Raw genomic sequence first — 142,182 nt, 5'->3', positions numbered from 1 at the left:
AACCCTCCCAGCTCAGAACAGCAGCATCTGTCTACCTTCTGCCATCCACCTGACCCTCTCCAGCCCAGCCTCCCCTGTGACTCAGGGCAATGGCTGCTGCTCCTCGCCAGGCCTCAGTTTCCCTTCAGGAGGCATGTTCCAGATCTGGCACTCAGGGTCGTCCGGGCAATCTAGGGCAGCAGGCAGAGAGAAGCTCCTGAGAGGAGAGTGTTTACTCTGGAACTAATCTGTCTGCTGAAGTTCCAGAACTAGGCAGAATGATTCAGCAAGCTGAAGATGTTCAGATCTGAATTCCCTGAGATTTCGGGGAACCTTGAGCCAAGGGGCTCGTTTGCTCAGATCCTCCTGGTGTGAACATGTCACCTGTGTTAAGGTTGGAAGCATGCAATGCCAGGAGCACTTACTCACTGCATGGAGTAGCTGCGTAGCAGTTTTGGGGATCACGAGGAATCAGAAAACTTGCTCTCTGTAGAATGACACAATGCTATGGGGTGGGGGTGGGGTAGAACAGGGCTGTCGTAGGCCCCAAGAAGCCTGAACTCAAGGAACCTGAACTAGGGAGATGGCTGTGGGGTGGGAAGGCAGGGCACATTCAACAGCTCTGGAGACTATGGACTAGGTGGTTGGTGGTTTAAGGGAGAAATTGGCATCCGGCCAAAAAACCTCCCCAAACAAAAACACCCCACATATGTATATCTAAGTGGTCCAGAAAAACACTGAATATATAGGGAGGGAGCAGGATTATTTGTGATTCCAAGAGCTATTACGCAACTCCAAACTCCATGGAAATTACTCCTAAGGTTGACAACAAATGCCCATTTGCTCTGATCGGAAAATTTAAGAAATTAAAGGGAACACATGCAGAACATCTGAGTTCCTGAAATGTAATCATCAAATGCTGAGCAGGTACCTGAGAACCCTGACGGGCTCAGAGCTGGACTTGGGGGTCAGAAAAGTTCCCCACTCTGAGTGACTGGGGAGAGGCTGACGAGGCCATTTACAATCCGTGGGCAGAGTTACAGAAAACTGTATGGACAGTGAGGCCCACGGGTATAGCCATGTGGGGCCAGAGAAGGGAGAGGTTGCTGCAGACTTAGAGACCGCGGCTGTGGGTGAGGGTTCAGGAGAGGGCTGCCCCACAGAAGCTGTGGCACTGCCAACCTCTGGCCAATAGGAGGAACCAAGGGGATAAACATGCTGCTATCTCCTCTTCCTGCCATGCCACCCATGGGCCACACCTAGCCCAAAGCCAGAAGACAAGAGAGCCTGGCTTGTGCAGTCCCCAAAGGTAACCTCCTGGGGCCTGGAGCACGTTGGAGAAGGGTGAGAGTGGGTCCACAGTGGCAGAGTCTGGACAGTACAGTCTCTGAGATCCTAAGCAGGCAATGTTATCAGCATCAATACACTTTTTTTTTTTGAGCACAAGACACCCACCAGCATTGTATTGTCCACCAAGGATAAAACTTCCAGAATCTGGCATTCTAGCCGGGGAGACAAGAGCAGGAGTGTTCAGGGAAGCCTTCTTGGAGGAAGTGGAAATGTGAGATGGGGCTGGGAGGACAGGTGAGAAAAGGGCTGGGCGTGCTTCCCTTCACTGGAGCAGAATGCCACTTAGCAACTGGATCGACCACAAGGTCATGTTTCAGATCTATCCCTGAGATTTTACGTAATAGCCGGTGCCAGAAATACCCATCTGACTGGAGCTGCCTGACTCCACACATCACTTCTCGCCTCACCTGGGAGGGTCAACTTGCCAAACTGCCTGTGTCCTCTCCGAAGGCCTGGCTTCTTCAAGCAATTCATCAGTAAAAATTCACCGGACCGCACACTGGGAATGTGGGTGATTAAACACACCCCTTGCTCTCTGGGAGCCCATATTCTACATAGGACAGGCATGTAAAAATTAGGAAAATGTGCTTGGTAGGAGGTGTGCTGGAGGTAGGATGGAAGTTCTAGGGGAGCAGAGCGGAGGATGGCTGACGTCTAGGGGTGTCGAAGAAGGCTGCAGAGGGGTAATGTTTGCAGTGCAAGCCCACGAATGGGTAGAGCTTGCGGGGCAGAGAAGGAAATTCCTGGAGAAGGACTTGAAATGCGTGCAAACGGCAAGAGGTAGAGGGGTGGTGAGCTAGAACACAAGTGGAAGGGACTGGACCTGGTGAGAATTGCTTGGGCCGTTTTAAAGGGACACTATCGGTCCATTTAAGGAGTTTGTCAGTTGAGCACAGAAATAAGGAACCAAAGATGTTTTAATGCAGGGCAGTAACATGAGTTTTCTTATTGAAAAGAAAGTAATTTTCTGGGAGGAAACTATTTCTTCAAATGTGGGTAATGGAATCTGAGATTGGGATCTGCCCTCTGCTCCCATCCCTGCCCCCCCCCCCCACTCCTGCCATCTTTCTCCAGAAAACAATTCTTGCTTCCAAACTGTGGCTGCTCTGACTTTGCCCCAAGCAAGGAGGCAAAATAAATGAGTTTGCTCCTTCTAGAAGAGTGTGGATTGAGACCACCCAGGAGGATATTTCCCTTTCAGGTTTTAGCCCATCCTCAAATCTGACAACCAGAGAATGGAATGGAACCTTAAGTGGACCAGCCGGCTTATGGGACTCAGGGCCTGCCAATCCTAGAACAACCAACCAACCAGAGCTTTTCAGCCTCCCTGGGGTTCTTTCCAAACTTTATGGCTATTCCTCCAGGTCTTCACTGAAAAATACCAAAAATAGGCCAGCTCGTTTTAATTTAATTAGCCATTTCTCTGAGGACACCAGATGGAATGAAGCAAAGACAGATGCATTGGGGGCAAGAAGGGGTGGGAGTAGATTCTAAATGGGGTTGTCTCATGAGCCCGAACTCATCCCCACAAGGGGTGCCTCTTACAGCAAGGACTCAAGAGGCAGACAGAGGGGCCGCAGCCCTTGGACTCCCACGCCAAGGTTCTAACTGTTGCTCTCAGGCATGGGCTGGGAGGTGGCCAGAAGGATGGAAGCAGGTGCCTGGGGCTTCTGGGCAGGAGATAAAACCCTTGCTCCCTCCGCAGGGGCTAAAGTACAGTCACCAGGGTAGGGTGGGGGTGGGGTATCTGCCCTCACCTGGCTCCTGTCTCTGGGGCTGTGGGCAGCCAGCAGCACACACTGACAGCCTGGGGACAGCAGCCAAGCGGGGTGCTAGAATCTATTTCTGGAGCTCTTTAAGAGTGGGGAAAGCAGCCAGCTGCCTGGGACCAGACGATCCCTGCAGTGCCTTCCTTATCTACAATAGAGTGACATTTGCTAAGTAAATGTAGGCAACACTTGGGCAGGGGAGAGCTAAAATGACCCTTACGGCCTTAGGGGTCTCTCACCTTTGGTAAGTACCTGCTCAGCTCTGCGGAAGGACCACCCATGTGGAGCAACTGCCCCCTCTGGTGGTGGATATGGGGATAAAGTTACACGAGGGCCCCTTCTTCACCCTCTTTCCTTGCTCAGTTCATGGCAGTTTTTTCCCCAAGGCCCCCAAAAAAGAGGTGACTGTGAGTCCAGGCTTCTAGCTCCTTTTTCCCCCGCTGATTGCAGCTATGGTCCTTAGCCAGGAGCTCCTTTCAATTTTATGGATTGACACATTACAATGGAAAAGGCGCTGGAGCTCTGCTCTGAATAGGAGCCTGGTTCCAACGAGAACATCGAGTGAGTCACTTCTTTTTGCTCCACGGAAGAAAAGAAACTACCTGTTCGAATATCTTTATTCAAGTTTGGCTGCTTCCATATATGGAACCTGGAGATGACAGAGGCTCTGCCTGCCTCCCAGCGAGTCCACTGCCTGCCCCAGTGTCCTGGGTGGGCACTCCCGGACTTGGAATGGGGAGCGTCTGTATGTATGGGGAAGTGGGGTGCTTCCTGGTCCTGGGACCCAGTTAGTCTCATTGCTGGGGCTGTCTTCCCTGTTGAACGCTGGCATCACGGTCACTCATGCCTGGACATGAGAAACCTCACATGGCTCAGCCCCTCGTGGCTGCCAGGCTCTTTCCATCTCAGTCAGGAAGGGAAGTCACCTTTTCCAGCTGCCAGGGGAGATCAGAGTGACCTGGTGACCCTGGTGCTCAGGCTGGGAAGACATAGTCCTGGGCCTATTTTCTTGGTGGTGTTGTCAGTTAACAGCCTTATTTATTGATTGATTTTTATTTATTGATTTGAGAGAGAGAGAGAGAGAAATCTGTGGTTTCACTTATTTGTGCATTCATTGGCTGCTTCTTATATGTGCCCTGAGATCAGACCCGCAACCTTGGTGTATCAGGACGATGCTCTAACCAATTGAGCTACCCAGCCAGGGCCTCTTTTTGATTTTCATTTATTTTTAGACAACTTACTGGAAATTCCTTGTATGTGCACTGTGACTATCCGACACTGGATGCTACTGGTGGGAAACAAATCACAAGAAGAAATTTCTGTTCTTCTTTAAGGAAACAGTTCAAATATGGTTGTGCCTCTTTCCACACATAAATTAATGGAGCTTTTCCTTCCTTCCTTCCTTCCTTCCTTCCTTCCTTCCTTCCTTCCTTCCTTCCTTCCTTCCTTCCTTCCTTCCTCCCTCCCTCCCTCCCTCCCTCCCTCCCTCTCCTCCCTCCCTCCCTCCCTTCCTTCCTTCCTCTCCTCCCTTCCTTTCTTTCTTATACTGAATTGTATAGATGGTCTGAATGGTTAGTTCTTTGGATAGGTGTACATTGGGGAGCAATGTTGTACAGTGTGTTGCAAAATTGTTTTCAAGAGTTTATTCTGCTAAGTGTACCTTATTTTTTTATTGTGGTAGGATGTTCATAATATGATATTTACCACGTTCATCATTTGTAAGTGTCTAATTCCATGGCACTGATGTACACTCATGTTGTTATGCAACCATCACCACCATCCGTCACCAGAACGTTTTCATCGCCCCACAGGAGCCCTGGATTGGGCCTGTCTTTAACACAGGACCCTGAGAGAGACTGCTGGAGCCCACTTGGGCCCTCAGGCTCCCTGCTGGCTTTCCCTTCCGCTCTCCCCAGCCTGGGCAGAGGGAGCTCTGGCTGCCTTCGTTTCTTACAGTTGCTAAATCCTATAGCCTGAGGGGACCTCTAGAGATCCTTTGAATGCACCTCTACAAAGCAGAATCACAGCTAATCCAGAGCCTAATTCTGTGCCTGGCATGTAATAAGCATTCAATTAAGACTTGTTGCCTGGCCGGGCGTGGCTCAGCGGTTGAGTGTCGACCTAGGATCCAGGCGATCGGGGTTCGGTTCCTGGTCAGGACACATGCCCGGGTTGCGGGCTCGATCCCCAGTCAGGGGCATGCAGGAGGCAGCCGATCAACGACTCTCTCATCATTGATGTTTCTCCCTCTCTTTTCCTCTCTCTGAAATCAATAAAGATATATTTTTTTAAAAAAGCTGGAGGATATTATATATATTTGTTTAATGAGCCCTGGCTGGGATAGTTCAGTTGGTTACAGGGTCATCCCAATATGCCAAGGTTTCCAGGTTCTATCTCCAGTCAGGGCACATACGAGAAGCAACTCATGAATGCACAAATAAGTGAAACAACAGATCTCTCTCTCTCTCTCTCTTCCTTCCTCTCTCTCTCTAAAATCAATCAATAAAAAATTGTTCAGTGAATGAATGAATCTGGACAGATAGATCACTATTCCTGGGAAAGGAGGCTTTCTGGCTGGCTGCTCACGGTCATAGGGAGGTGACAAGCTGTGTGCTTTGCGGTCAGAAAGATCTGGGTTCAAGTTCTGGCTCTGTAGCTTACTATACATGTGGCAGGTTTTTCTTCGTTAAGCCACAGAATGGGAACAATAATCCTTTCCTTATGGTGTGAGGCCTTGAGTGAGGCAATGGATACGAGGCACTTTACCTTAGAGGGGCAGAGGTTTAAAATGCTAGTTCTCACTCCCTCCACCTACCAGAGAATCTCACAGATACATCCATAGAAATTTCTCCTCTTTTTGACTCCAATTCTCTTTCCTATTGACTTTTTTGGGGGAGAGAGGTCCAATCCTAAGAAAGAGAATCTTTCCCATCATCTGAGCCCTGACCTTGGCCTTTTAAGTTGGGATTCTAATACAGAGAAATGTGAAAGGGGAATGTTACTTTGCCTTTATCTGAACTGAGCCTTCCTATTTCTGTTTATTGAACATGGTTGTAGTTTGTTTATTAATGTTATATGTCCTCTCTCACCTTTTCTTCCCCACCCAATACACAATCACCTACATGAGCCACTTCTCTCATTTTCTGAACTAGTTTACATGTCTCTTACTGTTTCTAACTCCAAGAACTTGGCTACATTCCCCTGGGCCAGAGGACATAGGACTTACTGTGGGCATCCAGGTTTTAATAGTAACTAGGTCCAGTCAATCATTCCCCACAAATGCCTCTTTCATTCACCCCTTCATTCCAATTACTTGGTACATTTATTCTCAACTCCAGATTTTAAGATAAGGCCACTGAGTAAGTAATTTGTGGAAATCTATGGGCTGAGATCTATGGGCTGTATGACTCTAGCATGTGAAGTAGTTGGGAAAGTTAAAACCCAAAGAAAAGTAATGTATTTCAATTTCAAATCAAAACATATCCATTGGGCATGTGTATATCCAAGGAGTCTGGGGCAAGATGAGCTTGCCAAACCTACAAGCCTGATGGCAGAGATTTAGAAGTCTCTTCACTAATTTCTCTGTCCCCATCGATCCCCTCTTCTATGTAACCTACACAACACTTATAGATTAAACTTCTAAAAATAGTGCTCATGACTTTGGGGCCAAGACTGTAAAGATCCCATGTGCTGTATTAAGGAGTTTGGCCCATTTCTCTAGGCTCTGGGGAGCCATTAAAAGCTTTTAAAGGTCTGGAGTAATGTGATCAGATTTGCATTTAAAAAAATTATTGGAAGGAAGGTGGGGATGGGGGGGGATGGGGGGAGTGGGGGTGGGAAGAGATTAACCAAAGAATTTATATGCATAAATGCATAACCCATGCACACAGACAATAGTCTGGTGAAGGCCTGGGGCAGGGGCTGGGGATGGGGTAGAAGGGGTCAGTGGGGAAACAAAGGGGGCATCTGTGATTTTTTCAATAATAAAGATAAATTTAAAAACAATTATTGCGGCCCTGGCTGCTGTGGCTCGGTTGATCGAGCATCATCCCACGCCCCAGAAGGTTGCTGGTTCAATTCCAGGCCCGGGCACATTCCCGGGGTTGCAGGCTCGATCCCCAGGAGGTGGCGTAGAGAAGGCAACTTATAAATGTCTCTTAGCGATGTTTCTGTGCCTCTATCCCTCTCCCTTCCGCTCTCTAAAATCAATAAAAGCATATTAAAAAAAGAAAAAATTATTGGGGCAATATTGGGAGAATGGATTGGGAAAAGGAACACCAGAAACCCGTTAAGAGCCTGTCCCGTAATTCATATGAAAGATGATGGTGCCTAAAGCAGGGAAGTGGCCTGAGAATGGAGAGGAAGGAAACTGAGAGTGGGGAGGTGGGATTAGCAGGAACTGGTCACTGATGGAGTGTTGGGGATTAGAGATAGTGAGGAGTCGAGGGTCACTACCAGCATCAGTCTTTAGCAGCCAGACAGAATGGTATCTTCTCTGAGCAGCAGAATGAAAGTGTGTGTGTGTGTGTGCGGGGGGTAATGAAATGAGTTTTGTAGATGATGAATTTAAGATGCCTAGGAATACCTAGTTATGGAAACCTACTATGGGTATGGATTTAAGAGAAATATTTGGGCTGGATTTGTAGATTTGGGGTCATTAAGTACAGAGTTAGCTGGCAGTTGAAACCTGGGAAGTAGCAGAGAAGACAACTGAAAGACAGTCAAAGAAGGGGCCTTAGAATGCCCTAACATTTTAGAGACAGGCCAAGGAGAAGAGCCATCGAAGGAAACTGAGAAGTGGGCATTCTCAGTAGAAGTAGAATCTGGGGTGTGATGTCCTGAGAACGAGGTGAGAAGGAGTTTGGGGGAAAAGGGGATGGTGCAAAATGTCAAACCCAGCAGAGAGATCTAGCTGAGGGTGTGAGCTGAGACCAGAAGGAGGTGGAAGGGTGGCGGAGAGAAGAGCCTGACTTCAGCAGAGTTTAGGGGTGACGCAGAGGTGACGGACGCCTGGAGGCAGACAACGCAGGCATAGGGCTCCTGCAGCGAGTTTGCTAGGGAAGGGAAGAGCAGAAACAGGCAAGTGTGGGGAGCGGCAAGACCGAGTGCCAGGGATACTGAAACATGTTACAGGGGCAGGGGAAGAGTCAGTTGAGTGGGAGTGGGACATGCTGTCATTTACCTACTTAAAAACCATCAGCCTCTTTTTTCCTGTGGGTTAAGTTCCTCCACACCTTAGGGAACAAGTCCTGGGAATTCCACTTCCTTTGTCCCATGATTAGTTTGAGATGTGCCTATGACCCACTTATGGCCAATAAGACGTGAGGGGAAATCTGCAGAGGTTCTCTGGGCAATATGTTTTCTCTTGATAAATAAGATAGTCACAGGGGAAAATAAACCCTTAGGACTTCAATTTTTGTTTGTATTTTTCATTTTACTCTTGCCTTTTTCTTTGCTCTGTTGAACCATGTTGTCTGGGGATAGCATCTGGAGTAATGTGATCAGATTTGCATTTACAAAAATTATTGGGGGGATGGTGGGGGTAGGTGGGTGGGTGGGGGAAAGATCAGAAGCTTAGAGCTGCTACAGTCGCCTTGCAATGGTGAAGGGATGAGCGGAGTTGGAGGGTGAGGTCCAGCCCACTAAGGAGGCAAAGCACAAGGATGGCAAGACCTGGATCCCTGATGGTGCCTGATGACTTCATTGAGCTGCCAGACAACCTGAGATCACCTTCTTCAGTCTTACTATGAAACTATTAGCTTCTTTTTTTTTTTTTTAAATATGTCTTTGTTCATTTCAGAGAGAGGAAGGGAGAGGGAAAGAGAGCTATAGAAACATCAATGATGAGAGAGGGTCATTGATCGGCTGCTTCCTCCGCAACCCCCACCGGAGATGGAGCCCGCAACCCGGCCGTGTGCCCTGACCGGGAATCAAACCTCAATCTCCTGGACCATAGGTCGATGCTCAGCTGCTGAGTCACACGCCAGCCAGGCTTCTTTATGGTTTAAGTCATGCTGGTTCCCAGCTGAATGCACCCTCACTGGTATGGGTGGTTGTCATACTCTGGACTTAAGGTAATTGAGGTTGATCTTTAAATGAGATCAGAGAACCACAAAGACTTTAAAAACTGTCAAGGTCAAGCATCTTTGATTGGGACTTCTTTCCTAAAGTAGCAGCCAAGGCCATCACTCTTTAAAACAATCCTGAGCTTCCGCTTACTTTGTGATGGGCACTGAAAATTGTGGGAGTCAGGCCTCTCTGCCTTTCTGGAGTGAGGCTACATAAGCCCACACCCGTGGTTCCAGGCGAGAAACATCAACCAGCCCTCTCCAACAGCCTCTCAGCGCCACCTCTCCCACTGGTCCACTGGCAGACGGATCTTCCTGTCTTTCCAATGGGCCATATTTTGATTGTAATAGGAGATAGGACTTTGGATGTCATACTTTCCTCTGGAATTTCGACAGAAGAGCAGCTGCTCTCTGGATTGAGACTCCCAGAGGCTGGGCCTGAAGGAAACAGAGAGATGTGCGAAGGGGGCATTACAGAAGTGCCCAGAAAGGCCCAAACTGCTCTTCCCAGGGCTACTGAGGAATGCACAGGAGACCAGAGATAGAGAAACCACCTGGAGAAATTTACAACCAAGGGAGAGAAAGTCCGAAAATGAACCAGTAAAAGCCTAAGTGTAGCAAGCAAAGTGAAGGATGGATTGGAAACTCTGGGGGTTGAAAGCAAAGAATCTAGTTAGCCGGCTACTGGAATATTCTAGGTGAGAGAAAACTAGGGCAGTGGCAGGGGAGATGATGGAAAAGAGGGCAGGATACAGGAGGCCTTGCTGAGACAGAATCGGCACGACTGCCAGCCAGCCAGAAGTGGGATGCGAAGAGGGAGGTGAATGAAAGCACAGGTCTCCTCTGAACAAGGAGCCCTGCATTGTCATTTTGCACCAGGTCCTGTAAACTATGTAGCCGGTCCTGGGAGCAGCTGCTGCTGAGAAGAGAGGCCAAGGTGCGTGGCTGAAAACCCAGTCCTTCGGTGGGCCCCGAAATGCCAAGACAGGGTTGCAATGGACAGGAATGTGATGTCACAGTGGCAACCTATTTCACAAGGTTGCTGTGGGCATTAAATGAGCAGGTACATGCAAGGTGCTTAGAACAGTGTCTGGCACACAGTGACTGCTATGTAAGCGTCTGATATTACTGTTATTTCCTCCCTGCACTGATTCAACACCCAACAGCCCCAGGTTGATTACTCACAGGGTCACAGTCAACTTTTCATTTTCTCATTTTTAACCATCCAGCCCCAGGCTTATGATTGTACTTTAGGGGAAACAAAATCCTACACCAATAAATATTACAATAAATAAATGTGTGAGATCACATCCTCTCATCTTCTATGTAGCAAGATAGTGCTTCAGGGCCCATCTGTGGGGTGTGTGTGTGTGTGTGTGTGTGTGTCTTGTTTGTGTCTGAGAGGAAGGTTTTCTTTTAAAAAAAAAAAAAAAATTAGCTCAATTATTAGAGTCTCTCTCTGGTGGTTTTATTATTTTCTTTACCTACCTTTTTTGTTCGTATAGACCTCCCTCTCTCCCTTCCCTCCTCCTCAGATCCCCAAGGGAAGGGCAGGATCTAGATCCTAGAGGAAGCCTGTTGCTGTTGTCATCAGGATCATGGCTCCCTCCCCCACTTCCCTCCACTCCCATCTGAGTCCCCAGAGCCCAAGAAGGGCTCACCTTTGTCCTTAGAGTCCAGCTTGTCACTGGCTGTTAAAGGAATGAAAACACTGGCTTGCCACCTCCATTCCGTGAACCCTTGTTCCTGACCAAAGTCCGGAGGCTGCTCCTCCTACCCCCTCCTAATCTTAGATGCTCCCAAAGCGTTCTCAGTAAGAGCGAACTCTCTCTTACTGTCCTAGGGTTTAGAGTCTGCAGGGACTGCATATTTTTTTCCTTAGCAGAAACAGTTGTGGTTTTCCTAACAACTTTGCAAGTTCCCCGTACAGTTGGAAATTCCCTTCTTGGTTACAACTCTTAGAAGTTGCAAAAGAATCCTGGCCCGGTCCTATCTTCCCTGCTGACCTGCTGTGTGATTCTAGGAAATTACCTTAAGCTCTCTGGGCCTCCAATCACAAGGCCTTCCTTGATTGGGGCAGGTAGGAAGATGGAAAGGTCTTGGGGAAGATTTATTTTTGGAGGACCTTGGGGGGAAGAGATACGCAAGCATCCCTATGGTAAGAGCAGCCATTTGGGGGAAACTACCAACCCATTTAGATTCCTCCCCTTGGGAAAAAAACATGAGGCAGTAATTTCCATTGTTGATTCCTATCCCCCACCGTCACCTCCGCCTGTCTCCACCCCGGCTGTTGACTGATAGAATAGATAAACTGTGCTGTCCCCCTCCCACTTGCTCGCTTTACACACACTCCTGGGAGGCCCTAGATAATTGAAGGCAAAGGCAAGGCTGTGGAATTATTATCATCATGACGATGATTACTGTGCTTTTAGCATGAGAAACAGGAAGTGAAACCGACTGAAATGCCCAGTGATAATGCCTGGGCCCATCGCAGCCAGCCCTGAAGGCCAGGGAGCCAAGGAAAACTGTGCGTGTGTGTGTCTTACAAGGAGTGTCTTTAAATAACTAGTTTCCAGGACTCGATCTTTCAGCTTTATTCTGATGCCACGCTTCCTCCTCCGTGCGATATCCTCAGGGTCCTTCCTTACTACTTCCTTCCCCATTTCCTAGAGAGAGCTTCCCACGGCTGTCAGGAGATGTTAAAGGACTAGTTCAGTGATTAATTGGTTCCTCGACATGCACCTTATCTGCTGAGGCCGGGTCTCTGAGCCCCACGCCTTTCTATGCAGCACTTTCTGTCCGCACAGGGGAGCTGTTCCGTGGGCCGGAGGCCTTTCTTCCGTCTCCCTTCAGGGGAGCGTGTTTTCTCTTCTGGCCCGGCCGCCTGACGCTCCATCTGCTGGGCAGATTGTTCAAACCCTTTGTCTTTTTCAGGAGTCGATTATGGGTAAGTGGTAGTCAGAAAACAGGGCGTCAGGGCCAATGTAATTGTCCCACGGTGACACTTCCATCTGCAGCACCGCGGCCGCTGGAAACTCTGAAAGGCAGCGAAACGGCCTGATTTTTCAGGCTACCTTGTCAGCTCCACTTCCCAGGGAAGAAAGGAGCAGACAGCTGGGTGGGGAATCGACGAACCAAGCTGGTGTTTCAGAAATACCTCCTCGTTTGGACAATGTTCTAAAAAAACACACAGAGAGCAGGAGGAAAAAAGGCATCCAGGAGAGAGAGCAAAGGGAGATAGCCTGGGAGGTCGGGCGGGCTCTCGGCCTAGTCCCTGGGCCCACGGCTTCTTATGGCTTTCACACCAAGATTTCGAGCCAAATTAATAGATTATTGGAATTTTGGTTTGGGAAAAGCATAGCCATCTTAGTCTCACGATTTTTTCTGAGCCTAGAATCGGGGTCCAGTGGAGCCCACCCAGGGGCCGGATGGAGATGAGGTCACAGCAGGGTAACTGATGGAAGAAGAAAGACTCTGAGATAGAGCTTTATTCCAGGCTGCAGCAGCTGCCTGTCTTTGGGTGGTCCCTTTCCAGCTGGCCCTGCTCCCTGCGCAGGAGAGCGTGGTGTCTGCGAAGACAGTGTTGGGTCTTAGCTTCCTGCATTCAAATCCCCACTCCAGGCCTTACTTCAAGCGACTTAAATTCACACGGTGCCTCAGTTTCCTTGTCTGGGCTCCCGGAAAGATGTTAGTAACACCTACCTTGTAGGGTCGTTATGGGGATGGACTGTGTTAACACATGGAAGGCACTTAGAACCATGTCAGGAACTTAATAGGCACTCAGTTAATGGGAGCTATTATCATGACTTTTATTTGTCTTTCTCTGGGTGCAATCTGCTATCCTCCATCCCATCTATTCAGCAAAACTATGTCAGAACTATGTGTCATATGCTATGACAGACATTGGGCAAGTCACTTGGGCTAGACACAAAGTTTGCAAAACATAAATCTCCCCAGAGGATTCGCTCCCTGCCCAGGTTTCTCTGATTCCTCGGCACCGTGTAGAGCACACAAGAGTCCAGTGCATCCTGGTCCTTGAGCTGCTCCTGGCCGGTTCTCCTTCATTTGCTTTCCTGCTCCTTTGTTCTTTCTTTTCCCAACTTTCTAGGAAGGTAGGGCCCAGGTGCGACAGGAGTCCCATGGGGTCCTTCTCCAATTTGTCCTGGCGAGGGAGCCTGGGAGGGGCTGGGTCCCAGGAGCCTGCTGGTCTTCCCACTGAGCAGCTCTCCCTTCCCAAGCCCTGGACTCCTCCACATGCTCTCTCGGGAAGCTGGAGGAGGGCCACTGGGCTCTGTAATAACCACACTTCGTAGTAAACAAGAACCAGATTCCTGGGGAGTGACGTGGGTGAGAGCTCTGTGGCCAAGGCAGCTGTGATTACACCAATACTGGAAGAAACAGTTTTGCTCAGCCTGACCTGTCTCCTGTCTCCGGGAGGCCGGGGGAGGTGGCCCGTGCGCCCCTCTGTGCCACCCTTCCCATATTCTCTGCCCCAGTTATGGGGGCCTTTGCGCCAAATGGCTCTGCAGACACATGTGAACAGCCAGCCAGCCCCAGATTCCACCTCCTGGTTCACACAACCACGGAGCATCTGCCCCCTCTCTCCTTTTCTAGGATTTGTCCCACTGTCTCCCCTACTCATGGATCCAGCTCCCACGCTTGGCTGTCATCCCCCACTTTCCATCGCTCTGTGAGGACTTGTACACTTCCGTTGTCACTGGTGCTAGGGGAAGCGTCACACTCCTGGGAGGACACCTGGATCCCAGGCGCTCAAGAGCAAAGGCTGAACTGGAGGTTGGCGCTGGCCAACCAGTCCAAGCTCTGATTTCATGGGGCATGGCTGGTCCAGGGATTCCCTTTTAACCGCATGACTCCTGAGTTTAGCATCTGATATCCTGAGATTTAGGTCAAGCCCAGTCCCTGCTAGTTCCTAAGCGAAAGGTTGGATTGGCTGGGAAACCTTTAGCAGGATACATGAGAAACTGGGTGGAGAACTGGTTGGGAGGGGTTAGGGTGGGAGGGAGCAGTTTACTGTATCTCTTTTGGGCTATTGCATTTTATATCATCTAAATGTATTAAAGGTTACAAAAAAGAATTTTGTGACTTTGTAAATCTAAAAAGAATTTTGTGACCTTGTAAATCTCCTATATGTTAAACATAGAGCAGAGTCCTTTGCCCCTCTCTTTATGGCAGAGGGGGAGTGCGACATCTGCAGCAGGGAGGCCTCATTTGGGCCCAACTTCAGGCTTAGAAGAGGCTGTCGGAGGCAGGTGGCTTCTTGGGGCTGAGATTTTCCCAGTGTCTGAAAGACTCAGAATCTTGCACTAGAAGGGGACACATTGGTGACTGTAATGGTCTGGGAGGGAGTAGGATGGACCTGCTGCCCTGCTGGGGTCCCTCTGGCCTGGAGACCAGGACTCTCCCATCTAATGGACAGCAGGTGCCCCGCCCCAAACACACACACACACACACACACACACACACACACACACACACTGAAGAGGTCAACAGGGGCAGGCCACTTGTGCTGCTTGGTTACCTGTGTACTTGGGGAGATAATAGGAAGGAAATGAGACAGGGTCAGCACCCTGGGGACCCAGTGTCCTCCCTGGAAGCTGCCAGAAGCTGCCTCCATTTTCCAGGCACTGTATATTAGTCTTTAGTACCTATGTTTCTTTAAAAACATTTCTCTCTTTTTTTATTCTAAATTCTTACACTTACAGACTATATTGAAGTTTGCCAGGCACTTTTACATACATTACCAATGGCTCCCTATTGCCCAAAGTCGAAAGCCTTAGTGGAATTTCTAGTCCTAAGTCGGCCTCTTGCCTCACATCTCGACACTTTCCCCTACACGCCCTACATTCCTGCCAGTGCTGACTACCTGCGGCTTCTAAACAGGCCACGCAATGTCTCCTCTCTCTCCTTCCCTTGTTCAGTGTTACCTCTGTCTCCTGTGTGGTTTTCTCCCTCTTCCTGGAGAGTCCTGCTCATCTTTAGATGCCTAGGTCAATGTCACCTCTTTAGTGACGTTTCTGGACTTTCTGGATGAATCTTCTCTGTTTATGAGCCCTGGAACATCGTGCTTCAACCCTCTCAAGGCTACACCCATTAGGATGGCTATTACCAAAACCAACAAACCAAAAACCTGGAAATAACAAGTGTTAGCTAAAATGTGGAGAAATTGGAAACCTTGTGCGTTGCTGGTGGGAATGTAGAATGATGCAGCTGCTATGGAAACAGCGTGGCAGTTCTTAAAAAGTATTAAACGTAGAATTACCATATGACCCAGCAACCTCCCTGGTGGGTATATGCCCAAAAGAATTGAAAGCAGGGGCTTCACAGAAGTCTGTGCAGCCATGCTCACAGTCGCGTTATGCACAGTTGCCAAAGGATGGAAGCAAACTAGGTATCTATCAAGGGTTGATGGGTAAACAAAAGGTGGTGTCCATACACAGTGGCTTATCCACAACACGGCCTTCAACAAAGAAGGGAATTCTGACACATGCTACAACGTGGCTGAGCCTTGAGGACATTGTGCTAAGTGAAATCAGCTGGTCACAAAAGGACAAATACTGTACGATTCCACTTAGGTGGGTTTCCTAGAGGAGTCAAATTTATAAAGACAGAAAGTAGAATAGCGGGTGCCAGGGGCTGGGGGCAGTGTGAAGGGTGGGAGTGGGGAGTTATTGTTTATCAGGGACGGAGTATCAGTTTGGGAAGATGGAAAGTTCTGGAGATGATCATACGACCATGCGAATGTGCTTAATGGTACTGAACTGTACACTTAAAAATGATTAAAAAGACACAATTTATGTTATGGAGACACATAACCGTCACCGTTTGTATATATAGCTTTTTAAGGCACTCAAGCCTGGGGCCTCTGGTATTCCCACGCCCAGCACAATACTTGGTACCAACCGGTGCTCAGTCCACGTTTGTCGCTATGAAAAGGGGCACAAAGTTGACGGTGGGGGCGGGGCACGTGCAGGTCTCAGGCTGGTCTACACGTCAACTTCTCTCTTTCAATTGGTCCAGTTTTCCCCTGTACCTACTGCTCCACTGGAGAGGGCTCTAGACATCTATTCAGCACCGTGGGTTGTCCCCTCCCCAGCATCACTGAGTGAGTTTCCAGAGTGACAGGGACTTACTTGTCTGCAACCTGTGCTATGTGGGTCACACAAAAGGAGGAACTTCCTCCTGTGGTTACAGTGAGGCACTGGAAGTTCTGAGAGCTTAAAGTTTTTAAGGCCACACACCTACCAGTCTATGTGATGATGTAGGTGTGGTCTTTGGAGGAAGGAGAGAGATCGGGTGGTTTGTGTAGGTCCTTTATCTCTCTACAGTGTTATAGAGCTCACAGCTTAGTGAGAAATGCAGGGGGAAACACTGCTCCTACCTCTGTCATGGAATGAGCAAAAGTAAAAAACGTAATAAGCACCACATATACCTTCTATAGGTCCTTTCCTCAAAAGCGTATGTGTCTGGGCAGCCTGGCTCCGTGGTTGAGCGTCGACCCATGAACCAGGAGATCATGGTTCGATTCCCTGTCAGGGCACATGCCCGGGTTGTGGGCCCGATCCCGAACAGGGGGCGTGCAGGAGGCAGCCCATCAATGACTCTCTCTCATTGATGTTTCTGTCTCTCTCCCACTCCCTTCCTCTCTCTGAAATCAATAAAAAATATATATATTTTTTAAAAAGTTTATGCATGGTAGGATCCCAAAGTTATTAATGGTAAAATAATTTCAGTCATTGCCTTTAATTCTCTTAGGATGGAGAATCTTCGGAATCGAGTCAAGTTGCAGGTCACAGACTGTGTTTCCTTCTCCTGAGCCAGGCGCACAGGCCTGCATGGCTTCACACTAGAGCCTTTAGGAACATGGACTCTGACATGCGAGGAAAAAGCCAGAGTCTGAATTCCAGCTCTTCCCACTCTAGTGTGATGACTTCTGCCAGTCATGTAACCTTCTGAGCCAGAATGTTTTCAATGATCAAAATAGCAGAAATAATACTCTTTGGAGCCTTGTTGAGAAGATTGAAGGAGATGATTGGTGTGAAAGTGCCTACTACAGAGTAACAGCTCACATGTATAGAGGCCGGTTCCTATGTATGGTTAACAGGTCAGGCTGTTACATGTGCATTCAATCTAGGGAGTAACATCACCCCTTCACTATAGAAAGAGAGCGTCGAGGTGCAGTTAAGACCGTGGTAAGCGGTGGAGGAGGAATTGGAACTCAGGATTCGATTTCACCATGCTCTGCTCTCAAAATTATATTCTCATACGAAGCTATCTATCATCATGCCCTTAGGGAATCACTACCAGTTCCGCACACACTCTCTACACCTACACCTTTTCTCTATCTTTCCTACCCTCCCACTTCCATTTACTTAAGTGATGGAGGGAAAAAAATCCAGGGGTTACCAGGTCACCAGGCAAAGACAGAATGACCGTTCGTGTTGACGCACCCTGGTTGTGTTCCTGGGGGCAAATCCCCTTTTCCTTTCTCTTTCCCCCCATCCACTCTCCAGGCTGAACACTCGTCCGAGTTGCAGTGGACATGGCAGATATGGGCTAGACTGGAGGGGCAAAGCTTTTACACAGGGGCAGTAACCTTGGGCCAGCTTAAATACGGCAGGATAGGTATTTCTTTTCCCTCTATTTCCCAAATGAAGCCACATAATTTATAATTATGCATGTCATAGTCCTAATTAGTCCCATTTTGTGGTCCCTTGGACCCTGTTCTCTCTGTTGATGTGTGAGGCCGTTTCTGTTCCCCCCGTGGGTGCTTCCTTCTTTCTCTTTCCATTCCCATGCTTCCCCACTGCTCCAGCTGCTCCCTGGTGGTATTAAACTGTCAAAGGATGGGGCACAGAAAGGGCATCGAGGATTGGGAGCAGAGTCCTCTCCCCTGGGTAGTCATTGCTGACAGCACCTGAGTTGGGTAAAATTTCTTCCTATGGATCAGACCTTAGCACTTTCAGAAATCTTATATAGCTGTCATTCTCATTTTGGAGAATTTTTCATTTTATGAAAGAATTACTAGCTAATGACATAAAGGCTGCTTCTCTCTCCTTGGCCTAATGTCACCTTTTCTTCCAAGGGCCAGCTTTCAGTGGACAGAGTTTTCCTGTGACTCACGGTCCCTTCTGCATCATTTTGTTTGCTTTGCTAGCAGTGGCTACAAAGTCCACTCTATCTGTGTGCATTTGCATACCCAGCAGCCTATGGATGACATCATCTCGTCAATGGCACGTCATCTGAGACCTTCCAAGAAGTTCACCTCAGGAGAGTTCTACCCTCTGTCACCCATTCATAATGTCACAGCGTACATAGTAAAATAGAAAATTTTCACTTCTGGATGGTGCCAGGGTAGGGTAGGGACAACTTGGAGAAGAAAGATTGTCATGAGCTCATGATTTATCCTATAATGTAACCCAGACATTGAAATTAATACAGGCTTATATTCAAGGATTAAAGAAAATTGGGATGTGGGAGATTTAAACTTTATCTAAAATGAAAATATAGCCCTGGCTGGTTTGGCTCAGTGGTTAGAGCACTGAAGGGTTGTGGGTTCCATTCCTGGTTGCAGATTTGATCCCCAGCCCTGGTCCAGGTGCATGAAGGAGGAAACCAATTGGTGTGTCTCTCTCACATCAATGTCTGTCTGTCTGTCTCCCCCCCGACCCCAAAAAAAAGTCAATGAAAAAATATAATAATCAATGAGGATTAAAAAAACCAAAACTATAGTTTATAGCTCTTTAGGCCATTTCCTGCCCAGAAATGGTACATACTATATTTCTGATATCAGGAAGGATATGTGGGTATATTTCTGCTCAGGGTTTGGGGAATGGGGAGGGGAGGCATGAACACAGACTTTGGGTCAGAAAGACCTGGGTTCTGTCCTTTGCTAGCTGTGTGACCGTAGTAAAATTACTTAATTTCCCTAGGACTCAGTTTTCTCATTTATAAAATAGATACATGAGGATAACAGTACATATGCCACAAGGTTGTGTCAAGTTAGGCTAAAGTTTGGCTGTGAATCATGAGAAACAGCACATCAATTACTGTAATAAGAAGGACATTTATTTGTCTTTCTTAAAAGTCTGGGTAAGTGGTTTAGGGCTGATAAGATGAATGCATGCTCCCTAGGAATAAGCTCCTTCTATTCTTTTGCTCTGTCACCCTCAATGCGTGGCCTGCACTTCATGAACCAAGATAGCTGCTCAAGCTCCAGCCATTAGATTTTCATCCCAGCCAGCAGGAAAGGGAAGAGAGGAGGTGACGAAGGACTTACCTCTCCCCTTCAACCACGTCCATTTACAAGTCATTAGATTGAACTTAAGCTCATGAACACAGCCAGTTGCAATGGAGGCTGGGAGATGTAATTTTTATGCCAGGTAGTCATGTGTTTAGTTAAATACTGGAGGTTCTTTACTATCAAAGAGGGGGGAAATGGGTGTGGGTGCAAACGGCTAGAAACCTGCCACAGATCTTTTGAGATTTAAGTGAGACAGTGCAGGTGGAGGGCTGCGCTCAGTGTTGGCCACAGAGTAAGCACTCGATGATCATGTCATCATCATCATCATCATCGCCACCATAAGAAGGTGGAGAATACTTTGAAACTATGACAAGATATTTCCTCATTTGATCTTGCTGATAAAGTCACCCTTATCCATCTCCCTTTTAAGACGCTATGAGCTTCATTTCTCATGAAGGTCAGACACCTATGTCTTTAATATGCACTTATGAAATAACACTATATGAAAAGAAAGCAAGGGAATGGTGACCCCTGGATTTAAGATCATTGTTATCTCTGACGGGGGAAACAGTGGGGGTTTGGGAGGGGATGAAGGAACCACCTAGTTAGATGTATGTTATTGTCAAAGTCTAGTTTTAATTTCAGGTAGTGGGTTTGTAGATGCTTATTGCATTATTAAAAATAACCAATAATTAAATTAAAGCAGAGATACATGGGCCAATGGGCCAATGATGAGAGCCTGCCAGGAATCAAGGATTATAATTAATCCAATACTAGGTACTTGAGGTCTTGAAATTGTCTTTGTGTGTACAGCTTTGCATGACATATGCGTTTGCATGTAAATAATAGACAAAAATAGTACTTTCTGTTTTCACAGAGTTTTAGCTCTTAAAGGGCTTCTGCACATCCAGAAAAACTGATGAAGCTCATAGTGTTTAAGCAGTTCATTACAGATGGCTGAGTTTGATGTTATGGACCTTGGACTTCCGTGTCCTATGGGAAAATATTTTATTTCATCCTCACAATAGCTCTACGAGGTAGGCCCAAGAAATGTTATCATCACTGTTTTACAGATGAGAAAGAGGGAACTGAGAGGGCAAGGGACTTTCATGAGGTTACATAGCCAGTTAGTACTGGAATGGAACTTAAGACTCTGCATCTCTTGCCTAGTGCTTCTTTCTTTAGCCCATCTCACTCCCCAGTTATTCATCCATTAGGCATTTATTCCATGTCTGTTACATGTCAGTAACATTGTGTTTATGTGTTTGTGTTTATATGTGTGTGTGTGTTTTGGGTGCTATGTGCAGTTTATGTAATCTCTATGCACTGTGTACAAGCCCTTGGAGTCCTTGTGTGCCCCCAGACCCAGTCAGCCCATGTAACTCCAGGAGAAATCCCCAGCTGGGGTTTCAGCTCTCTTTTTGTTCCTAAGTCACTGGGCCTCAGCACTTTCCCAGGGCCCCAGCAGGGTAGGCAGGCAGCTTTGGTATCAGGGACAGATCCCCAGGCAGTGGGCACAGAGCAGAAAAGCATGCCAGCAATGCCTCAATAATGATAATGACTCTTTCATGATAACTTATGGTTTATGAAGAGGCCATCTCAGCCCTAAAGTTGATTTTGTTATTTTTCTCATTTTTTTTTTTCAGGTGCAAAGGAAGGATAAGTGAGTTGCTCCAGGGTTACTCAAACCTGAGGACAGACTTGAATTCAGGTCATCTGTCTTTAAATTCTGTTCTCTTTCCATGGTGCCTGGCCACCTCTGAAAGAGCAAAAAGAGCTTATTGCCTTTCTAGCCTCCTGGAGAGAAGCAGGTGACAGCTCAGTGCCACGCAGTGGGAAGCCCCCAGTGACCCTCTGCAGAGGAAGAAAGACCAGCTCAGACCCCTGAGCAGCCCCAGATCCTGAACCTCCTATCGGCTGAGAAAGACAGTGAGCAGTTGGAGTTTCCACCCTCCCCCATCCCTGTCCTTATCTCAGTCCTTGGGTATCTCCCATGTGTGCCTGGGGAGGTGAGAGCAGTCCTATAGAACTGGTGAGGTAAAGGTGCCTTCCAATCTCTGCGGCCTCTGGCAGTCTCTGTCTTTGAAGAATCAGGGTTTTGGGGAACTGGTGAACCGCATTTGTCCTCTAGCACAGGAGGAAGCTCTGGTTCCTGCTCCCAGAGGTGAATCCCTCTGCCTCGTCTCCCAGGCCTGTGTCCAGGCCACGCTCCCCATGCTGCCTACTTCTACCTGTCTGTCTTCCTTCCTGACGATTAACGATTAACACCATCCACCGCCACAAGGCTGAGCATGGCCCCTCGAGCTCAGTCAATGCATGCACTAGATTAACCCTGCCTGAAAACAGCCAATGTTGGCGTCAGGGGAACTGTTTCTCTCCTTGGCCCATGGAGTGAGCCCTGCCTGTCCTGGGAAGGGATGTGCTGGGAGGGTAACTTCTGCCTTTCATTCCACCCCCCACTCATCTGCCCTAAAGGGCCCCTAGCCTCTGGATGTTCCCTTCTCTCTTTCTTCCCAAGCTGGGTCTCCCTGGACAAGGGGGCTCTTAGGGTTGGGGGGAAATATTAAGGGCCAAGTGTGGCCATAGGTCAGGCCCCGTTTTCTAATTTGGTCTTATCAGTAACTAAGATGAGGTTTCATCTTCACTCGCCTGGTTCCTTTGTCTTATTTCTCAGCTGTTACTCGGGTCAGAAGAGGCAGTAGGTCAGCAGGGATGTATTTAATGATCATCCGCAAACCCCATCAGAAATGTGAAATAGAGGCCTGCTGGTGGCTTATATTTATGGCCTCCCCGGTCCCTTTCTCTGATGTAAGCTGTGCTACAGGTCCAGCTGGATCCTTAGTACCTTCCTCAGAGACAGGGCTATCCCGGATTGCAAGCCCGCCTTCTCCAGAAATAACCCACTTCTCCTCTTGGCAGCAGGTTCAGGGTCTAACTTTTCCAGCCTGGAAATCAGAACCCGTTCACTAGACCTTCCCGTCTGCTACAATGTCTCGTCTAATTCTCTCCGCAGCCCTGTGAACTGAGAGGGGCAGCGGCTCGCCCGGGGTCACGCAGTCCTGGTTCAGGCGCCCCACTTCAGGCAGTCGGAATGTCAACCCACCCTCTTCCCAGCCGGTGTCCTTTTTTTTTTTAAAAGCGAATTTACGTGGGGGGCGGGGGGAGAAAAAGTGTCCAAAGGTATAATTACTACATTGTTCAAAGTTACGCACGTCTTTACCGGAAAACAATACATTGAAGAGAAAAGAAATGCAAAAATCAGAGGAAAAGGCAAAACAAATGCAAAATTCAGAGTTAGCGTTTGCGTCACACCGGTGCCTGCGATGACCGGCCTCTAGCTCCAGCCCACCCCGAGCTCCCATCCAGCCCGCATTTCCTGGCCACCCTTCTTCGAAATGCACCCCCCCCACCTCCCGATTGGCCGCTGCCGACAGCCAGGCAATTGGAGAAAAGTGGATTTTCTATCTGAACTAAGCAGCTACTTTCATACGCCTGCCCCTTCCCTTCGCCTGGCCCAGATTAATGAAGAACGAGGGTTTCTCGGTCCCCTACACGCAGTCCCCGGGTCCCCCCTCGCGCAGCGCAGCTCCGCCCTCCGCCCTCCCGAGGCCGCGTGTCCTTCCCTTTAAGGCCAGCCCCTCCCCCGCGCCCACGCCTCCCCGGCCCCACCCCTCCCCCCAAGTCCTGCCCCTTTCGACCCTCCCCTTTAAGGACCGGCCCCGGACGCGGACGAGCCTGTGACGCGGCCGCCGGCCCCCGGGCTGGGTAGTTTGTCGCGCAGCCGCTTCCCCCCCGGCGGGGCCCCCACCGTCCCGCGTTCCTCCGAGCGCCAGGGCCCCGGGGGGAGGGTGGGAGGGAGGGAGGGAAGGAGCAGGACCCGCGGCGCCAGCGGAGCACGGCGGGACCCACGGAGCCCCGCGACCCGCCGAGCCTGGAGCCGGGCCCGGCCGGGGAAGCCGGCTCCAGCCCGGAGCAAACTTCGCCGCCGGGCGGGGGGTGGCGGGGGCCCCGTCCGGAGCCGGAGGAGGGGGCGGCCGGGGGCCCTCCCGGCTCTGCTCCCGAGTCTCCCGGCACCATGCTGTCCAACTCCCAGGGCCAGACCCCGCCGGTGCTGTTCCCCAACCCGCCGCCGCCGCCGCCGCCGCAGCAGCCCCCCGCCCCGTCGCAGCCGCCGCCGCTGCCCCCGCAGCAGTTTCCCCAGTTCCACGTCAAGTCGAGCCTGCTGATCAAGAAGAACGCCATCATCGACGACTACAAGGTCACCACCCAGGTCCTGGGGCTGGGCATCAACGGGAAAGTTTTGCAGATCTTCAACAAGAGGACCCAGGAAAAATTCGCCCTGAAAGTAGGTTTGGGGGCCGCGGGAGGGGAGGACGGGCCGAGGGGGGGGCTCCCTGGGACAACCCCCCGCGCCCTGGAGCGGCCGGAGCGCACGACCGCTCGGCGTGACCGCGCCGACCCTCCCCCGGGCCGCGGCGTCGGGGCTGCGGGTGGGGGCGCGGGGGCGCCGAGCGCGCGGCGGGGGCGCGGGAGGCTCGGGTCCGCGCCGACCGCGCCGCCGAGACCGTGTTTCCGGTCACCTCGGGTGTGAGCGGCGGGGACTCGAGAGGACTCGTGAGGACTCTGCCATTTTGGGGTTTGAGCGGGATCCAGCCGAGTCTGAACGGTTGGCTTCGGGACCACTTCTGCTAAATTTCACCGCGTCTCGAGGAAGTGATTTTCCGGCGTTGTGGTTCCCCATCCTCTCCTCCCTCCCTCCCTCCCTCCTTCCTTTTTTTTTTTTTTTCTTTTCTTTCCGCGGGCACAAAAGACCCATTACTCATTGAGCCGGTTGGTCGCTGGGTTTGGAGAAGTCGGATCTCGGAGGTTTATTTAGCCTCGCTCCTTATTTGGGAGCCGGAATGTGTGATTTCACTTCCCCGGGCCTGGCGCGTGCGGCCGGGCGCCTGGGCTCGCGCCGGCCGGGCGGGGAGGTGCGGGGCCGGGGATTCCGCGCGCCCCCGCCGGGGGACAGAGGATTGTTTTGATCCGAGAGTGGGCGCCCTGCGCCCTCCCCCGCCCGTGAGGCTCCAGATGGGAGGCCGTTTCCACAGCGTCACGGATCGTTGTGAACCGGGTCTCGAAACCCGGCGTGAGGTCGGAGGTGGCCAGTTGAGTCCTGGACACCGGCCATTGGTGGACGGTGGGAGGAGCGTTGTCCTCGAATTGGGGAAACCCAGCCTCTTTTTTTTTTTTTTTTTAATGGAGTGTGTTAGGGGGCAGTGGGGATTTCAGCCAGGATACCTGCTGATTCAGAAGTGAAAAAGCACAATGGACTTGGAGGTCTGATGCGATGAAGGAGTCCCTGGTGCAGGGCGACCCAGTGTTCGGAGTCACTAAAAAGGTTTTCCCCGCCGAGGGTTTTCATATCAAAGCGAATCTCTAAAAAGTGTCACATCACCCCTATTTCCCCTGGGGTGTCTTAATGATTGGAGGAGAAGATTACTTCCTGTGTGATATTTCTCCCTTCCTCCGCAGCCCCCACTATTGCTAGCTGCATTTCAGCCATCGATACAAAAACTCAGATAGGTGTTACCGGTGGGACTGTTGGAATATATAATTAGGTGTAGTAAAACCCTGGTATGTGCTTCGGAATTGTAGAGGGCAAGAACGTCCAATTTCCAGGTTTTAGGCCTCTGTAAATTATTTTTTTTCTCTCTCTGTTTACCTTCCCTTGTGGGGGAGAGCTTTCAGCTAGCCCCAACAAGATTTCTTTGGTTTCTACTTTAAGGTCGTGTTGCTGTGGGCTTTTGGTGGCTGTTTAGTGTTGGACTGTTGGAATATATTGGTATCTGGAACACTTTTTAATACTTTTTCTGCCTTGGACCACAACTTTCCATACGCATAACTGGGGGCTGGGAGGGGGAGTGGTTGGTTGACCAGGGCTCTGACCTTGGGGAGTAGAGTTTGACCACTGTTAACCTGTACCATTGAGGAAGTGACAGACGATTCTTTCCAGGAGAGTTTTCTGTCTCCTCTGAGATGCCATCTGCCTTCACCCATCAGCAGTTTGAGGACACTGGCTGCTCATTTTCTTGGGAAGTTGGACTATTGTATGAAGACTTCAGAACCGAAGCTCTCAGTTTCTGCTCCTTTCGCTATTTAATAGGCACACAGAACCACCCTCTGAAATGCTTTTGGGTGGCAACGAAGATTTCATTTAATTCTTTTGTAAATAATAGGAGAGAGATTTTGGATAGTTATCCCCTGTGAATAGCTCTGAAAGGGAAAAGCCCAGCAGTATTTTAAATAACACTCGTGGTTTATCCTTGGGTTAGAAGGGGCTGAAGATTCAAGTCAGAGTCTGTTTTGACAGGCAGTCTGCTCCCAGATCTTCTAAGTGGACTCAACTGTTAAATTGTAGATTTCCCACACGTCTTTGTGTAAAAAACTTAATAATAGAGGGGGAAAGAAGGCATGAGGCCTTCAGAGACTGACAGCAGTGCCAACAGCACTTCCATGTCCAAATACTGGCTAACACATAATTATAGCTGTGGGGGAAGTTGGTTCAAAGAATCCTACTCCAGACACACACCAGAGAGATTTCTAGATCTTGAATCTTGATGAACTTAACCTTGGGTGCTGAGTAGTGAAGTTATTTTCAAAACCAGGAGTGTTTTGATTATAAAGTCAAGGGGATATGGGGCAGGAGGGGTTGCCCCATCAGGAATGTACCTGAAGGAAAAGGGAAAGACCTCCTCCCTATACAACGTGTCACACCATTCCTGGGGACGTGGGGCAGAGAGCAGGGCCCCTGAGAGGTGTTCTGACACCTGCTCTTTCACAGCTCTGAGAATTGAAGGAAGGTGGTGGCTGTGGAGATGCCCTACTCCCTGTCTGTGGTCTGTGACCTCTTAGCCCCATTAAGTGAAATCAGCACTTTAAAAGGTAGTCTCAACTTGCTCGCCCTGCTACTTCTCTACCTCCACCTGAGAGATCTAACGTGCCCATGCTTTTGGTGGGTGCTATGACCTCACCTCACCATCTCTCCTGGCTGCTTCTGCTGAGTTCTGAGTCATCCTCACACTTCAGAGTCAGAGGGACTTCAGAGGTCACCTCATCTAATCCCCTCATTTTGCAGGTGAGAAAAGTAAGGCTCAGAGCAAAGACTCGCTTGAGGCAATATAGCCATGCACTTGGCAGAGTCAGGATTAGAACCCAGGACACCTGGCTCTGGGCCTCAGGCCTCTTTACGCTTTGTAACTGCATTGTCATATCAGGCTGGTACCTGGGACTGGCTGCTGCTCCAGAGCCCCTCAGGCTGCCCCACGAGGAGCTACACTGTCACCGCAGGCCCTCCTGGACTGAGCGAGGGGGTGCTGGGTGGGTATTGCATCCTCAGCAGTGATCCCTGAAGTTGGAGGGGCAGCTTATAAACCAACTCAGCAGCTCCATAAGTTTTGAATCTATGGTAACAAACTTTTTTACCACTCCCTCCCCTTTTTAGAGAGTGTTTGATAGAAATCTTATTTATTACTATTTTTTATACAAGAAGATGGGAACTCTATTAACTATTTCTTTTATAGGGACTCCGAGTCTCAATTCACTTGAGTCGTAATTGGTTGTGTTCCCTGTGCGGCTCCTCAGCTGCTTCACTGTGCCATGGTGACTCTTAGGATATTAGCTGGACAAATTTAATTAAAGCTGGCATCATTGTTCCTCTCTGCTGTGCGACTTTGATTAGGTGAAACATGTTATTGCTTTAAAAAATATAGAATGTTGTCATAACTTATCTCTGTTTATCTTTCCATTGCCCGGACTGGAGAAAGCAAGGTCTTGTGGTTTCTTCTCTCCCTTTCTCCAGGGGTCCTTTCTCCCCAGATCATGTAGTGTCACTGCAGAGTGGCTGCCTTTGGAACTGATTGGAACCCTTCCCGGTTGATCTGGACACTGTCTGGGAACACGGGAGCTCCCACATCCCCACGGTACAGCCAGCATCTTACCCGGCGCACCTCATGCATACCTATTGGGGAGCAAGCTTGGTAGTGTGGGCAGCGGGCAGTGTTCCAAATTGGGGTTTGCTGGAGGATTGAATTACAAGGTGAGGACAGCTTCATTGACCAAACCAGCCTCTTTTATATCCACTATGGTTACAGGTAGTTAATAGTTCACTGAGCACCCTATCATATGTTGTATGGAGGATACAGACATACAAAGTTGCCTTAAAATTTTGAGGGTCAAGAAAACTGATTTGGAGAAGGTGAGATTAACAAATGTAGTCTAGGGCTTCACTGTCCACTGTGGTAACCAGTAGCTATGCATGACTATTTAAATTAAAATTAATTAAAATTAAATTTTAAAGATCAGTTGCTAGCCACATTTCAAGCAGCTCCGTGTGGCTAATGGCTACTGAACTGAACAATGTAGAAGAACGTTTTTTACCCTGTGGAAGGTTTTACTGGGCTTTGCTGGTCTAGGGGTTAAATCATGTCTTTGGGAATAGAGGAGCTTTGAAAAGGGAAATCTGTGAGGATTGAAGGAGCTGAGAACAGCTCACTGCTACCCCCCCCCCCCCCCCCAGGAATGGGTAAGTCTGCAGGAGGTGATGCTGGCCCTGGGTAGTAGCTCAGAATTGAACCTAAGTCATCTTTGTACGTAAAGCAGGTTTTGAAGTGTTTGAGGGTCATGAAGTAAGTAAACAGGATGTTATAAAGAAAGGTTACAAATTGCTGAGGTTGGGGCTTGTGGTTTTTTGAGGGGGCGTTTCAGAGACCTCTTCCCTCTCCTGGGGCTCTGGCCCCTGTATACTGCAGCAGGGCTCTGGGCGTCCACTGAGGCGGGCTCAGAGCCGGGTTGGCTCATGGTCCTTTTTCACTTGTGGATTGTGGGCTTTGATAGAGCTCGAAAATAATCTCCAGCTAAGGTCTGGGATCAGTGGCTTACAGAAGGTAGGGGGTGGAGAAAAGCAGCCCCTGGCCTGGGGGCCAGATATTGATGGGTGTCTGGGAAATGGAGGGGCTCCTCTTCAGGAAGATGAAGGTATTAGTGCCCGTGATTACGATGTTTTGGTTGCTTGGGATCTGAGAAGTTGGGCCATCATCAGTTGATGATTTTACTTAAGAAGCAGATGCAGGGGATTCAGGGTGAGGCCTGGAGGAGCCAAGCTTCAGGGACTGCTGGAGGCAAACTTAATCCCTGGCCCAATCCTGGGGTTGGAGGAGGGGGCCAGAGCTCCTGGCACCCGCCCGCCATGGAATCTGTGCCAGGAGGAATGTCAGCCGCAGTGGGGAAGGGCAGGGCTCTGGCATCTGCTTCTGAGCCCTTTCACAGTTCCCAGGTGGTCCTCCTGTGCTCTGATCCAGGATTCTTCCCCATGGTGTGATGTCTGGCCCAGGATTCGTCCTTTCCTGCTCGCTCTTCTCCACTTCAGGTCCTTCCAAGGGCCCTGTGTGCTTTCTTTCCCCCTCCCCTGTATACTGACTGCATCTTTCCAGGTGTACCAGAGGGGGGTGGGCGGGTAGGGCAGAATTGTTCTTTTTGTTTGAAGAGGCTGCAGCTGCTCTTGGTAATGATTTAAGGCCCAGCGGTACAGGGACCCATACCTTGCAGCACCTTAGAGCTGACCATATTCCCCGTCATCTTTCTTGACTGCTTCCATCTCCCTGAGGAAAAGGCTGGGCCCATCCGGAAGGGTTGAGTGGTATGTCCAAGGTCTTACCTGGTGTCAGCATAAGAGCTATGTCTTGGGACCTGCTTCCCCTGGGACCTCCTCTTGATCTGGGCTCCTTTGGATTTTTGGTTGCTGGAGGTAGTATTACTGGGGTTATAGACCTGACAGTGCGAAACTGAGCTCCACTCACTGGTCACTAGGATCTTTCTACATAGGTCGCCTTATAAATGGGGACACTGGTAAAGAGAAGGGACCACACCACTGTGGCAGCTTGATGCACACCAGGGATGTAATCCAAATCAGATTTCCTGGTCTTTAGGGGAATACTGATATTTTATATGGATGGAAATATCTAGAGATGAGCCCACTGTGATGGGTTATGTGCTCAATTAGAAAGGAAAAATAAAAAAAGAGGCCTAGTCTTTGTGCCCCGCTAGCTAGTGTGTGACCTTGAGCAGGTCAGTTAAACTCTCCAGGCCTCAGTGCACACATCAGAGTGTCAGGTTGTCAGTGGCTCCTTGAGCACTTGGCAGCGTGGGACGGTGGAAGGCTGCCCTGGAGGCAAGAGGCCGAGGGTGGGCAGGAGAGCTTGCTGATTGCTCCGTGCCTGACCGTCGGCATCATCTGGGCAGCATGGATGCCTTTTTGATACAGTGGCCTGTGTCTGTTAATTATTGTCACTGTTGAGCTGGTAAAGGGACCCATACCTCTTAGTCTCAACGCTCAAAAGTGTTTCGGGGAGAGGATGGGCTTTGTAACTCCATGGGGTGGGAATCTACTTTCCTTGAAATCAGAAGAGTTGTAGTGCAGTGGTGGAGACAGGGAATTCTTTTTCTTCCCATCTGAAACTCTTTTTCCCATTTGAAATTGTGGGACCAAATGTGGCCCCTGTGGTTGGTGGTGCAGGCTGTGCCCTGCACAGGGCCTTGGCTAAGTGAGGAGTGAAAGCTACCATCTAGCCCACGGTCATTGTCAGGCTTCGCCTCTGGGTGTGACTGTGCCCATCCAAGTGGGTGTCTTCTTCTATTTCCCTCAAAAATACAGCATAGACTAGGGCATGTTCTGAGGTGAGAGTTGGAGACTGATTCCCAGGGCTGATGAGGAAATTAGGATTTATATTCAGATACCACTTCCTTCCCGTAGGACTGGGTAAGAGTGCTATCAGGAGTCTGAAGAGGCAGGAGGAGAGGGGGCTGCCAGGTGAATTGTATTCTCTTTTCTCTTCCTCCTGCCCACTCAAGGCCCATGCAGCAGTGTCAGCCCTGGAGCTGGACCACCGAGCCCTGTGTGCCAGGCCATCAGATTTAGTGGGAGGAAGGAGAGACAGTGGAAGTGGGGGTAAGATTGTGCTCAGCCTCTGGCAGGGTATGTAGAGTTCTTGGGATCTTGATTCTCTCACCCAGTAAACACCTTAAACACCTTTGTGTGCTGTTGCGCCGGCCCGTAGGTGGTAGAGGCTGGGACAGGGCCTCAGGTCAGTGCTTCTCTGTAACTGAGGTTCCCTCCAAGGCCAGCCAGGCTGTGTGCTTATTCCACTAGGAGCCTGAGCTTCCCAAAGAGCCGGAAGAAAGGGCCTCTTACTTTCAGGGACATTTCTGGGCATCTCTGGTGTCCCCCTAGGACTTGTCTGGGAGGTGAGGGGCGGTGACCAAATGTGTAAGCTCCATGGCCACCATTGGAAGCCTTTTTTGTCTCAGAGAAGATGAAAGGAACAGAGGGAACTGCTCTGTCCAGGCCTTGTATCTGTTTAGCTTTTCTCTGTGAAGACTCTTTTGAACCTGAAGCAAAGGTGAAATCTTTCCAGTCCTGGGGAGGGAAGGGGAAGGGCCTAAGAGGAGACCTGCTGACAGTACACCTGTCAGCTCTTCCACCTCTGTGTTCCTGGGGTTCCTTCTGCACCTCCCCCCAGGTCTCCCCAGCACCTCCCCAGGCAGATGACTGAGTTGGTCACTTTGCTGTCATTTTGATTATCCATATTGCTCCGAGGCTGCCAGCCCACACTGGGCAGTTGCAACCTGGTCCCCTGCCCAGGGTCCAGAACTGTTACTCAGCCCCTCTGTCCCAACAGCTAAAAATAAACCTGCCGCTGCCGCAGCCTCACCTCACCTCACTGCCAGGCCTTGGTATCTGTCCCAGCTCTTCTGCCACACTGCTGAACTTCTCTCTTTCACTCGCACCCTCCCTATTTGCCTCTTAGCCTTCTAGCCTGAGCTCGATAGGTGGTTTGGAACCAGATCGCTTTTCTGAGCGCTGGGAGTAGCTGTGACTGGTGCTGTCCAGGTAGTGAGCTGTGTGTGCACAGAGGCTCTGGGGAGCTGCCCTGTGTATCCCCCACTGGGCGAAGGGTGAGACTGCAAGACAGGTGAACAGTTCATCAGAGTTCATCAGATTTTCGTCTGTGTTTGCCTCTGGCTCCCTCCAGGCTCCACCTGCAAACAGGCTCCCTGCCAGCAGGTGTGCGGGGTTGAGGAGGAGAGCCCTGCCTGCGGCTGTCCCAGGCCCTCACCACTGCCCTGTGACTGAGCATGCTACCTGCCCCAGGACTCCCTGCCGCGTTGCTAAGCAGTGTCTCTACCTCCGCAGCTTGGGGCTTCCAGTTACCACATTCACAAGTGGTGATCTCATCTCGTTAGCTTCCAAGAATAAGGGCCCTGGCTGGGCCTCCTTTCTGAGTCAGGCCATGGCCCCTCTGGCCCTTCTTGCCCAGCCACCTGCAGGGTGTCACAGAGAGCATGGGTCTCATCTACCTCCTGACTGGGGACGGGGATTGGTGATCTGTGTCCATTGAGGTCCATCAAGGTGACTTCTTCCCTTGCCACCCATGGATCCTGGGGGCCTAGAGAAAGGTGAAGAAAGGGGCTCAGGTAGCTGGGACACCTGTTGAACTGGTGGATTCTGGACAGAGTATTTGACTTTGGCATTCTCTCCTTCCTGATTTTTCTAATCCTTGGACAGGTGTTGGAACTAACCATAGCACAGGAGGGGAGGGTTCTGTTCCTGTGTCTGGGATCAGGGTTTATTTGGGAGAAGGGGTGAGTGGGATTGATAGAAGCCAATGTGGGACCGGGGAGGCCCTTCACCTTCAGCTAGAGTGATACTCCCAGGCCGCATCTCCATGCCTGCCTTCTCCTCAATGCCCTCCTCTCCTCTGCAGCGAGAGTTATTTGCCAAGGCCCATTGGCCTCTGGAGAGGAGGAGTTGGGTGTAGATTGCTAAGAGTTTATTTTTAACTCGGACAGAGGAGCCCCTGTCCTTAGGTAGCCACGCTGTTCCTCTTCTCTCCCTACCCTGGGCCTCCTTCCCTGGCGCCTGTAATTCTTAAAGGAAGGCTGGGAGGATCCTGAGGCTGGGCTTCCCAACAGCCTGGAAGGGAAGCCTCGCTCAGTGAAGAATCTGCAGACTGCTTGGCACGCCCGACTTCTGCAGAGCCCCAGGGGCCATGGGGCTGGGGAGCCAGAGGGGTAGCCCTGTGCATTTGAGGCCTTGTGCGGAACTTAGAGCATTCTAGGAATGCAGGTGGACTGGGGAGAGACTGCTTTGCTGTGCCGGTGCGGGCAACAGGGGGTCATCTGGCACATTTCGTCCTCGCTCCTTACAGGTGCCCAGGTCTCCTAAAAGCAGAAGGCCCCAGGGACTAAATGAGCATGTATAGTTACCTGCTTTGTAAATGCTTGTGTTTACAGAAATGCCCAGTTTTATTATTCCCCCTCCGCCAGGCTCACAAGCATTGGATGCTTTTCACAGAGCCTGTGGGACTCTCAGGGACTCATATGCTTCGTGTCCCCCCCCCCCGCTCCCCCCCCACCCCGGCTGTGCTCTTTGGGAGGAGGAATGGAGGCGTGGTGCCCCTTTGCATGTGTCTCCTGAGTTCATGCAGTTGTTTTGGTTACCTTGTCTTAGTTGCTTTAGAAAGAGTATAAACCTGCCCGGCTGGGCGTGGCTCAGCGGTTGAGCGTCGGCCTAGGATCCAGGAGATCGGGGTTCGATTCCTAGTCAGGGCACATGCCTGGGTTGTGGGCTCTATCCCCAGTTGGGGGTGTGCAGGAGGCAGCTGATCAATGATTCTCTCATCATTGATGTTTCTCTCTCTCCCTCTCCCTTCCTCTTTCTGAAATCAATAAAGATATATTAAAAAAAAAAAGAGTATAAACCTGGGTTTGAAATGTAATTAGAGAAAGAAGGACTGGAGAATAGTGTGCGTATGTGGGGGATGGGCAGTAGAAACACGTGACTGACTCCCAGACCCTCAGCCACGGAAGGAAGGTTTTGGCCCTCAATTCCTTGGAGTGCATGGGGGATTAATTTGCCGAAAGCCCAGTTCTGATCATGTAGCTTCCCAGCGGAAACCTTCAGTGGGTTCCCTTTGCCTGCAGAATCCAGGAGATTTCCAAATCCTTCCCTGATCTGATCTCGTTGTTTTTTGTTTTTTTTAATGCATGCAATGTTTCAATTTTAGCAGCTTATCTCTGCTGTTTCCTTAATAGGACTCTGCCCTCCCAGCCCCTCACCCTTGCCATGGTATGTATTCCATCTGCCCATCTGGAGCTTCTTTGTCTTTGCGCCCCACCCTGTTGGTATCTACCTGCCCTACCCTGTGCAAATGCCGCTGCTTTCATGAAGCCTTTCACACCATCCCTGGTCCCCCATCCCTCCCTGTACAAGGTGCTCTTCTAGACATTGGATTCTACATTTCTTGAAGACCGCCGCCTTCATTACTTTCCTACCCTCTTCTTTCCATGTAGTGACTATATGCTGTGATTGAATTCATAGAGTACTTCGGCCTTGTGCGTTATACCTCGCTGCCTGATAAAGGTGTGATAACCGGCTAACAGTGGAGGCTCCCTACAGAAGTATAAGGTACTAGCGCTGATCCTCTGGGAGAAAGAAGGACATACTGGGCTCGACTCTCTGTGACTGACCCAGGTGTCTATTAAGGTCCCCTTAAGTGCCAGTCCCTGTCTGCTAAAAAAGCCACTCTCAGAAGAGCCTTCTGGGCATTTCTTCCCTCCACCCACTCAAATCTGCTGACTCAAGCTGGCACCTTCTGTTTCTGCTAACAGACTTCTCGTTTTTGTAAAGGCCCTGACCACAGTTTCCCACTGATGCCTCTTCTTCTCCTCCTTGCTCCAGAGCCCCTCCCTTTCCTGTTCTGCTGTGGAGATGACCCTTCTGCCTCTCAGAAAACTTTGACCAAGGGAGGGACAGATGTGGAACTTTCCAGCTTTCCTACAGCTTTTGGCATCTTTTAGTTAGCCTCAGACATGGCAGAGATGCATGGATACGGTGCAAGGTGATCTATCCGCTGGCCTTTCTCCCACGTGTTGCAAGAGGACCAGCGTTGCACACCAAGTTACCGGGACTGAGGTCAGAGGTTTGAACCTCATGAGGCCATTTAACTCCATGCCCCAGATTTCCAGGGGAAACAGAACTGAGAGATCTGGCTGTGTGGCCCTCAGCAAGGCCTGGAACCTGTCTGGGCCTCACTCAGTGTCCTCATTTGTAAGTCAAAGGACTGAGACTTGATTTGGAAGGACTCCAAATTGAAGGGCTTTCTTCATTTATTGGTGTTGTAACCCCACTACTGGGAAAACAACCAGATGCTGGGAAAGAACTTGTCAGCCCAGGTTCCAGGGAGTGGGTTCAGGGAGCCTGGGGATGGGAGCCATCCTCTCTGTCCTCACTGTCTGCAGGCCAGTGTTCTTTCACTTTCCTCCTGGCTGTCGTATTTTTTTTCATTCAGCCATTCAACCAGTGTTTACAAACATTTATTCCCCTCCATGCCTGCCTCCTGTCTTCCCTGCTGACTGGCCGGATGCTCACTGCGGAGGCTCAGATGGCAGGATTGGCCTAGAATGGGCAACTAGTCAGGGCCATCTCCTTGGGTTTACGCTCCTTTAATGCCTCTGTTATATGAGATGAGAGGAATTTTGAACAATGAGGGTTGATTTCTAGGGGCTTAGACTAGAACCCTGCCTTTCTAAGCAGGATTTTCCTTAAAGGTGCCTTCTAGCCCTCTCAGATCCAAAGCAACTTCCTACTCAAGAAAATCTATTAGCATGTCCAAGATTGACTTTTACAGCCTCCCTAAGGATAGATTAGAACAGCAGGTTGACTTTGATACATAGAACAGTCTTCTATCTTCTGCCTCATTCAGATCACTGGTGAAAGTTTAGCAACACTGTGAAGGTTTCCCAGAAAAGTAGTAAGTCTTTATAGAGCGGCTACTGTGTGTCAGGCATTGTGTTAGGGGTTTTACTTACACTGTGTTGTTAATCCTTAAAATAACGTAAAAGTCCTTATTTTACAGAAGAGGAAAGAACATGTTCAGAATAATTCACTCCATTAGCAATTATTTATCGAACACCTACTAAGTACTAAGTATTATTTTAGGCTCTGGGGATACATCATTGTACAAAACAGACCAGAAAAACAAAACAAAATAAAAATCCTGCCTGCATAGAGCTTATATTCTAGGACACGGAGACAGGCAAAACATAGTTAATTGATACAGTTTATTGGATGGTGATAGGTATAAAGAAGATAAAGCAGAGAAGGAGGCCCTGGAATGCTGGGGGAGTGTGTGTGTGTGTGTAGTGGTGACATTTTAAATAGGGGCTCAGGCAGGGCTTCACTACAAAAGTGACATTTGAGTGAGCCTTGAAAATATTTGGAGGGGGAGGGGTAGCAGGCAGACACAATAGCAAGTACACAGCCCGGAGGCTATTGCTGATGGGAGAGCCTAACTATGAGGGGGCTCCTTATAGCTTTCAGTCCTGCCTCTCTAATAGTTCTTCCATGACTGCATTATAATTCAGTACTTAGTTGACCTAGCAATTTATGTTTTATCATCAAATATTTATGGAATGCTTATTTTGTGCAAATTGCTACAATGATAAGATGTAGGCCTTTGGGAACTCACAATTTGGAGGAGGCGTGAACACCTATGTGTATAAGGAATGAGAGGAATGGAAAAAGACTCCCTCCCAGCCCTAGCCTGTTTGGCTCAGTGGTTAGAGCATTAGCCTGAAGACTGAAGGGTCCTGGGCTCAATTCCGGACAAGGGCACGTACCTCTGTTGCAGGCTTGATCCCTGTCCCCTGTCGGGTGAGTGCGGGAGGCAACCAATCGACGTGTCTCTTACACATCGATATTTCTCTCTCCCCCCTTCTCCCCCCCACCCCTTTCCCCCTTCTACTCTCTGAAAAGTAATGGAATAAAATATATCCTATCCTCAGGTGAGGATTAAAAGAAAAAGAAAAAGACTGCCTCCTAAATCTGGATTGGGCCTTTTCACACATATTCCCACTTGACACTCTTGACAGGAGGCCAGCAGGTCCTCGAATGATAATGTTTCATTATAACATTGATGAGATGCTGCTGGAGGAACTTAACTCTTGCTTATATCCTAAATGGTTTCATGATGCATTGTTTCACTTAAAGTCGCAGAACTGATCGACAGACGTTAAGTGAGGACTTACTGTACCTCTGACAGGTGGGCCAGGTGGTTTGATTCTAGGTTTTATACACGAAGAAAGGAGTTCATGGGGCTGGTGTTGGGAATTGATGGAGTTAGGCACCACAGTGGCCCCAAAGGACACAGAGGCATGGGAGGGGCTCCCTAAGGCTGAGGGGTTTGGGGGTGGAGGGATCACTTTTGCCTGGCACTGAGAGGGACACTGCATGGACTCACCCCTGGGGCACACTCAGGGGACCGAGCAGGCACAAGTTTGGCCGACAGAGGAGTATCACGGGGCGTTCTCACTCTGTGTGGCCGAGGGGGAAAGAGACAGGTCTCCCCACGGACCTTCGGAAATAGGAAATGCTGGGATAGGGTGCTGCCTGACCGCTGCGCGGAGCCAGGGTGAAGGGGTAATGAAAGGAAGTGGCCAGGCTGGCGCAGCGGCAGGGGTTGCTTTTACCCTCCTGGGGCCCTCACAGGGCTGCTGTCTCACTCTGAAGGATCACATCCTTCATGTGCTCAGCGTCCCAGGTGGAGGAGCGGCCAGTTGCCGGGAAGGCTCCCTGCCCCCAGCTCTTTGCTCGCCTCTCAGGAGCTGGGCGAGCAGTAGTGGGGGCTCAGGATGGAGCCGACTGACCGTTAGCACAGATGGGAAAGTGAAGCAATGGGTCGGGCCTGCTTTTTCCTGAGCATGTGCTGTGACAAAGGAAGTTGCAACATGTTGGTTTTTTCTTCGTCTTTTTATAGAGCAAGAAAGGGGGAAAAACATCTAGTAACTTCAGAAAAAGTATCCAGTCTTTGATGGACGGTTATTGGCGCGCTAGCCCAGGGTGCTTTCTGTCCTAGTCTTTCTTCCCTCCTTCCTCCCCTTTACGTATTTTCCAGTGTCCCTCTCTTCTGAGGGACTGTGTCCCTGCAACAGGCCAGCCACCTCTTCAAAGAGAAAGTGTCCAGAACTTGGACTCAGGGAGCCTTGAGAAAGCATCTTGTCTGTCTTCCGGGCGAGAGACAGGCTGCACCAGCTCTGGCCTGGAAGGTGGCAGTGGCCTCCCCATGACAGTGAAAGCTGCTTAAATAGGACAGGTGGTTCCTGATTCCCGCCTGGCCTCACTGGCCATTTGGTATCGCAGAAGGCTGAGGCAGTGCCTGTTTCTCAGCTCAGATCTCCACACTTGCTGGTAGACACTTCAGAGCAGCATCTTGGCAGATGCTGGGAAAGGGGCCTGCAACGCGGGAGGCAGAAATCCTGCTGGAGGACCACACATGTTCATCTGGAGTCCTCGGTCAGGTTTGAACTTGGTTTTCGTGCTGTTCCTGGGCAGGGATCCAGTTGTGTTTGGAAGTGTTCAGATGATATATTTTCCTGATGAAAACTTTTGAGGTCTGGACAAGTAGTGGGACTTTTTCTCTGGTGAGATTCATTTCCTCTTGGATTTCTATACCCCAGTACAGCCAAAAAGTTCCAGTGCAAACCTGCTTTGAGACCCCAGCTTTAGTCCGCTGTGGGAGGAGACCATCCCTGAGGATGAGCGAGGTCTGCCCGCTCCAAGGAGGCTGCGTGGTGATGGCCGTGGGTGATCCTGGTGTTAACTGCTTCCGTGGGCAGAGCAGGACCGAGCCCGCAGGGCCCAGAGTTTCTGTCCAGGCTCTTTGTCCTCTGTCCCTGTTTTCTCTGGTAGGGCTGACACAGAGCTCCCCGTTTCCTGCTCTTTTCTCTGAGTTTCGTCTCCATGTCATCAGCTAGGTCTCCTCAGGCTGGAGATGAGCTCCGGGTGGTGGTGGTGGAGGGAATGGAGTCAGAGTTGGCTCCTTTGCCAGGATTCCATGGTGCAGATGGAAACGCTTTCGCAGAAGCTGCGCTGGCCAATGTGGTAACTACTAGCCACGTGTGGCTATTCAGATTGGAATAAATAAAATGAAAAATCAGTTCCTCTGTGGCACCAGCCACCTTTCAGATGCTCAGGTAGTCACTGTTTTGGCATTGCAGGTAGAGAATATTCCATCATCGTAGAAGCCTCATTGAGGCAGTGCTGGGCCCTGAAGTGTAGCTCACTCTCCACCTGGGAAAGGTTCATCTGAGCTGGAAGGGGGTTTGTGGAAGAGCCTGAGGGAAGATTTTGAGGTCTAGGCCAGGGGGTAAAGAGAATGGGACCTTAAGTAGTAGTTAGTTTGTCTTGTTTGGGGCTGCATCCAAGCAGATGGTCATCTAGCTCAGTGACTCCCAAACCAAGTCGATTGTCAGAATCACCTTGGATAACATTTGAAAAAACAGATTCCTGGGCTCCACTCTTTGTTACCAAGTTCAAGACTCTACAACAGGGGTGGAGAACCTTTTTTTCTGCCAACGGTCATTTGGATATTTATAACATTGTTAATGGGCCATACAAAATTATCAACTTAAAAATTAGCTATGAAAAAAGCTCTTAGATTTATTGAATTTCAAGTCCTGCCTGTGGTTGCCTTGGCAGGGTCAGACCATATGATTTTGAGGGCTGTACCCCTGTTCTATGGAACCTATGTTTAAATTCCTCCAGTCTTGGGGAGCTTACTCCTTTTCACAAACTTACCATTACAAAAACTCCAATTGTTAACTTCTGTGTTTATTAAGTTCCAGATTTGGTTTCCTGCATTTGCAGTATCGCTTAATGCTCACTGTGTGTTCGGAGCCTCACAGAATGCACCTGTACCATCTTCTGCAGACGCTTGAGTGCAGCCATAGTGTGTTCCCCACCACCCAGGGTCACGACACATTTCAGAGTATACAGCCTGCCAAGGGCTCTCAGGCGATGCAGAGGTGTGACACCATTCCCAGGCTCCTTCCGATGGTCAGGCCTGGACCAGAGATTGAGGAAAGGTGACATCTCGGTGGATCCCGACAGTGGAGTCCCAGGGGTTTTCCATCTGCTGTAGACCACGTGTGCCTTCTACCTGTCTGTGTGCTGCTCCCCAGGAAAGAGTCCCTGATTCTCTCCATGGTAATACATGCTTTTCAAGGCCACTGGTCTGATTTTCTTCAGGTGTATCCAGAGACTTGGATAGGACTCAGATCGTTCCCAGTCAAATAGGACCACAAACAACCACTTCAGTTTAGAGACCCTAGTAGCCTCCCCTCGCCTCCAGTGTAAGGCTCCAACTTCTAGACATGGTACTCAAGTAAGCTGGCTTGGACCTCCCATTCCACCTCTACCCCATCACACGCAAACGCTCGCCCTGCCAGGAGATGCCTCCTTCCCACGCTGCAGTGCGCTCTCGGCTTCCATAGCGTCTCTCGGGCCTTCCATGTGTTCATCCTTCTATAGCCTGTGGAGTTGTACTATCCTTCATGGCTTAGATCTCACCTGCCCCCACCCCCAGTTCTAGGCAGGATAACTGCCTTTCTTATACTAGTGTGGTTGATACCAGCTGTATGACTGCTGTGAGTTTGAACTACAGTCACTCCATGTCCTCCCTGCTAGTCTCTGAGCTCCTTGAGGACGAGGGCTGTGTCTTGTTTGGTGTCTCCCAGTGCAAGCACAGTGCTGGGTGCTCAGCTGATACCCACATACCCACAGGAGCCGATTAGTGTCATGCCTGTTTGCCTTTGGGATTCTGATGAGACCGCCGCAGGGGAATTGGAGCCCCTTTCCCAGCACCAGCTTTATATCCCCAGTGGCCTCAGCCTCGTCAGCTCTGATGAGAAAGTGATGAAAAAAGTGCCGTTTAGCAGCTGATAATTAACAAGCAGGCAGAGGCAAATCAGTATTTAAACAAAAAATTTTTTAAAATCAAGAATTAAAGTGTGAGCTTCAGAAGCAGCTCCATCCAAACACAACCCGCCCTTCCCCAGTTAGAGAAGGTAAGTGGAGTAATGAGTGAAACCGAAGACTTCTCTCTGGCCTCGAGGGAGTCCAGGGGGAAGAGGCCTGGTGGGTGGGAGCGGGCAGGAGCCCTGAAAGGGACCTTTATGTTTCTGCTTCTGGGGTGGGGCCTGGGCTGCTTGGGCAATGGAAAGGGGGCTTCACTAGAAAGTTCCGTCAATGTTCCCTTTCACTCCAGTTTCTATAGTTGACTAATTTTTGCCAGGTGGACAAGAAAAATTTAAAAAACTAGGGTGTAGGGTAAGCTCTGGGCTGTTTCTTGAGGTGGTACAGCACACATTTTTGTGTTCCACGATAAACAGAGATGGCTCAGCACTGCCTGTTGGTGTGTCATCTTGTTTGCTTACGATGCTGCCGGCGGTGGGAGGGGAGAGCTGACATTAGGGCCTCCTCCCTTCCTAGATCAGAACCGGAGTACGAGGAATTCCCCAGCCTCTTGATGGTGCCCAGATACTAACCACAGTCTCCATCTCCGCTGAAGGTGTTCTAAGAAATACACACACATGCCAGGAACAGGCCGCGGCTGCAGAGCAGGGCCAGCTGCTCAGGAGGCAGTGGCTTCCTGTGTGAGGGGTGGGGGGCAGAGAGTACCCTGCAGCCTCTGTGTCCCTGCAGAGGTCAGCGGGAGACACCCTTTCAGAGTCTGCTTCGTCCTGAATGACACAGAAAGCCCACGGTAGGAAAACAGGCTGCTGGAGGGTCTTTCCCCAAGTTCACGCTGGGGTACACAGCCTCTATTTTTCCAACCCAAAGTAAGGGCTCTCTGAGAAACAATTTTTTTTGGAAGTGGGAGACTACTCTCAAGATATGTAGTTTGAATATGAAAATCCTGGTTTCTGGGAGATGCTGACCATTGATGTCACGTCTGAGTATCATTGTCACCTGTCCATGGGTGTCTGGCCCTGATGGGAGGAGGGTTGGGTGAGAGCCCTTGCTGGTCGCATGTGGTGAGCCTGCTGTTCCTTCAGGTTTCTCTGTGGAAATTAGTGGTATTGGTGCCTGAGCTCACCCAATCTTGCATGACACTTATGATGGTGACTCTGCGACCACAGGTGTGTACATCGACTGCGGTCACCCAATCACCCTTATGGCCAAATGCAAAACAGTTGGGGGAGTCTAGGAAGAGACTTGATGAAGGAGTAAAACCAGCTGGGTTCTCTGGGGCTGAACCCTTGTCCTGGTGACATTGCACAGACAGTTCACAGCCATGGCTGGCCTGAGTGTGTGCGGAGGTTTAGTCTCTTTCATGAAGTTCCGATAGTCCTTGCAGAAGCTTCATCACCAGTTGAATTGAATGGTGAAGACACCACAAGTGTGTGTGTGCTCATTAATCTGTTCATCTATTCACTGGAAGCTTATTGAGCGGGGAAAAGTATTTCTCATATGCTCCAAATGGTAGAAGAGTTACGTACTGGGCCTGGTTGGACACAGAGGAAAGAACCACCCATTTCTCCAAACACTGGTATTGGAATGTGTTGGTAGAAAGCCAGCTCTGAGATGCTCTGTGATCAGATAAATCTGGGAAACATTCTGCAGTGCACTTTAACATTTTAAAGGCTCTGAGTAGTAAAAGAGTCTGTTTGATTTTGTATAACTTAGTGCTTGTGGCATATATAGGACCCTGTTTTTACTTACCACTTATTAACATCCTAAGGAATATGGCAGTACAGTCTCCCTGCTCTGGAAGAAGCAGTGATTCAGGTAAGAGTTCACCTGACTCTAGGCCAACACAGATTTGAGAGGCTTAAAAGAGGTGTGTGTGTGTGTGTGTGTGTGTGTGTGAGAGAGAGAGAGAGAGAGAGAGAGAGAGAGAGAGAGAGAGTGTGTGTGTGTGTGTGTGTGAATGTGAATGCTGGGGGTGTGGCAGAGAAGGGCTTCTGGCAGGTGGCTTCTATTGAAGTTGGCCCTGTCTGCATCCCTGCTGGCTTTGTGTTCCTGCAGAAGGCTTTTGTCCTGGCCTGAACACATTGAATAGCAGCTACATCTGTCATGCCTGGGAAGCGGCAGTTTGCAACATGGGGGGTGAGCAAGCAGTGAGCAGGCACCCCTGCTTGAGGCCCCAGCTACTGAGAGCTCCCCAGTGTCAGAGAAGGGAGGGGCCGGTGATCCCAGGGCAGCTGCTTGCTAATCCTGGAAGTGGAGGGGAGCAAGATTTAGCTCCCTTATCTCTCTGCATTCTCCTGTCCAGTGGGGGAGATTGTGTTGAACCTGGAGGTGGCAGCCAGGAAGAAACGGGGGGAGGGAGTGTTTTCTTCCCCCTTCGCCAACCAAAGGGCATCTGGAGGGTGGACCAGGGTAGAAAGGCACTTGCTGTCCATCACTTGGAATGGAGATGAAGGCATCTTGGTTTAAATTTAAGGAAGAGTTCATATTGTGATGTGGGTGTACTAAAGTTTGTGGAGTTTTAAAATTCAAGAGTCCTGGGTAGAATTGTTTTTAGGCCATTGGTGATGGGAGGTGGGCATGAATGATTGGTCCCCCAGATAGCCAGCTCCCTGAGAAAGGCCTGGGAGGGTCCACAGGGTTCTTCATTTGGACTCAGCCGAGGCTCAGCAAGTCCCTGAGCCTGGTGCAGGCTCAGCACCCTCCCAGTATAGCTTTGCCAGGAGGCCATGGTGATTTCTAAGGAAATTTGCAACTAGGGAACAAATGAGAATGTGGGTGGGAATCAGCCACTTCCAATGAGAGTAGACCTTGGTGTCGTTAAGACATGCCCAGGATTTCCCATCTTTGTGTGCATGTATGTATATTTTGTTGTGCTGCTTTTCCTCTTTTGACCTTCCCCAAAAGGGAGGGGTGTTAGTCTGTCCTCAGGAACTAGGGTGAGACATCTGTCACCCCCAGCTCTTCTGGCCGCCTCCCTGCCTTTCCTCAGCCATAGCCACAGCCACAGCCACAGCCACAGCCACAGCCACAGCCACTGCCACTGCCACAGCAGCCGGTGTCACTCAGATGGGAGAGGAGCTCACCCAACCCCTCCAATTGTTGCCTGGGTTAGTAGAAAGGGCAGATCCCATCCTTCAGCCCTTCAGCTCCCCCTGAGCAGGAAGTCTGGGCAGACCAGGCTTTGGTTTGGGAAGCAGGAGTATTATTAGCTGCTGCTGCCAACTGGGGCTGCATTTGCAGACTCCCAGGCTCCAGCGTCCCGGGAGGGACCCTTGGCTCTGACCCCAAGGACTTGCTGTGGCCCCCAGGGCGGTCAGCCCTTGCCAGGAAGCTCCGAGTTCACTGAGGTGGGTGTCGGGTAGGGCGAGGAGGACCGGAGTAGGGGAAGGGCAGGGATGACTCCCTCCTTCCCCATCAGCTGGGATGCATCACTGCTGCCCGGAGTACGCTCAGGACATTTCTGGCCAAGTCAGTCATTACTGGAATTCTTTCTTACCCCAGGGCGGGGCTCTCCTTGTTCAGAAGAATCTTTTCATGTGCTCTTCCAGGTCCTGGCAGCGACTAAGCCATTTATCTGCCTCTCCTCAAGGCTGGAAGGCAGTGTGATCCCCCATTCCCGTAGCCTCTCCTTCCTCGCAGAGGTGCACAGTGGGCGTGGAGTGGGGGGGGCGGGTGGCCCTGCAGCCTCTGTCCCACAGGTCCTAGCCTTGGTGAGTCTCCACTTCCTGTCATGGCCCCCCTTGCAGCTGTGGCACATCTGGATGTAGACAGGGTGTCCTGTTGTCCTGCATAATGAGGACCCTCGATTTCCCCTTGGTGACTGGCCACGGTTACTCAGGGGAGGAATGGGATCTCTCCCCCCAGGTACTCCTGAGGTTTCCTCCAGGCTCCGGCTCCCATTTCCGAGTCTTGACCTCTAGGCAGTTGCGTTTGGTTTCTTTGGTTTGAGAAACACACACCTTCCTCTCCCCTTTAAGATGTGAAGACAGGAGCACTGGACTCTTAAGTGGGTAAGGCAGAGAAAGAAGGGATGGTTATAGGTACTGATGTCTAGGAGGGGTTCCCCAGGGTTCCCGGGGTCCCCAGGGCTTTTCTGAGGAATCTGCGCGGTCTGCTCAGGGCCCTGAGTTTTAGCCCTCACTCTGTCACTAACCAGCGGTGGAACCTTGGCAAACGTCATAAACTCCCTGTACCTTAGTTCCCTCATGCCTACAATGAAGATCATGTTGGATCCACCTATATTGCAACTTTAAAGGTGACCTATACACAGAAGGGCTATAGAATATATAAAAACTAAACAAATGTTTAAGTTAAATTTACTGAGGTAACATTGGTTAATAACATAAATTTCAGGTGCACAGCGTTATAATTCCATGTACCAATTCCATATTGGTACATGGAATTATATCAATAATCCCTTCTACCCTTTCCTCTCATAACCACCATTCTGTTGTCTGTATCTATGAGTTCGTTTTTGAAAACTGAACAAATTTCAAGGTTATATTACTTACCCAGGGAGAAAGAATGATGTTGAAGAATTTAGAGTTAGAAGAAACCTTAGACCTCAGGTGAGCTGGGCATATGTTAGATTTTCCAGAGGAGGAGGCAGTGAAAGTGATTTGTCCGCAGGTGCTCAGCAAGTTAGCTGTAGAACGGGGGCTAGAACCAGGCATATCCTTCTGTAACTTGTTATACTCTAGGATGTGTGTCCTTGAGGGTAGAGAGCAATAGAGCAGATTGTCCTGATGGTTTTGTATGCAATTCAGCTTAAATTATCTACACCATTGGTCGGGGGAGGGAGAGGTAGTGGAGTAGGTAATATAAAAATTATTGAAATGGGACTTTTCAGAATATCAGTGCATAGTTTTCTCTCCAGCAGACGTATCTCCTTGGTTCTCTTGGGCTTCCATAATGTTCTGTGTCCCAGAATCCTGCCGTGTTGGGGGTGGGTGCTCCTACTTACTGATTCAGTGTTTGCTGTGGCCAGTCTACAGAGTGGATAATCCACACACAGACAGTTGAGAGCCAGCTGCACTTAGCTCCTTTCTTTGAAGACATATTGACACAACAGCAGGCTCCATGCCTTTCTGTGTAGGAAACTGGCTGGAGCTTGCTGAAGCTGTAACAGCATCTCTGCATCCTTTGGCTCTTGTATAGAAACATGGTTTGCACAGATGCAGTGAGTAGTGGACTGTCAGAGCTGGGAAGCACTTTAAGGATCCTCTAAACTGGCCTCTTCAGTCCAGGGGAAGGTACCAAGGCCAGAGAGGGGCAGAGACTTGTCCTGGACACAGAGTAGGATAGTGATGGAGCAGGTCCCAAGGGAACAAGAGCTACAACAACAAATGTCTGAGCACCAGTCTCATGTGTGCTCCATCCTGGCTAAGATTGCCTGTCACCAGGTCAGCCAGGCCTTGTGCAGTTCTGCCCTGAAGAGGCCGCTGTGTTGGCTGAGACAGTCCCTCTTCTTCCCCTTGCCCTCCTCCCATGACCTCTCAGCCACCTCTTCTTTCCCCTGTGCTCCCTACTGTCTGTAACTCACCCCCCCTTCTCCCTTTTTATTATAAAACATGTCAGATATGCAGCAAACTTGAAAGAATTGTGCAGTGAACACTCATATACCTAACCACTTAGATTCTGCCATGAACAGTTTACTTTCCCTGCTTTGTCACATCTTTCTCTGTCTTTCCATCTCCCTGTCCTATTATCAGCATATCTCATTTTGGGGGTATAACTTGCAGACATCAGTACACTTTACCCCTAAACATTTCGGTGTGCATAGGTTTTAATTAGGATTCAATATTTGCTCATGCATTTTTTTGTGGTAAATCTATATAAAGTGAAATGCTCAAATTTTAAGTGCATAATTTTATGAGTTTTGATAAATACTTCCATCCGTGCAATCCAAACCTCTGCCAAGATATAGAATAAAACATTTTATTACTCTAGGAAGTTCCCTCATGCTCCTTCCCAGGCAATCACAGTACTGGTGTTTTTTCCCCATAGATTAGTTTAATCTGTTCTGGAACGTCCTATAAATGGAATAAACAGTATGAACTCTTCTATGTAAGGGTCTTCCACATGGTTCCCTGTATTGGCAGTTTGTTTCTTTTTATACTGAGTAGTATTCTGTTGTTTGGATCTGATATAATTTGCTTGTCCATTTTCCTGGTGATGGACTTTTGGAGTATTTCCCACTTTCAGCTATGATTAATAAAGCTCCTGTGAACATTCTTGTACAGGTCTTTGTGGACGTAATATTTTTGTTTCTCTTGGGTCAATACCTAGGAGTGGGGTTGCTGGTCAAAGGAGATGGCTACTTCTTGTTCCTGACTCTCTCAGCTCTGCTACCCTCATATTCTGCGCCCAGGATTGTGTCAGAAAGTGCCTCACTCATCTAGCTTACTCTCCCACTCAGTGTGGGAGTTTCTTGAGAACTCACCTGTCAGCCTCTGCTGGAATGTTTCCAGGAGCAGGGGGCTCGCCACCTTCCAGGCCCTTACTCTTGTGGGACAGCTCTGTGTAAGTTGTACCTTTGCGAACCATGTACGACAAGTCTAAGTTAGCTCTCTCTTCTCTGCAACAGTCCTGTAGAATTTCAGGACTGTTGTTATATCTGATTCCTGATTTACTGCCTTCAGGGTTTCTCTTCTTCAGGCACATTGCCCCAGTTTATTGAACCCTTTCTCATGTGACAAGGTTCTCAGACCTTCTACATCCTGGTCATGACCCTTTGGAATTTTTTCAAACGTGTTGCCCAGAAGTGAACACTGGATTCTAGATGTAGCCTGAGAGGAGGAACGTGATTGGGTCTGGACTCCTGTCTTGATCTGTCATTGAGCTGAAGGTGATATGAACTTTTTGGCAGCCACATCATGGTGTTAATGAGTTAATGTTTGTAAAAAAATATATGTAGATAGATATATAGATATACCATGAATCTAAGGTGGTATCTCAATACCACCTTAAATATTAATAGCATTTATTGCATTAATAAATAGCAATATTATTTATTTCTACTTGCCATGATCTCACTTAATCTTTGCCATCACCTTATGAGAAAGGTACTATTAAAAATAACTTAATGTAAACTATTTGAATTAAAACAGGGTTTGTTAACTTTGGCACTACTGACATTTTGGACCAGATAATTCTTTGTTGTGGTGGATTGTCTTGTGCTTTTTAGGAATTAGCAGCATCCCTGCCTTCTACCTCACACATCCTAGTTACAACCCTTTCCAGGTCCCCCAAGTTGCAACTATAAAAATTGTCTCCAGACATTTTCAAATGTTCCTTGTGGGGGAAAGTCATCTCAGGTTGAGAACCACTCCTCTGATGTAAAATTTAGTCAGTGAAAAGAATTTAAATAATCTAGTTCTTCCCAAAGGGTAGCTACTGTTACTCTTTAGTGGATGTACTTGCGTGTTACGTCCTTTATACAGACAGCCCTTGCTTTTCATGGTTCCAATATGCACGGATTTCAGCCGCCACGGTCGAGTTACATAGCACCCGTCCCCAGCCTCCTGGCTTCAAGTCCGGTTGCTGCGGTGTATTAACTCTGAGTGATTGCTTGGAGTACAGACTTTGCTGCTCGCTCTTCAGTCCACAAATCACCGTGCACATAGATGTTTGGTATGGCCAGTGACCATTCATGTCCCTTCTTTCAGAGTCTGCCGGCCGGTGGGACACTGCCCGTCTGTTGTTGAGTCTCATATGGACAGGAAAGCGTGCAGTTGTGTTGCCTTCTTGTTTCCTAATGATAAACTCATTTGGCATTTTATAAAAATAGATAATCAAAAGAGGGAATTGGCCTAAAAAGATGAAATTTCAGCCAAGAAATGAAAAGTGGTAATGCTGGAAGTGAAATTAGAGCTGAGCATAAATAGAATTACAGAACAGATAACTGATTGTAGGAATGTTGACATTGCCGCTGTTGAAGACTCTCTGTGCAGCCCTGGCCGGGGCGGCTCAGTTGGCTGAGCATCTTCCCGTGCCCTGAAAGGTCACCGGTTTGCTTCCTGGTGAGGGCACATGCCCAGGCTTCGGGCTTGATCCCTGGTCAGGGAGCATTTTAGGAGGCAGCCAATCGAGGTTTCTCTCTCCCATCTATGTTTCTCTCTCCCTCTCCCTTCCTCCCTCTCTAAAATCAATAATAAAAAAACCCATATTTTTAAAAAAGACTATGTATGCAGCCAGAGGAATGCAGTGAAGGCAAACTCATTGACTTAAGTGGTTGTGACAAGAAAGATGAAGTAATTCCAGAGGAAGTGACATTGGGAGAAACTTCACATTGAGGACACTCTTGGAGGTTATTTTGCAACATTGAAAGTGCAAAGGAGGGTATTTTGGAAACTGATCCAAACTGAGAAAGGGTGTGACAGTCTATAGACACACAGAAACGGTGCTTGGTCTGTGTCACGGGCAGCAAGGCCAGCCCTGTTCAAACCACTTTGGATAAGGTTTTTACAAAGAAATAAAACTCATTCTCAATGTCTCTAATTTTTTATTACAGTGTACTAAAAAAATATTAATTTTACTATTTATTTCTCGACAGAGTTTTTAATGTTTTGGCAATAATTTCTCAAGGTCATGGAACAATCTTACTTTTCCTCATTGATGATTAGATTGCTTTTCACTGTCATTTCTATGGTTCCACATTACTGTGCAAAGCAGAGGCTGTCTATATTTACAAAAGTTGGGGTGAATATGCAGATATTTCTTTTGATTTTGAAAAGCCTTTTACAAAACTGGAATCAGACTACGTGTATCAATCTGCATCTTCCTTTTTTCAGGAAAGAATATCTTTTTTTGGCCCTGGCTGGTATGGCTCAGTTGGTTAAGCGTTGTCTCATAAACCGAAAGGTCACTGGTTCGATTCCTGGTCCAGCACATGCCCAGATTGTGGGCTCAGTCCCTGATGGGGGGCATGCGGGAGGCAGCAGATCCATGTTTTTCTCTCACATAGATATTTCTCTCTCCCTTCCTCTCTCTCTAAAATATATATATATATATTCTTTTTTCAATACTTACCTGAGGATATTTTTTCCATTGATTTTTTTTTTTTTTTTTTTTTTTTAGAGTGGAAGGGAAAGGGGGAGGGAGAGGGAGAGATAAACATCGATGTGAAAGAGACACATTGATTGGTTGCCTCCCGGAGCCGGGGGTTGAACCTAAAACCCAGGTATGTGCCCTTGATCAAGAATCTGACCCAAGACCCTTTGGTGTATGGGCCCATGCTCTAAACCAGGGGTAGGGAACGTCTGGCCCACTGCCCATATATGGCTTTCGAAATCATTTGGTCTGGCCCTGCCAAGGCAACCACAGGCAGGATTTGAAATTCAGTAAATGTAGGAGCTTTTTTCATAGCTAATTTTTAAGTTGATAATTTTATATGGCCCTCGAATCATGTTATAAATATCCAAATGGCCCTTGGCAGAGAAAAGTTTCCCCACCCCTGCTCTAAACACTGAGCCACACCAGCCAGGGCAATAAAAGCATTTGAGAAAAAAAATTTTTTCAGAGAAATTTTGATGTCAGCATATATCTAGATCTACCTCATTCTTTTTGATAATTGATAATTGCATATTATTTTATGTGCCATTATGGATGTGCCATAATTTATTTGACCAGTTTTCTAGTAATGGACATTTAGTTTATCTCCATTTTTCTTTTCCCATTTGAAAGACTGCTGAAGTGAATATCGCTGACAGATACTATCATTAGCCCCATTTAATGCATGAATGCAATGACAAGAAAGTGAAATAACTGCCTAAGGTCAGGAGATTACTAAGCTTAGAGCTGGCATTTGAACTTGAGACAGTCTAATTCCACGCCCTTGCTTTTAACCATAATGATTCACAGCTTCTCTTTTCTTAAAAGTATCTTTTAACAACAAAACTATAGTATCAGAAAATAATAGTGGAGTTTATTGAGCTAGGCACAATTCTGATTGCAAGTATATTATTATTATTTACTAAACAACAACCCTATGAAGTAGGTACTGTTATCTCTGTTGTACTGAAGGAAACTGGAGGTCCAAGAAGAACAGGACACTTCAGGGTCCCACAGTGAGTTAAATGGAGGAACTGGGACGTACCCAGGCAGCCAGAACCTTTGCTCTCACTCATCGTGTGATCTGGATCTGACTTGAGAAAGGTCTCTTTCATCACAAGCTATTATAGATGATCTTTTTGAACCCTGACATATGACCTTTTTTTAGCCCAGGTTTTTACTTACTGTAGTCTTTTTAAAATCTTAGTTCACTTCCAGTGTTTTAGTCATTTGCAAGGTTGATTAGTTGGCTGTCCACTCTGTTTCAACCAACTTGCTGGTAAAATACTAGGTAAAGCCAAAGCGGGCGTTCCTTCGTCTGTCACTGGAGGTGTTCTGTGGGTTTAGCCAACAAGCACACATTGAGTGTCATAATGCCATGTATCTGGCCTAGGATTTGGAATCAAAAGGTGAGTAGGACATGGTCCCAGCCTCCCAGGGGCACAGTCTATACAGCAGGAGGAGGATCTGTCTTGTAAATATACTCCTGAGTGCTGAAGTAGTTTAACAAGAGTCTCGGAGCAGAGAGGACAGAGGGGCTGACTCTGCCTGGAATCATCAGGGAGGCTCCACAGAGGAGGTGACATTGCACTGGTTCTTGAACGATGCAGAGAGTGGCTTGTTTGAGGACACCAGAGTTCAGTGCAGCTTAAGCAGAGGGGATGTGTTAGGAGGCGAAGGCAGAGGTATTTTGGGTGGGAGCTAAGGAAGACCACGTTAAGGTGGCCAGTGGACATGTTTAAGGAAGAAAACGTCCTGCTCAGATTTGCGTGGCAGCAAGGCTGGAAAAGGGAAGATGGACCTATGAGATCTTTCCAGACAAATCGGTTGCTTCAGTGGGTGAGGGAGGGAGAGAGGCTGAGGATGGCTACTTCAGTATTTAATCTGAGAGCCTGGCTAGATGGCGACTGAGGCTGGGGAGCAAGTGAGAGGGAGCAGCGAGTTCAGTTTGGTGCATGTTTAGCCTGTCCTAGATCCATTAAATAACACATTATTATCAGTCATTTATAACAGTTGCAAGTATTATTGAAATGCTTTGTCATCACCCCCCTTCTTTCTTTGTTATCTCAAAGGTCTGGCAGGAGATTTTGTTTACTTTTATAGACGTCAAAGCCCCATGGATCTGACCTTTGTTCTATAACTTAGTAACCCTGTTAAAAAATGGTCATCAGACTAGTTTGGGTGGCTTCTCAAGGAACCCGCGCTGGGTCGTGATGGTCCAATTCGTGATCTGTTATAGAGCTTTGCCAGAGGCAGATATGAAGTTGAGCAGAACTTCTTATCAGCAATTCTGTTTACATATTGTTTCTGTTGGGTTGACTAGGTCGTGACCTCCTTGAATGCGCAAGTGTTTAGTCTGGTGCCTGGAGCATAGTGTGCGCTGAGGGAATGCTTGCTGCCAAAAAGTAGGGCATTGCCCATCTCAGAACCCACAGTGGTTCTGGAATCACCGGCTGATTCTTTCTGCATCCTTGGGTGTGATTCTTCTAAGATTGGCCTCTTCTAATTCAGTCATCCTTGGGTGATTGTAAGTTGGCTCTTGGTCTTGCTTGGATTTGAGGTTTCCCTTGAGTGTGTGTACATGTGGAGTGTGCTCCAGTCTGAAGAGCCTTCTTCATAGCTAAAGTGGAACATATTGGAGGTGACCATTTCTCCCACTCTGTCCCTGTGAGGGGCCCACTTCCTCCCTGGTTCTTTTAGCTTTACATATGGGTTTAAGACTCACTTCTCGTAGTTCTTGCATTTTTACAAGCTCTGCATTCATTTCTTCTTCTTAATGGGCAGTTGCTCATGTCTTTGGACACACCCTTGATATCTGAGCTCCTCAGAGTTGCCCGTGCAGTGGCCTTGCTGTCTGGATGCGTGCTTCTGGTTTCTTTTTCAGAATTATTGTGCTTTAGATGATCACAATCCACTTGTTAAATGCGTATTTTTCAAAATACATTCCCTTCTGGGATCTCTCTGTTCATCTGCTCCTTTGTGCCAACATCTAAATGATAGTTTTCTGGAAGTCTAGGCTGACCAGTTTTCTTTGCCCCCAGATTTTTTCTTCCCTCCTCTGAACTCGCAAATGACAAGGTTACTTTCCTCATGTGGTATTCTTGTTATAATTGTTTTTGCTAACTAAGGTTATTTTAATTAATTAATTTTTTTAAACACAATTGACTAGACTTTGCTCCCTGGTCAGAATTGGGTTTAGGGTTGTAGTGCCCTTCCTGGCATCTTTGGCTGTGTGAGAGGTTAACTCTGTAGTAAAGCAAGACAAGGATTTATTCGATGCCCTGCTCTTAGCAGGAAAAGAGTGCCATCTCTCTCCCAGGTGCCCTCTGGTGCGTGTTGGGCGACTTGAGCTCTGCCTGGTGTCTGGGCCATTTTGCTACCTGTGTGGGAGAGATTGGTTTATACCTTCTGCCTGCCGTGTGTTATTTTCCTGTATGTTACCACATACGGTTCTTTTCCCTTCTTGCCTCACGCAGCTCTCCTTTGCTCTTGGGCGAGTGGAGCTGCAGAATTGTTTTCGCGAGTGGTGTGCGTGCGTGTGTGCGTGCGTGTGTGTGTGTATGTGTGTGTACTGCCCTTGTGGTTTGTACGACCCTACTCTTCTTCCACTTTCTCTCTCACCTCCCACTGCATCTGCTGACTGAGGTGTACCTGCCAGGAATCTTGTTCCTTAAGTTGGGGCGATGGAGAAGAGACGGCCTTTGTCACTTCCAGTTGAGAATTTAAATTTGCGTGGTCAGTTGTACTGGGCCGCGTTGATGGAGGCTGCGGAGGCCAGAAGCAGTGTCCCTGACCCCGTTCCGTCTTTTTCTCTCGGTAGTTTCTCCATCTCTGTGGTTTTTCAAGTCGTACCTGGGTGCTACAAAGAACGTGGCATTTGTCCCCCTGCCGCTCAGATCTTGGCTTAAAGCCAGCCGGGGGAGTTCGGCGTGCTTCCTTCGCCCCCGTCTAGCCTGTGTCCTTAGGGGGAGAGGCCCGTGCACTGCCGTCGGCCACGCAGTAGCCTTGCTCGGATGTGCGGGCTGCCCTTCTGATCCGCAGCGCTCCGTGCTGGCCCGACGCGCTCCCGGATGACGGGCAGAGGCCGGTGAGCGGAGCAGGCAAGGGCGACGTGGAGGAGCAGAGACGGGGCAGCAGTGAACCGGCGTCAGCAGCTCAGGGTTTTTGCAAAGCTGCCTTTGTAGTGAAAAAAAAAAGAGAGAGAGAGAACTTGGAGGATAGAGTCTGAACTGGGTCTGGGTCTTGGCCCTGTCACCTTCTAGCATGTGGCCTTGGGCGGGTTACTTCACTAGGCTTGGTGGTCACACCTGTAAAGGGAGCCAGCAGGTGACTGTTTCAGAGAGCTCTTGGGAGGCTTACACATCGCTTGTTTTCTATATATAAAGTGCACCTGACACGTGTTGCCACAGAATACTTGGAAATTCCTCTTTCTCTTTTGAAGCCATAGTCAGCTGCTAGAAGAAACAGAACTGTCTGTGTCGTCCAGCCTTTCGGTTTCCTCTCCCAGACTCGGGAGTGCCAGCCCCCCACTGTTTGCAGTGCTCTCGGGGAGAGGTCCGCAGTGGTGGTTTGGGCCTTTGGCTGGCTTTTTCTCCTATTTTGGTTAAATTCTGCAGGAAGACGCCAGGCCTTTACATCAGCTGAGCTACCCTCATACTTTGAGTTCCCCCAGACCCTTCCTCCTTGGCTGGCGTGGGAGTCCCCCCATCTCCGCTCACCTCTCTCTCTAGCAGGAAGCTTGGCTTTCTTTGGGACACGAGTAACTGTGCCACTGTCAGGTCAGGGGTCAAAGTAAGACCTGAGGCAAACTGCCCGTTAGAATGTAAATCCTTGACTTAATTAAAAAATACATGCAGATGGTATTTAAACAGTAGCGAGATATAAAATGAAAAGGGAAAAAGAAAAGAAATAGATAAATCCAATCTAGTCTTCTCTCTGTTACCTACTGTACCCTAGTGGTTAACATTGTTAACTTTTTTTTTTTTGGGTAAATTCCTCTAGAAAAATTTTAAGCATCCACAAGTTCATTATATCTTCCTCCCACTGCCTTAAAAACCAAAACACCAGTGACAACAATGACACCTTTTGGTGTGTCTGCTTCTTGTCTTTCTGATTATACTTGAAAGGCCAGTTGCGTAATGTGAATGTAATTCCATTAAAAAAATTAGAACATTAACGATGATGCTGAAGTGTCGTCCTGTTCTTTGTCTGCCTGCCCTTTGTTAACACCTCTCCCCACAGCGGAGGTGTGGCCTCTCCCACAGGCCCCAGTGCTCTGGCCTACGTATCCCTGCCATTGCATCGCTGGGGCGGGCATGTAGGTTATACCAGTTCCCTTTTTGCCATTAAAATGATTTAGGAACATATTCGTAGGGTGATTTCCTAGCTGGGTAGTTGCTGGGTCCAAGGTCTGAACATTTACAATTTCGATAGATATGACCAAATTCTTCTAAAAATGCACTGGTTTATATCTTTACTGATTATATGAGATTTTGTTTTCCTCCCCAGATCTTTGCATAAACCCAGTAGTTTTATTTTGTTATGTTTTTGGTCAAACATTTTAAAAGTTTTGCCATTCTGGTGAAATGGTGATCATTGTTTTTATGAACATTTTAAACGAGTTGCGTCAGGTAGCTTCCGTTTGGCTCTCTGTGTTTATTTGTCTTTGACATAAGAATTCTTTGCTCATTTTTATATTGGATTGTTAATCTTTTACAGTTGATTTGCCAGAGTTAAATTAGCCTTTAATCCATCATGTGTTGCAAATATTTAAAAAATATTGCCATTTACAGTGTGACTTTTAAGGCTCTTGCTTTTTCATTGAACCTTGGTCCTCTGTGGCTGCCCCGGGAAGGTCCTGGAGGTCGAAGACGGGGACCACAGGACAGGTTGTGCTCATCTTCTGGGCACGGTGGCCCCGTTGCTTTAAGGCTTTTGGAACTGGATTTCCCATTGTAGGTTTTAGCTTTGTTTTGGGTGGGGATTTCCCCCGTCACATGAATGAAAGTCAGTAGCAAGTAAAGGCTTTTACCTCCTAGCCAAATGTTAGGGAATATGTGAGCCAACATGAGGGACCCCAATGATGTACTTCTGTGTACTTTTATTATGGTGACCTTATAAGGTTAAAAAAATCTGCTGTGAGATTTATGTTTAGATCAGTTTCTAGGGGAGGACTGTCAGTCACTCCTCACTGAGCTTTGTGGAGGTTCAGGAATGGGGCATGTTCTCCGCCCCCAGGAGATGTAGAGGAAAATCATCATTTCAATCCAGACTTATCTGAGTGTCATCTCTATGTTCCTGAGCTGGGCTAGATGAAAAGAAACATGTGACACGTCTCCCAGTCTTTCAGGAGCTCCCTGTAATTTGGGGGATGAGAGTCTCCCCACCACCAGTGCTGACTTTGTGGCAGCTCCCTATTTATTTCCTTCGCAGCACAAATCACAATGCGCAATTAAAAATTAAAAACAACAACACTTGTTTATTGTGTACCTCATGCATTAAAATGTAAGCCCAAGGAGGGCACAGGCCTTACTGTTACGCTCTCTGTTATATCCCAGCACCTTCCAAACCAGCGTGTTTGGAAGGCACTTACTGGATGTTCCAGATTTTTGCTGAGGGCTAGCATTCTGGGAAGGTGAAACTAAGTACTGCCTGTGCTGTGTCTCCTCCCCAAGTCCCTCCCTGGCTCCAGGTCCAGGGATGGAGGCAGAGGTGATAAGTGATGTAAGGACATTGTGTACTGGTCCTGCAGCCTCGTGACCTCCTCACGCCTCCCATTTTCACTAGTACAGGGCTGTAGGGGACCCAGTTCCCCAGGTTGCAGGCTGAAAGGAGAGGCCAAAGATCTTGGAGACTGAACAGCTGCACTACAATTCTCCTTACCTGCTCCCCTGGGCCTGAGCTGCTTCCTTGCTCAAGACTCCGAGACACTAGGTCCATAGACTTGGCGTGGCTGAGTCGCCTGGCAGAGCTGCCTGGAAGTCCTGAGCTGCTGCTCCCTGGTCATGTAGAGATATGGATGACAGCTTCCGATTAAAACTTGGAGAGCTAAGCTTCTTTGCCTCTTTATAAAAAGTACATATGCTAATTATAAATCGCCTGGAAAATAAAGATATAATAAAACAAATTAAGTTATGTGTAATCCTGTCTTTCAGGTAGAATTACTATTAACATTTTACTGAGTACGAATGCCTTTCCTGTTATAGATACACACACATACTATGCATATCTATGTGTATATGTATATGCACAGATATAAATAAACATATAGAACTGTACTGTACATAAGGCTTTATAACTTGCTTTTCCATTTACTGTCAGATACTTTCTGATAAATAAATTTAAGGAAATTACAGGTTGGGATTTGTGCTGCAAAACAAAAAATAGACTGTGACAATGATGGTGACTGAGAAGCTAACAGATACTTAGGAATCCATTTCCAGTAAATGTTATTCTGAAGCATCATTTTAAAGATTATAGATTGTGTAGATAAATTTCTTGCTATTGCTGGGCACTCAGCTTTTTAGCCATTTCTAGGTATATATATCTACTAAAGCTTCTTAAAGCTCCATCTGTGATGAGTATCTTAGGGTAAAATTCTAACAGGAATTTCAAGATCCAAGGGTTTGCACTTTAAGGCATAAGCCCGTTTTTAGCCCCCACTTTTGGCTGTTGATTCCCTTTGCCTGCCATGGGTGGTGGACACAAGGCTTTGGGAACAGTGAGAATGGAGTTCGTATTCCAGCCCTGCCGCGGACAACTGGCTGAGAGGCCTTGAACTAATCGCTTAGTGTCTCTGAGCCTGAGTTTTGTTATTTATAAAATAGGATGCTTCCTCTGGGGGTGGGTGTGCAGGTGGCTGTGAAGGTTCCCCATTCTGGCTACTTGGCACCGAAGTAACAGAGCTCTCCCAGGAAGCAGGGGCTCCCTCTTCCCTGCTCCTCTGGATCTGAGGCCTCTGCTGCTGGCCACCTGCTGTGTGCTAAGCAGCAAGCCTCCGTCCCTGGCCCTCCCCTTTTCTACCTGGAAGAGCATCCTGGTCAGCCTCAGCCCTCTGCATGTACAGCTTGGGGGATGGCAGGTTACCTCACTTCCTGCTGGGAGTGCGGACGCTGTCTTGTTTAACAAGGAGGCGCCGCGCACCGGCACAGCGCCTGACTCAGACTCTGCATCAGGCTTGGCACCGGTCAGCCTTTTGAAGGGATGGCTTCCTCCTCATTACACTGCAGCCCCGCCCCCAGCTGTCCAGTTAGGGGGAGTAGGGAGGGGGCTGGAGAGCTCGGGCTAGCATGCCAAAGCCTGCTTCCCTCTGTGTTCTGGGTCCCTCCTCTGCCCAGTGCTAACACCTGCAATGAGGTGGGGCAGGAGTGGGATTCCAGCTCCCCACCCCAGTGGGACTCTAACAGTGGGGAGGGGCTTTGGGGGGGCAGAACAACCATAGCAAACACTAGTACAGTGCTTACTATGTGCCCACTACCATTCTTAGTAGCTCACATAATGAGCAGGTGTTAATTCATTACTATAGATAGGTACTATTATTATCTATTTAACAGATAGGAGACTGACACACAAAGGGATTAAAAACTTCTTGGTAAGTGGTGGTGGAGCTTGCACGGGGGATGCTCCCTTGGGGCCCGGGCTTCTTCCTTCCTGTCTTCTCGAATCTTCTTTGCCGGTGAGCAGGGCCTCAGTCCTGGGCTCTGTTTCTTCTCTTCTCTAGCTCAGCTAGGCTGGGATGCGGACTACTTTCCAGTCTTTTCATGTGAGCGCATGAGGGAAGATTGGTGGGGGAGATAAGTGGGACCATCCCTCCTCCCTCCAGGTTCTGGCAAAGACAGAACAATAGGGAACAGTATTTTGGGAGAGCTCCTGTATCTCCATTATTGCCACCTTCACCCTAGAGGTACCCCCAGGCAATGGACGCTGTGGCCTGGCCCCTGGCCCCTGCCACACTGGTAGATGGGCTTGTCTATGGCATTGCAGCCTAGCACTTGCTGCACATGCAGGGATCTTCCTAGGGTGCAAGAGAATTGCAGACGCAAACTTGGAGGGAGGAGGGAAGTCACAGTATCTGATCCAGGCTTAGCATGGGCTTAAAATATTTCACAGGCCCTTCCAGGCATTCCTTGCCTAAGGGCCTGTGTGGCTTTTTAGTGGGGAGACACTTTCTCTTTTCAGATTAAGGCCCTCAGGGCTGTAGTCCTGGGCCTCTTGGCCTCTCTCTTTTTTAAAATTTTAAATATATCTTTATTGATTTCAGAGAGGAAAGGAGAGGGAGAGAGAGGGTTGAAACATCAATGATGAGAGAGTCATTGATCAGCTGCCTCCTGCAGGCCCCCCACTGGGAACCAAGCCCGCAACCCGGGCATGTGCCCTGACCTGGAATCGAATTCCGATCGCCTAGATCCTGGGTTGATGCTAAACCACAGAGCCACGCCCGGCCGGGCTCCCCTTTTTCTTGCCAGAGAGGTAGAGCCTTTTCTAGGTGACTCTCTTGGCTTCTGGTTGAACCTGCCACCCGCATCGCTGCTGGTTGCCCCTGTTAACACCTCGGGAGTCCTGTTTTCTCTCCTTGTTTCTCCTCTCTGGCTTGGGGCTCAGGCACCTCCCCTGCTGTTCTTTACTTAGTCCTGTACTCCAGATTAGCACATTCTTGATTTCCTCTCTCCAGGCTCTCTGCTCACCACAGCTGTCTACAAAGCCTCTTTGGCTCTTCCTGGCTCTGCCCCATGACGTCAGCCAGCCTGCCCTCCAGACTGATTTGAAGGTCTTGCTTTCACTGCTTGCGTTAGTTTTCATATCCATTCAGGGATTTCTGATAAACATGTGCCTGGATGTCAGTTACCGGTCTTCATGGGAAATTTTTTACTATATTTCTCTTAGAATTGAAAAAGACTATTCCTTCCAATTTCCTTATTTTGTTAAATTGAATCTGGTTTTACAGATGAGGACCCCCTTCTCAGAAATGTAGATTGGCTTCCCTGACACAAGTGCAGAACTGGGATGCGAGTTGTGATTCTCAAGGCCAGGCGTGTTGTACTAGGTCCATCCGGCTCCTAGTGAAGAGTTGTGTGCAAGCCTGTAGGTGGAATGTGAACTGGGCTATCTGACTGATTGCAGTTCTCTTTTGCCTTGTGCCATATACTCTAATGTGTCTAAGGCAGAAAGAACAGAACTGTGAGGGTGTTCTCTGATTTCAGGAAGGGCTGAGGGGCCTGCTCTTGGGTTTGGCCTTGGTGTTTCTTAATATAGCACAGCTCTGGCTGGTTAGAGCTTGGAGCTGGTTCTCAGCTGGTGGTCACCAGGCTACAGACAGAAACCCAGCCTACAGTCCTGCTGATGACATGTGCTGGCTATACCATGTGCTCCAGCCTCAGCACAGATGTGATGGAGAGGCCCCTGTGCTGTGGCAGCTATGCTGCTGGTTCAGGGATGAGTGCCTGTCTGATAACAGCGCTCTTAGAGGTTGTATTTCATTAGATGCTTACAATGGCTCTAGAGGGAGAGGGCCAGGTAGGTATTATACCCCTAACTTACAGATACGAAACAGATACAGAAAGGTAAGGACCTTCCAAGGTTCTGATGCAACCAGAAGTTGATCAATGATCTCATACTGCCTCTGAGTAAATTTGACAACTGTTTCTTCTCCAGGCCTCAGTTCCTATGTGCCTGTAGGGGGCGCTAGAGGTCTTTCCTGTTTGGCTGCTCTGAGAACTGTTGCTCCTGAATCCTTTTAACTGTTCAGTCCCAAGCACATTATCTCAGTGGTTGTAAGTGTTCTCTATGTCTGCCTTCCTAGTGTGCCCCTCACCCCCAGCCTGAGTTCTTTCAGATTCGGACTCTTCCATTTGGTTTGACATCCAGCACAATGTGCGGCCCATGGTAGGCGCTCAATGAATGCTTGTGGAATTAAGTTATGTGCCCATAAACTCAATCAGTGCCTCCTCCTACTCCTCATAGAGTGTGGGAAAGGAAAATAAACTTTTGTCCTGGCCTGAATGAAGTTGAGGGGGGCAGAACCCAGGACCTGTGCAGTGTCCTCATATGGCCACTAGGTGACAGTGTGACCCCATGGGGATCTTCCCTCTAGCCTGCTCAAGCCTGAATTAGCTGGGCACCTGTTTGGGGATTGCTTCTGCAAAGTCAGTCTGCAGTTGGCGGTCGGCCCTCCATTTCTTCTCTAAAAGCTGTGTGGTGTGTAGTGGAAAAGGCTTGAGCGTTGCAATCCACCTGTTCTGGATTCCAACCCTGACTCTCTGCCTTTCCCCAAATCTGAGCCTGGGACACGTTGTTTGTCTGAGCCTCAGTTTCCTCATCCTGTAAAATGGCAATTACTGTAAAATTAGACAAGGTTGAGCATATCATGGACCACAGCATAAATGAGAACTAGCTTTATTTTTGGCAATTCCCATGTTTGCCTTTCATTGCCCTTTGTAATCTAACTCCATCTTGGCCATCTGATCTTACAAGCTTCACACGCTTTGCAGCATGTCTTAGCTTACCCACCCCACCCACCCAACTCCTCTCCCTCTTAGTCAGCCCTGATCCCTCTATTTCCCCTGCCTGTCAGCCTTCCCTTCTGCCTGCCCAGTTCCTTCTCAGCCCGACTGCGTCCCTCACACCCCAGCCTTCTAAATTTCCAGAGCTGTGGGGTGTGTACTATAGCGCTAATCTTTACTTCCCATGGAGTTGGTAAGTGTAGGAGGGTCCTTTGTTAATTATTTTGGCATCTGCGCTGTGCACTAAGCAGACATTCTGTAATGAGAATGACAGCTACTGTTGAGCACACGCCAGACACTCTGTTAGGCATTTTGTAGAATTCTTTCATTTAATTCTTAAAACAGATTCATCCCCATTTACAAAGGGATGTATCAGGATGCTTTTCGGCTCTTACCAAAAAGAAGTCATGAGGGATGTGTGGTGATATCAGCAAGGATCCAGGTAGTTGCCACCTCTCCTGGTTGCCTTCCTCAGTGTGTTGGTTCATCCTCTTAGGCTGCTTCCCTTTACAGCACCAAGGTGACTGCCATAGTCCCAGGTGCCATATGTCGGAGAGGTGATGTACAGCCCTTGTGCTCCCTTTAAGAGACCTCTCAGCAGATTTCCTACAAAGTTCTGCTTGGCCAACATTAGGTCTTAGGCTTATTCCCAAGCCAGTCAGTAGTAAAGGGCCTGGACTTAATGAGACTGGCTTAAACTAGTCAAGATTCAGCCCCTGATGCTCATGAGGGATCCAGGCTCCTCGAATGCCCCGGGCCACCTAGTCCATGAAGGAATTAGGGGATGCAAATGAGGTGTGGTGCGTTAAATAACTTGCTTTAGGTTGCAGACCTGGTGAGAACCAGGATTCGAACTACATTAGGCTGACTCCGAGGCCATCTGTTGGTTGAATGAAGTATACCACGGAGGTAAAAAGACTTGCTCAGGATTTGGTGTGCTGAGTTTGAGGGATTGTGGGGCTACCTTGTCTTATAAATTGTTGAGTGTGTCCTCTCCCTAGACCTGTCTCCATTATTGGATTGGTTTTCCTCAGTCTGTCTTTCTCCCCATGCCTGCTTTACCCCTATCTTCCAGTGCCCAGCTGCTGCCTGCCTTCAAGAATAGACTTGATGCCCTTAGTTGGGTAGACTGTCAAGGCCCCAAGGGGTCATATTGAGGTTTTTTTTAGAGCAGATAGGGAAGCTGAAAAGCTCTGAGTCAGGATTTAGAAGGAGCTGCCAGGGAAAATGCCAAGGGGCTGGCTTGCTAGAGGGTCAGCTGTAGTGGGGAGTTTATGGTGCATCATTGGGGTTGTCAGCAGGCACATGGGCCAGGGCTTTGGAATAGGCCCATGCCGGGCAGCAGCCAGCTGTCCTCCTCCAGAGACAGTACAGTTATTCAGGAGGCTGTTTGGCTTGTAGATGCTGCAGGACTGCCCCAAGGCCCGGCGCGAGGTGGAGCTACACTGGCGGGCCTCCCAGTGCCCGCACATCGTGCGGATTGTGGACGTCTATGAGAATCTGTATGCGGGGAGAAAGTGCCTGCTGATCGTCATGGAGTGGTAAGCAGCCTTCCCTCCCTGCCCAGGCCCCCCACTTTCTGAGAACTGCCCAGATGGGCCCTGAAGCTTAAAGTGTGAATACTTGATTTTTCGGGTGGGAATGATGGAGAGTGGTAGTGAGGTGTTGTGTTCCCCAGATCTAACCATGGCTTTGTTTCAGTTTGGATGGTGGAGAACTCTTTAGCCGAATCCAGGACAGAGGAGACCAAGCATTCACAGAAAGAGGTATAAAGGGTCTGTTGTGGGACAGGCTGTGGGCAGGCAGGGCAGGGGTTTCTGAGGGGGCCCACGGCAGCGCCTGCCCTCTGTGATCACGCTGAGGCCTGCTTCCTCTCCAGCTTGGCCCCAGGGCTGTCATCCTCAGCTGAGCTAGGTGGCTTCTTGTGTCTTGGTTTCTGGGGTGGGCGGTGGATGTAGGCTGCATTGGGGTGCGGGGGGTAGAGGAACTGGTGTATTGAATTTTCAAACCTAATGACACACTTGTGACTTTCTTTCCTTCTCTGCAGAAGCTTCAGAGATCATGAAGAGCATTGGCGAGGCCATTCAGTATTTGCACTCGATCAACATTGCTCATCGGGATGTCAAGGTACCAGCTGTTCATCATGCCTAACCACCCTCCCCTCCGGTGCTGCAGAGGTCCCTGGGATCATAGTGACCCTAGGAAGGGTTGTCGGAGTTGTCCTGCTGCCTTGCTGCCTGGTTCCTGATGGCATTGTGGGGCAGGGAGCCATTCTCTGCTCCACAGGGCCTGCCCTCCCTGGGAAACCCCCAGACTCAGTTGGGAACCTGTGGCCTTGCTCGGCCTGTGGTCCTCAGTCGGTGTTGCACAGCAACACCTGTGGTTTCTCTGCCCTGTAGTATTTAAATCTCTTATCTCCAAGCTCTGGGAAGGCAGGGAGCTGGTCATGGATAGCTGATGGTGTGCAGATCATAGGGGCTAGACGAATGGCTATTTACAGAGGAAGGAAGGAAAGAAGTCACCTTTACCCTTTTGATCACCGATAGCCCCTCACAGCAGGGTTGTGATTTCTCTCTCCCTCTCTGTAGCCCGAGAATCTCTTATACACTTCCAAAAGGCCCAACGCCATCCTGAAACTCACAGATTTTGGCTTTGCCAAGGAAACCACCAGCCACAACTCTCTGACCACTCCTTGTTATACGCCTTACTATGTGGGTAAGTTAGAGGAGGCCGGGACTCACCCTTCCCGGGAGCTTCTCTCAGACCCTCCTCTTCCCGTCTAGAAGCCACAGGTTCTGGGAGAGGCATGTCCTCTGGCCTGTTTGGCGCTGGTTCTGGGGTGACCTGAACTGAAGTAGGGCTCGTCAGCGCTGGGCTGGGATTGAGGAGTCATGGGGCACTATCTGCCTGAGCTCGCAGGCAGGGTTTTGCACGCGTGTGCATTTTCCCCAAGAGGAGCTGTCGTCTCCTTCAGATGCCCAGTGGGGTCTGGCAGCCCTGCTGACTGGCAGGGGATGAACAAATGTGTCTGTCAGATTAAATGGGCATCGTGGGTCTGAAAGGCTCTTGCCAAGAATTGTATTATCTTAAGATTCTAGCCCTAGGTTCCACTTGGAGGAGGGTCTTTGCTCTCTTCCATCTCACCCCGGGGCTGGCTTGTGGCTGTTCCCCTCCCACCCCCAGCTGTGGTCCCATCATGGTGGCTGAAGGGCTGGGACGGGAGCACCATCCACAGAGAAACTGGGTAGGTCCCCGTGTCCGAGGCCAGGCTCACCCACACTGGCCTTTGGTTTGCAGCTCCGGAAGTGCTGGGCCCAGAGAAGTACGACAAGTCCTGTGATATGTGGTCCTTGGGCGTCATCATGTATATCCTGTAAGTGTGCCGGGAGTGATGGGGGGAAGGGGCCGGGCCCGGCCGGCTGGGGACGCGGTGGGGGGAGGCCTGCACCTCTGGGGGCTGAGCGAAAGAGGCAGAGGTTAGCATTCCCTTCTGGGGAATCTCCTGCCCACGCCCTTCTCTCAGTGCTTAGTGGATTCTGCTGGCTAAGTGATAGAGGTAAACAAGGCGGTGGGCAGGGACATGTGTGGTTTAGGTGCCTGGTATGTGGAATCCTGGGCCCTGTGCTTGACTTTCTGTATTATGCCTGAATCAGCGAGCCCTAGTTTCTCTGTGACCTTTACGAGAAGTCTGCTCATTACCTTATTCCTGGTGCAGGGCCCCTAAATAATACCTGCTCTGTCCCTCTCTCCCTGCTTCCGCTTGGCTCAGGCTGTGTGGTTATCCGCCCTTCTATTCCAACCATGGCCTTGCCATCTCTCCGGGCATGAAGACTCGCATCCGAATGGGCCAGTATGAATTTCCCAACCCAGAGTGGTCAGAAGTATCGGAGGAAGGTAAAGGGCCCACGTGTGCACGTGTGTGTGTGTGTGTGCGTGTGTATACACATGTATGGGTGGGCGTCTGTCTCACGTGGGTGGTGTAGCTGTGGGTCTGCCCACGCTGCCTGGGTGAAGGGCCTGGCACAGGGCCGTGTAGGGCCTGTTAGTGGGGACAGCGAGATCGTCCTCAGGGCAGGTCCTTGGGCAGTCTGCCCCCATTCGATGCCCCCCGTTTCCTCCTGAAAACTGTGGGAGGAACAGGAGAGGGAAAGTGGCCCCTGAGTGATCTGTTCCTTTGTCACCCACAGTGAAGATGCTCATCCGGAACCTGCTGAAAACAGAGCCCACTCAGAGAATGACCATCACAGAGTTTATGAACCACCCCTGGATCATGGTAAGCCCAGCAGGCAGAGACCTGGGTCCTGGGGACTGTCCCTGGGGGCGGGGGCTTAGCCGGGACTCTGCCCTGCCCAGGCTTTCACTTGGACCCTTTTCTCTCCCCTAGCAATCAACAAAGGTCCCTCAGACCCCACTGCACACCAGTCGCGTCCTGAAGGAGGACAAGGAGCGGTGGGAGGATGTCAAGGTGAGGGAACCACAGGCCAGGAGGGGTTTGGGGGGCAGCTCAGGGGTGCCTGGCGGTGCTGCCTGGGAGGGGCATTCTCTCGCCACAGGGTGTTTCTGTCACCACAAGGATGCGACTCTGAGCCGCTTCCCCGACCAGGTTGGGGCAGAGGAGTCTGTGTTCGGTCTAAACTCGGCCTGGCCATTTCCTACAAGCTCTGTACTCACTGGGTCTCTCAAAGGATCTGAGAGGTCATCTGGTACTATGTCCTCATTTTGCAGTTGAGAAAACAGGCCCAGAGAGGGCAATGACTTGTTCAAGGTCACACAGCTAATGACTGGCTGTGGCAGACCAGAACCCAGGTCTCCTGACTCCTCGGCCGGTTGCTCTTCCTGCTTCCTGCGGGGTCACTGGAGGGCTCTTGGAGAGTGGCAGCAGCGGTGGCCGTCAGGCGACCCAGGCCAGGGCTGAGGCTGCCGTTGGTCCTGGACCCGCTCGCCAGCCTGCCCCTTCTCTCCCTGCTTTGCTCGCCCCCGTGCTGCCTTTGCTTCCCCCTCTCACACCTCTGTTGGTGTTGCCCTTTCTCCCCAGGAGGAGATGACCAGTGCCTTGGCCACAATGCGCGTCGACTACGAGCAGATCAAGATAAAAAAGATCGAAGATGCCTCCAACCCTCTGCTTCTGAAGAGGCGGAAGAAAGCTCGGGCCCTGGAAGCTGCGGCCCTCGCCCACTGACCCGCTCAGCAGGTCCTTCTCCGCTGGAGGACAAGCAATAACTCTCGACCTGAATATATTTTTTAAATGAAGAGACAGAACTGTCCACTGCTGCCTCCCTCCTCCTCGGCTGCTCGGAGCCTGGAGCCTCGTGAGAGGCTGACTCTGCCTTTGGTTCTGGCCACCCCAGAGAGGGTGAGGCTGGGGGTCTGGAGGGCATGGAGAGAGGGAGCAAGATGCTCTTGAACCTGTGCTCCTTTTGCAGTTTTATCAGTAATTTGAATTAGGATTTTTATGAAACTTCTTTTATTGTTCTTTTCCCCACTCCTTTTTTCCCCCAAACCCCTTCCTCTTGTTAAAGGGTATTTGTGGAAACTGTTGAAGGGAATCTCCCTGTGTTGTCCCACTGCCCCATTTCCCCACTACAGCCTGAGCTCCTTGCTGGCTGAGGCAACCTGGAGCTCAAGGCCATGAGGGCCGGGGCCAGGATGCCACCCACCTCCTACTGGATCCCTCAGACATCACCAGTGTGCCAGACGGATAGGAGTGAGTGTGATTGTGCGTGTGTGTGTGTGCGCGCGCGCTCCCACGTGTACCTGTGCCCATGCGTATGTGCCTGGGACTGCACATTTGTAGGGCCAGGGGCAGGCGGGGCTGCATCGGGAGGGGCCCTGTGTGGCTCAGGAACCTCCTCCCTCCTTGGGCCTGCTCTGCCCTGCCCGCGCTGGGCCTGCCACCGTGCCTGGGAGCCTGTCTAGACCCTGAGCCAGGCCCTGCATGGCCAGTCTCTGTAGGCTGGTCCCGGGAGGTGGAGAGGAGTGACTTAAGCACTGGCAGGAAATCAGGAAGACTGGACTGCCCACCACTAGGACCCTTACTCTCCATTTAGTGCTGGTCCTAGTCCTCTGAGGCGCTGAACTACCGAGTCACCTCTGCTTCCCTTCTGCCATTGTTAAACCATTCTTGTCTCTTTTTCTTACATTTTTAGCCATTTCTCAACAGGCCTCTCGGCTCATGTGGGTGAACCTGGGCACTTTATAAGTGGCACAAAGCTTCTGCATTTTGCCTTGGGCTCTGGGGGCGCTGGCAAGCCACCCCTTTATGGGCCAAGGCAATACCACCCTATGGCCCTCCCACACATTTCCAGTGTGTGGCCTAATGGGTGGGGGGGGTCCTCACACCAAAGATGTCCCCACTCTGTCCCTTCCCCATTAGCAGCTTCAATCCCACCCCAAACAACTTGGCTTCATGTGGCCAGGCCAGTGAGGGGAGGGTGGGGAGGGTGGGGAGGGTGGGGAGGGCCCTCCCCCAGTATTACTGAGGGGCATTGTGAAGAGAGGTCCTCAGTGCCATGGTCCCTTTGGGGCAGGGCAGGGGTGGGGTGACAGTAGTACTCCAGCTTTCATCTCCCTCAGGGCAGGGTGGTGGAGGGGCACTCAGGTCTTCTCTGTCCTGGGGAAGGGCTCCGAGTGCCTGCAGTGCCTCCCATGTCTGATGGTGTGTCCGGCACTTAGATTGTTGTAAACTGTTGTTTTGTATGAGTGAAACTGTCTTTACTAAACAGATTTAATAGTTGAAATGTTTTCTTTCTCTTCTTTCATGCGGCTCAGCCCCTTGACCCCCCACCTCTCCCCTTCTCACATGTGGAGAGTGGTTCTGTGGGTGGGGAGGGCAGAGGTTGGGTGTCCTGGGAGAGGAGAGGCGAGGCGAGGCGGGGAGGGGAGGGGAGGGGAGGGGAGGGGAGGGGAGGGGAGGGGAGGGGAGGGGAGGGGAGGGGAGGGGAGAAGACTGGTCTAGAGGGGACAGGAGGGGAGGAGGGAATGAGAGGGGACAAAGGGAAGGAGAGGGGACAGGAGGGGACAAGAGGAGAGGAGGGCCTCCTGGGCAAGCAGCAGCCAGTGCCTGCCCTGTCGAGGGCCTGGCCAGGCGGGTCTGGTACAGGGACATTAATGCTTCTCTCCTTTGGGACAGGGTGGGAGCTCTAATAAGGGCTGGGGAGCCCGTGCCCTTTTGCCAAATACTGAATCAGGAGCCAAGTTGCTTTCTGGCACATGAGTCTTGCACCTGTTTAGCCACAGCTGGACATTGGCACCCTCAGCCTAGCCAGGCTGACTAGGGTGAGTGGTAATTTGGTTCAGATCCTTCGAAAGAGACCAGGGGAGCAGGTTGGTGTAGTTTCTGAAAGTTCCAGCAGGGGGCGATAGGTGCCAGGCAGAAACCAAGACTATACATCGGAGCTGGAAGAGGCCTTGGTTCATATGGCCCGTTCCCCTCAATTAACAGATAAGAAGACTGAGGCCCCGAGTGGGATGTTTGAGATCACACGATGACTTGGCTTGTGGCAGAGCCAAAGGGAGAAATTGGTGTACTGACCCACTGCTCTCCTTCCCACGCAGACGGTAAAATAGTGCATCCTAAATAACTTCACGTTTTCTCACGTGATCCTCAGCGCTGTCGGGGAGAAGGGTGAGGCAGGGTGGTTAACCCTGTTTCATGAGTGAGGAAGCCGATGGAGAGGGTGACGGAACGCGCTGGAGGTCACACAGCTCACTGGTTCCGACCACAACTCAGGATCCCAAGGCCTGGGGAATCTCTGTCCTCAGACCATGCCTCCTGCCTGGGGCGAGGCCTCCTTATCTCAGCCGTTGGCCAGATCGCATCTCTTCATTCAGGCTCGTGGGCACAGGCGGGGTGGTCCCTGCAGAGCTCCTGAAAGGGCCGCTGTGGTTGGGTTCTATCTTGAAACTCTACTCATCACTCTAGAAACCCTTGCTCACATGAACCAGCATAAGGTTTTGCTTTCAGAGGTTGTCTGGGCTTATGAAGGTGTCAGCAGTGACAGGAACCTGGGAAGGGGGAACAGAGTGGTAGAAGGGACTTGAGGGGAGAAGGGTGGGGATGCATTAGTTTTTGTTGTCATAGTACATTTTGTGACTTAAAACAGCACAAATTTAATATCTTACAGTTTTGTAGGCCACAGATCTGATAGGGTCTAACTGGCTAAACTCCAGTCTTAGCAGAGCTGCATTTCTTTCGGGGGCTCTAGGGGCTTCTGTGTTCTTGCCTTTTCCAGCTTTTAGAGGGTTCCTCATTCCTTGGCTGATGGCCCTCTTCCTCCATCCTATTGTCACATCTCTCCAACCTAACCAGGAAGGGGTCTCCACTCCTAAGGACCCATGTGGTTAGATTGGGCCTACCCAGATAATCCAGGAGGTCCTTACCCTGAATCTCACCTGCAGAGTCCCTGTCGCCATGCAAGTCCAGGGATTAGGATGTGGGCATCCGAGGACCGGCGCCCTGCCACAGAGGCCTGTCTCCGCCTTCTCACCCTCTTGACCACACACAGATGCCGAGTTTTGCTTCCTCTGGGTGAGCTCAGCTCAGGACACTTTTGTGGCCAGTGAGGATGGGCCTGGAGTTGGCATTCAGGGCAGATGGCTGAGGTGAAGGGCGAGGAGGGGCCCGGCTGGATGAATGCGGTCTTGCCTTGCCTTTCCACTCTGCCCCATGCCCTGACCCTGCACATTGGCCTGGCCCCCTGGTGTCCTCCCTGTCTCCTAATCTCTTTGCTGAACTCCCAGGTGGGACGACCATGGAACGTTTGTACCTAAAATCTGACGCTGGCCTAATGGGTGCAGGGGTTACAGGACATGATTCTTGAGCACCCTTAAGTGGTGTGAGATGTAAGGGCTTCTGAGCCCCAATTCTGTGCTGGGTTTTCAGTGCCCTGATCTCTTCAGTCATGAGAGTCCTCCAAGGTAGTCAGTCTAGCCTCCAATTGACAGGTGAGGAAACAGCCTCAGAGAAGAAAATGATTCGCCCAAGGCCTCACAGCTAAGCAGAGGTGAGACTGATTCAGATCTGCTTCCAAGGTTAGGGCTCCTTAAAAAACACTCCAAAGTCCTCTTGCTAAGGATGGGGGTGGGGGAAGGGCAGGATCAGATTGGATTCCCTCCACTGAGTAGACTTGAGTTTCCTTTTCCACAAAATGGGGCTGATATTGCTATGCCCTATGACCACTGTGAGGAATTCAAGGAGATGATTTAAATGCTTTGTAAGGTGCTGGGTGTCAGGTGGCGTCTCTCACTATAGAGTTCCACCCTCAGGTGGGCTGCCATGCCCAGAGGACACCGGGAACACCAGGTTTGGAGTGGGGCCAGTGGTCTAGGCTGGCTCTGCTCCCGCCCTTACATTTAGGACCTGCCTCTGAGTCTTGCCGCGAGGAGACAGTTGGGTTGGTAAACAATAACAGTAAATTTGGGGGTTTCCTTTGACTGGGTTATTGGCAGGAAATGCGAAGGGCTGTGGATGATGCGTGGGTAGAGCGGGTAGGTCTGCTGCTCAGGGTGTGAAGGAAATTCAGTTATTCAAGGGAGGCAGGCGGGGTTGGCAAGGCTGGGGAAAGTGGCTGTCCCATCTGCTGGCGGATGTAAACAAATCTGCTGGGCACTCCCCCGTTGGCAGGAGTGGGCATGCATGAGGCTTGGGGGGCAGGCTCTGTCCTCAGCCCAGGAAATCCAGCCCCTCCCTGGCTTTTTCTCTTCAGCCACCCCAGGGGAGCCTGGCTGAGTGTGGGGGTAGCCACTCATTTGGAAGGGATACCAAGCTCCAGCTCGGGGGAGGGGGTTCTTCTGGTGAATATCTCTCTCTCTCCTCCCTACATTCAATCAATCAGGCCAGTGTGAAGAGACCACTTAGCAAACGAAATCGCTAAACACCCAGGCACCTACTCTACGTGCTATGCTTTGGAGAAAACAAACACGTGTGAGACCCGGTTCCTGCTCGGTTCCTAGTCTGCGAGACACGAAACCCGTGAGCAGCCGGGAGAGGCCTTGTCTGTCTGCCTCTGCGTCCACAGGCTGGACGCACTTTGTGGTCTGAATCGAAACTGCTCCAGACAGGGAGGGGTGTGCCATCCAAGCCCAGGTGGCCCAGGGCAGCCTCCTAGGCCCCTAGAGGTTTTGAGGTGGGAGAGATGAGTGAGGTCAAAAGAAGTGTGGCCCAGCCGGGTGTGGCTCAGCGGTTGAGCATCGACCTAGGATCCAAGAGATCGCGGTTCGATTCCCGGTCAGGGCACGTGCCTGGGTTGCGGGCTTGATCCCCAGTCGGGGGCGTACAGGAGGCAGCCGATCAATGACAGCTCTCATCATTGATGTTTTTACCTCTCTCTCTTCCTTTCTCTAAAATCAATAAAGATGTATTAAAAAAAAAAAAGTGTGCCCTGGGTCCTTGTTTTATGGATGAAGCCCTCATGTCCATACCTTTTTAGGGGTAATAACGGTCCTTCCCCCACCCTGGCATGTGAGGATTAAACTCGGCCACCCTGGGACTTTGAGACCCAGGAAGCACTACTGGCATGGGTGCAAGGATAGGGGATAGGGCCAATAGGGCTGCTGTCCGGGGCCCTTCCAGCAGGGACAGCGCTTTGGCCTTGGCCCCAGCTACTCTTTGAGAAGACTCCCCACTCTCCAGGAGTAAAGATGTCAGGGTCTCATTCAGCTTAACTTGAGGACATACTGTGTGCAACGCCCAGAGCCCCGGACATTGGGGTGACATGGATGAGTAGGAAGTGGGTCTAGCCCTCAGGTGGCTCCGTGTAGAGGAGCAGGTGGGCATGAACACGACAGAAGGCAGGGAGAACCAATGTCTCATAGAACAGCAGGTGTTTGTGGTGCGGAAGGAGGAGCTATCCTGGCAGAGATCAGGAGCACTGTCTGAGGAGCCCTTGTGTTGGTGCTCAGGACAGTTCCAATGGTAGGAAATGAGGGGACTAGGCCCAGTGTCTTCCTTCTCTGAGTCTCGGTTCACCCCATCCATCTTCCGCTCTGAACTGCTGTCTGCTCGGCTCTTCAGCTTGACCTTTGACCATCAGTTAACATCTGTGGGAAACCTGATGTAGCCCCTGAGGGTGTCCTCTGTGTTTTCTGCCCATTTTCTTTTCAGCCTCTCCAGCCTGGATTCCCCTTGTTCACCATGTTTGCTTCCCCAAAACCAAACTTTGGGAACAAGGATTTCCCCACCTACTCTTCATTCATTTTTCAAGAAGCCTTACAAAGTCACCCCTTAAACTCAGATTACGTTTGGTTATACATTTTACAAATCATTGTAGACAAGGACATTACATAAAAATGGAGGGGGGGTCCTTCAGAAAAATCAGGGTGAATGGTTGTCAGGGGCTTCTTTGCTTCTGTCCCTGAGTGTCACTAAAAAGCCAGAGCTCTCTCCCCTGTTCACGGTCCTGACACCACTCAGCATCTTACACACAAAGCCTGTGGGAGCTTCCCTGTTACAAATACATATTTTAATGTACCCAAGTTTCCACACTTTTTATCTTTTGCACACCACCATCTCAAACCTGGGGTTACCTTGGAATGTACATCCATCCACTGGAGAGAATAGTTATTAACCCAAAAGGAAGTTCTTGCCCAAAGCCTCTGGCCCAGGAAGCCTTGGCTATCAGGCCTGCATGACTCCAGGTGGGGCTGCAGGGGGCATGGTGCTGCTGAGGCCCTGGAACCTGAGAGGCACAGAACTGCCATGCAAATGTACTTATTTGCATAATTTTCTTGCTCTAAGGGACAGTGAAGTTTCCTACCCCATCCAATACCCCTGCCAGGATTTGCAAGTGAAATACTGGGACTGGCTTTCCCCCTTTGCCATCCTCCCTCCTTTCCCAGGTCCTCTTCTCCCTCTGGGTTTGTTTCTGTCCTTCAGGCTCTGTGTCACCAAATTCTGGTCTTAACCTCTCTGATCCCAGTGAGCAGTGCTCCTGGGACCCTGCAGATGCAAAGTATCTGCAAAGATTATGCAAATGAGCCCCTAGTCTGGGTGGCTCTGGCCTGACTGAGCCCAGGCCATGCTGTCTGAGGCCATGTGAAACGTGACCTTGGTCGTTCCTCAATCCTGGCAGCTGGGGGCCTCTTGTTTATCAAATAGCTAGAGCTTCCTTCCTCAGGCGAGGAGGCCTCAAGTTTCAGAATGAGATGAGTTCTCCCAGCCCTTTTTCTCTGGTTTGGAGACCTGTGGTTCTGAACTCACCAGCTGGAGGTTTGCTTTTCAAAGAAACCAGAATCTCATCTGAGTCTGACCTAGACCTTGGTTAGCTGACTGGAGCTGCTGTCTGACCCAGACCTCGGTTAGCTGTGACCAGAGCCTGCGGTGCATGAAGAGGTGGTGTTTATAGTAAGACCTGGAGAGGGCATGGGTTTCTTGGCACTCGGCTGTCTCCTTTTCTGGTCAGAAACCTGTTCTGAGGAAAAGGCCCTCAGAGTGAGACTCTAGCCTTACCTCTCACCCCACTCACCCACTCACAGGGACCAGAGCAGGCCATTCTAAGAGCTGGTCTGCAAGAAAGAGAACAGAGAGAGATCCAGTCTGGTTGGATCTGATTGCGGGTTCTAAAAAAACGACGGCTGATTGCAGGTGCTCAGTGTCTGCTGGATGGTGAAAGTATCTGAAGAACAATTAATATAGTCTGATTCACTCAAACATCGAAGCAATTATATACACACAATTACCTATGCACACAGTGTGAAGCGTGGAAGTTCTTCATAACCTCACCCAACTGTGCCAGCTCCCAAAATAACTTAACAGCTTGACTTGATCCAGCTTTACAAACATTTTCTATTAGTTTATCTACATACATGTATGCTTGTAAACACAGGTGAGAAATTTAGTTGAAGGTTATAACAAGTATACATGGAATCATTAGGCCTGTTGTTCTGCAACTTGCTTTTTAAAAAAGTTGTAGTGAAATACACATAAAATTTACCATCTTGGTTATTTTTAAGCGTAGGGTTCAGCAATGTTAAGTATATTCACATTGCTGTGCAATCAGTCTCCTGAATTTTTTCATACCTGTTAATCAACAAGCAACTTGCTTTTTAAACTTATCTTAATGAGTGTTCACGACAGGACTCACACCCATCCTGTCTTTTTTAAAAAATCAGCTGCAGAGTATTCTACAATATGGATGCATCACAATTTATTTCCTATCTGCTATGGGTAGAGTTTCATTTATTTCCACTTGTTTTTACTATTAGAATTAATGTTGTAAACATCTTGTGCAATACCTTCATGCACATGTGTAAGAATTTCTGCAGGACAGATTCCTAGAAGTGGAGTAGTTAAGTCAGAGGGGATATGCAGTTTAGGTTTTGGTAGGTACTGCCAAAAAGACAGTATCAGCTTATGAATGAGTGCATTTTGCATATTGCTTTCTGAAAGAAAGTCCATGAGAGAATTTGCTGCAGAGTATTCTACAATATGGATGCATCACAATTTATTTATCAACTTATGAATGAGTGCATTTTGCATATTGCTTTCTGAAAGAAAATCCATGAGAGAATTTGCAGTATCAATTTATGAATGAGTGCATTTTGCATATTGCTTTCTGAAAGAGAGCCCATGAGAGAATTTGCTGTAAGCAGTGGGGCAATCTGGGGATAGGGTAAGAGGGTATTTGAAGCACTTCCTGAAACTGACGAGTGCATACCCTTGGTAGCATTGTGGGCGACTGGAAAAATCTGCTCTAAGGGGGCAAGGGGATTCCTTCAACCTCTCCCCGTGTCAGCTGCTCTGCTCACCAAATTATGGTTGTTTGCATATAGTTTGGGTGTGTCGGCAGAATGGAGGGGAGACAAATCAGATTCAGCCTTGTTCAGCCCCTTCTGGTTTCTGATCTTAAGCAGGTTGTCTCACCCACTTCTCAGACTGGGAAGTCAGTGCCCCAGGTAGGAACATCAAGGAGATGACCGTGTGCAAATGACTTGGACATAAAACAGACTGGCAGGTGCTGTAAGAGAGGCCCAGAGTGAGTGGGAGGTTCCGGGAACGGATCCCCTCTGATTAGGGAGATGGGGGAAAGAAAGGCACATGGCAGAGCAGGTGGCTCTGACTCAGGGACCTAGGTGTTGTGAGGGACACAGGAGAATACAAGGACTTGTTCTTACTAGACAGGAGCTCAGCCGTATTCTCCTCCATGACCCTTTATGGGATGCTGATGGTGGGCCAACCCTCTGCTGACTACTGCATCTGAGCTATGCGATGCGTGGTCCGTAGCTCAGGTGTACTCTGCACGGGAAAAAGTTTTGGAGCCGCACTGAACTTGACTTCAAACTATGGGCAGCGACTTGACCTCTCAGAGCCTGAGCTTATCAACCAGTATAACAGGAATAATAATCGTGGAACCCCACAATAATTAATTAGAATTCAATTATAATTGTACTTATAATGAATATATAACTATATTATAATTTTTATTATATGTTTTGTTATGTCAATTACTAATAATATTTATGATGTTAGTTAATTATTAATTATGAAGAGGTGCCTTGCAGACCTCCAGTTCCAGCAGAACCGTCCCAGGGCCCCAGCTGCTGTGCTCTGAAGTCCGTCGCTGCATCCGCACCCAGGCCATGCTTCTCTCACCTGCTCTCTACCAGCGATGGCACAGCAGGGACGCCAAGGCACATGGATTGGTTCCCGGGGAAACCAGGACTCTAGTGATGGCCCGCTTTGGCTGGAGGGTTCCCTGGCAATTCTGCAAACCTTCCACAGACTGCACAGAAGTCTAGCACACTTGCACTCCAGGCCTGTTCCTCTCAGCAGGGGTGGGGCATGGCCTGGTGACCATCCGCCCCTCCCCGCCCGCCTGGCTCCCTTCCTATTTTCTCTCATAAAGACATTTCTCCTAATAAGACCCTTGCGTGCCATTTTGGCAGCTGCTTCTCAGAGGACTGAGACTAACATAACATCGCCGACCTCTTAGGGTCGTTGTGAAGATCAAATGAAAAATAGAAAAGCTTGAGCATAATGCCTGTCACGTAGCCTTCACGATCATAGATCAGAGTCAGTAGTTGGATCACTGCAGCAGTGTGCACGGGATGACTTAACTAAAAAGGAGAGTTTGGGTTTGTAAATTAAGAAATGTGTCTTCCTGCCCCTTCCTGCTCCACTTTCTCCTGAGTTCTCTATTTTCCTCACCTCCCACTTCCCCACACGTGTCCTTTCGTAATAGTGGCCGCTGTCCCACTGGCAGCCTGGGTGGGCCCCTGGTTGCTTTCTGCCTGGGTAAAGGTGATTAACGCTGTGTGGTTTTGGACGAGAAAGGGGGCCACTGCAGGAACATTCAGGCCCACTTTGGTGGCTCTTTAGCCCAGCAGAGAGGACCCCACTCATGCTGGGACATGGACTTTCTGGGAGGTGGTGTGAATAGCTGGGTGGGTCACTGGGTGGATGCTAGCAGCCAGGCAGAGTTGGGGGCCAAGGGAGGATGGTGGGAAGACAGTGTGCCTTCGAGTAAAACAGGGGTCACGAGAAGTGAGGGTGAGTCACAGGGTTTCTCTCAAAACCCTCATACCCCTGGTATCTAGAATGAGCTGAGAGAGGAGCCGGCCAGCCCCAGCCTCGGCCCCAGTTCCAAGAATGCGTCCCCTTTCCTCCCCTCCCACAGCTCCACAGCTGCCAAAATTAATCAGGCCCCTGACTTCGAGGGTACTGTTCTCTTCTCTTAGAAGAATTTGGCAAAGAAAACCACTGGGTTATATCCCAGCAAAGGAGGCCGCAGAGATGAGGGCTGATTGGGAGGAAATGTGAAAGTAGCTATGTCTAGTTTAGGTTTTAGCTAATCAGTGTCACTCTCAGCCCAGTTCCAGGACATGTGAATGAAAGCCCAGTGAAGGAACCTCCCAGCCCAGCTCAGAGACCTCTGGTCCCCTTCGTGACCATCTCTTCTATTTTGGATTTTGGCCTCTAACAGCCCTATGAGGTAGTGGTGTTACTATCCCCATTTTACAGATTTGTACACCAAGGCTCAGCTTGATTAAGTACCTATTAAACAAGCCTTTGCAGGACCCTGATGTTCAACAGAAGTGTACAGTCTATTGGAACACCTCCCAAAGGCACAGAGGAGGCAGCCAAAGCCTCTGAGGCTCAGAGAGGTTCAAGGCTCCTTGTCGGTGGCCGAGCCACAGTTTAGGGACCTATAGCATTCATGGACCTGCAGGGTCGGAAGGGCACAGCGTTGGCCACTTGTGCCCACCTCTGTCCCCAAAGATGGAACGTTCCTTCTTGAGGTATCTGCACAGCTCACTTCCTTTAGGTTTTGTTCACGGGCCACTTTTTCAGTGATGCTCCCCTATTGCTCTATTTAGAACAGCAACCTTCTCTCCCACCCCTGACTCCCCACTCCGGTACTCTGTTCTCCTCCATGGCTTTATTATTATTATTATTATTATTATTATTATTATTATATCCTCATTTGAGGATATTTTTTCCATTGCTTTTCAGAAAGAGTGGAAGGGAGAGAGAGAGAAATATCGGTGTGAGAGAGACACATGGATTGGTTGCCCTCGACTGGCACCAGTGATTGAGCCAGAATTGAACCCAGGACCCTTCAGCCCGCAGGCCAATGGCTCTAACCACTGAGCCAAATTGGCCAGGGTTCCATGACTATATTTTTAAAAATTGTTTTATTGAAATATAATGTGCATACAAGTTACCCTACTTAATTTCCCCCCCTAGATTTGACCACCTTCTAAGAATCCATATAATTTATCTAGTTGTAATGACTGGAACAGATGGTCCACAGGGCAGGAATTTGTGTATGCTTTATTTACCGGTGTATCTCCAGTGTCTGGCACATTGTAAGCCCTCAAATATTTGCTGAATGTTGGAAACTTAGAAGCATTGGGAACTCTTTGTAGAGACTACAGATGCACTTGCGAGTTTCATTGAGAGCAACTGGGTGCAGTCTGCGAAAGTGTCAAAGGGCGTGGCAGAGACAGCCACAGGCCCAGGTGGCCGGAGGAGTCCCCACAGCTCTGTGACACGCCCCGGAGGCCCCCCTGGAGGAGGTTAGCTGGCACCCTGGTACTCTGAGCTCTCCTCTCACCTGACATAGCACCTCCTTCCCTCTGTCAGCCCCAATACCCCCGCTGCTCTTTCAACCCATTTCCTCTCCTTCTGCCCTCAGTGGAAGCCCTCAGTGGGTCCTGCGGCAGTGACCGCACAAACCATGCCCACCTGTCTCATTCCTCAGCCCCAGGCGGAGCTGAGGCTGCCAAAGACAAAGTGCCCACAGACTCATGCAGTGAGGGAGGGGCAAGCTGAACACTGCCCTGGGAGTGGGTGGACTCATGGAGGCACTTTCCTGGCACCTATGGGGAGCTGGCACGCAGAGCACGCCCCGTGGTATTGAACGAGTGGATGGGTGAACATGAGGAGTCCTAATTACCTGGCTTTTGTCCAGATGTGGTGGTGACATCATTCCAACTAAATTTTGGCTGTTATTTCACTTTCTTATTTATTTGTGCTTTAGTATTTTATTTTTATGCCACTTTTTCCCAAATAGAAGTTTCCAAAATTGAATTCAGTGTGGCACAATATAGCTGGATATAAAAAATAAGAAAATCAAGAGAAAAAATGGGACAGTATAGAGGAGTGTGTGCCTTGAAGCTCCAACGAAGAAGCCAAGACCAGACTCTTGAAGCCCTGCTGGGGTCTAGGCCTTGTCTGACTGTGTCTGCAATGAGCCATCTGAGGGCGGCACTGGGCCACCTCCCTGTCACGGGCGCAGGGGCATGTCCCTTGATCCCGGGCCTACAGGGGGAGCGGGTGTCACAATTCTCATGGGGTCCTAGCTTGTATCACATACCCTACGAGGCACATGAAAGAGTGGTAAATGCTGCCCATTCTGGGGGCCTCCCTGAATCCAAAATCCCAGGGCCAGAGGCCTGCAAAGGGACACTGATGTTTCGCAAACTTTCTAGAATCATAAAATACCAAATAATATTCCACACGCTTCACTTCTGTAAACCTTTTACTTAAAGAGTGGCCCTGCCTCACACCACTGAATAGCTACGTAGAAAGCAAAACCCAAGGAAATGTAATTTCTTCAGGTACCGTGGTGAAAAGAGTTGCATTTTTTTCTGTTTTTTTACTAACAGAAAATATATAGCAATATTATTTTCCCCAGTAGCACATTTGCCATTGTTTTTATAGGATCTAGACTGGAGTTCCATGAGCTCTGTGGCTTAATTCTCCAATCCCAGTTTACCCCCTCCCAGGAAGGAGTTCTGTAGCCACAGCAGAACACACACCCTTTGCCTCTTGGTTGTTCCTGGCCACTCTCAGAAGTGGTGAGCTGTGGCCTCTGGGGAGTTGTCCTGGGATTATGAATGAGGCTTCAGCTGCAGAACCCTGGCATGTGCAGCCCCTTTTCTCATTTGGAATCTGCAACTTATTTATTTTTTCTTCAAGACAGCCTCCAAATTATTCAAGCCTCACACACTAGATCCACTGCTTGCTTTCCACTGTGGCAGAAAAGGCTGGCTGCTCTCTGAAGATTCCCCACCTTCCCTCTTCTCTGTGAATTCAAGATGCCACACAGAGCTCTGCTTTCTGGCAGTGAACATGGGAGTTATATCTGGCCCATCTCCTACTCAACAAACTTCAGCTTCTGACATATGTTGTTCCTGGTGTGTGCGCATCTCTCCTTTCTCAGTCTCAGTTTCTGTGGGAAAGGCTCCCCACCGCTTTTCTCTATCTCAGAGTGGGGTGGAATGACAGGTTGTTACTCCAATGGGGTACAAGCAAGTACCAGAGAAGGCAACAGTCACCAGGATCCAGTAAAGGTTCACTGTTTGGGTCCTGCCTTTAAGCTGCAAAAGCCACTTGTCAGGACTGTGCTTGGGAGATAGACGAGTCAGGAAGAGTCTGTAGGTATGGGTGCTGAGTCAGAGTTTAGAGGACATTCAAGGTCACTCCTGGGAGATCAAGTACTTCAGATCTGAAGGCTGATCTAAGACCAGAACAAGCAGCATAGTCAGTGGGATTGCCTGGGGTAGAGAAACAGATTCTCTCAACAAAATGAAAGATGCTTTTGTATGGTCCTGTTCTTGAGTGGAGAGGGCAGATTCAAGGTCACTCTGGTGCGACCTTCTGGACTTCCAGTAGACTTGGTATATTTGGCTTTCATCAAGACATCTGAGAAAGTCTTATATGGTCAATCTGGGGATAAGATATAGCTGTCTATTATTTCTATCTGGGAGAAGGAGCTTGCTTGATATGTCATGTGCTATGGCTTTGACCCACCATATTTAATATTCTGTCAATCTAGGCAAAAGTATAGAAGCCAGATTTATCAAAAGTTAGATCAATTGCCCCAAATATCTAAGAATAAAGCAGACTGGGTGAGCATAAGTCATAAATTTCATTTAAAAAACTTCAGTGTACAACACAGTCTGAAAACAAGGTAAGTTGGTCCTAGTTCAAATACAAAAGACTTGGCATTTTAGCTGATCTCAGGCTATCAGTACCCTTTGCATCTCACTCTACACATTTTTTTCCTGAGTTGGCATCCTCTCCCATGACTTCAGCTACCATTTATATATTGATGACTATAGAATCTTGTGGAGTAGTCTCTTGAAATCCAATTAGACATCTCCACTTAGTTATCTTTCAGCATCTCAGCTGAATCTATCCAGCCCTGGGATCTTCAGCTTCCTCATTTTTTGAAACCTTGGCCTCCTCCAGGTTCCCAGTCTCGGTTGATGGCACCACCATTTACCCGTTTGTCTTAGATATCCTTGATTTCTCCCTTTTTGTCACTTTCCACATCCAGACAGCCATCAAACCTAATTCACTACATCTGAACTATTACACAATTATGTCTATGTAATTTCTTTTTTGTTTCTACTGCTGTGACTTTGGTTCAGGCCACTGTTGATTTTTTTTTGGGGGAGTGTCACTTGGATTACTGTACAGATTTTGAATTGGTCTCCCAGCCCCTGGCCTTATTCTCTTTTAATTCACTTTCCATGCAGAAGCAGAATGCAAATATGATCGTGTTACTTCCTGCTTAACACCCTTCGATGGATTCCCACCCTCATTAGGATATGAGTCAACTTCTTAAACGAGACCAAATAAAAACTATGTGGCATGATCCCAGCTTACTTCTCAAGCCTCAGCTCTCTCTGTTCCCTCCCGTTACTCTCACACCCTCCACTTCTCCTCCACATCTGTATACTTACTGTTCCCTCAGCCCAGCACATTGTCCCTTTCTCTCTTTGTCTAATGAACTGACACTCATATTTCAAGTCTCAGTTTCTAAGGAGGCCTTTTCTAATCCACAGTTTGCTTGCTCCCATCAATGACTGGTCTGCCACATTGTGCAATTTTAGGGGGTAAAATTTCTTTTGTATTATGTGTGAATTGTGCCTCTGAAGTTGTGCAATGCAGTCAGCAGGCACACTCTGTTCCTCGCTCTTCTTGGACTGCAAGCTCATCTCGATTCTCTGCTGTATGCCTGGTGCAGAGTAAGAGCTCAGTCAATATTTGTTGACTTAATAGATGAGGCTTAAGAGAGAAATGACTCTTTTTTTAAGAATTGTTGACACTATTAGAGATGTCTCCCCTTCCTCCCCCTCTGCTTTGCCTCTCTCCACCCAGGCCCTCCCCACCCCCCACTTTCACCACATTTTTGTCTGTGCCCATGGGCTATGCATATATGCAGATATGTTCTTTGACTAATCTCTTCCAGCCCCCGCCCCCCCCCCCCCCCCCCCCCCCGAGATCTGTCAGTCTGTCCCATGTATCCACACCTCTGGTCCTATTTCGTTCATCAGCTTACCTTGTTCATTAGATTCCACATATAAGTGAGATCATATGGTATTTGTCTTTCTGTGACTGGCTTATTTGCTTAGCATGGTAATCTCCAGGTCCATCCTTGTTGTTGAAAAGGGTAAGAGCTCCTTCTTTTTACAGCCCCGTAGTATTCTATGGTGTAAATGCCCCAGAGCTTTTTAATCCACTCATCTACTGATGGGCACTTGGGCTGTTTCCAGATGTTGGCTATTGTAAATCACGCTGCTACTCTCTTAATGAGAGCGTACAAGGGAAAACTTGGGGCTGGAAAAGATTCTGGGAACCATACTTTTACAGAATAATTTAGGTAACTTGCCATAGTTAGCTTGAAGAAATGAGGATTTAGAACAGATGTAATAGCTCCCTTCAATATTTGAAAGACTATCATGTGAAAATGGAATATATTCACTCTATTTTTACCTCAGAAAGTATAAGTAAGACAAGTTAGAGGGGGGCAAATTCAGGGCTGATAATAAAATAAAACTACTTTCCAATAATGAGAGCTGTCCATAAACTAAAGAGGTGGCACACAAAGTAATGAGTTCTGGTTCATGGCAAACGCACTGAAGTATAAACCAGAGGTCCATCTGTTATGATCATTGTGGCTGGCAGTTGGACAGGAGAGCCTTTGAGGGCCTAACTCCAAATGTCTGAGATTTATGACCACAGGGAACGTTTTCTTTTTAGTTGAACTCAAGCATTTATTTAATGCCTGTCTGTGCTTGATGCTATTGGGGATCTAGGACCGCAAGACTCTGCACTCAAAGGTGCACAGTCAGGTTTGAGGGGATAATGTCAAGCTTATAGGAAACAATTAGAAGGAGGAATCTTTCAGAACATTCTCAGTTGTCTAAATGTGTGGTATGGTGGTTTGGTCAGTGAATGGAGGTAACTGTGTGGTCTTCCACTGTGGGAAGGCTTCATAGAAGAGGGGGCATTGAAAGAGGAAGGGGAGGAGCTGTAAAGGAAAGTCCCCCTCAGGAGAAAGGGGGTAGGATGGGAGAGCCCTGTGAGAAAGGCAGGTGTGGGCCAGGCACATAAGCAGGTGCCCCTCACGCATTTCATTTACAGCATCAGAGTCTGCGCTTAGCTCTGCACAGCTCTGCTTGCCTTAGATGAAACCAATGAAGAAGATGGGATGCAGGCTGGCCTGAGAATTTGTTGAAACTCAAGAGCCACATCCTGCAGTGAAAGCGAATAGACTCCTTGCCTATCCTGAACTCCCTCAAATATTTGGGGTTCAGTGGATGAGTCAGAGGTGACTCAACTGCTCAGAAGGAGGAAGGGAGTAGGGGAAGCCCCAGGATTGAAGTTGCCCTCTAGCCCCAAAGTTCATTTAGATTTTTCATACATACTTTTGACTGCAAGTAACCTAAAACTCAATTAATAGGGACTTAGACGAAAGGAAAATTATCTCACATATTAAAAACTCTGAACTAGTTCTTATCTAGGACTGGTTAATTCATGGGTCTAACAAAATCATCAGGGACTGACTTCTTTCCATTATTCTGTTTGCTACTTTCTGCCCATTGATTTATCCTCTTAGGTTGAGGCCCCTCATGGTCTCAAGAGGCTTCAGCAAGTGCAGGCTTTAAATGTGGACAACAACCAGAAGCAGAAAAGAATCTACTCTGCTTGCTTTTAAGAGTCAGAAAAACATTTCCTGGTAGTCCCTCAGTCAACTTCCCCTCATGTTTCATTGTCCAGGTTATATCACAAATCCATTCCTGAATCAGTCACTGGACAGGAGAATGGAATTACCAGGGACGTGGACCAGCTCCCCTGGAACACGTGGATGCCTGACACTTGATCAAAATCGGGGTTCTTTATGATGAGGGAGTCGGGAGGAATGGCAAGAGCAGTTGCCACATTTCTTCCTACTTAGGATGCTAAGTGCTTTAGGTGTGATGAAGACAAGGAGAGAGAGAGACCTGGCCGGTACCACTTGCCTGGCCTGAACTGGGGTCCTCGTTGGGATATGCTGCTTGTGCTAGGGTGCCTGTGGATGGTTCATTGATGGGCCCAGAAATTCTCACTGGAGCATTAGGTTATGGGTTCACCCAGGGGATCTTTAAGGCAACTCACAGGCCTTATTCTGGGCCGGCTGTCCCGTGAAGCCCGTAGCACAGAGCCTCACGTCATCATCCTCTCAAATCCCTAAGCCAAGGACCACAATTCCTGCCTTCAGATAAGGAATTGAAATTAGATAATTTACCCAAAGTTAACAGTAAGCGGTAGAAGGGGGATTTGAAATTGGGCTAGTCTAAGTATAATATATGTCTTTCTACCATTTTTATCTCACTACCTCTTCCAACTTAGTTTCCAGGAGTCTAGGAATAAGCCAGGGAGTGTGTTTAAGACCCATGCTTCTCAAATTATCTTTGGCTAAGAAAGAACAAAATTTTAAAAATTTCCAATCTAGCCCTGGCTGTCGTGGCTCAGTTGGTCATGGGTTTGATTCCCAGTCAGGGCACATACTCAGGTTGCGGGTTTGATCCCAGGCCCGGGTGTGTTCGGGAGGCAACCGATTGATGTTTCACTCTCATATCAATGTCCCTCTCTCTCCCCCCTCTCTCTTCTCCCCTCTCCCTTGCTCTCTCTCTCAAATCAATTAAAAAATTTAAAAATCCTCCAATCTATTATTAATCATCACTTAAATATAATACAATAAAAAGAATTACTAGGAAAATAAAATGAGAAAAATTATAAAGGTATACAAAATACAAACCCATTTTTAGTGATTCAATATAACAAACAAAACATACTCTCAGGTTGCTATCAAGTTTTCTAAATACCATTTGTTTCTGACTCCCCTTGCCTCTGACAGGTAACCGTTTGTGGACCGACACTGATCTTCGGGCCACACTGAGCAGCGCTGATTCAGACAGCTTTCTGCTTCCATCCTGTGCCCTAGACTGCAACTCAGGATATCTGACGCTTTGATGTTTCAGCTGAGATGAGGGTGGGGAATTACTTCTTGTAACACTGAGCCAAACATTGTAGGAAAAGGTTAGATTTTGCATTGCTGTTTTCATGGGGAATTTTATTTCTATCAACAGATTTGTATTATACTTTGGGAAACACTTTCTTGATGGTGATTTTCTATCCTCTTGCTAAGTAAGAAATAGATTGAGCACAATAGAAATATGTGAGATAGAAGAGATTTAGGGAGTAAAGAACCTGCACACATGAGGAAAGGTCTGTGTTTAAAGATTTGCTGGAGGTTCCCAGATGGATGTGTCATTGAATGATGACTCATTGTGGCCAAATTATAAGCTTCTTGATTTGAGTGAGTCTCGAGTTGCGTGTGATTAATGTTTGAACATCTGTTATTTTTCTGACGTAAAAATGACTTCAATTTGGTAAGATATGTTTACAAATATATAGGTCCTTTTATTTATTAGGAAGTTCCAAGAAGTCTATATTAGGAATTTTACAAGAAATCCAAAAAGTTGCTGCCTAGATCTGTTCTCTTCTAAGATTTAGAAAATCTAAAATGATCATTTGCCCAGTGTGTCAAACTCTGAGAACTCTACAAATGTGGAAATGGGAATCCATCCACCAGGAGCTCCAGGATGCCCAGACACCTTCTACAGCTCTCTTTCATTCACAAATGATTTGAGCACCTATCTCACACCCTTCCTCCCAATGCTTTCTACTGACCTCCCTTCTACTGCCATGAGCCTGATGGACTTCAGTGCCCTTGTGGGATGATTTATCCAAAATGTGTCTTTTCAATCCCATGACCTCCAGATTTCCAGTGACCTTTTCCTCTGCCTTTACTCAGCCATCTACTCTAATGCTTACGGCATGGCTTTCGTCATTCTTCAAAACTGTCCACCTCCAAAATCTCTTTATTCAGCCTTTCCACTCTCTGGCCTCTGCCTCCTCTCCTCGGTGGTTCAGACTCTACCATCACAACTTTGTCTTGACCTCACCGGAGCCCCAGCCTGCATTAACCCCTTCTATCAGCTCCCTCCTGTCTTTATTTCCCTTGTTATCCAACTTTCACTCCTGGGGCCACCTTTCTAATCAGGCTCTTCCCTGTATTCCCAATGTCTTCTTCCCCTTGTCCTTTTGTTACAGTGATCGGGCCAAATAATTCTGCTTCCTATGTGTTCACTCCAGGATGCCAAGAGGATGCTGAGAAAAATTACCCAGTCTCACAGGCCACTTCAATTCCTGATCACCCACCTCAACGGGGCTCAGCATTGCCTGGAAACCTACTATGGTTCTCTAGAGCTGTTTGTTTTCCACATATCTGCAAATGTCATTTCATATCTTTTTTTTTTTTTTTTCCTCCTCACATCTCCTTGAATTCTCTCATTTTTATTCACTCTCGTCAGAGAAAACAGAAACCATCTGATGGAAACAAACTCAACTTCCTGCCAGCAAATCTTCAAACCAGCCTGCTCTGTACCCACTGTCCCTGCTTCCTTCCTGTTATTATTCAGTGAAGGTGCTTCTCCCCCTTTCAGAGACTGTCCTCTCTTCTACCTGCATGTACCCCTTCCTGTCCTCCGAGGAAACTGTCTTCATCACTTTTCCCATCTCACTCTTTGATCTTCAACTTCTTTTCCTCCTCTATTGGCCTAATGTTTTTTTTTGTGTTTTTTTAACCCTCATTAGAGGATATGCTTTCATTAATTTTAGAGAGAGAGAGGAAGGGGACGGGGGTCAGGGGGAGAGAGAGAGTCAGAGAGAGATCGAGAGAAACATGGATGTGAGAGAAACATGGATCGGTTGCCTCCCACATGCACCTCAACCGAGGACCGAACCCACAACCCAGGTATGTGCCCTGATTGGGAATCAAATCTGCAACCCTCTGGCATACAGGACAGTGCTCCAACTAACTGAGCCACTTGGCCAGGGCTGGCCTTGAAAGAGTCGTCCGCACTTGTCATCCCACTCTTGAACCTCTCATTTTATGCACAACCCCATCTGCCTCCAATCCCCTGCCACGCCCCTGAACTCTTCTTGATAAAGTCACCAGTGGCCCCCACTTGCTATATCTAGTAGAAGCTCTTTTGTCTTGATCTTACTTGACCTCCCAATAGCATTTCATCCAACCAACCATTCCCTCTTTCTTAAAATATTTTCCTTTCTTGTCCCCAGGCATGCCACTCTCTCCTGGTATTTCTTTTTACTGCTCAGACCTCTCTTTATAAGTTCTTTTGTCAGCATCTTCTGCTCTGACATAAATACCTGGGTTCTCCAGGGCTTGGTTCTGGGCTCTCTCCTCTTCTCACTCTAGATTCTACCTGTTGGTGATTTTCTCCACTCCCGTGACTTCACTTACCATCTCTACAACAATGATACCCACTTATTTATCCCCAGAGCACATCTCTGTGTCCAGCTGACCACTCTGGACATATTCTCTCAGAGTCTGGGAGGCACCTCCAACTTAGCAGGGCCAATGTAGAATGTATCACTTCCCCTCCAAGCCTGCTTTTTCTCTACCCAGTTGTTCGGGCTAGAAATCTGAGGTTTATCGTGGCCATCACCGGCTGTCACCACTCTCATAGAAGTAGCTGCTGAATATTAAAACACTTGCAAGGCTCTCAATTCCTCTTTATTATCACCTTGGTCCAGGCTGCAATTGCCTCTTGTCTGGACTGGAAACAAATGGCCCCTAAAGGATCTCATTCACAAGATAAATATTCTCCTCTCTACTTAGTAGCCGCCAATGGCTTCCCTTTGCTCTTAGGTTAAAGTCTAAAATTTTACCCCAGTCCGTTTCTTCCGGCTCATCTTAAATCTCTCTCCCTCATGCATAATGTTCCTCACTTGAGTATCACTTTTTGAGTTCCTTAAACAGTTTAAGTTCCTTCCTATTTCAGGGCTTCAGAACATGAGAGTAGATGCAGAAGCCAGAGGGTCCTAAAGAAGGCCCAGGGACTACCATGTTGAGATCAGTACAAATCCATTTTTACTTCAGAGACAACCCCTAGCCCCCATTCTTCGAAGTTCTATGGGGTCTTTAAATATGTGGCTCTTTCTGCCTAAGGTTATTGTCACCTCTCTCTTTATTTGGCCAACTCCTCTTATCCTCCACATCCAGCTGACCATCACCTTCTCATGGAAGCTTTCTTTCTAACCCCAAGTCTAGGTTAGTTTCTCTGTCAAAAGCTCCCACTCTTCATTTAGTAGTTATCATAATTGTAATAAAACTGTGTAGTTAGCATTGTAATGTCCTTTTCTGCTCCTAGCTATCAAATCCATGAAGGCAGACACCATGTCTGTGCATTCACTGCTTTCCTCCAGCACCCGACATGTATTCAGAGTTTATTAGGTTCTGAGTGAATAAATGTGCTTCTCAGAAACTCTGATTTGGGCAAAGGCCAGGGAGTAGCCCATGTGCCTCTGTTCTGAGTTAAGTCTCATCTTTGTCAGATATGAGTGTAGAGATTATTCTGAAAGGATCCTAGATTAGTTATGTACACTGCATACTAGCCACAGTTGCTGATCCAGCTCTGGTGAAGAGGGGATCATAGGGTTCAGCTGGGGAAATGATGTTCCCCTCCTGTAACCCAAGAGGGTTTCTTGGGATAGGAATGAGAGTCTGAGCTGCGTATTAGATGAACTGTGAGCTCTGTTACGAAATGGCTTCTTGACTTTGGAAAATATGTATTTTTTTCCAATAATGGTAAGGGAAAAAGCCAGGTAGGATGCTGTTTCATTTTTCAGGTTGCTAGCAGATAAGCAACAATGATGTGTTAATGAGCATATATGAACAAAACCCAGTGTTGTAATCAATAAGAACTTTCTACATATTTTAGTGGTATGTGTAACTGTATATTGCTCTGAATGGCAACTAGATACCTATGTTAAGCAGTTCACTAGACTTATGCAACTGTAGTGGCTCCAATTCATAGACATATTATATATATATATATTTTTACTTCACTAATCCAAGCATTTCTGAGACCAACTTCAGGCACTAAAAAAAACCCCAACATTATTTCCCTTCTTTCCCTCCTAAGGGCAGGGATGATCCATTTTCTCTTTCTACCCAGAAACTGTGGGTAGGAGGAGGCAGAGGGTGCTGTAAGGAAAGGTCCAGGCCTGATGATTGGCACACAAGTTGTGTCCCATTTGTTTTCATGGTTTTAGCACCGATCTTACCATCTGGTTCCACATGAGCATTTTCCCAAATGTCTAAGAGAAAGAGCTGCTTTTAAAAAACTAAGTGTTAAACTGTGCTTTACATGTATTTATGCCTTTATTTTTTACATCAACAACAACACCTTGAAGGAATGATTATTTTCTCCATGGCACAGGGGAGAACATTGAGGTAGGTGATGCCTCCAGGCCATGCAGCTTGGAGCCAAGGTTTGAAAGACTTCAAAAGAAAAATTACTCAGTGCAGACTTTGTAGACATAAGAATGTGTCCCAGAGGGGAGTTCAAGTGGAATGGGCCTGAGTAACTGAAGGAGTCAGATGCTGAAATTAAGAACTTCGGGCTTGAAGGGAACTTAGAGTCATCTCTTAGTGGTTTTCAAGCCTTAAACCACAAAGAACTGCTGCTATTAATTTTCCCCAGAGAATCTCTATTTTGAAATATTTTGGCGGGTTAAAAATTTTTAAGGAAATAATTCTGCTTTCTGATTTTGTTCATCGAAGAGGTAATAGATGACTACCAAACAGAGTCTCTGATCTGTACGAGACAACTTGTCTTTCCACACCAAGTGGCTGTTACTGCAAGCAAACACATAGGAGTGCTTTTCAATGAGCTTGTGCAGACTTACAGAAGGTAGGGGTAGAAAATGGACAATTTCATTAGACTTTTTCAAAGTCTGGAAAAAGATAGTCCTCTTTTTGCCATGAGTACCTTCAAGAACCCACATCAATCTAGTGGTCCCAGTTGGAAACCATTACTCCAGACCTACTTCCTTATTTTATTATTGAGGAAACTGAGGCCCAGACAAGGTAAGAAAAACTCCCAAAGTCATCAAGTAAGTTAGTGGATAAAAGAAGTACTAAAAAATGGAACACATGTCACCTGGGACCCATTAACTGCTCAGAGATAATAGAGTTGACGGTCTAATTATGTAGCCAGTTCTGCAGCTTATGAAAGTTCAGAGGACTTCCTGCCATTTTTAATTCTGAGCACATGTTCCTATGATCCAGCTCCTCTGTACTTGGAGTGTTATGTCTGCTTTTCCCTAAACTACCCCAGGACCAAAACTTGTGGGGAGAGAAATAGAGAGAGAGAGAAGCTCTTTGGTGTCTCTCCTTATAAGGGCACTAATCCTATCATGAGCCCCCCCCCCCCCCCCCCCCCCCCCGGCCTCATCTAACCCTAATTACCTCTCAAAGGCCCCGTCTCCAAATACTATCACACTGGGGCTTCAACATATAAATTTGAGGGCACACAAACATTCAGTCCATAACACCTGGGCAAGAAATTTTGCTAGTTTTTCAGATGAGAAACTGAGCCTCAGAAGTAGTAAATATAATTATACTGAGTCAATGAGAGAGAACTTTAGGAGGGCAGTGCCCATGATGATGACTCTTCCATGCACACTGATGCCCACCTTACTCTTCCCTTTCCCCCACCCAGGACAGAGCTATTTCTTTTAAATTCTTAGAATGGTGTGGTAGTTTAAAAACAGGTCTACAAATTCTTTGATATTCCTCCCTTCAAAATGTGGAATCACTTTCCTTTCCCCTTGAGTAGGAGCTACACTTACCAACTCACTTCTAACAAATAGCAGACACAATGGTGTGAGATTTCTGAGATTAGGTCGAAAAGACACTGTGTCTGGCTCCTTGCTGTCTCTCAGATCATGGGCTCTGGGAAAGCCAACTGCCATGTTGTGAAGACATGCAAGTAGCCCTATGGAAAGAACCATGTAGTGAGGAACCGATAGCCAGTGAGGAACTGAGACCTCCTCTCAAAGCCACATGAGCGTGCCACGTTGCACGTGAATTGTCCAGCCCCAGTCAAGCCTTCAGATGACTGCAGCCCTTGCTTCCGTTTTGACTGCAAACTCATTAGACACCCTGAGCCAGAACCCCTGGTTGTCACTCCCAGATCCCTGACCTACAGAAACTGCAAGATAATAAATGTTCATTGTTTTAAGGAAACAGTGTTTTATGCTATCCTCAGTTCTCCATTCTCCACATTACCCACGTGGCCAAGCCATATCAACATTTCTGAGTCAGTTTCCTCTATAGAAAATAGCCACAAAATACCATGTAGTATGCCTGATACTGCATGCCTAGTACAGACTAGCTTAAAGCAAGCTCAATAAATTGTAGTTGGTGTCAACACCTGATCAGATGTGTGGCTTCCCCAGGTGAGTTTCTGTCTGTTGGCTTCAGATGCCCACTTCCTCAGAGGAGGTGCCAACCTCACACTTAAGTTAGTGTGCATTGCCTGGAAGAGAGCCCTACATGCCTAAATCTTCCCGGCCTAGGGACTCACGGCTTCTTTTCCATTTCAGTACAGACAGCCTTGATGAAGACAACCTCCCTCCTTCTCTCCTTTTCTTCTGCTAGGTTCCATTCTTAAACCTAACCTTTCATCTCAGAATTTCAGCTTTGATGCTCCCCACTTCCTTCCTATGGTTACTTTAACCGAAGTGAGTCAGGTCTTACTGAAAAACTGACTACAGCCAGTCGTCAGCTCCCACCCTCCCCAGACCAGGGCTGCCTGGGCAGAGCGTGAGTGAGGGGGATCAGCGTTTACTTAGCCCATTCTCTCCCCCTCACTTCTTTTAGCCCATCCTCTCCCCCTCACTCCTTCACATCACAGGGCTCTGAGTGGGGCTTCCCCAGCCACCGTCGCAGTCAGGAGCCAGTCTCATATTTGTCTGATTGCTCAAGGAGGAGTGGCAGCAGCTTGAATCCTTGGATATCTTATTGAGTGGACCAATTTGCTTATATTCTACTCTGTTGGGTCCAGTCTGTTGCCTCAGCTCAGGGAGAATTTGGTAGAAGAGTTTGGTTGTGAATGCCAGTAACAACCCACTCTGTGCCCTGGGTCTGTCTCCTAGTCCTGGATTCCATCTTAGTTCTTATGACAATCCAGGCAAGTTAGTGTCCCCCCCTGGAACTCTGGTGCTTGACCAGGCAAAAAATACACTAAAAAACTGCCTCTGCATAGCTTTCTAATTTTGGCATGCGTATAATTCGGCCTTAGCCTTGAAAATCAGCCTGATCTTTAAGGATTTAAGGGTATTCCTTAAAGGATTGAATTTATGGAAAGACTATGGTGGTCTTTGATACTGGCTTTTGAAGGGAGACTATCTTTCCCCCCTGCTTGGATGTGGAGCTTTCCCTCTTTCTGGGAGAGGGCAGTTGTCTTCTTACTCTGGAATGCAGAATTCATTCATCTACTCTCTTCTATCTTGGAGACTTTGAGGGAACAATTTGAGTCAGACAGAAGTCAACTGACACCATAATATGATTTTAATAAACCCATTTATTTATTCAAAATTAAAATCTGCTACAAAGACAGACAAACAATGTAACATTCCCAGAGGAACTGAACTGCTTCTAGTTAAAACTGAGTTCTATTAGAACCAATTTTAGGTTGTTATAAATAACAAGCTGGCTACAGCTTTCAACAACGAAGTGGTTAGGGAATGAGGCCAAGGGAATCCCTCTGAGCCGCTGGGATGTTAATGATCAAAGGGGCTCCTAGTTTCTCTTCCTAAGAGGGTGAGATCCTTGTAATACGCTGGGAGCCCCAGGCCCAGGGACAAAAGAAATTAGAGGGTGGTCAGGGAAAACAGCTGAACAGGTATAAAATATGGTCAAGCTTGGAATGGAAGCTTCAGTTGGCTCCTCAAGAAACATTTTTTTCCTTTATATAACTTACAATTTCTCTTAAAATACTCAAATACCATAGGATGTTACCCATGGAAACAGCTTAAACACAGGTGAAAATAATAAATATTGAACAATTATAATATCGGGCTTCTTTCTAAATAGTTCACAGAGAAGCTCAGTAAATAAATAGAAATGGAAGTTGAGGTATCGGACGTAATAAATATTCTAGGAGAGAGGTAAGGCGGGGTTGTCCAGGGAGCTGGTTCGGCTGTCCTGGAACCCTGGATTGGATTTTGGAGATCTCCGATTTATGTCCTGGAGTCGAGTCGAGTCGCCACCCCAGGTGTTTCGTTGCTCGGGACGTTTCAGTTGGTCATCCTCATTGTCATGTAGGTTTCTATGTAGTTGATGAAAATGTCAAACTCGCTCATGGCTTTGTAGATGCCTTTCTCTTGGAGCTGTGGGGGGAGATCAGAAATGTTTCGTAAACACCCAACCTGAGCGAGTAAGCTGGTCCCTCCCTTGGGTGGCAGTGCCCCTGGGGGCCAGAAGCAGCACTGGATCCCTCGAGTTAGAGGAGGAGGTAGCCTGGGGACACACAAAGGCCGTGCATTGATGTGAGGCACAGCTAGCAGTGCCGAGAGGAGCACCCCCCTCCTGCAAAGCACACTCTTCAGAACAGCGCCTTTTCAACAGTTTTAAAGGTCATGGGCTCACATGACACTTTTTCACAATTTGATGAAAAACCATTAGAGGAACCACTTTGAAAGGAAGACAGTGAGAGTGGAGAGAAGGGGGCCTCTTTTAGGGTTATTATCTTCCACCAACAGATTCCCAGGCCCCGCCCTGCTGTTCCAGCCTGGGTCAGGGGATTCTTGTCTCCCGCTGTTTTGGACCATGCTGGGTGTCTGTCCCCAGCCCTCGAAGAGGACACAGGCCACATGGTTTCTGGGAAATGGCGCTGAAATGTTCGCGAGCAGTTGGGAGCGTGAAACCCTAGCTGGTTGGGAGTTGACATTCTCAGGCACCTGGGGAGGTGTGAGCTGCAGGTGGAAAGTGAGTGTGGGCCAGCCCCGGATAAGTGAGAATCCTGCTTCCTGATCTGTATGAGTCTTGGGGAGTCCAGGCTGAACCCCTGGGTGTGTTTGTGTGTGCGCATTCACGTGCAGGCTTCCTGCACGTGTGGCTTCAGCCTGGATTCCCAACAAGCTACTTTCTGTTTCCTTTGTCACTCTCCCCAGCACCCAGCTCACTGCGTTCACAGGCTAGCCAGCCGGCTCAGCCCACAGGCCTGCAAAGGCGGGGAGCAGTCATTTAGAAACCCCCAAAGAGACTTCACAGAAAACAAATATAACTGAGGCAGCAGCTCCTCACCGGCGGAGGAGGTCACACCATCTGTGGGGTTCCCACAGTCCCTCCCAGCGAAGGATGGGGCTTGCTTAGCATCTGCCAGCCTCTGCCCTTGGGCAGGGGGCAGAGGTCTGTTCCCCAGCCCTCCTGGCTACCACGGAGCTCACCTTACTAAAGGCACTCTTCACCTGCTCCACTGCTTTGCTCTTATTTTCACAGGGCAGAAAGCGATACTGTGGAGGGAAAGAGAAAGTGTTAAAGACACTGGCTCACTTGGGGACAAGCTGGTGGCAAGAAGAGATCAGCCTTGTCCTGAGCGCTGCTCCCCCACCGGAGAAGAACCAGGCTCAGGAGATGAACCGTGTGCCTCTGGGAGCCACTCAAATGTTTGCCAGGCTTGCATGAAAACCCAGGTCTTGGAGTTTCCTCCTCTGGAGCGCGCAGTGCTGACTAGATGCTGAGCCAGCTGTTCTGTCCTTTCCTGCTCCTCTGTCCTGTCCCCTCCCCTTCAGTCCCAGGCACTGAGGACCATTTCTGTCTTGGGGAATGGAGACACAGTCTCAGCTATGGGGACAAACCCTTTGCATAGTCCCATCCTACAAACTGAGACCAAAATTGGCTGATTTCCCATTCTCAGCGAGAGAACACAGGAAACCAGCGAGGCGGTCTCATTTCAGTCAGAGAACTAGCTTATCCTGGGGAACTGTCCCTAGACACTAGTCAGGGACCTTGTAAATACCAGGGGAAGTCCTTTCAGTCATTTGGGCCCACTTAGAGCTCTGGTTTTAAAAGGTTCAGAAGAAAGAGGGACCTGGAGTCCTTCTACCTGGGACTGGGATGCTCAACTCCTGGCCCCCCTTGCTGGGCCCAGGGCTTAGGTCCAAAGGGACAGGGGAGCCCTGACTAAAGCTCTGGGCCCCTTTCATACAGAGACAGAGGAATAGTTAATAACCCACAAATGACTCACAAATAACAGGAAAGCTGTTTGCAAATCTTCACATGTAAATGCCTAGCAGTCACCCCACCCCCTGCTCAGAGAGAAATGCCAGCTCCTGCCTCTCTGCGTCTGTGGGCCTGGGTGTGAGGGGTGTTAGGAGATGAAATGATGTTTCGGAAAAGCCGAAGAGCCGCAAAGGAGAGAACCTGCTGGCTACTCACACAGCGCCGGAGCTGCAGCCTGAGCGTCTTCAGCTTCTCCCCCAGCGAGTTCACGTGCTCCTTGATGTTCTGGCCCTGGCTCTCAGCCTGGGGCATCACCTCTTCCAGGTAAAACTGGATCATCTCTGACAAGGCCTGGCAGCCCAGGTAACCCTGAGGGCAGAAGCACAAGGGTGGTGACTGGGAGGAAGAGCTGCTGCCACTAGCTTGAGAGGGTGGCTTTGTCCCCAAGGACTTCTCTTCACCAGCACCCTCCCTCCCCCCCTTAACCCTCTGGCTGGCTATGTGCTGAGTTAAGATCTTCCCACTTCTCCTTTTCGAGGGAAGGAAGCAGACCCAGCTCCCTGTAGGCGTGAAGCAGAGCCTTCCTTCTCTTAGTCACAAGCCCCCTCCCCCCCGGCTCTCACCTTAATGTCTTCCAGCAGGGACCCGTTCAACAATATGTTGTCCAGTTGGTCCTTCATTTGCTACAAGAAAACAAAATGAAAATAAGCCTGAGGTTTGGGGAAATAGCTGAAATGAATGTCCCTTATAGAGTGTTTCTGATTTTTAGTCAATGCAGCCCCGGCCCACAAATGGAAAGGATAGTTAACAAAACGAGAGGCCCAACAGTGCTGGAGCCCTTAGTTAAACCAGGTCCTCCCCATGGGGATCAAGTTGTAACTTGCTCCCGATTCTGAAGCTAAGGCAGAAGCTTGCCTAGGTCCTGGTCTTCTTCCTGCAGAGACCCACCGGGTGTCTGCCCTCCGGTGCTCTCTGCCCGTCTCCCTCTCCGGCCCACTCCTGCTGCAGCTCTGCAGGCTCCTTGGGAATGGGGGGCAGCTCTTCTTATAGGTTCCCCCTGCATGGCACTTCCCCAAACACCAGTCTTTCAGGTTCTGAACCGCTCTTAGCAGACGCAACTTGTTTCCCTGCTAAGGGGTGCAACTTGTTTCCCTGCTACGGGGTGTGGGGAGCGTCTCCACCTTCAGTTACACCCTTTGTGATTCCTCCCAGCCAATGAAGCGCTGAGCTCCAGCAGAATCTTATAAGACATTTCTGAGCACAGGCAAGAGTCTTTTTACCTTCCAGAGAGCTTTTCCTGCACATTTGGAGCATCATCAGGGCTTAGCTTAATTCATCGAACCCATAGCTTGACTGGGGGAGTCTCTCAAGAATTTAATTTTAGGGCAGTGGGTGCTGGGGATGGAGGCGAACAAACAAGCGTTCTCGGCCCTCTAGCAGGACGCCTCTAGCAGCCTCAGGGAGGAAGGGTAGGGAGGCATCATACTCACAAAGAAAGTCTTCACCCTGTTGAAGGCAGTTCGGAGCTCTCGAAGCATGTGGGGCAGGCTGGTTGGGAGGTGGGTGCAGCTGTTCTCAGATGAGGAGTCCCGGCCTCGGCTGGCCCCCACCCCGGCCAGGAGGACCAGGCAACACAGCAGTGCTGAGCTGGGCATGGTGGTGCTCTGCCTTCTTCTGCGAGCCTGCCTTGTGGTTTGGTTTTGCAAGAGCAAGGCCCTGATGTGTAGACCTTCACCTACTGTGTCCCCCTTTTATATTATGGGTTCAGTAGGGCCTCCCCATTCATAAAAAAGCCACAGAGTCACAGATTTCCTGGCAAAGGTTTTTTCTGATTACAACCCCTCCCTTCTCTAGACCTTTGCATTCGATGAACTTCGTTAAGTGTTAATTCTTTGCATCGTAAGCAAAAAGGATGGCTGAAAAACGAACTTCTGCATTGTGGCTATTTTTAGGGTGAGCTACCTCTCTCTCTTTTAAAATAATTTTTCAGCTTCTCTTAATAAAAAAAAAAAAGTTGATTTCCTGGGGTGAACAGCTGTTCTGTGCGCAGAGGCCCACAGTTGTGGGTTCCATTCACATGTCCCTAGGTCACAGTGACGTGGACAAACTGGTCATTCCAGAGTATGCTAGAATTGAGAAATAATTGGATTCCTTCCCTGCTCTGGGTTGAACACCCAAAGCTTCTCCTCGCTGAATTGGGAAGTCATCCCAACTCTCTGGGCCTTAGTTTCCCCAAGTGAAAACGTGAGGATGAACTCAATACCCCCACAGCTGCCTTCTGGCTCTTTCATGTTCTGTTCCCAGCCTGCCCCTTGAAAAGGCCAGCTTCCCACAGGATCGGCAGGCACCCGGGAGGTGCTCCAGGCTTCCTCTCTAGCTCTGGGTTCCCTGAGACGCTCAGGTCCATGTCTCCAATCTTGCGGCTGTCCCAGTACTTGGGGGAAGTCAGCAAGAGGAGTCCAAAAGTACCAAAACGTTTGTACCCGCTAGTCACCAGGACCCTTATTATCTCCATTTTGCAGTGAGCACACCGAGGCACAGAGATGTTACGTGACTGGCAAGAGGTTGCACGGGTGCTCCATGAGGGAACCAGAATTTCCCCTCGGGCTCGCCCGGCCTGGCACCATGCTCCTGACTCTGCTCTACTGCTCCCAGTGCGGGGGCTGAAAAGATTGGGTTAAAGGGTCCTTCAGGCTTCTTTGAGTTGTGAGCTTCTATGGTTGGAGACTTAAACTTGAAAGACGTAGAAGGAAGAAGTAGAAAGACCGTGAAATACAAGTGGGGACCCCACGAAGGCTGCACAGCAGGCCCCTCTCTGTCCTCTTACCCAAGTCTTCTCCTTTCCCAAGGAGGCCTTTCTTATCTTGTCTTAGATCTGGACATGTGACTGTGTGTGTGCATATGAGTGTAAGTGTGTCAGCGTGTGCGAATGTGTGCGTGTGAGTGCGTGCGTATGATTTTGTGTAAATGTGTGAGTGTGTGTGTTTGTGTGTGTTTGAGTGTGTGTGAGTGGATGTTTAAGTGTGTGAATGTGTGTATGAGTGTGTGTGTATGAGTGTGTATAAATGTGTGAATGCGTGTGTATGAGTGTGTGTGTGTGTGCATGCACACACGTGAGCGCGTAGGGGCAGAACAGCCAGATATGGTGAGGGATGCTGCTCTGCCTCTAGTTAGGAAAGACGGGGGTAGTCACATCACTTCTACAGATCGCTGGAAAGTTTCTGGGGGTCCTTTGTGCCTTGACTTCCCCCTTCCACAGGGCTTCTCCCACCATTGAAGACAGTAATGGGGAGAACACTGACCTGCGATGGGGGGCAGAAGGCCTGGGCTCTGTCCTGGCTCTGTCACTCTTTACACCCAAGGCATATCCCTTGACCTCTCTGTGTCTATTTTTCATCTGTCCCACGGGGCACAGTACCTGCCTCGGGCTCCCCATGGGATGGGGCTTGGGGAGTTAGCAAGTGTACCTGGATATAGGATATCTCCTGCTTTCTGCTATCTCCTTGCCCTCCTGCATCGGCACCTGGACACCTTGAATGGCACTGGGCTCTGAGCCTGCCCCATCGGAGAAGGTCACTGGGCCAGAGCAAGTGAGGTAGACAAACTGGGGCCAGGCCAGGCTGGAGTCAGTAGGAGGGCCCACCCTGTGGATGTACCTTGTGGGTCAGAATAGGGGGACCGCAGCCTTTCCTTCCTACCCTTCACGTTAATATAGAAATCTAAGAATCACGAAGGGAGAAAGAGCCTTTTGGAAACAGGAGCAGCACTAACACAGGAATTGCTTCCCCTGCCAGGTTTATACTGGGCTTAGGGGTGCTGCGTTTTATAGCCAGGAAGCAGGGAGGAGCCAGGAGCTGGGCTGGCATCCTTTCCACCCTTCTCCTTCGCTCTTGGCTCCTGGGTGCTCTTGGCTAAGCCCTGTCTGAGCTGGGTGTTCCAGGTGCAGAGTTAAGGTGGCAGAGCAGCTAGGCCAGAGGACCCTGACCAGGGCAAGGCTCTGAGCCCTCCTCCCCGACCCAGGCAGCATGGTCCCTTCTTCCCGTCTTTGTTACCATGTCCTGTGCTTTCCTCTGCTACTGAACCTACACCCTACAGCTATCACCCGTGTCCACACCCTGTCTCCCAGCCAGCCGTGAGGGCCCTGAAGCAGGCTGTTTTGTCATCCTTTGTGTACCTGGTGCGAGCACAGGGTCTGGCCCAGGGTGGGCGCCGGGTACACGGCTTCCTCTTTACTGTATCAGGATGGGCACGGCAGAGTTCCCTGGGGAGCTTGGCTGGCGCTGGAGAAAGCAACGCTACGGAGGCAGATCCGGGCACAGGCAAAGACTCGGAAGGATCCAGAGAGCAACTCAGAGAGGCAGGAAGCATCTCTTCACTTTCTTATAATTTGAGATATACACACTTTAACTACTGATAGCTCAATTTTGAAAACAAAATGTATTTTAATAAACACTGCCTTTACAATTATTCAAAGTGTGTGCATACATTTTTTGGGGACACCTTATATAGGTACATGTATGTATGTATGTGTACACACACGTGGATGCATGCACAAGATGGCAGGGAGAAGGGAGGCGACAAAACCCATTTCTACCTTCCTTTAACCCATAAGCCACTTGTTGAATAGCTGATCCTTTCCTCATTGACTTTCAATCATTATCCTCTCTTATTTCAAAATTTCAGCACCTAAAGGGTCAGAGACAACCACAGGCAAATTTCTTGATGCTGTTTCTTAATTAACAAATAGATAAGACAATATACATATATTTTATCAACATGTCTCATAGGATTGATGTCAAGCTGATACAAGAGAATAGAGATGAACATTTTGGGGGAAATTAAGACCCTCTACTTAACTTTGATATTGACAAAAAGACGAGAAACACAAAAGCAGCCGTCCTCCGATTTATCAAGGCTGTGACGAGAATCTCCTTATTGGAAAGGTCATTAGGGTCCATTAGGAAGAGTCCTAAACTCACAGTTCACATGTGAGCCATAAATGTTGAGTCTGCATGTTAGGAGATTCGGGTTTGGGTTTCAGTTCGAGGGAAGGACTGAAGGGAAAAGCCCGTGCAGGGAAGGAAGTGAGAGAGCAGGGCATATGGATGGAAGGAGTGTCAGCCTGGACACCCTGGTTCTGAGGATTTCAAGAGGACACAAATGCCACTCAGCAGATTGAGAGCTCCTTGAGGTTCAGTGGCTGAGTCGAATTTCCCCTCAAGTCTACATGCACAATGGGTGCCTAATAAATGCTTATTAAATTGAATTTTAATGAATTTTTCAGTGGGGACTCACTGGGAAATCAGAGGAAGGTTGTGGGAGGGGAAATACCTCTCCTCTGCCACCCCTGCTCTAAAATATTCCCTAGTTTTGGTATTTAGCTGCAAATGAAAGAAAACCTGACTAAGTAAGCACAGTTTAAAAAAGCCAAAGGATATTATTTCTTTGTCTCACCCAACAAGAAGCCCAGAGGCAGGTAGTCCGAGGCTGTGACAGTTCTCATATGTCCCCCGCAAGCTGTTTATCCTATCTTCCTGCTCTCCTATTCATTGTTGGAGGATGTCATGGAGAAGGGGCATGGGCCAAGTCCAAAGGTCCAAAGGCACCTGAGCCCGGAAGATCCTAATACTCTTTTGGGAACTTCCACTCAGTAGTTTCACCACGTTAGTGGCAGAGGAGTCTAGGCAGACAAGAACTGCCAGTGTGTGTGTGTGTGTGTGTGTGTGTGTGTGTGTGTGTGTGTGTAGATTTTGGAGGGTCCTATTTATAGTGCACTAGGTCTTATAAGGAGTCACCTCCCAGCTATCCTCAGGCTCAGCAAAATGGCAACCTTCTTGGGATAGTTGCCTTGCGCCTTGCAGCGATTCTGCAACTCAGACCCAAGAGTGGAGACAGTTTTGTGGAGCTGCACTGGAGTTTCAAAAGGAAGGCTGAGGAATCTGGGCTTGCTGGACTCAGGGTCCAGCCAGTTTACCTGCTAATAGGGCCACTTGGGAGGAAACAGGCAGGTTCATGATGCAGGTTGGTGGGATGGTGGCTACTTGGAAAGGAAGAGATGACTGTCCTGATGAAGAATCCCCTTGGGGGTGGGCTTCTACTTGCCCACTGGTGGTTACTATTTCAAAGCCGATAGTGAGAGTTTCATTTCTTCTTATCCAGAACATCTAGTGCTTACAATAGTTTCCCCAGCTTGACATTTCTAATATTCCCTTGAATAACCTTTCTCAGCTCCCTGGGCAGAGACTTCTTTGGTGGCTCTGCTGCAACAGGCCTGGTCAACACACAGTCTATCATCAACCCCCAAGTGTGGCCGGGTGTGGCCCAAGAAGACAGGGATCTGTGCCCCTGTCCTCTTCTGGGCTCCTCTGACTTTGGTCTTGTGCCTGGGGTGCTTTAGAATAAAGACCTGGTGGTCGAAGGAGCCAAGTTGGGGCTGGCCCCTCGGCCAAGTCAAGCAAAGTTTATGCAAAGCCGATTGGGTGCTCTTCCGAGGATCGTGGCAGGCAGACATTATAAACCACAGCGGAAGGGCTGATCTTTGGACAGCCAACTCGGAATTCCCCTTTGTGCAATGGAGCAACAAATCAAGCAGTTTGGATTTTCCTTAGGGGACAAACACTGTGATCTGTAACTTGTCATATGAGACATTTAGCTTACAGGAGCCAGGACGCCAGGTGTTGGAGACCTTGCTACCCAGAGGATATAGCTATTTCTGCTCTGCCTGCATGACTGCCTAGAACAGCTAGTGGGCTCCTGTGCCCGGGGCCCACATGGATTCTAGCAGCTCCAGGGCTGTCAGTCTGATGGGAGGACTGAACAGGGCTGGCTCTGTGGCCCCGAGACTTGTGTGGTCACATAGGGTCCCATGCCTGTAAAGCTCTGCCCTTGCTCTGCTGTCACTGTCTTCAAATTCTTAATAGTTGTTGAACAAGAGGCCTCACATTTTTATTTTGCACTGGGCCCTCCCCAGACTATGTAGTAGATTCTGTATATGGGACTAACCCCATCATCTTTCTCTGGTCTCACCTTCATCCAGTCCTCCCTAAATGGCACCACCATCTAACCCATCATACAAGCCAGAAACCTAGAAATAACTTGTTGTTTCTCCCTCTCCCTTGCCAACTTATGTCCAATGTATTTCATGTGCTCCAGACTTTTTTTTCACAAGCATCGTTCTAATCTGCTTACTTCTCTCCATTTCCATCGTCATCGACAATTGTCTGGTTCAAGCTACCGTCTTATCTCTTCTGGGCTCCAAAACAAATGCCTAATTGCTATTCTAACATCCATTCTCTAAAATGTTCTCCACTTTGTAGCCAGAGTGGTTATTTCCAAACACCAAGGCCCTGCTTAAGTCCTTCAAGGGCTGCCACTTGCCCTTTCTGGGTGAGGTTTCCTTTCAAGCCTTAGGACACGTGCAGATAGCGAAGAGTTTCTATTTGTCTCTGAGACATGACTGCAGTGGTATTAAAAGGCATAGTGTGGTCTGCCCTCCCACCACAGTGCCCCTGAAGCACTATCTCCTTCAAGAAACTTTAAGAAACCAGACACCTTTAACTCTACAATGTGCCGCCGACTGTAAATTCCATATCCTTAATACTGTCTACAACTCCCTGTATCATCTGACTCTGTTTCTTCTGCTTTGACTTGCAGCATTTCCCCCTGCACTCCAGCCTGACTGGCTTTCCTTCTTTTGGTCAATGATCCATGCTCTCTCCTACCTCAGGACCTTTGCACAGGTAACTCCCTCTTCCTGGATTGTTCTCCCTCTTCTCTTCATCCTTCAGTGCTCAGCTAAGGTGTTACTTGCTCAAAGTTTTTCTATTCCCTGGCCTAGGTAGGTCTTCAGGGTATATCTTCTCAGGACACCTTGCTCCTTTGTTTTTTAGTGCTTATGTTGATTTATAATTATACATGTGGGTATGTGGGCATTTGATTGATCTCCAGCTCCCCCATTAGATTGCCTTCCACAGAGGCAGGGCCCAGAGCAGTTTTTGATCACTGTTTGCCCAGTAGTGAGCACAATTTTGGGCACATCCAAGGTTCTCACTAAATATTTGTTGACTGACTGAGTGGCTGAGTGTGTGCTTTCTAAGCCTTTGGTAGTTGTCACTGGCTATATGTTTGTCTTCTACTTCACATAGGTAAAAGATGGATTCACTTGGGGAAATAGCTGCCCCCACAAAATATGTGCTTATTCTCATTTAGCTTCTCTATTTAAAAATAAAAATCCATCTAATTACTAATACTCTCCCCCCCAGATGTTAACTGACTCTCGGAATTGAAGGAGAGAGAGAAAAATTAAAAGTGGAAGTGAAAAGTAAAACCCCAAATAAGCTTGCAGTAGAGTCCCTCCAATAGCCCTGTGCCACTTGTCCCATGGTCGTCAGTGTGTTAAAAATATCCTATGTCATAGGATGTCAGAAGAGGAAGAAACTTGGATATTATTTAATCCATATTTCCCATTTTGTAAATGGGCAAACTGAGGCCCAGAGGAGAAAGTGACTTTCCTGGGCACTAAAGATAGTTAATGGCAAAGGTGAAATCTGAAATCAGTTGTCTTTGCATTTTTCTTCTCAAATTAGTGTTTAATTCCTTGACTCAGATGAGTATTAAATTACTCTGAATTCCCATGGCCAGCACCAACAACTGTCAAGACTTGCGGCAGTGCGTGGGGTTGCAGTGGTAGGAGAATTGAAAGTCTGTGAAAATAAGTTTCCACCTGTAGGATAATTCTGAATCTACTGTGCACTTGCAGGCTGCATAGCCCCGTGTTTGGGAGCTGGAGCCTGGGTGAGGGTTGCTTAGAACCTTCGTCTTAGGGAAGTATTTCAAGCCTTAGGAAACATGCAGACAGAAGAGCGTTCCTACTGTATTTTGTCTCTGAGAGACAAAAGCTGTGTTAAAAGGCATAGTTTAGTGTGCCCCAAAGCACCATCTCCTTTAAGAAATCTTATTCAAGAGAGTGGAGATTTCAGTACTTCATCTTGTCTATTCTGATCTTTATCTCTAAGCTGTACCACTGGTTTTAATTATTTTTAAAAAATGTCTTGATTGATTTCAGAGGAGGGAAGGGGGAGAGAGAGAGAGAACATCAATGATGAGAAAGTCATTGACCAGCTGCCTCCTGCATGCCCCGGCTGGGGATCGAACCCACAACCCGGGCGTGTGCCCTGACCGGGAATCGAACTGCAATCTCCTGGATCCTGGGTCGATACTCAACCGCTGAGCCACACCTGGCTTGGCTGTACCATTGGCTTTAAATCCTCAACCGCACTCCTCGTGTTTTTAACATGTACTTTAGGCACACATCTGCATTACATGAAGAGCCAGGTGCCCCCTCCATCCTGGACTCTTGCCATTTCTGCTGTGACTGTGTCATCTACATGCCAACCCTAGGCCATACGCTCTTGGGGGAGGGGCTGGAGTGTACAACTGTGCCTTGTGTGGTCCTAGATTCTCTAGGTTAGCAGGGGTCAGGACCCCTTTACATTCTTAAAAGTTGTTAAATTATATCTATCAATATTTATAGTATAAAAAACTGAAAGTGAGAAATTAAAAGTTATCTATTTATGACATTTTAAAGTAATAATTAAAACCCATTACATGTTGACACAAATAACATACTTTTTTAAAGAAATAGCTGTGTTTTCCAAGTGAGGACACATTTAGTGAGAAGAGTGCTATTGTTTGATATTTGTTCCAAATCTCTTTAAATATCTGCTTTAGTAGATGAACTTGTATTTCTTCATCTGCTTCTGCATTCAGTGTGTTGTGATATGTTGTTTTGGTTGAAGTATATAAAGAAAACCCAGCTTCGCATAAATATATAGCTGGAAAAGGGAGGCCTCTCAGGGGTCCTTGGACCACCCTTTGAGAAGTGCTGGCCTGGCTTTAACAAAAATCTGCAGGAGAACAAACATATTATATTTTGAATGTCAAGTGCTCCTCTTTCTGACTTTAGTAATTTGGATGTGCTTTAATGGATCAGAAGCAACGTCTATTAACAACACACACTGTCTCTGAAACTTTCATAAGCTTATCTTAGACACTAAAATAAACTAAAGTGCAGAAATGCCTCAATTCTCATCTATCAAAAAAAAAATCTCCCTGTGAGGATGAGTAGGAGAGTGATCAGAGGAAGGAGGGCGGGGTAGAGCCACAGGGCACCTGGCCTAGATGGCGAGGGAGGAGCCCACTGCCTCACTGCCATCTTCTATATTCAGAGTTTCCAAATAGCTAATGTGGTCCCTCAGCGCAGTAGCTCCCGTGAGCATCACGTGTGTCATGGAAGCTTACGTGCCTCCTCACACGCAGTGTTTGTGGTTTCAAGTCAGAAACCATGGGATTTTGGGGGCTGATATGCAGTGTCCTACCTATGACTGTAAACCCCCTTCTCCAAGGGGCCCCGGGCCCAGCACCAGGTTGTAGGGGCCGTGTGCGGTCAGGTGGCACAGGGCTATTGGAGGGACTCCACTGCAGGCTTATTTTGGGTTTTACCTTTCACTTCCACTTTTAATTTTTCTCTCTATTTCTTTCTCTCTCCTTCAATTCTGAGAGGCAGTTAAAAAACCCTGCTTTCTCTTTGATTAGCCTTGTACTTTCTCAGTTTTCAGAAGAACCTACTAAATAAATTCAGATATTTCCCAGTCCATCTGGCCGGGATTTATCCAGTCAAATTAATACAATTTTCTTCCTCTTCTCTTCTCACCTCATGCAAAATCAAGTGGTATATGCTGTCAGGGGGCTGTTATTGATCTGGCTGACTTAGAAATTACTGGTAAGGTGGGCACCGTTTCAGGAACTGGGCCACACATTTTGTGTTCAAATTAAACCTCGATCCCTGGCTGCCCTTCGGACTGCAGGAGGCTCCCTACAGAATGAGTGGAAACAGAACCTCTTTTCTCCAGAGCTGAACTAAGAACTCCTGAGACCCTAAGATGTTTTAACCTTCGAATATTGTTCAAAATAACACCTCACTAAACTATAAGATAAATTTCAGGAAGTCCAACAAGGCTCAGCTACTTTTGATGAGTATATCAATGCTTTTAAAAATTTTTATATTTTTTTCAAAAAATTGAAAGGTATCTATTTGTGCCCTGGCTTTTGGGTGATCTGGGACTGTTCTGAGTAGTAGTAAGGCCAGAAGCCTCAAGCAGGAGGTTGGACATAAATTGGTATCACGGAGTTGATTGATTTCATGAGAGTGGCTGAGAGCTGTGCCCTGAGGCCTCTCTTTTGTGGCAGACCTCACATACCTCTGACAGCCAAGGCTAGATCTCTGATAGCAAAGCACTCATCTCCCTCATTCTGCCAAAGCTCACCCTTGGCTCCAAGTGTTCAGTTACAGCAAATCACACGATGTGCCCTGCCTTTGGGCTGATCTTTGCCGTAGAATATGGCTGTTAACTGTATGGACCCTGGAGTCAGACTGAACTTGCGGCTCAGCTCTGCCCACACGCCCCCATTGGCGTGACCACTACCTACAACTGGAGGTGATGCCTGGCACATGACAGGCTTCAGGACATCTGCGCTGTGTTGCTAACGCTTTTCCATGGTAACGCTCAGCTGCTGTGCAGCTGGATGTACCTCTTCTTGGACCTGAAGACTCGGAGCAGGACAGGATCTCGACCTCAGTACTCTGAGGACGCTACAGGGGGACAGAGAAGTCAATCTCACAGTCGAAAGAGCTCTGGCCTGGGTGTCCAGGAGAACACTAGCCAGCCCTGGCCCTTCCACTGTGACATCCTGGACACGTTCCTTTCCATCCTTCAGCTTCTCTTTCTGCATCTGTAAGTGGGAGGCTCTACAGAATTGTTTCTCTAAGGTACTTTCCAAATCTAACGTCCTAGACTTTTGTTGTTCCCCTAGCGCCCCTCTCCCCTCCTGGGCAGGAGTTGGCTGGTTCTGATGCATACTTTCCCTCTCTGCCAACTCCGCTGGGTCAGCAGGCCCGTGCCCCGCCGCAGCTGCCAGTTCACAGCCTCTGCCCCGCGCTGGCTGGAAGTGCCATGCTGTAAGAGGAAGCAAACCTTTTCCTCGGGCAGCTTTTGCGTGCGTTCACCTGTATTTCCTCCTTGCAATCCTGGCCCCTCGTGTTCTTGAGGTTGCAGTTTCGTTGTGAGTCAGGCCTGCTGAGAGCAGTGGAAACCCGAGGGCCTCCGCTCAACGCTCAGCCCGGAGGACGTGATGTGGCCTTTTCCTCAAGAGCGCGGCTGGAGGGCGGGCAGGGGCGTGGGAGGGAGGTGATCACCTTACGGAAGTGGATTTCTCACATTGACTGTCTCTGGGAGGAAAGAATATTACTGGAAAGCCCTAGAGATCGCTTCACATCTCGTTCAGAAGGGCCTTCGTGTTCTCAAGAAATTGTATGCACCGTGTGGTAAATGCCTGCGTGGTTGGGATGCCAGTTGCCAGGCAGGCCTGTGCCAGGAGGAAGTGTCCTCGGGGTGGTTGGCTCAGGGCAGGAGTCTCCCCTAATAATTCTCTTGGTGGAGGTGACCCTGGGGTGCTGGGTTCCCAGGGGGAAGCACAATGAGGCCGGTTAGAGTGCCGCTTTAGGCCCGGGCCGCCAGGGGCTCCAGGCTTAGAATAAATGAATGAAGTCCCTGGGCCCCTCCGCTGTATCCCACAAGGAACAGGAGAGAGGGCAGGGACGAGAGGCCAGTGCTGGAAACAGGCGTTTTGACCACTGTGGTGAGACCAGTGTGGGTGCACACTCACCCCATACAGGTGCCAAAGCAGCAGATGCGCAGATCCCATGAAGACAGCCCCGGGGGGCAAGTGGACTGAGAACCCGGGGAACAGAAACACAGATAGTGCAGAAGAGCACACAGGCACCCCCAGCTTAGAAATGCCTGTTTCCTACAGATGCCGGGGGCATCTGTTGCTTCTTTTTTATCCTTCTGAGGTAAGGAGCCCCTTACCTCAAGATCCTGCCTCTGAGAACTCCTTGGTGAGGTAACCAGTAGCTTCCAGAGAGCCACCGAGCTGTGATTCAGCCCCGGAAGGAGCAGTGGGGCAGCAGCAGCCCCCTCGGTGTGCTGACCCCAGAGGCTGAGCTCTGTGGAGGGCTGGTCATGAGCTGAGACAGTGGGAGGGAGAGGAAGCCAAGCTGGGCGGAAGGCAGGGCTTTCAATAGGGGATTTCAGCTGAGGGTGTCCTCAGAGGGGAAGGCAGCAAGGACCTCCCAGAGAGGGGTCTCGAAGAGGGAGTAGCGTGTAATAGACGGTGATCCAAGACAATCTGTCTGTTTTAAATGTTGCCCAAGGCAGGTTCCAGTAGGAGAAAGAAACTCTCTTTGTAAATCTGGTAGACCCCAGCTCCCACAAACCTGAACTGAGCTTGGTGCTATTTATAGTATAACTCAAGACCCCCGCCCCCCCACCCCCCCCAACTCAGCTGTTGAGCATCGACCTAGGATCCAGGAGATCGAGATTCGATTCCCAGTCAGGTCACGTGCCTGGGTTTCGGGCTCGACCCCCAGTCGGGGACGTGCAGGAGGCAGCCGATCAATGACTCTCTCATTGTTTCTATCTCTCCCTCTCTCCCTCTCCCTTCCTCTCTGAAATCAATAAAGATATATTTTTTAAAAAAGTATAGTATAACTCAGTTGCATCGTAGGATAGGAACAAACCAGCATTTATAAAATGAATTTCTATGAAGATATTGTTCCAGGTTCCAAAAAAGTGAATCACAAACGTCTGTGCCTAAGCTGAAGGCTGCTTGCACTGAAGTGTACAAACACGCACCTGGTCAAAGGGGCTGCAAGATTCGGCTGTGTGTTGGAAAGAGGTGGTGATGGGGATGTGGTGCTGGGGAGTGGGAGGGGGAGAATAGGACATCCTTAGCAGGTGTCATGGGCAAAACCGCCTTGTAGCCCTGCCACTGGGATCCAGAGCCCATATCCATCTCCACCAAGGAAACCCTACCCTGTCTGTAAGACGGAAGAAGCATTAACACCCATCTCCTGGTTATGAGCAGAAAAGGGGATTCGATGCTTGTCCCAGCGCCTGGCACGTGGTGAGTACTCAGTGACGATTAGCTGACAATCTCTTGCTTACACTGTGACGACTGTATATACGACGCTACAACTGCCAAGGCCACCACAGTCAGGACAGCTGGCTGTTGATACTACAACAATTTCGCTTTCCCTTCTGAGCCTCCTGAAATGACTTTGAACATCCAAAGGGTGTTCAGTGGAGAAAGGGTGGATATCCCCATGGAGTTCTTCCTGGGGGGTGGGGCAGCAGGGGGCCAATGAGGCAGGGCCCTTGACGAAGGCAGGTGAGCTGGGGAGCAGCGCACAGAAGCTTCTGGTCACTATGACCACAGCCGAAGCTTCTGTTTCATTTCGTGTAAAATCAGAGGGCTGTAGAGTAAACTGGAAGTGGGGAGGAAGAGCTGAGCTGCAGCAGGAGACCACAAGGAGCCAGACCTTGCTCCTGGGAAAGTTGAGGCTGAGGCTGCTGGAGTGGCTGCAGCGGAGACCTAGATCTGCAGAAATGGTGCGAAGGGTGGCTCCCCCCTAGTCTCCAGATTTACAAAGGAAAGCTTCTTTCTCCTACTGGACACAGGACACATGGCCCTGATCTTCTGGCCCTAGCTGAGCTAGGGGCCAGCGGAGGTCCAGCTATAGCTGGTAGTTACTACCATTACCATTCTAAGGACAATACAGTTAATTCTTTATGTGGATTGTTCCCTCAACCCAGGCAGCAGAGAATAGAACACATTCTTTAAACCATTTTAGATTTCTCCAGACCACAGGCTCATCTTCCTAATGCACCAGTTTTACTACTAACCCCTACGGGCACAAAAATTCAATGGCTGCCCAGTGCCTCCAACAGAACCCAGCAATCCGAACGTGGTGTTCTTTCCCACAAATTTTCTGTTTGTACAAAAAACTTTCTGTTTGGTCTCTGGCCAAAATGAGAGCTCTCGCCTGTTGTCAGATGATGCCATCTTCTCTTCCAACTCCTTGCCTCCACTTGCCTTCACTGGCCTGAAATGACCACACCCATCCCCACCCCTTCCATCCAGCAGAATCTTTCAGAGCCATCTCTTTCTTGAGCATTTCTTTACCAACCTGATATCACTGAGTTTTCTGTCTCTGTTTTTAAAAATCCTGCAGTACTTATGACCATACTTGGCTGCACTTGGGGTACACCACCTAGAGCTGTGAAGCATCTTTTTCTGTGTATGTATTTGTGTGTGTGTGTATGCACACACACACTGTGCATGTGTGTATGTGTGTGCTTTGCCCTTGGGGCCTGGACCTGTGCTTCACACATGCCAGGGAGAGAGAGGAGACACCTTTTATTCATGTTGGCTAGCATACGGGTTTAAGATTCTCAAATGGTAGAGACCCAGGTCGAGGAAAAGGAGACCTGTTTTAGTTTTAGTCTTTTCCCTGTGTGATTATGAAGATGTCTTCCAACTTCAGGGAGCCTCAGTTTCCTGTCTCTGTGAAATGGGAGACTCCTCACTTCCTTTTCCTTCCTTGCGGAGGATCATAGAGGCTTGCTAATAGGTTGAAATACTTTAAGGCCACAAAGTAGTTAATGGCATGAAAGAGCTAGCTTCTTTGTGGTCTTTTCCTTGACTCAGGGAGGGAAGCCCTGGTGGCTTTTCCTAGAACCAGTAGCAAGAACAGGATCCTGGCCTTCCTGCTTGCTAGCCATGCCACAGACCACTAAGCCACACCTTTTCCCTGGGCTCTGTTCTTCCCACTGTCTTGTGTGGCGCAGTCAGTCAGATCTCACTTTCCTGTTCCAGACATGGGGATCTGAGTTTTTCAGAAAGCTTCCTTCTAAAATCCCCCTCTGCCTAGTATTCACAGGACCCTGCAGACCTTCCTTCCTGTGACATGTCTGGGAAAGCACACTGGTCTGCACATCACTTATTCATCTCCTCAGTCCGGAGATGGCACTCTTAAGCAATGATCTGCTGTGAGGTGTGTGACTCTGCAGCTCCTCTATGACTAACTGATGCCAGCTGTCTGCTACCACATAGTACTTGCCTTCTATGTGCCATGGACTTGGCATAGTCTGACCCAAGGCTAGAGCCCATGAAACCCTGCTGATGGCCATACCCACTTCCACCTGGCTTAGTCAGTTTTCCTTTACCATTCTGATGTGCCAGGCGCTTTGTTGATATTATCTCACTTTAAGTTTTACAACAACCTCAAGAGTTTATCCAATTATTAATCCTATTTTACAGAAGAGTAAAATGAGGCTCAGGTAACTCACCCTAGATCATAGAGTTATTGGTGGTTTGTGAACCACTAATGCGAACCTAGATTTGACTCCAAAACTTAGACCTTTAAAAAAACTATACATGTAGCTTCTTATAAGAGCAAGGGTTTTCTCAAAGCCACCGTACCTGCGCAATGAACTTCCTTTTCTGGAAACTACAATACGATTTCTCTACATTCCTTCTAAACCTCACTTGCTTCGCACTCTGCCCATTCTCCCAATCTGTTGCTTCAGAAAACATTGCCCATGTACTCACACCCTCTAAAAGCATCTTTCAGGAAGCCTCCGGTTCCATAAGCCTTAGACATCAGAAATGGTCCGGTTTAAATCCAAAGGGCTGTTATCCATGTTTTTTCCTCACTCTAACCCTTACATAGGAGGCTTAAAAAAATTCTAACATTAGAAGCAAAGTAGGAGTCATTTGGTCTAGGTCCTTGCTTATAAGACATGATTAAACAGCCTGGCCGGAGTGGCTCAGTTGGTTGAGCGTTGGACTATGCACCAAGAGGTGGCCAGTTAGATTCCTGGTCAGGGCACATGCCTGGGTTTCAGGTTCCATCCCCCGTAGGCAGTGTGCAGGAGGCAGCTGATCAGTGTTTCTCTCTCTCCCACTCCCTTCCTCTCTCTCTGAAGCCAATAAAAACATATTAAAAAAAAAAAAAGACATGACTAAACAACCAGGGACCAATCATTGTCTCTTGTCTTCCTGAAGCCTTTTAGAAAAGATTCCAGGGTGTAATGATCCTGGTGGTGAGAAAATTGTCTGAAATCCAACAAAAACCTTCGCCTGCTTTATTATAAGCCTGTTGCTAGCTTCATGGAGCACCAGGAGCTCCAGATAACCAAAACCTTCTTCCATTGCCCTGGTAGGTAGGAATTATACAAATACTCTCCATGTGTCCAGGGCGTCAAGGCTTACGAAGTATCCTCACACACAGTGTACCATTCAGTCCTCCCAGCTGCCCTAACAGGTAGGCAAGGCCAGAGTTCTTACTGCAGTTTTACAGATGAAGACACTGAGGCTTAGGGAGGTTAGCTCACAGCCCAGAGTCAGGTAGTAGGGTGCAGAGGGTTAAGACTCCACTCTAAGAATTAGAGCTATTGGAGTGGGGAGGAATTTTGGAGTTTGTTTTCCAGTTTAATTCTCTACCAACCCTCTCTTTTTTATAGATGAGGAAACTGAAGTCTAGAGCTTTTAAAGAACTTGTCTGAGTGGCAGACTAGAAATTAGAATTCTAGTCTCCTGCTAATCAGTTCATTTCTTTACCCAAAGCATCATGCCAAGAGGAACACTGTGGCTTCAATAATTTTTAAAAGGTTAAAAAATGTCATTACACCTGAAACTGATATGATGTTACATGCCAGTTATATCTCAAAAAATAATGTCATAAGGGTGTGGTCCTCCCCACCCCCTTCCTCTCCATGTTCCAGAAGAAAACGCGAGCCCCATGAAATTCCATCGCTGCTAATATTCCGCCCCTTCCTTCCTCTGACTGTGACCTGTCGGGACAGCAGTGGCAGCCCCTCCGTTTCAATGAAACGAAAATACCTGCCACCTCCCAAATAGAAAAAAAAAAAAAGAGGTAAAAAAAAGAAACTCAAGCTTGGTGACCATAGAAGATAAACAACGTCTGTCTCAATATGGCTCATCAGCAGAATTTTCCCCAGAGCCAACGGCCCATGTCAGAGCTGTATTTTCCACTCTGGCTACCGTGATTTGGTTGTGGCACACTTGCTTTCTTTCCTTTCGATGAAGACAGACTCTGACGCAAGTTTAGGGCTCTGGCAGGTGTCTGGGGGTTCACTCTGACCTGTGACACCCCCCGCCCCGATACTGCCAGGCCAGCTGGGCCGAAGCCGTTGGAGGCGCTTGCTGGGAAGGAGCTGCTATCTTCACGGTCCCTTCGCCAGCGCCTGCGGCCTGAAGGCAGGGGCAGGGCTCTGGCTTCCGCGCGGTTTCTCTTAGAACGCGTTCCACGGGGGCTGGGATGATTGGATAGGTGACATTCGGTGTCTTTCCTCATTCCTTTTTGCTAAGTTGCTCTTTCTCATCCTTGAGATACCTGTGGGCTGGGGGCTTTCCCAGGGCTAGTCAGATGTACAGCTCATCTGCTGATGGCCACAGGAATGGTGAACTGTGCCTGTCACATCCACCGATAACCAGAGTCCAATTAAAGGGACACTTCTTTCTTGGGAAGAAGGAGATTGTTTTCTGGGCTGGCCGTAGGACTGGATAGAGGGAACTAATCAAGGAATGTGAGTTGTTCATAGTTAGGGCAACGCTGGGCATATATTCCCAGTGGCCCTGTTGCTGGCTGTGTCCAGGGTGTCCCCAGGTTTTGTCTAGTTCCCTGCATACTGTGCCCAGCCCCATCTCTTCCTGTGTTCCATGCCCAACCCTCCGATGCCCGGCCCTCTCATGCCCTGTCATCACCTCTCTTGGTTTCCAAAGCTTCAGTGTGGTTTCCTTCACCAACAGCTTCACCCTCACCAGGTGCTCACTTTTCCTCCCCCTGAAAAACCCCCATTTTCTTAGAGGTAACTGACCAACTGAACTCTAAAAAATAGGTTATAACTGCATGTTCTTACCCTCCCAGGGAAACACTTTAGTTTTCATTGGTAATATTGCAAATAGGTGTCTAACGTGGAGCGTTGCGCGCCCGCGCGCGCGCGTGTGTGTGTGTGTGTGTGCATTTGATGGCCCTGGACCTTCCCACACTGGTTGGATGTATCATCTTATTTGACCTTCCCATTATGAAAGATTGAATAGTGCCAGTCACGAGCACATGCCCGCTTCTCTGGAATTGCCTCATCCTGGTAATATCTGTGGCTGCTAAGGGATGATTTTGAGATGCCTTCTCTTTATTCTAAGCTTTTGAGGAAACCTGGGAAAGAGCAGAAAAAGTCCACTGTGGAAATAATATGCAAGGAAATCAGTCTCCCACACACTTCCCAACTAAATGTGCTGGGACTTCCGGGACTTCCTGAGCTTCTGGGGCCAGGTCTGAATTTCTTAGACCATCTCCTTCCCCAGTCCCAGCTTGGCTATGGCCTTGGCTCCCTCTTCATCGGGTTTAAGGCCACACTTAGTTAGCAGTGCTGTATGCTCTTGGACAGGGCCCCCCTAGGGAAAACTGGATAATGATGAAAACATGATTGCCCTGGTTGTCCTTTGGGGGTTTGGCACATTCACATTAGGTGGGGTATAGTGAAGCCAAAAAGACCGAAGTTACAACCTCTACCTTATCACTTGCTCTCTCTGTCATCTGGGCCAAATAACCTCTCAGACCCTCAGTACTGAAATCTGTAAAATGGGGGTAACAATATATGTTTAATAAGGTGGTGGCGAAAATTAAAAATGAAAGTGTATGTAAAAATCAAATACAGCTACAATAAATTTTGTGTTGTTTCTAAGTTTAATATTGGAAGACAAAATAATTGGTTTGTAATAAGGGATGGTGTACAAATAAAGCAGCCCAGTTATTGCTTTAAAAATAAAAAATGAAATGCATTTTAATAAACACTGCCTTTATAATTATTCAAAGTGTGTGTTTACATTTTTTTGGGACACCGTATATATTAACATCTATACCCTTCACAACAATGCTAATATAGACCTGTGTAATTGATGTCGCCTGCTCCATTGACCCAGCTTACAGTTGGGGAACTGAGTGTCAAAGAGGCCTGGTGCCCAATCCGAGTGCACGCAGCTTACTTAGTAAGTGTCAGAAGCAGGATTTGAACTTGTGCAGTGTGGCTGCAGAGGCCACGCTCTGTTGCCCCTTGATTGATAGAGTTATGGGGCAGCCAGTAGCACATTAGAAAAACCGTGGGCTTTGGGATCAAAGACAGTTCTGTCCTAATTCCAGCCCTGAAAGCTTCTGCTCGGTGGCCTTGGACAAACGGAACCGTTGAGCCTCTGTTTTTTTCTCCAGTTAATAGTCACAATAATACATGTCATAGGGCTGTGTGACCATGAGCTGAAATGAAGTACTTAAAGCTCACCAGGTGGTGCCCAGCACATAGAAAATACCCCATACACGTTAGTTTTCTGTCCCTCTGTTGGGAAAGGTTTGCATTCTAGTAACAGTGGAATGGAGGACTTTCGGGCTCCACTACAGAGTGGTGTAGAGGGCTGGTGTTGCGGACACGTTCGAGGAGTGCCCGAGCAGGCCACTGCCAGTGACCAGGGCGGTCCTGGAGTCAGATCGTGGCCAGGTCTTCTGCAGGAGATCTTTACAATGCCTGGCACTTCAGTATCTACATCTCAGGTAGAGTTTGCTCTCTGAGGAATTTGGTGGTTTGGGGAGGGGGGGCGGGGTGATGATTTAAAGAATATAGTGTCTGCTTCAGGGGCAGCATGTGAGGCAAGTTCCAGCAGGGGAAAGCCACGAATCAGGCATCATGTAGCAAGACAGGGTTTTCCTTGGCCAGCTTTGCCCAGCACGGTCGGTTCCCTTGAGGGATTCCCCGCTGCACGCCCCAGGGCCACGCTCTGCTAGAATGCCTCCGACTCCGCCATCTGGCCTGACTCATCCCAGCCCCAGATTGTTGGGTGCCACTCAGACCTCCCCCAAGGCGCTGCTTGGAGACTCAAGCAGGACCCGGTGGGCACTCCACTCACCCACCACAAAGCTGGGTGGGAGGTATATCCTCTCACTTCTGAGAATGGCTGGGCCTTCCTCTCGCTCTTCAGCTCAGGCCTGGCACCTCGAGATGAGAAACAAACAAAGGCCGGAAGAATAATTGGAATAATAATTAATGCCGCCCGAATCTCTGACACCGCTGGATTAGTCATAGCCGCAGCCTGGGTGGCTGTGGTGGTAACACTTCGTGGGCCTCCTGAGCAGCTGGTGATGATGAGTTTCAGCCAATCGCCCGGCCGGGAAGGAGCCTTCCTGCCGACGAGGCTGAGAGGCTGAGCCGGGGGGAGCAGAGGGGGGCCGGCTGAGCCAGGTGTGGGCCAGCGCCCTTGGGGTGAAGGTTCATCTCAGTGCACCTGTGTCATGAGGGTGAATCCCCAGGTCAGACAGCATCACTCAGTTTCCCAAAGACACCTACAGGGCTCCTGGGGCTTCTTTCCTGTTAACCCCTTAAATCAGGGGTGGGGTACGTCTGGCCCATGGGCCGTGCAGGGCCCCCCAAATCATTTGGTCTGGCCCTGCCAAGGCAACCACGGGCAGGACTCGAAATTCAATAAATGGAGGAGCTTTTTTTCATAGCTAATTTTTAAGTTGGTCATTTTGTATGGCCCGAGAATGATGTTATAAATATCCAAATGGCCCGCGGCAGAAAAAAGGTTCCCCACCCCTGCCTTGAGTGGTAGGTGGGCAGTGTTCTCCAGCACCTGGACTCCGTGGCCGGCCACTCTGACTCCGTCATCTTTACCGTCAAGCTACTCCCCATTTTCACCACTGCCAGAGATTTCTCATTGGTCACCAAGTCAAGCCTAACTTCCTATAAATGCCTCAGTTTCCCCATATGCAACATGGAACTAAAGATACTACCGCTCTTGTGGGGATGATACAATAAAATAACAGAAAGTGCCTGGCGCAGCCAGTGGCATACCGTAGGCACTCAACAAACGGTGGTTTATTTCACCCCAGCTTCTCTCTAGGGTCTGTCCCATTCTATACTCCTATTTCTGTCCCCTGCTCTCTGGACTGCTCGCCTTGCCTCCCCCACACTCATGGGTTGCCATGCCATTGTGCTCTAGATGCCCCTCCACGAAGCCTCCTCCCACTGCTCCAGCTCTCATTGACTGCCCTTTCCTCAGCCTCTTATATTTTCAGTTTATTGATTGTTGTTTCCCTCTTGGGTCCTCTCTACTTATGGCATGAATGTAGGCTTTGTCTTCCATGTAAACCGTAGTTTCCCAAGTTCAGGAACCAGGTTCATTGATTCTTTTGATTTTCAGTTTCAGCAGGTCCCTAAGTGAGCAATAGGTTCTTTAGAAGAGACCTGGGTTTGGGGGTGGGTGTGTGGCAATGGAAAGTTACCCAAAGTGATGGGGAAACCAGCTGGGGCACTTCTGTTTGGGGATTTCCCTGGAACGTGTTTTATGACCTGTACCAAGCCCCTTACTTTGTTTCTGCCAGTGGCACCCATTTGAATTGGCAAAGGGGCTGTGGGATGGAAAATGTCAGGATCTCAGGGCAAAGGGCAGTGAACGCAACCTTCGGAGCAGGATGAGAGAATCCCCAAACCTGTGCTCTGCAGGTCATACCAGGCCTCCCAAACCCCACCCCATCTCCCTGTGCCTACTGAAGCACTCCTGGCCTTCCTGACCAGGCCTCTCTCTCAGGGGCTCTCTTTTCTCTGTGTAAACACCTGAGACACAGGGGCCAATCTAGATCCAGACACATGGGCCAACTGAATAATTTAAGCCTAGGCAGCTAGGGCTAGCACTGTTAATAATTGGCAGCTAAGGCTAGCATTGTTAGGCTGGCAACAGTGGGCAGTGGGCAGTGGTCTGTTGTTAGAGGGGATGAATGGGTCATCTGAAAGCTGTAGTACCTTTCTAGACCCAGCCCCACCTCCTTGACACACTCTACTTTCTTTATATCCAACTGGGTTTGTTCTGTTATGTACACAGTTGCCTTTTGTTCTGGGGGTGCTTTCCAGGGACCAGTCCTGGATGGTGCTCTGTCAGAGGTGGGCTTTGAGTTTGTTCAGCCCAACTTGATATACCTGGGCTACTCTCAGGTTAGATGCCTCAAAAGCCTGGCTTAACCCTTTTTACTTACCACCTATTTTCTCTCTTACCCAAACCAACTCGCCTTCGAATTCTCCCCCATACCTCAGGATTGTAAAATGTAGCATGCTGGAGCTGGAAGGAGCTGTAAGCACTAGCTAGTTCGCCTTCTTCTTTCTATGGGTGGGGATCTAGACCCAGGGCTTGGGAGTAACATGCTGTGAGCTCACATGACCTCTCCACGTGCATAGCTGTGCACTTAGCTACCCCAGGACTGGAGCTTGCCCTCACTCAATTCCTTACAACCCGTTCTTGTTCTATCAATTGTGTCGGAATCAATGACTCCCTTCTCCTTACTCTTTTTACTACCAGTAGTAAAAACCACCTTCTCCAAGAAGCCTGCTCTGATTAATTCAGTTCAGTCTCCCTCTTTTGTTGAGCTATCTTAATTTTCACTCAGTATTGTTTTTTCCTCCATGAGCTCCTGTACGATTATTTCAGTGTGTTCTTTATTATCTCCATTTGTCTAGCAGCTCCTGAGGGTAGAGTCCATAGGCTTGCTTCCCCATAACTCTAGGAGCCTGCGGAAGCCATTGTCTTCTTCCTCAGCATCCATACCCTTCATCCAGCTCAGGGCTACAGACTCAGGGATGCTCACAGTCCAGGAGGTGGGTAGCATTGCCTGATGGTCCAGGTCACAAAATCTCTGTGCTAGGGTGAGTCTGGGGTAAGGCTTTAAGGAAGAGGAAACTTCCCTGACTCCCACACCCGGGTCAGACTCTAAGGGTCAGGGCTCAACCCCTGAAGTTCAGAGGCCTGTAGCTGAACAGGATGTGAACATCCTTGATTTTTGCATGGTCAAGTTAAGTAACTTGTCTGGTGGGGTCACACTGTGACACATTCATTGCCAAACCTATTCCTTTTGATAAGTCAGTCTTCCTTTGTGCTTTCTTGCTCAACAGGCAGAATTCTCAAATTCTCAGGCAGAATGAGAATCCATGGTGGGGGTAGGAGGGGTAGGGATCATGCTATATGTCCTCCTGGACACATGGAAGTCAGAGGGACCATTTACCTATGGTCACCCATTTCAGCGCCCCCCCCCACCTCAGAAAGTCCAACTATTCTTGCAAATGTCTAAATATTGCAAACTGTAGCTCGATACTGAGCTCCTCACTGTTTTACCTGCCAGTGGGAATAGGTAGGTGTCTATACTTATTTGCCTAAAATATATATGTATATAAGCTTGAAAAATTGTTCCCCAAATTGGAACACCTCAGTTTCTTAATTTTTGTTTCTTGCTTGAGGCCCAAACAAGCTTCTGCTGACACCTCCAGACCCACTCTTCTTACTCGAAAATACTAGCGATTCCATGGACAAAGGGTGACAGTAGGTGGTCACTTCAGGCCATGTTCCGTCAGGGATGATGACTCTCTGAGATACGAAGGGACTCCAGAGAGGGTGTAATGGTTTTGCGAGGTATAACATTCTGAAATATTGGCTCTGGCTCTTTCTCCACAAGACTTTGAGATGAAGCAATCTTTGAAGAGGTTAAGATAAGAACCTTGGATATCATCAAGCCCGATCTCTGATTTTAGAGACAAAAGAACAGAATCTCAGAGCTAGCTCGTGGCAGAGCAATTGACCAGGGCCACAGATCTTCTGATGGCTCCGGGAACCCAGAACCTTCCATGTTTGGTTGTGTGAGTTGGAGTTGAAGGAGGAAGCAGAACACACCTGCTGTAGGTTGTGGGCACAGGTGACTTCCTCTGGACCACTTGCTGCCTTCTGCTCCCTCTCCACAGATCCAGGCAGAGTAAGACCTTCCATAGGGACAGCCCCGCTCTGCTCCCAGTTCAGCGGACAGTACCGAGAGGCCATGGGCTTTGCTTCCTCTTGTAGACGTGCCTTTGCTTCTTCTGAAGCTTTGGTCCTGCTCTTAACAGCTCTGAGCCTTGGCCAGGTGTAAAATGGGGAGAAGCATCCCAGATTCTTTGTCTACTGCTCCAAATGCTTTGAGTTCCTCAGACAGAGGGACAGTGAAGAAGCTCAACAAGAGGAGGGCGCGGTCCTCATGGAAACCTCAGCGTTAAATCCAACAGCCGTTGGCCTGCAGTGCTTGAGGGTTATGATGCATGGGAGTCAACCTTACAAGCATTGACTGTGTAATACATTTTTCTTGAATTATTTGCACAATAATCTTACGAGGGGGGGTCAAATTTTATCTTAGTTTTGCAGAGAGGAAACTGAGAGTCAGAGAGAAAGCTGAAATAACTTGCCTAAAGCCATTCAGCTAAGAAAGAGCAGAACTGGGCTTCAAGCCCAGGCAGCTTAGGCAGCCTGATTCCAAGCTCACATTCTTAGCTATATCCCCGCTCCCCACCCTGCCGACAACCACAGAGAATGACCTATGAGTGGTGGAAGGAGTGGTAAGAATGGGAGAAAACCTGCTCATTTCTTTCCATCTCAAGCTGCCGAGCTCCTGAGCTTCACCTGGCCAGGTGTTTCGCCCTGCTTGCCCTCTCTTTTTGCAGGAGGCTTGTAGAAACCCACACGGTATCACCTCTAGGAGAAAAGTGGTACTTTTGTGGAACCACAAATCCTCTGGGGACTTCAGTTGGTATGGAAATGACAAGGACAGGAGAAGGAAAGTGCAGTTTAAGTTCAAGCTCTCCTTCCCCCACCCCCAAGTCGATTTCTTGTGAAGCTAATAACCCTAAAGCTTCAGGGTCTCTCACTTGCACCAGCCCTTTCTTAGTATTATGTTAGTAATTGTATGTATATTATAAAGATAGCACTCCATCCAATCGAATGTGCCCCAGGGCCCATCAAACCTGGCTGTGCCAAATGTCACAATCCCACAACCCTTTGAGGAACACTATTGACCCCTCCTCCTCGACCCTCCCACACAGTACTAGCCTTGATTGAAGGTGTGATTCCATTCAGAGTAGCTGGGTTACATTTTTGTAAAGCGGTTTCTGTGTATGCACTTTTGCAGACCTCAAAGCCACCAGAAGGTGGGATTAGTGATGATGCCTTGCTTTGTAATGATGACTCTATGATTTTTCTGCATAGACAGAGGCTTGCATGCCCTGATATGATTCCAAGAAGATATATAGAGGGAGTGCTTACATATGAACTCATGTGTTCCTCACCGTTCATGTGTGGATGGATATTACGTAAGCATGTATGTGTGCAAACACTCCTGAACTCTCTTTCTTTAAAAAATATATTTTTATTGATTTCAGAGAGAGGAAGGGAGAGAGAGAGAAACATCAATGATGAGAGAGAGTCATTTACCGGCTCCCTCCTGCATGCTCCTGACTGGGGATCGAGCCCGCAACCCGGGCATGTGCCCTGACTGGGAGTCTAACCGAGATCTCCTGGATCCTAGGTCGATGCTCAACCACTGAGCCACACCCGACTGGGCCTGAACTCTCTTCCATGGGGTGAATCGCTTCTGTTACAGGGAACTTGGCTGAGACTCATTCTCTGGGACCAGAGAGACCCAAGTTTATTCCAGGGGCCCATAAGACTGAGCTGCCAGACACTCACCAATCTCCAGGACTGTCTTTGTCTGAGCCATGCAGGTCCCTTGCTGCTAGGCTGCTGGCTGAGTTTGGAGCATATGGAGGGCCCCCTGAACTGGGGGTGCTGAAGGGGAACGAGGGAATGTGGAGCGGAAATGAAGAGCAAACACCCTCATGTCCCTTCCCCATTAGTCCCCACCCTGGCCATGGCTCATTTCTTCACACCCGCAAAGCCTTCACCACAGTTTGCTGACTGCAGAGGTACAGTTCGTTCTCTGAGACAAAGGGGGGTATTTATTGTAGGAAGCCTGAGAGTCTCAGAAGATCCATGTGCTGAAGCTGCTGCTGCCGCAGGTCACCGAGGGGCTGAAATGAGGAAGGGAAGCCACCGGAAAGTCCGCCTCAGCCTCTTGCTTGCTGAGGCCACATGGCTACTCCTTTCTGCTTCTTTGGTACCCCACGCATTCCACTCTCTCTGCAGGCCAGCATTCTCTGCATCGCTGAGAAGTTTGCAAAAGACCACAAAGTACACAGCTTTGTGGCTACTTGTCTTTCGTTCAAGGCACCAGCCAAAACTGATTAGTGTCACCCTGGCTGGGTAGCTCAGTTAGTTGGAGGGTTGTCTGGTACACTAAAAGGTCGTGGGTTTGATTCCTGGTCAGAGCACATACCCAGGTTGCCGGCTCCATTCTCGGTTGGGGTGGTTTCAGGAGGCAACCAATCATTGTTTCTCTCTTTCTCCCTCTCTCTTCCTCTCTCTAAAATCAATCAATATGGAAAACCATATCCTTGGGTGAGGGCTGAAAAAACAACACACTGATTAGTCTCTAATCCCAATTCCTGGGAGACAGACTAATGGCTCGGCCCAGGTCAAGTGTCTCCCCCCCCCCCCCCCAATCAGCTGCATCTAGGGGACTAGGGTCATGCGCTGCCAGAGTCAGACTGGGAAAATATCATAAATGGTTTGTCCTTCATGAAGACACCACCAATTGGGAGAAGACTTCAGGAGAAGTGCCCTCTCTCCTGAGTTTGCATAGCACGTATCTGCCCCTTTCCATGACACTTACTGTTTCCTCTGTGGTATTAGGGTTGCCTTAAACATCATGTTCCCCAGCCCACATACCCATAAGCTTCTTGTTTATTTACTTTCATATATCTCATGGCTTGTGCAAAAAAAAATTGGGTGTGTGTTCAATAAATATTCAAAGTCATGATAGTCCCCAAATAAACATTTTTCAGGAAATTTAAACAACCTGGCCAAGTCTTTCATTTCATCACACTGTCTTGAGTTGATTAAATTCAATAAATTCAACCAATTAATTAATTCAGCCAATGTGTATTGAGTGACTTCTACGTACCAGGTGCTATCCTAGCTGTGCAGAAGCTAACAACGTGAAATAAGACAAAGAAAGTCCTTACCCTATTGAGCTTCCAACTTAGTGGTGGAGACCATCAACAAACAATGTTTACTATGAGTTAGACTTAGTGCTGGAGGCTGACACTGGAGATGGTACATCTCCAGCACTGCCTGAAGGGGTCCAGTTTTCCTGGGAATCACACACAGATCATCAGATATGTTATTGCACAACAGGCCAGCTGTTAAAGGAGTGGGGAGAAGTGCTCTTTACTTCAGAGAGAGTGATGGGCCATGTAGGGGAGGAGGGGTTGGCTGAAGGAGGTTTCACTGAGAACTGTGTACCGTGATACGTGACTAAACTTGAAGGGTAAGAGTTTGCCAGGGACAGCGTGAGTTGTTTTTTTTTAATTTTTTTTTTTTTTAAATATACCTTTATTGACTTCAGAGAGAGGAAAGAAGAGGGAGAGAGAGAGATAGAAACATCAATGATGAGAGAGTCATTGATCAGCTGCCTAACCCACAACCTGGGCATGTGCCCTGGCTGGGAATCCAACCCCGATGGCCTGGATCCTAGGTGAATGCTTAACTGCTGAGCCACAGCCAGCCGGGGGACAGTGTGAGTTGTATATGTGAGTGCGTGTGTGCATGTGTGTGTTTGGGGCAGGGGGAAGGAACTGGGGGTGACAGTGATCAGACCCTTCCAGACAGGCATACACAATGGAGATTTCAAGCATTGTGAAAGGGCAGCTGTGTCTGGAACGTGGGGAGACATTCAGTGGGCCTGGAGCACAAGAAACATGGTGGCAAAGAAGGGTGCAGTTAGCTGGGGCTTGGCCTGGACTGCGTACCTAAGCCTAGGAGGCGATGGGTCAGTACTGACAGCCAGCTGCCCTGGTATCTAGAGGGCAATGATGCTGGCTGCCAGGTGTGGGGCCAGGCAAAGCCTGGAGACCCACAATAACATGTGGCCAGAAACATTTGCAAGAAGGCCCCAGGATGAGGCATTGTGTTGCAGAAGCTCTGTGGTTGGCCTCTGGTTCACAGAGAGCGAGATGGCTGGATGGTGAGATGAAATTGTCACTCCCAAATTGCAGCTTTCTTTAGAAAGTACTGAATCTTCCAAATTTCACTCCCTCGTGAGCGGAGTGGGATTTTTTTAAATTTTGCAAGTGAATTTAGGAAATCAAAAGAAATGTCGCCTATTTTTAGCTAAAAAGAAAAAGAAAAGGTCAGCAGAAGGGGTCTCCATACCCTCATGTCCTTCCGAGACAGGCTAGTAAGGCAGGGCAAGTGAAACAGGGAAACAGAGATACATAGTGAAATGGCCACGTCTAATAAGTTGCAAAACCCTATCTCCCCTAACCAAGGACACTTAAGAATAAATGGTTTACACTTCTCCTCCCCAACCGGAGGGTAAATAGCTTAAATCACCCTACTCAGGGAGACAGATCACAGAAATCCACTTAGTGCCATTTGTGCCAGCCACACCTGAGGATGGATGAAGTCTGGAGAATAAATTTCACTTTGGTTCATCAGCATAAAGTTGATAATATTCTATTGAAATCTTCCCCTAAGACCTCTCCTAAACATCCAGCCTTTAAAGCCCTCAGGATGAAGGACCCAGCTCTCCCTCGTGGGAGCATGCCTGTGCCTTTCCCTCCCCCCTCTTCTTTCCCCCAGGTGCGTTACTTTTGCTTTTCTCTCTCCTAAGCTTTAAGCCCCCCCCCCCCCCTTTTTGCTTCTGTAACTTGTTTCTTTAGCCTACGCAGCCCAGCTGGCTCACTTCTACTACCTCTGTAACTTTCTAAATAAACTTTCTCTTATAATTTGAGTTCTTGGCTCTGAATTCTTTCTTTGTTGAACTCAAGAACCAAGGTCCAAATTCACTGCCAACACCTCCAGTAACACTTTGAGTTACAATCCTATAGTCCACAGCCCCTCAGCTAATGTTAGGATGAAGGTCAGAGATAAGTGATTTCTAGAGACTGCTCCTGCCCTGGGATGGTGTTCCTCGAGGGACTCCAGGTCTCCTCTCCTCCGTCCCAACCCATTCATACCCTGGTCCCCTCCTACCTTTTCAGCTCTGTCTCTATCCCCTCCCTACTCCAGATTAGCCTCCATCCATGCTGGTCCTCCCGTCTAGCTCACCTGTTTGGGGTCCAGGACAGTCCTAGACAACCTTGTCCCTTTCTTTGCCTGTCAAATATCACTCTTCCTCTGGGTCACCCCAAAGGTCCTCGTCTCTGAAGGCTTCCCCAACCCATTTGACCCAAGAGCTCCCTCTTCTGTACCCTCCCAGCACTTTAGGCTTTTGTGTTACAGTTATTTGTTTTTATGTTAAGTCAACCGCATTTGTTGAGCTCAGGGACTATACCTCAACCATCGCTGTATCCCTAAGCACTAACAACAGTGCCCGACATGTAATGGACTCTCAACAATACTCTATTTGTTAATGAAAGATGGTTTATCTGGGCCTTTGTCTGTTGGAACTGGGTAGCAGACAGACAGCTTTTGGAAAGAATTCCAATAAGCAAAAAATGGGGAAAAGGCATCCCAGGTGCAAGAAGCAGTATCAGCGAAGGCACCAATGGAAGAGAGCATGGGCAAATATGGAAGCCTGGAGGTCAGGAGAGAGGGAAGGGAGGAAGGAAGGAAGGAAGGAAGGAAGGAAGGAAGGAAGGAAGGAAGGAAGGAAGGAAGGAAAGGTCGAGTATACTAAGTGCCAAGTTGGTTGGTGCTGGGCTTTTTGTGTGCGTGGTTGCACTAGGCCTTTACAAAGACTTGGTGAGGAGGTTCTTATTCCCAGAGAAGACAGGCCCACAAAGGTCATACAGCTCAGGAGTTGGTGATAGACAGAATTAAACCAATTCTGCTAAAAAAAACCCCACCCCAAACCAATTCTGTTACATTATAAAGACCATGGTTATCAGGGCCTTTGAGAAGTAATTCGGGTTGGCTGGAGCTTACAGTAAGTGAAGGGGAGTAAGAGGAGGGAAGTTCGGGAAGATGAACATCACAGAGTTGTTTTACTAATAATATCTAGTGTTTTCTGACTGCCTATCATGTGCCCAGACCTGTGCTAGGCATATCATTAAGTTCTCATTAAAACCAACAGCAGCCTTATTAGGTAATCACCTCCACTTTATAGATACAGAAACTAAATCTCAGAGAATTTGAATACTTCGTCCAAGGTTTCATAACCAATAAGAGATGGAGCTATGACTAAATCTAGATCTTTTGATTCCGCATCCCAGACTCATTGGGAAAGAACTTAGTGGGTGAGTCATCACCTAATAATTCATTTCTGAATATCATAATAAGAATATGGATTTTTTTTTTGACATAGGCAAGTTCTATACCTAGGCTTCTCTTCCAACACCGTCCTTTCCTCCCTGTGAATTCTGGCCACTTGCCCTGTCCCTCTACCCAAATAGAACTGGAGCCCTATAAAGGTTTAACTACTAGCCTTAAAAAAAGACCAGTCTTCTGGAAGATAAGAATTATTCTTGAGGAAGAGAATGGATAGAAAGGTGAGGGGAATGTAAAAATATCAGACAGCTGGCCAAGATTGCAAGAAGAGTTGGAGCAATGGCCCTGGGGGGGCAAAGAGAAAGTTGCCCCACTTTCCATGTACTCTCCCTTGTAGGGATTCAGACCTGAGCAGGCGAAGTTCAAAATCAGTCTTGCTCAGAATTACCTGGGACTGCTCTTTCAAAAGGTGGATTTCCTGATCCCACCTCAGATATTCAGAAAGTCTTTTGGGGGGCCCAAGTCTGTCTTTTTAAACAAGTACCCCAGAGATTCTACAAATCGAGAACACTGCTTCTTGCGGTGCAGTTACATCCATGAACTTTAGCTGCTAGTGCCAAGAGAACTTGAAGTACCAGGAACTTGGGGCTGGATGCTTTCCAGGTCCCTGCCCCAATCAGAGGCATTGACCTGGAAGCCGTGTGTAGGAGTCCCCATCTTTCGGAATTAGTGATGTGGTTAGAGTAGCAACGTGATTCTCTGTGGACGGAAGAAGGTAGGTCGGATGTGAGAGTCTCCCTCCCTGAACCTGTGTGCGTCATCCCAGTCTTAGCTTGTATCTTTACTCTCAAAAACAAGTCATTTTTGTTCCTGTCAGCATCTTGGCTGGCCCGCAACAAAGCAGGCAAGCTGAGATAGAAAGGGCCAGGCACAGGCCTCAGGTGATGCTTTAGGTCATGGCTGTGGTTGGGGAGAGCAGGAAAATATTGTTGGCCTGCCATCAGTAGCATAAAAATATGATTACAGAAATCACTTCCAGAGAATGGAAGAGCTGCCTGCTTGCATGAGTTTTAGGGGACTATAGCATTTTTGCTTTTGTTTTATATCACCAGGGATGGGATGGTCTTGGCCAGAGCTCTTTAAGGAAGTGAATTTCAAGCTGGATTCATTTCAAAATAATCTGAAGCTTTAAAAAATAAAGATGGCCAGGCCTCATCCCAGATCTATGAATTCAGGCTTTCAGAGGTGGGACGTGGAAGTTCATATAAAGCTCCCTTTGGATTCTGGAGCTGCCAGCCTGGCATTACTTAAGGGACTAGCATCTGAAAGTCATGGAGCTGTGTTGGATGACATCTGTCCAAGTCATGGCATGGAAAGCCCCTGCACTGGGGGAGCTGGGGCCACTGAATTCTGAAATCCTTCCCAAAGCAGACATTTCCTGGCCTCATTGTTAACCATTTCAATTGTCCTTTCCTTGATTGTCAGCTGTTTTCTACACCTCCTTAGACTTCTTACCTGGGGATTACCCCCAGGTTGGGTGCACTGAAATCATATGGTTAGTGAGAAGCTAAAAGTGACTATAGATGGAAGGAATTAGGGTGTACGCAGTCCCCCCAAGTGTGCATCATTTGAGTCATAGGCTGCATCTTTACTCTCAATAACAAGATTTTTATTGATGTCAGTGTCTTTTTAGACATAGTACAAGCCTAGTGAGGAGGAGATTTGGTGCTTAAAAGTGTTCTTGACCAGAGGTGCCTGACATAATAACCCTGGAATCAAACACAGACACAAGAGAGCAACCTGCCAAAGAAAGCGGTCTCATCGACGCTCTCTGCACTTTCCTTTGGGGGTGGAGGAGAGATGGGCTCGGATTTTTCAATCTAAAATTCTCTATTTGTTTGGGCCCTGAAATTTTATTACATCATAGGAAAAGTAGCTGTGATTTTGGAGGACTGAATAGGTGCTGATTCCCGTGGGTAGAACGATCTGAACCCCAGAGGAATGCTCTTTGGAAGGAGAATCCACCAGCCCCCTTCCTTTCCCAATCATTCCCCTTCTTCAAAGTTCCACTCAATCCTGGGCTCCTCCATGGGCACTGTTCTGGTCATTGAAGCACTAAGTATTGTCCCCTGCCCACACCTGGCTCTGACTCTAGAGTATATCGTATCTGTACAATTCATTCGGTTCATCATGTATGTATTTCTGAGAGCTCTCAATTAGCTGTCTTGGTTTGTTATTTATTTTTTTGTGCTAGTTTTACCTCCTCAAGGATACCTTGAGCAAATTAAAGCATTTAGAAAATCCATTTACATGTCTAACAAATAGTTCTTGAGTGTCAACTGTGCCAGGCATTGTTCTAGGTCCTGGGAAAGACCTGTCTATCTATCAATCATCTATCTATCTATCTATCTATCTATCTATCTATCTATCTATCTATCTATCTATCTATCTATCATCTATCTATCTATCTATCTATCTATCTATCTATCATCATCTATCTATCAATCATCATCCTCAGGTGGTGGGTGCTATAAAGACAAAGTAGACAAAGTAAGGGGAATTAAATAATATAAGGGAAATTATTGATCAGGAAAATAAATAACAACTCCATTCTTTTTTTCTTAATTTATCAAAGAGTGCTATATGCTAAAAAATTACATCTGAGTGGAAGAAAAATGTTATTTGTCTGGAAAACACGGCTATTGAATTAAACTCTAAACTGGAAGCCATGACTTACAAATGAACACGGCATGAAACCAAATTAGTGCGTAAAAGATAACCTGAAATAAATTTCCTAGAACACCAAAGCAAATGATAAAGAAATGAAAATGAAAGAATAGAGTAATTGTGAAAGACAGATATCAAAGAGCCAACCCCCAAATAATAAGGGTTTCAAAAAGGTAATGAACAGAATCATTTGGAGCAGACACCAAATGTAGAACATTTATTGGTCTTAAGCAAAATATTATTTATTTATTTATTTATTTATTTATTTATTTATTTATTTATTTATTTTTATATATCTTTATTGATTTCAGAGAGAGGAAAGGAGAGGGAGAGAGAGAGAAACATCAATGATGAGAGAGTCATTGATCGGCTGCCTCCTGCGCGCCCCTGACTGGGGATTGAGCCCGCAACCCGGGCAAAGGATGTGCCCTGACCAGGAATCGAACCCCGATCGCCTGGGTCCTAGGTTGATGCTCAACTGCTGAGCCACGCCCAGTCGGGCGCAAAATCTTATTTTAAACATTGAACCTTCAGGTTGTGTCAGAGTCCCAGCTCAAACTGGCTTAAGGAAAAAAGGGATTTTATTGGCCCACACAGTGAAGTCCCTCTGTTCACCAGAAACCTCTTCAGCTCTGGCTTTTCTCTGATTTGGTTTCATTCTTGGGTAAACTGTTCCCATGAGGAGGTTCCCTAGTAGCTCCAGGTTTATGTTCTTTTAGCTTTTCAAATCCAATAGGAGGAAAGAGCTGCTCTTTTCTAATACTTGTGACATGCACCTTGGGTTGATCCTCACTGACTTTGATTGCCTTGGCTTGGGTCACTTACCTTTGAATCACTGTAGGCAGCTGAGAAGGGTTGTTGCATTAGTTTTATTGGTAGCACACCCCCTCTCTTAGAATGAGAGGTTGGTCAGCTCTATCCAGCATCCACATAGATTCCAATTAAGGGAGAAACAGTTTCCCAGAGGATAATCGAGGTGCTGACTGCAAAACACAGAGGAATGGATGCTGGTTTGGCTAAACAACCTTGGGTTGGGTAGATTAAGCAAAGAACTACTCTCAGACCCATTTCTGTAAAATTTTTAAATTTAAAAGATTACCAAACCCTACAAATAAATATACAGGAAGAAAAAAAAAAGTCATATTTGCATCAGATTTTTCCTCCCAAAGCTCTAAATGCTAGAAGACAACAGAACAGCTTTTTGAAGTGTGAAGGAAGGAAAGTGGTTGTGTGACCTAAGCATTCTATACCTGAGCAAATTGTCACTCATAATATGTGTACTCAGAAAATATACTTCCCAGGAGTCTCCTTGAGCAAACTAATGAAAAACGTGTTTCAGAACAATACAAATAACTTAAAAGCAGGTATGAATGATCACCAGGTCCTGTGATTCTGCCTCTGAAAATGGCCCTCTTAACACGATCACGTCTATTACTTGCCTTAGTCCAAGTAATAGGCCACTGCCTTTTAACTAGCCGTTCTTTTCCACTCTTGACCCTCCAAGTCATTTCCCACATATTATCCAGCGGGGATATCCCCACATATATTCCTAGTAAACCAGATCACGTCACTTCCTTGCTTAAAACAATTTATGGCTTTGCATGGCGTGTAGAATAAATTCAAGCTCCTGACGGTGGCCATCGAGACCTTTCCTGATTCAGCCTCCACACTACCCCCAACCACTCTGTTCTCTGCTCAGCTCACTACAGCCACTCAGCTCCCTGTGGGCTCTTTCTGTGAGTGTGCCAAGCTCCTTCCTCTGCCCGGCCTTCACACATGCTGGAAATTCTCTTCTCTCAGCCTCTCTTCGGCTGGCTCCCTTTCTTTTATTACATCTGAAATTACTTACACCACTCCCTCAGGTGTTCTCTGATCTCATAATCTAAAACTAGGCTTCCTTCTTTTCTTTGGCACTCATCTCAAACCATTAATCACAATCTGTAATTATATATTTACTGTGTATATGTGTGTTATGTCTGTCTTGCCCTAGAGTGTGAACCCCGTGAAGGCAGGGACCTTATCTATTTTGTTTACCACTGAATCCCTAGGTCTCAGCACTGTGTGGGACACAGCGATGGTGTATAGTATATGTTTTTAAGAGAAATAAGAGACAAAACATAGAAATGAGGGACAGTGGTGCCTCGGTTTTCGAATGTGATCCGTTCCGGAAGCTCGTTTGAGTTCTGAAATGTGAAAAAACCGAGGGATCCACAGCCGACAGCGAGGCCTCAGGATCTTGCCCTCAGTGGAAGCCGTGGGGCATGTTCGACTTCCGAGGCGTGTTCGAAAACCGAAGCATTGACTTCTGGGTTTATGGTGTTCATAACCCAAGATGTTCGAAAACTGAGGTGCCACTGTAACTACATATGGAAATAAATATATATAGAAAGAAGTTGAAGTAATTGATTTAACTATGATTTCTAAGGTGATGGAAAACTTTTTTTTTCTTCTGTGAAAGAGGAACTACAATGTTAAAAAGTGGTGTAGGGGCAGATTTTAAAGTTCTAGATTAAATGAACAAACCTAGTTTACAGTGCTTTCTGTTCCTGATTTAGTGCCACAGAAACTGATATGGATCCAAGTGACGCAAAAGCTCTGAGATCAGAATGAGCTGTGCACGTGGAGTGCTTGTGGCCTTGAGGAAAGGATAGCATTCAGTGAGCCAGGGAGAGGCAAGAAGGGTGTTTCCTGTGTGTGCGTGTGTGTGTGTGTGTGTGTGTGTGTGTGTGTGTGTGTGTGTGTGTGTATGCCTGTAAAATAGGAAAGGATAGAGTAGGAGTGGTGAGGTGAGAGGTGAAGAGCACAGCAAGACTTCCATGAACCAGAGGACTCACCTTAGGTTAAAATTCAGAGCAAATACAGAAAATGCTGCCATGGGGACAAAGCTTTCTCCCTGGAGGGGCTTGGTGCCTACAACAGACCTAAGATTTTTGGTCTGTGGACAACAAGGACACCTTGTGGCACAATAAGGAAGAGACGAGAAAGATGTAACAGAGGCCACAGGCACTAGAGGTGCTGTCTCAGAAAGGGAAGCTTAGGGGCTGGTGCATCACAAGCAAAGGGGTGCGTGAGGAAAAGGAAGGCAGAGAGCTCTGGAAACAAACTTGCACGACTCCCCATGAATCCAGGAGTAGGCCTTGTTTATGGAGAGTGAGCAAAGTTGCTCTGTATCCTGGAGAACTATCTGTATGTTGACAGTGATGTACCTGGAGGTGGCTCCCATGGGTGTCGTTGCCTGCAGACTAGGGTGCCTTAAGGAACAGGGAAGAGAAACAGATGTACATTCTTAGGCAGGAGATCTGGCCTGGCTTACCTGTCTCTGCCATTTTGTATATATGTAACCTCAAGCTAGTTCAATATCTTAAGATTGCTTTCATTGAAAAGAAAGGTGGTAATTACAGATCCCACACCCCTGTGTGTGATTCCCTATGTATTAGGCTTTAATCTGTATGGTCAGTTATACTTGGTCCTGACCAGTGTGGGGATAGGCGGGTATGAGTTTCTGGAAATATTGTCTGTGTATCTGACCTCTACTAGCTTTTTCTGCCAGGTCCTCACTTTAGCTCAGGCTCCAAGATAGACTCTGTTGGCCAGCTGACTAGAATATTTCTTTACCCAGTCCTCAGCTCTGGTGGGCAATTTAAAAATGATTTTGCCTTTTGCCCAGTCTCTGAAAAATTCTGCAACACGCTCACATCAACCTCTGGCCATCTATCTAGTTTTAGGAGAATGGCCAGAAAAAGAACCTTTTTTTACCTGTGAGAAAACATTTGAAGAGCACTAGATGGCACTATCGCATACTCCATTCACCAGATGAGAACTACTTCAGACAAGAAATATGGTAGCTGTGGGAGTGGGCTGGGGTCGGTGAGAAAGATATGTTTCCATTAAAAGACTTGCAAGACAGGTTCCTTCATTACTAATGAAATTGACAAGAATTTGCTCAGACTGATCAGTGGAGGGCACATTGTGGCTCAGCAATTGCCAGGTATGGAATCACCCACCTATGTTTTTGAAAACCTGACAGCAAGTTCACCTGGGGGCAGTTGCCTTCAAGGGAATGCCCACTCTTCTCAAGACCCACCTCAACCACTCTTTACCACCATTAGGCCTATAATTAGGGTCAGATTACAACTTTCTCTCACTCAGGAGGAAATAGGTTGTATAGTAAAAGAAGTTCGAGATTTTGTAATATATATTGGCAGAAACCTGGGCAAGAAATGTAGGATTATATTCTAAGGGCGCTAGACCAAGGATGATGGAATATAGCACTATATCAGATCAAATTTATTGGGTACATTTATTAGCTATTCTGGGTTTAATGTGTTAGCTCTTACAACTGGAAGTGGCTCTAAAAATTTCTCGGCTGGCTGACCAAACCTTGGACTCAATAGTGACATATGTATAATAAGGTAGGAATGTTAAAAACTTCTTTGACATGATGTAGAAGAAGGCATTTAAGACTTAGGAGGAAACGATACACCCCCATAAAAGGTTGATATTCAAAATTTATAAAGAACTCATACAACTCAATAAAATGGGCAGAGGACCTGAACAGACACTCCTCCAAAAGGTCATACGGACTGCAAAGAGACATATGAAAAGATGGTCAATGTCACTAATCATGGAGGAGATGCAAATTAAAGCCACCATGAGATACCACCTTGCACCTGTCAGAAAGGTTGCCATCAATAAATCATCAAACAACAAATGTTGGCAAACTTGAAAAAAGGGAAGCCTCATGTACTGGGAGTGCAGTTGGTGGGAATGCAGATTGGTGCAGCCACTGTGGAAAACAGTATGGACATTCCTCAAAAAGTTAAAAATTGAACTTCCTTATGATCCAGCAATTCTACTTCAAGGTATTTATAGGAAAAAACCCCAAACACTAATCTGAAAGAGTATATACACCCCTAATTTATTGCAGTGTTATTTACAAGAGCCAAGATCTGGAAGCAACCCAAGTGCCCACCCGTAGACGAGTGGATAAAACAGCTGTGGGACATTCACACAACGGGATACTACTCAGTCGTGGAAAGGAAGATGATTTTACCTTTGTGACAGCAGTGGGTGGACCTGGAGAGCATGATGCTAAGTGAAATAAGCCAGGCAGAGAAAGTCAAGTACCATATGCTTTCACTCATATGTGGAATTTAATGAACAAACTGGACTAACAAGCAAAATAGAGCCAGACTCATGGAGAGCAGGCTGACAGCTCTGGTGGTGGGGGGCGCGCTAGGGGTGTTGGAGGGATCAGGCAAAGAAGACAAAAAAGAGACAGAACTCATGGACACGGACAGAAGTGTGGTGATTTCAGGGTGGGAGAGGGGGTGGATGGAGGCGGAAGAGGGTATGGGGGGATAAGTGGTGATGGGAAAAAATAAATTAAAATAAAATTTAACAAAAGAGTCCAGTGGCCCAAAACCTGACTTGAATGGCCCCTCATCCAATTTCCAGAACTAAACCAATTCCAGACTGAGTCCCTTGACTGAAGGGGGACAAAAGGACTCATCCTGTGGATTTCAGTTGGCTTTTCCCCCCCAGCTATTCCAGTGCTTGCTTAACAGGCCTATGTATAAAGTAGCAGTAATGTCAGGAATGGGGACTGTGTGGGCTCAACACCATGACTTGCCCCTATCAAGGCTCTTCTGTCAATGCTGTTGAATACTCCCCTTGTCAACTGAACTAAGCCCCTGACATAACATCGTTGCCAGTTCCCAGGGGCAAGCTGATTTCACTGAACCCCCTCCATCACGGAGGGGAGCAAACATTTTTTTTCTCACTGGAGGAGACATGTATCCTGAGTAGTAGATACTTGCTCTCCCGCCCAAGAACCTTCTGCCAGCACCATCTGTGATTACAGAATGTGGTGTCCTGTAAACAACACTGCTTCTGATCAAGGAAGTCATTTCAAAAGACGTGCAGCGATGGAATTAACTGGGAGAAGCACATACGCCACCACTCAGAAACAGCTGGCCTAGTAGATGAGAGAGCTGGCTTCCTCAAGGTACCAGTTGGGAGATTATGCCCCGAAAGGACAGAAGTTCTTCCTCAAAGGATGTAGAGCGTACTTTGACTCATAGACACACATGCAGTTTGTGTTTTACACAGGTCTGTGAATCAGAGGTGGAAGCTGACTGGCTCCTCCCGCTGTTAAATCTCATAGCCTGCCATGGATTTTTTGCTTCCAGTTTCTGTGCCTTTGAGCGCTTACTGGTTTGGAGTCTTGATTGCCCAAAAACAAATACTTCTACCAGGACATGTACCAATATTGCATTGATTTGGAAAATGAGATTGTCACCTGGCCATTTGGGGCTCCTCATGTTACTGAACAAATGGGTGGGTGATTGATATTGATTACCAAAGGATAATTGGACTATTGCCATTCAGTGGGGCAGGGAAAACTATATCTGGAACCCAGGGTATTTTCTGAAGTGGCTTTGAGTATTTTCAAGTCCAAAAGTAATAGTTAATAGAAGATGACAATTTTCCTATCCCCCTGCCAAAGACATAACTCTGGCTGATTCAGACCCTTCAGGCAAGATGGATTACCACACCATATGAAAAATTCCCAACCATCTGAGGTACTGGATAAAGGCAAAGGAAATGTGAAATGGCTGGTGACAGAAGGAAATTATAAATATCAATTGTTATTATGCATATATATGTGTGTGTGTATATATATATATATAAAATTGTATATATTAACTATTTCATTCTTCTCTTGCCTTCTTTTCATTATTTTTTTACAAGTTTTGTTGGAAGTTAACTTTACAATTTGGTTTTCAGGAAATATATATTCAAGTGGGATTGTGACTGAATTTGAGAAATAGTTAATGTTGCTTGGAGATGGGTGCAGTGACAGCTGGGACTTTACAAATCTGAATTTGGGGGAAGGCAACACTATCCTGGTTTACATGCAGAAAAGTTGAATTTTGAGGAGGAAACAAAGGTTTTTTGTGGTTATATCAAAGTTCAAATTTGTATAGACCAGCTAAATGGGTAGACTGTATCTGATATTTAGTTACTGCCTCTCAGCTTCAAATTCATCTTTTTTTTTTTTTAAATGAGGAAGTAGCTGTATTTAGTTTGGGAAAGTGGCATGTGTATAGCCTCAGAACTTTTGGAATTACTTTTGGCCTTGTTGACCTTGAGCACCAAGGATCCTAAAGCTGTGACTCTGACAACTGCAATTTGGCTTTTTACACTGGCTCTACCAATAGGGACACTAGGTGAGCCTACAAGGCTGGAGGAGAAACACGGGGTTTGCCCCTTGCTATATATTTCCTGAGCGGCATCTGTCTGCTTGCATTTCCTGTGAGTATTACCCCAGCAAACTTCTGCATCATAACATAAGCATTTTCTCCTTATAGCAGCAGCTGAATTCAGTTTGCAGTTTTTCTAACACTTGCAGCATCAGCTCATATCCATAGATGCATAAAACATGCACACAGACAATAGTGTGGTGAAAGCCTGGGGGGGGGGGTGTTGCAGGATGGAGGGGATCAATGGGGGGAAAAAGGGGCATCTGTAATACTTTCAACAATAGAGATAAATTAAAATACAAAACAAAACAGCTAACATGAGCAGAGGGTGCAGTTAGTGAGCAGAATGTTGCTTAGACAGAGGAAACAGATGCTAGTTACTGTGCAGGCCCGAAGATTGGCAGGAAAGAATGACTGACACAGAGCAGGTAAGCGGAGAGAGGCAGAGCCTCAGAAGAACACTTCGGACGTGCAGAGATATGAAGAACAAGTGCTTTCTACAAACAGCTCCGAGTCTGCTACAGAGACAAGATGACCTCGGTGCAGAAGAAAGAGAGAACAGGCCACCCTGGGTTACACAACAGGTTAGAGGCTGGAAGAGAGGGAATCACAGTGGATCTGAGCCAAAGCTACTTGTCTGAGATACTGGTTTAGAATCCAATGTTTTGGGAAGGATGTTTTGTTTATCTATTTCTATGTAACAAATCATCTAAAAAACAACCAGCACCATCCATTTTGCTCACAATTCTGCGGTTTGGGCAGGGCTCGCTGCAGACAGGTCATTTCTGTTCCACGCGATGTCAGCTGGAAAAGCCAGGCTGGGGCTGACAGGTCCCCTTTCAAGATGTGTCACTCGTGTGGCTGGGGCTGGCTCTCTGGGAGCTCTGCCAAGGTAGTGGAATGTGAGCCTCCTCTCCATGTGGGCCTGTACCCAGGGAGTTTGGGGTGACTTACGGCATAGAGCTGGGATCACAGAACAAGCGCCCCAGGAGAGAATGTGGGAACTGACAGTGTCTTAACGCCGGGGCCCAGGCACTGGCACATGTTGCCTCTGCTGCATCCTTTAGTCAAGTGCTCACGGAACCCAGATCCAAGGGCAGGAGACCTAGGTCTCACTTCTCAGTGGGAAGAATGGTAAAGAATTTGGGGACCATGTTTTAAAACTGCAGTAGAGGAACTATTAGAAGAGCCATCAAAATTTCACTCTTGGGACTGCCTCGCTGAAAAACATAACTGGTAAAGTGGATGGATTCTTTCCCACTGGGTGGGCCCAGCCACACAAGTCCCTCTGGAACCCTGGGTTAAAGTGCAGGTTTCCCCGGCCATCTGAAGGTAAAGAGTTCCTGCGAAACCTTCTGTGAGCCCGAATGCTGTAAAGCGAAGGGATCCCCTGCTTCCCGAAAGTGCACATCATTACACTTTGCTTTTACAAAAGACCCACATCAATATGGTAACGGTCTTTTCGTAAAAATGAAAATTCCCCTTGGTTTTTTTCAGTTAGTAAAAGCAAGTACTAATGTAGAAACACAAACTTTTGGAAAATGGGGGATACCTGTACCCCTTTTGTTATTGTTACATATGTGGCTTTCTTGGTTAGGTCAATCTTTCCTGATCATCAGCATGGTTTTGGGGATTAGAATCAACAAAATGGGAGTAGCATAATACTATGTAAAATATAGTCTTAGCCAGAAAAAAATCACTAAGGCAAATTATAATCAAACATGTCTTAAAAACAGCCAGATCAAAAGACAAATGTATAGAGGAACAAAGATAAAGTTGATAGATTTTCTCATTAGAAACAATGCAAGTGAGAAGATAATGGAGAATTATCTTCAAAGTACTGAACAAAGAAATCTGGCAGTCTATAATTCTATATGCAGTGAAAATATCTTTCAAAATGAAGGTAAAATAAAAGCTTTTCCAGAATGAAATCTTATCATTTGTGACAGCATGGATGGACCTAGAACGTATTATGAAATAAGCTAGACAGCAAAAGACAAATACCATATGATTTCACTTATATGTGGCGTCTAAAGAACAAAACAAACAAACAAACAAAATAGAAACAGACTCATAGATACAGACAACAGACTGATGATTGCCAGACGGGAGGGGTGTTGGGAGGCTCGGTGAAAAAGGCAAAGGGATTAAAAAGTACAAATTGGTGGTTACAAAGTAGTCATGGGGGTGTAAAGCACAGCGTAGGAAATATAGACAACAATATTGTAATAACCATGTATGATGCCAGGTGAGTACTTGAAATATCGGGGGGATCACTTTGTAAAGCATGTGACTATCTAACCACTATGCTGTATACCTGAACCTAATACAAAATAATATTGAATGTAAACTGTAATCAAAAAATAAAATAAAAATATTGACTTTTTCAGGCATACAAAAATGGGAAGAATTCATTTCTAGGAGATCCACACTACAAGACATGTTAAAGAAAAGTCCTTTGGCAGAAGAAAAATGATACCAGATGGAAATCTGAGTGCATACAAAGGATTAAAGAGCACTGGAAATGCTACAATGTGAGTAAATGTATTAGATTAAAAAAAAAATCTCTTTATACAGTAATTGACTGTTTAAAAAAAGCAGTTTTGTATTTTGGAATTGATAACATAAGTATAGGTAAAATATGACCACAACAGCACAAAGGCTGGGAGGGGAGCAATGGAGGTACATTATTGTAAAGTTTTATATTTTATATGAAATAGTATAAGATGACTTAAAAGTAGACCTTGATAAGTTAAAGATGTATCTTAAACCCTAAGGCAACTGCTAAAACAACAAACAAAGAGTTATATGTAATAAGCCAGAAAGGAGATAAAGTGAAATAATAATAATAATCTCAATAAATCCAAAGTGAGACAGAAGAAGGAGGGGAGAGCACTTAAAAACAGATAGGATCAATAGAAAACAGAAGCCGGGGCAGACTTAAAGCTAACCACATCAATAATCAGGTTGAATGCAAATGGCCTAACACCCTAATTGAACAGCGGAACTCATTAAATTGCATTAAAAAACAAAGTCCAACTCTATGCTATCTACAAGAAACACACTTTAAAGACAAAAATAAGTTCAAAGAATGCAGAAAATGCCAAAAGATACACTAAGCTAACACCAGTCAAAAGTAAACTGAAGATCACACACACACACACACACACACACACTTATTTTTTTTTTGTCACAATGGAAGTAAATCAGAAACCAATAGGAGCAAAATATATAAAGAACTCATACAACTCAATGCCAAACATACAAACAAGCCAGTTAAGAAATGGGCAGAGGACCTCAACAGACACCTCTCCCAAGAAAATATACAAACAGCCAATAGATACATGAAAAGATGTTGAACTTCACCGGCTATTAGGGAAATGCGAATCAAAACTACACTGAGATACCACCTCACACCTGGTAGAATGGCTCTTCCCAACAAGACAGGCTGTTGCCTGCCCAACAAGTGCTGCAGAGGTTGTGGGGAAAAGGGGCCCTCAGTCACCGCTGGGGGGGATGTAGGCTGGTGCAGCCGCCATGGAAGGCAGGATGGCAGTTCCTCCATCTTGTGTGTTTCAGAGTACTTTTTCAAAGTACTTATCCCTCTGTAATAGATTGTCTTTTTTATTTGCCTGTCTTTCCCGCTAGACTCTTAGCTTTTTAAGGGAAGAAGCTGTTGTGGTTTTGTACTCCTGGTGTGGGGGATATAGTAAAAGCTCAGTATGTTGAATCAATGAAAGATGTGATGATAAAACAGATTTTGTAAGTTAAAATGATGCTAATAAAATATAAGATTAGCAGCAGGACCCAGCACCTGTAAGGGGCCTCCATGAAGCAGGTTCTCCTGGACCCAAGATTAAATGAGTTTAAGTATGTAGAGCATTTTAGACAGTGCCTCACACATAATAAACACATTAGAAGTGTTTCCTGCTGCTGCTGTTACTACTACAACAATGATAACTTCTGCAGCTTTCAGAGGTAGAGCTGTCCTTGTCAAAAGTTATTTTTACTTCCATTAGAATTTTCCCTTGAACCGGACTTTGAATGACTTTGGCACACTCTCAGATGCTACCAACCCCCCCCCCCCCGGGAGTTCCCTGAGGTTAGAATTCCCGAAAGAGGAATCCTCTGGAAGAGGAAGTGGGCTAGGGTTTAATGGAGTCTGGGTGTGTCTTTCTCTTGGCAAAACTTAGTCCGTGCCCTAGCACCATCTGCTGCTCTCTTATTGGCTTCCACTGGAGCAGGTGGATGCAGGTATAGCCACCTGTCAGGTGTTTCTGAGCTTCCCCAGGCATGGCAGAGCAAAGGAAAGGCAGAAGTGAGTCAGTGACAGACTTCTCTGGTATCTGCTGCCCTGGGATAAGCATCCACCTTCCCTTTGCCCTTTGAACCCGGGGCTGTTTGGGGAAAAGCTGGAGGGAAGACTCACCCCTTGTAATGAAGGCTAATTACACTGGGGAGAGGCTTGGTCTGCACCTTAATTTCTAGGAGGTGCCCAGGTTTTTCAAGTTCCCTCAGGCCTTGCTCTTGCCCTGCCTTTCTGGGGTGACCTGGAGCTGAAAAGTCCCAGATTTCTCCTCCTCATGTCCTGGCCTCACCCTGCCTGGAATTTGGGGGAACTTGAGCATTTTAGCCTGAACTGTGATTAATATTTGGTGCTGGGAAAGCCAGGGTTCTTGGGTAAGCTTGAAAAATTTGGGGCAGAGGGCAGAGGGGAATTTCCAAGATGCCCCTGAGAGACTGAGACAAAGTAAGAGGCTAAAGAGCAGTGGGGACTGAGAAGGGTTAATGGGGAAACACCCCAAAATAGAAGGACTAAAAAGCAAGACATGTGAAGATGGCTGAAGAACCACAGCTAAAGGCAAAGACAGGGCAAGAATCTTGGGGTGAATGCTGGAGTCTAGTGGCTGATCTGGGGGGAAGAATGGAATTTAGATTTTTTCTGGTACTCCTCTCATGCTTCCTTTGGGAAGCCTTCCATGACCTGTGGACCAGGCCAGGTCCTCCTAGTCAGGCTCCCCCAGGGCAGCACTGTCATGACCCTGGTCCCACTTCAGAGTTGGACTCTGGGGGGTCCAGACCCCAGCTCCTCCCTTATAACTTTATGTATTTAAGCTCCTTTAACCTAAGTCCCCTCAGTCTGTGTATTGTGGCTGAACAACCCCTCCTCATGGGGTTGTAAAGATGAAACAAAAGAATTCATTGCAAGTGGTCAGCACAGAGGCCAGCTCTTGAATGGTCAGGGGATGTGATGACAATCACTGCTTAATGGCATTGCCCCTACTACTATGAGGTCTGGGGAGGGGGGCAGGCAGGACTGTTTGCTTCATTCATCACTGTACTCCCAGAACCTCGCCCAGTGCCTAGCACATTGTAGGGGCCCAGTGTTTGTTGAATGAATGTATAAGTGACTAAGGTGGGCTCAGGTTCGGGCTCTTGTAGGAGTTAAGGCTTAGGGTTATAAGTCACTGTGTATACCCTCTAAACATTTTTCTCTAGATGATCCTGAGTTAAAAAAGAGACACCCAGGTTACTCCTGAATAAATGACTATGAGTGACTGTGTTTCTTTCCTTCTATTTTTCTGTAGTCTTCACAATTTTTCTATATCAAACAGGATGACTTTTCTAATGGTCACAAAAGAACATGCTATTAAACGAACACAACACTAGGTCTTGTCTGGAAGGGAGGAGATGGGTAAATGATGCAGAAGATAGCTTGGGCTTCTGCTCTCTTTTCTACTTGCATTCTCAGCCCTGCAGGGCTCTTGAGAAGTCTCACAGGCTGCTTCCTGCCAAGGGAATTCTCAAAGCACAAGGCTAGGGGGACAAGGCTCCCACTTACCCTAGCTTAGGAAGGGTCTGATTGAAGCAAGTTGGAGCTCTAACAGGCTCTCCATGTCTTTGGAGGAAAAAAAAATATTCTCAGTTCTGAATCTTGTGGTGCCAAGAAATATTCATGACCATGTATGGTGAGGGCCGAACGTCTTCCCCAGGTGCTCACCCTGGCACTGCCACTCAATATCCGAGGAGATCTGGAGCCTGAAGCCCATGGGAGGGGGAGCTCTAGCAGCTGCTCCTTGGGGGAGGGAAGGACAGTGGTCTTGACAGAGGCCTGGGTTAAAGGCAGAGGTGCTTAGGTTGCAGTTCTCCCTCTGCCTGGCTGCACAATCCTCCAATCACTGAGCCTCAGCTTCTCCATCTGGAAAAAGGCCATAAGAACATCTTCTCTACTTAGGTGGGATATTAAGTATAAAGCAGTGCCACATGTGAAAGTGCTTTAGAGCATGAAGTGATGGACAGATGATATTTGTGTATGAACATATTGGGGGAGAAGAGGAAAGCACAGTCTCTCCTTAGCAATTTTCAGGTACTATGCAGCTGTGAAAAAGAAGGATCCTTTACCCTTTG

At 48.0% G+C, this 142,182-nt stretch overlaps 2 protein-coding genes across 4 annotated transcripts; one reads left to right on the top strand and one right to left on the bottom strand.

Moving 5' to 3' along the window:
• Positions 1-23,417: 23,417 nt before the first annotated feature.
• Positions 23,418-67,561, top strand: MAPKAPK2 (MAPK activated protein kinase 2). Of its 2 annotated transcripts, XM_081121579.1 has the most exons (10): positions 23,418-23,772; positions 62,229-62,368; positions 62,529-62,593; positions 62,875-62,954; positions 63,416-63,542; positions 64,125-64,200; positions 64,597-64,721; positions 65,015-65,100; positions 65,212-65,292; positions 65,863-67,561. In XM_081121579.1, exons 1-10 carry the CDS (start codon positions 23,503-23,505, stop codon positions 66,004-66,006), a joined length of 1,194 nt encoding a protein of 397 aa, XP_080977705.1. In that variant the 5' UTR covers positions 23,418-23,502; the 3' UTR covers positions 66,007-67,561. The 2 variants fall into 2 exon arrangements, with proteins under 2 accessions (XP_080977705.1, XP_080977706.1); XM_081121580.1 differs by lacking the exon at positions 65,212-65,292 and having other exon boundaries at positions 65,863-67,555.
• A 24,480-nt stretch (positions 67,562-92,041) lies between these two features.
• Positions 92,042-96,421, bottom strand: IL10 (interleukin 10). Of its 2 annotated transcripts, none has more exons than XM_081121038.1 (5): positions 95,651-95,831; positions 95,326-95,385; positions 94,919-95,071; positions 93,928-93,993; positions 92,042-92,868 (listed from the first exon to the last, which is right to left on the bottom strand). In XM_081121038.1, exons 2-5 carry the CDS (start codon positions 95,380-95,382, stop codon positions 92,776-92,778), a joined length of 369 nt encoding a protein of 122 aa, XP_080977164.1. In that variant the 5' UTR covers positions 95,383-95,385; positions 95,651-95,831; the 3' UTR covers positions 92,042-92,775. The 2 variants fall into 2 exon arrangements, with proteins under 2 accessions (XP_080977164.1, XP_080977163.1); XM_081121037.1 differs by lacking the exon at positions 95,651-95,831 and adding an exon at positions 96,193-96,421 and having other exon boundaries at positions 92,043-92,868.
• Between the last annotated feature and the right edge of the window lie 45,761 nt (positions 96,422-142,182).

The sequence above is a fragment of the Miniopterus schreibersii genome (assembly GCF_964146895.1).
Source record: "Miniopterus schreibersii genome assembly, chromosome: 19".
Lineage (NCBI taxonomy): Eukaryota > Metazoa > Chordata > Mammalia > Chiroptera > Miniopteridae > Miniopterus > Miniopterus schreibersii.
Note: the sequence above shows the minus strand (reverse complement) of the source record. Positions and strands in the feature narration are given on the sequence as shown.

Excerpts from the sequence above, each read along its gene's own strand:
- IL10 (XM_081121037.1), bottom strand. The coding sequence starts at position 96,357 with ATGCCCAGCTCAGCACTGCTGTGTTGCCTGGTCCTCCTGGCCGGGGTG. Across the intron at positions 95,072-95,325 it reads CCCTGCTGGAAGACATTAAG|GGTTACCTGGGCTGCCAGGC; the intron begins GTGAGAGCCGGG and ends TTCTGCCCTCAG. Across the intron at positions 92,869-93,927 it reads TGAAGAGTGCCTTTAGTAAG|CTCCAAGAGAAAGGCATCTA; the intron begins GTGAGCTCCGTG and ends CTCCCCCCACAG.
- MAPKAPK2 (XM_081121579.1), top strand. The coding sequence starts at position 23,503 with ATGCTGTCCAACTCCCAGGGCCAGACCCCGCCGGTGCTGTTCCCCAAC. Across the intron at positions 23,773-62,228 it reads AGGAAAAATTCGCCCTGAAA|ATGCTGCAGGACTGCCCCAA; the intron begins GTAGGTTTGGGG and ends TTTGGCTTGTAG. Across the intron at positions 62,594-62,874 it reads CCAAGCATTCACAGAAAGAG|AAGCTTCAGAGATCATGAAG; the intron begins GTATAAAGGGTC and ends CCTTCTCTGCAG.